Raw genomic sequence first — 144,179 nt, 5'->3', positions numbered from 1 at the left:
GAGAACTCCTAGAACCGCTCTAGGCCGACCGGACATGTCTGGTCACTCCGGACCAAATGCTCCTAGCATTCGATCAACTGTTCACTGAACATCGACTTCGTTGATTCACACTAGACATGTCTGGTGTGGCGACCGGACTTGTCCAGTCACTGAGTTCAGTCATTAATACCAAACATGTCCAGTCGCCATACCAGACATGTCTGATCACTCTGTGACCAGCGCGACTAACTCCTTTTCAACTCTATCTTCTTCACCCTTGCTCAAATGTGCCAACCACCAAGTGTATCTCCTTGTGCATATGTGTTAGCATATTTTTGCAAACATTTTTAAGGGTGTTAGCACTCCACTAGATCCTAAATTCATATGCAAATGAGTTAGAGCATCTAGTGGCACTTTGATAACCGCATTTTGATACGAGTTTCACCCCTCTTAATAGTATGGCTATCAAACCTAAATGTGATCACACTCGCTAAGTGTCTTGATCACCGAAACGAAAAATGCTCCTACCATGTATACCTTTGCCTTGAGCCTTTGATTTTTCTTTCTTCTTTTACAAGTCCAAGCACTTGATCATCACCATGGCAACACCATCATCATATCATGATCTTCATTTGCTTCACCACTTGGAGTAGTGCTACCTATCTCATAATCACTTTGATAAACTAGGTTAGCCCTTAGAGTTTCGTCAATTAACCAAAACCAAACTAGAGCTTTCACCCGTCCCTGTGACATGTCATTCTAGGGAACTCACATCACCCACAGTGATGGACGCGTGGTCACTATGTTGGATACTCTCTGTATGGCCGCTGATTAGCATGCTGGTTCGCCGCGCCACCCACCAGGGTGGAGTGGGACATGATGACCCGCTGACAATGCTAGGGCATGGCATTATCAGTGAACAGGCGCCCAGCGTGGCCCTATCATGGTCAGCGGATAGGCGCCTAGTGTGGGGCTGTCCCTGTCACCGCCTGCCATGTCAGCAGAGCCCGCACAGAGGAAAAAGAAGACCCGACGACCCTGAAGGACTTCCCTGGCCTCTCATTTTCCTCTTTTCTCCCATATGTAACTCATGCTCTCCCTTGGCCTAGAAAAGGGAAAGCAGGGCACCCCACTAAGGGGCATCGATTCACGACATCGCACATCACACCACATCACAACAAAACCACTAGCATTGAACCTCGAACACATAGCTGAGTAGTGACCGAAGCTCTCAGCACCCATTCGATCTTTCCATTAGAGACTTGGGACCTGTCCCTCTCTCGCTCGTTTGTAACCCCTACTATGAACTTTTTAGTGCTAAAAACACGAGCAACAACCATGAACTGGATGTATGGACATTCTGCCCAAACTAGTATAAACATTGTGTCTTTTTAGCACACCATTCGGGCTAGACATGCAATAATACAAGTTTACTCGTTGGTGTTTACTCGAAACACCGACACATTCATATAACTATAAATATAAATAGTCTAATTTCTTTTTAAATTATCTGGAATCCCCGTAGCAATGCGCGGGGTATTCTCCAAGTATTATCATATTTCATGCAAGATATTATTGATCTCATATTGAAAAAATGCTAAAAGACAGCAAGAAATATTCTAGGATATCCAAAATTATTTCATGGATCTTTATAAAGAAAATAAGAGACATCAAGGAATAGCCATTAATACCAGGCTCCATGTGTCCGCACCGTCGGGCTGCCAGGCCTCCATCTATGGCCTGCCGGCTTGGTGTAGCGAAGCGGCTGGCTACAGGGTAGTCCGGCATGTCACGCGCTAGCAAGGCCAAGCTGGCCGGGGTGGCAGCACCTACGGCTGTAACACCCTAAAATTTGCTTCTCTTGAAATAGAGCTAAAATGATTTAATTTTGTATTTTTATGCTTATGAAAACATGGGAAAATAATAAATTTTCATTAGATTAAAATTTTTCTTAAGGTAGAAACGTGTTTGTTGCATTCATGCCGGTCACACCTTGTGTTTCTATGTACAAAATGTGTGTTTTTTTAAATACGTTTAGGAGACAAATATCTATCTCTAGGAATTTTCCAGCTTCTTTCAGGAATTTAATTCCTACCTCCTTCACCTTAATCTTTATGTTCCAAGTTTCAAATAATGTTTTCATGAGATCCAAATACTTTATTTGGGTTCATCATGTTCCAAAGTGTCTCTGGGAGTTTTCCCCAAATTTTCGGAGGTCTCGGAGTATTTTTCATGGCTTAAATATCAATTCTGGACTTTTCTAGAATTATTCTATTCATGAAATAAATTAAGTCCCAAAAATAAATAATATATCTCATTTTCCAACCAACTCTCAAAGCCCATGTGCAATAATCCTAATAAATCTTAAAGGCCCATGCATTTATTTACTAATGAGCTTTAATGATTATTTAGGTCTATTAGTAAATGTGAAGGGTGCAACATCAATTAGTACCATATTGCTTGTTGATGTAGATGTGGGGAGTTTTTCTCCCTATAAATATGTACCAACCCCTTGGAAAAATCACACCAAAACTACTGTAAGGGGAGCCCCTAGTTTGAGAAATCCCTCGTGTAGTAAATTCGATTTTTCTCCTCGTCTCGTCGTCACCGTCGCGGTGCCCGATGTCATAGACCCGCCGTCGATCGCAAGGAGGCCCTAGGTGAGTTTGCCATCTTCTCCTCTTATTCCCTATGCTCTCGGCTCATCAAACCATGGCCTCTAGGGCCCAAACCAAGTGCTCCAGGGAGTTTCTCGCCATCGGCAATGGAGCTCCGCCACGCTGGTTTTCTTCTCCGACCGGTGACTCTCTCTCCCCCTCCTTTCTGATTTGGGCCATCTAGATTCAATCCAATGGTCCAAGATCGCCCGTACCCCTTTGCCGGGTTTATTTGCAAAAGAGCCCTTGCAGTTCGCGTAATATAACCCGCAGTTCATGGCACACTTCCAGAATACGTTTTCCTATTTCAAAAGCATAATTTCTTTCTAGTAGATTTAAAATACGTTTTCTTTTTCAGAAAGCGTAAAATCCCTCTGTTAGATTAAAAATACATTTTCTTCTTTTGAAAACGTAGTTTCTTCGGTTAGATTCAAAATACGCTTTCATCTATTTACAATTTTACCACTAATCTTGTTTTAGCCATAAAATCTTCGTTTTAACTCTAATTTGACCCGTTCAAGTTGCGTTAGATTTGTAATTGCATAATCTACATATTTATCCTAGTGTTAAATATATTTTCAACTTTTGAAATTCAAGGTTAGATTTAATCTTTTGTTTTATTAAAGGAAATCTTGTTTAATTCATAACTCCTTCATTATAGCTCTAATTAGAGTGCTTTTCGTGTCTGTGTGTTCGTAGCGGGACGTAGATTCGTTTTATAAACTTTTCATCTTGATTTTATGTTTGGTGTACTGTTCTAATTTAGATCTATTGTTTGTTTTGTGTATGATTGCATGGATGCTTGTGTGGTGCTTTATGATCATGTCCAGTCGGTGAGCTTTGCGTTGGTGATCCAGAAGAAGTCTTTTGGAGGTTACAATTTAGTAGAAGAAGGATCTGAGTTTTAAGGTAAGTATAGCATGGGATCATCCTTGTTATCCTATTCACCTTAATATCATTTTAATCATATGCATGTGTCTACCTTGGCAACCGTAGTAATTTTCCTAGCTATTTGATATCCTGGATTCCTTGATTCTATGGGTTATTGCATTGGGTAGTATGATGCTAGTGCTCAACTACAACCATGATCTTGTATCTTGACTAATGGAATATGCAGTAAACATTAAAAGATGCTTTTTAGCAACATGGAATCAAGGGGGCTAGAGCATTGGGCTATTTTTATGGTTGAAAGGTCCTAATGGCTAGAGGGGGTGAATAGCCTATAAAAATTTCTACAATAACACTTAGCAAAACTGTTAGACAATAAGACATCGACACAAATTTTGCGCTAGCTCTATACTTGGGGTTGCAAGCCACCTACCCAATTCTATTTTTTATGATCACTAGTATATCACAACAATGGCTATGTCACTACACTAATTTAGTATGCTCTCAAAGGCTAACTAAAAAGCCACACTAACCAAACTAATAAGCTCTCACGACTAGCTACACTAAAGAGCTTGAGAACTAGTTTGTAGTTATGTAAAGAGAGAGAGCAAGTTGGTTATACCGCTGAGTTGAGGAATGAACCAATCAATCATAAGAGTGAATATCAATGAGGACCAATCACCTCAGAATCAAATGATGACACAATGATTTTTTTTACCGAGGCTCACTTGCTTGGCGGCAAGCTAGTCCATGTTGTGGCAATTCACTCACTTGGAGGTTCACGCGCTAATTGGCATCACACGCCAAACCCTCAATAGGATGCTGCACATCAAATACAAGATGAGGATCACACAAGCCATGCGCAATTTACTAGAGTACCTTATGGCTCTTCGACGGGGAAATGTCAAGAACCCCTCACAATCACCATGATCGGAGCCGAAGACAATCACCAACCTCTGCTCGATGATCCTCGTTGCTCCAAGCCATCTAGGTGGCGGCAACCACCAAGAGTATCAAGCGAATCCCACAGTGAAACATGAACACCAAGTGCCTCTAGATGGATTCACTCCTAATCTCACAAAGATGATGAATCAATGATGGAGATGAGTGAGAGGGCTTTGGCTAAGCTCACAAGGTTGCTATGTCAATGCAAATGGCCAAGAGAGCGAGCTAGAGACGGCAATGGGGCTTAAATAGAGAGCCCCCACGAATAGAGTCATTGGCTCTCTGTTCACTGAAAAAATTGGGGTGACCAGACGCGTCGACCAGATCGACAGGATACAGGACCCTAGCGTCTAGTCATGCAATGCACGCAATGTGGCCCCTGCTTCTAATGTTGATCGTCCGATCTCAATGGTCATCAGTGCACTTAAGTTGTGACTGGATGCTCTACATTGTATGACCGGACATAGGACCCCAGCGTCTGGTCACTTCCAGTAAGGTTCTAGTCGCAACTAGATGTGTTAGTTTGATCATGACCGGACGCAGGAGGGGCAGCGTCTGGTTGAGTCCAGAGAGCTCCCAGAGCTGCTCAACTATGATCAGACGTAGCAACAATGTCCTATCCTTCTCCTCTTCTCTACGCCACCACATTAGCGGGACCGGACGCACCCACTCCATGTCTGGTCACAAAGTGACCCAACGTCTAGTCGAAGACCGACGCCTAGGTTTAGCCACTGGACGCGTCTGGTCCCATGAGGATAGTGTCCGATGCACTCTATGAAACCCTATGTTTTCTGTACAGTATGTCAGTGAAGTTTCGAACCCTTGCTCCCAAGTGCTAAACACAATGTGTATCACCTTTATGCATGTGTGTTAGCATATTTTCATAAACATTTTCAAGGGTGTTAGCACTCCACTAGATCCTAAATGCATATGCAATGAGATAAAGCATGTAGTGGCACTTTGATAGCTGTATTTCGATATGAGTTTCACCCCTCTTAATAGTATGGCTATCAAACCTAAATGTGATCACACTCGCTAAGTGTCTTGATCATCAAAATGAAATGGCTCCTACCACTTATACCTTTGCCTTGAGCCTTTTGTTTTTCTCTTTCTTCTTTTCAAGTCCAAGCAGTTAATCATCACCATGGCATCACCATCATCATGTCATGATCTTCATTTGCTTCACCACTTGGAATGTGCTACCCAACTCATGATCACTTTGATAAACTAGGTTAGCACTTTGGGTTTCATCAATTCACCAAAACCAAACTAGAGCTTTCAATGGTGCTCTAGATTCCTCTCCCTAAGGATTTATCTGTAAGTGATCATCTAGGACTTATAGTACAGCTATGAGGGCTACATGGCTCTGGCTTTAGCTTAGTATGAGGACCTTTTCTAGCTTGTTAGTGGTTACCTTTATTGGCGTAAGAATGACTTGTCAAATCAGGTATAGTGCAGCCTCTGTCCCCTTGTGTATAGGCTATGTGTCATTGTGCCATCGGGAAGGGGGCTCTACATCGATTTGCTGAGTGAATCTAATGGCCCTAACTTGTTAGAAAAACCTTTGAAAGGCTTCATAGTGAACCCTGCCGACCTTCCTTGGAAGTGGGTCAAGAGATTAGCTACCTCGGGCGAAAGGGTAAATCACAACTCAGAGTGAAAGTGTACAACCTCTGCAAAGTGTAAAACTGGTATATCAGCCATGCTCATGGTCACAAGCGGCTTGGAACATTTATGGAATAGATGATCATTAGTGGTTAATGATGATGAACACTGATGATACTGATGATAAAGATGCCCATTAATGAATATTGTTTGTGCTATTCATTATTCATGTTTACCTGATCATGTGTTTATGGGCTTATGATAACTTTGTTGCCACCCTATTGCTAAAATCATGACTCAATAAAAGCTAATCGCAGTTAAACCAGTGTTAGCCTTTTGAGGCTCATGAACCCCATGTTCTATTTGTTGAGTACGACATGTACTTATGCTTGCTTTATTTTTCACATATTTGGAAAAAAATCCCGCATGGGTACCAGTTTGCTAGAGTTTGGAGGAATTAGGCTTGTGATCAACCAGTCAGTTGTCCCTGTGGATTGGAGTCTTCACCTGAAGATTGAAGTTGTCTTTCCACTGTTTGCTATCTAAGGTTATATCCTTTATACTAAGTACGTTATATATTGAGCATTGTCTTTTGATATTACCCTTATTTGTAGCTATATGTGAGATTTGACTTCCTGGGCTCACATATGGTGCATATCTGGTTTTGTTCTTAAAACCGGGTGCTACAAAGTGGTATCAGAGCAATGCTGACTGTAGGATGCAAGCCTAGTAGAAACTGATCGTTCTAAGGTTTAGAAGTTGCTACAAAAACCCTTGCTCTATGAGCCTTGATATTTTCTTCTCTACTATATCTCTACCCTTGCTATTCATCTCTACCTTGATGCTTATTTTGAAGTCTTTGTTCTCATCTTCACTCCTAGATTTGATATGCTTTTAGAACTGTCCCTCACCACCTTCTTATGTAATCTAAAGACGAGTCTTAGGATTGTTACCTTAGTACAATGAGGACGATAGTATCGTAAGTTGAGTCAATGATTGAGTCGTGCACCTTTATGGCTTTATCGAATTGTCATTATGTTTATGCTTATTTTGGATCTTTGTAATGAATGCAATGATCTTATAGGGTTTGCCCATAATTTCATTTAGTTTATAGGCCTAAGGTATAAGGATCAGTGCAATAAATAGTTGAGTTTTGGTTTCTCCTATTTCCTCTATCTTGTCTTTCGGAGCAACATGTCTTTATCGGCTTATATATCTATTCTTGAATGACTAAAAATCATGAGAAAATTTTGTACAACGGTAGACTTCAACATCTTTCTCTGAACACAAGAATCACCCTAATAGCTATATTGGTTATGGAATTATGAAAATCACAAGACGATGCACGTATGCTGTCTGAAGCCTAGAGTAGATTCTGTTGTGCACTATTTTTGACTATATAACTGCAGAATTTGGAAAAGTGTTCTATAATGAAGTTGTGGAGGATTCGATAAGCTTTCCAACGGTATAAGCTACAACTTCATTGGATTAATAGAACAAGAGTTACTACTGTTTTACTGTGCTGCTGTTTTTCTGCCCGCGAGGAATTTTAGATTTCTTACCCTTGCCCATATACAAGAGTATCATTGGGATGTCGAAATGTCTTGATACTAATTAGCTCATCTAGAAGGAGATGCAAGCTATACTTTGGTGTCCCCTACTTTATCTTTTCTTAAGGGGGTATCCAAGTTGAAGAATTTATAAGATAAAGTATCATACGTTCTAGTTTGCGCAACGGAAGCATGGTGGGCCCATAACCCATAGGTCCTAGGATCGAAACCTTTAGAGGAACAAACACATTTGGAGCAGATCAATAAGTTAGATAATCATGCCTATGCAAACTATCCAACTAAGAAGGGTTTGAATGCTCAAGGTGCCATATGAAGTTCAGTTATGCTCTCTAACTCTCACTTGGAAGAATCAGTTCATCTGATCAGAAAGGTGGTACTTAAGGATGTGAGAGAGAAACTGAGAGTTTTCAATGATCAGATTTGATTAGAGGTTCAAGGGAGGTTTAACCAAGATCATCAAGATATTGATAATGGTACTAGAGAAGGTTTTAAGTTCGTTTGGATCAGGAAACCTCAGCTAAGTATTTGAAGTAGTGGAAAAAGGGTTCAAGTAAATCCTAAGTATTAGCTTTGCAGATCTGGACAAGAGCTTTATATATACTATGACACACCTTGTCAAGGTGTGGGATGTTTCCTTATACAAGAAGAAAAGTAGTCGCCTATTCATTAAGTCAACTAAGGAAGCATGAGTTGAACTACATAACCTGTTATCTGGAGTTATCTATTGTGGAGCATGGAAGTACTATCTACTTGGGCATGATAAGTGACATCTATGAGGATCATAAGAATATAAAGGACATCTTCACTAAGATGGTTTTGAGCTTGTGACATCATTGTTGGATTGAAGCAATCAAGGTTTTATGACTTGGAAAAGTGCTATCACTTCGAGAAGCAGAGTTGGTGCCAATGTCTTTAGCAAGAGAGAGTTATGCTAAGAAGACTCTAATGACACCATGGACTAAGAATAGTCATTTGAGAGTTGAGCAACTTGATCTGAGCATCTGAAGTCATTAATGTTTTAAAGTTGGCAATAGAATCTACTTTAGACCAAGAAAGAAAGGAAGCTCCGTTGGAAGGTGAATATTTTAAGAAAAAGAATTGATATTATGGACTAAAAAGGAAAGGTGGCCTAGTGATTGGAGTTACATGAGTATTGTTTGGAGTATCTGTCAGAATCTTGGAATCAATTTGGCAAGATACTTGGAGTAAGGTTAACAGGTATGCAAAGTAACGTGGGATCCTTATCAAGACGATGGAACTACATGAGGAAGTAGAGAAGAATCCAAAGGTGGAGAATTTGTATCTCTTTTATCAACATCTTTCGAATCTCAAGGACAAGATTCATCTTAAGGGGGGTAGAATTGTAACACCCTAAAATTTGCTTCTCTTGAAATAGAGCTAAAATGATTTAATTTTGTATTTTTATGCTCATAAAAACATGGGAAAATAATAAATTTTCATTAGATTAAAATTTATCTTAAGGTAGAAACGTGTTTGTTGCATTCATGCCAGTCGCACCTTGTGTTTCTATGTGCAAAATGTGTGTTTTTTTTAAATACGTTTAGGAGACGAATATCTATCTCTAGGAATTTTCCAGCTTCTTTCTAGAATTTAATTCCTACCTCCTTCACCTTAATCTTTATGTTTCCAGTTCCCAACAATGTTTTCATGAGATCCAAATACTTTATTTGGGTTCATCATGTTCCAAAGTGTCTCTGAGAATTTTCCCCAAATTTTCAAAGGTCTCGGAGTATTTTTGGTAGCTTAAATATCAATTCTAGACTTTTCTAGAATTATTTTATTTGTAAAATTAATTAATTAGGAAAATAAATAATATATCTCATTGTCCAACCAACTCTCAAAGCCCATGTTAAATAATCCTAATAAATCCTAAAGGCCCATGCATTTATTTACTAATGGGCTTTAATGATTATTTAGACCCATTAGTAAATATGGAGGGTGCAACATCAATTAGTACCATATTGCTAGTTGATGTAGATGTGGGGAGTTTTTCTCCCTATAAATATGTACCAACCCCTTGGGCAAAACACACCAAAACTATCGTAAGGGGAGCCCCTAGTTTGGGAAATCCCTTGTGTAGTAAATTAGATTTTTCTCCTCCTCTTGCCATCGCCGTCGCCGCTGAAAGGTCCTTGTGTAGTTTTGGTAATTGAGTGACAACCTAGGTTGACTAATTGTGTTCATATGAGATACACAGGTGATTAGTCCATAGGTACATGTGTGTGAGCAACATATGCCATGAAGGTGAAAATGGCTTGGAGATGTTGCAAACCTCACACATGTGATGATGAAGGAGCTCATTGCACATGAGATATGACATTGAGTCATGTGATCAAGGTGAAGAAGATCAAGACATGACTTGGCTTGATAGACCGGTTGCAAGCATGAAGGGCAAGTCAGAGGCTTTGGAGTGATGGACCACATGGCGGTGAAGCTTGAGCAAGACTTGGCACCGATGGACGAAGGCAATGGTGAAAAGCAAGTGAAGTCAAGATCGATGAACCAATATGATCACATGATGATATGAAGTGGATCATATCATTGTTGATCGTGTTGGTACATGTGTTGCATCGACATTGGAGAAGATGTAATGGAATGCATAAGGCAAAGGTATAACCTAGGGCATTTCATTTCATCGGTCATAGGTGTGTAGAGAAGTTGATGACCGGGTTTAGGATAGATGGCCATACTATCAAGAGGGGCAAACTTGTTTGCATATTGGTCATCTAGTGCCACTTGAGTGATCTAACTTTGCATCATCGCTAGGATCAAGTGGCGTGGCAAGTTGAGTGGCTAATCCTTTGGGAAATGTTTGTGAAAAGCTAACACACATACACATGGTGGTGTACACTTGGTGGTGTTAGCACATTTACAAAGGAGAAGAAGTTGGAGTTGATGTGGATCAACTAGGTGAAGAAACGAAGGCGAAAGGAGGTCACTGTGAGTGACCGGACGCTGGCCTAAACTGGACCGGCGTGTCCAGTCAGTGGCAGTGGTGAAGGCATAGGCGTTGGTCTTCGATCGGACGCTAGGTCACTTCATGATCGGACACGTGGTGGGTGCGTCCGGTCCCACTGACGTGGCGACATAGAAAAGAGTAGAAGGACCAGACGCTGATGCTGCATCCGATCATGACTGACCGGACACATCTAGTTGTAGTTGAGCGGCTCTAGGAGCTCTCTGAACTCAACCGGACACTGCCCCTCCTATGTTCAGTCGTGATCAGACTAACATGTCCAGTCGTGAATGGAACCTCTCTGGAAACGACCAGACTCGACAGAGGTGCATCCGGTCATCTCACTATGCTGTGTTCGGTCGCGACTTGACTATTGTCATAAGATAGCCAAACGTTGAGATCTAGTGATTGAGGTTGAACGGAGGCAACATGTTGCGTGCATCTGCTAACCAGACATTGGACCAGGTGCGTCCGGTCTATCTAACTGGAGCGTCCAGTCGATTTGACCGGAGCATCCGGTCACCCAGAGCTATGCCCAGTGAAGGGGTACAATGACTCTATTTTCGTGGGGGCTATAAATAGAAGGGGGTCTCGGCCATGGCTGGAGTTGAGCAAACTAGAGCCTTGGTGGCTTATGTGGTAATGCTTGGGAGCCCTCTAACTCACTCTAGCTTGATAGTGTTCATCCGATTGAGTGAGTGAGCGATTCTAGTGCGATTGCATCAAGTGGCACTAGGTGGTCGTCTTCCAAGCCGGTGGTGCTTGTTACTCTTGGAGGTTGCCACCTCCTAGATGGCTTGGTGGTGGTCTCCGTTGAAACCTGCAAGAAGCTTGTGCGGTGCTTCAGAGAAGATCTTTGTGAGGGGCATTGTGCTCACCCCGCGGGAGCCGCAAAGAGCAACTCTAGTATAGCGAGATGCAAAGGGAGACAAGTGGTCTAGCCGGGTCAAGTGCTAGAGCTTGTGGTAAGCACTCCATGTGGGAGAGTGTGACTTGCGGGTCACCACTAGCAAGAGGACCGATGACAACCTTGGAGCTTGTCTTAGCTAGGACTAGCGTGTTGGCAAGCACGTGAACCTCGGGGAAAAAATCAATGTGTCATCCTTGTATCCCTGTTGGTTTGCATCGTCATTACACAAGCTTGTAATTAGTTTCATATACATTGTGCTTGTGTAGTTGCTTTTGTAATTAGTTAGCTTGTGTATCTAGTCCTGCTGATGTGGCGGCATAGAAAAGAGTAGAAGGACCGGACGCTGATGCTGCATCCGATCATGACCGACTAGACACGTATGGTCATAGTTGAGCGGCTCTGGGAGCTCTCTGGACTCGATAGGATGCTACCCCTCCTGCGTCCAGTCGTGATGAAACTCGGCAGAGGTGTGTTTGGTCATCTCACTATGCTACGTCCGGTCGTGACTTGACTATTGGTGCGAGATAGCCGACCGTTGAGATCCAGTGCCTAAGGTTGAACGAAGGCAACACGTGGCGTGCATCTACTGACCGGATGCTGGACTAGGTTTGTCTGGTCACCCTGAGCTATGCCTAGTGAAGGGGGTACAATGGCTCTATTTTTGTGGGGGCTATAAATAGAAGGGGGTCTCGGCCATGGCTGGAGTTGAGCACACTAGAGCCTTGGTGGTTTATGTGGTAGTGCTTGGGAGCCCTCTAACTCACTCTAGCTTGATAGTGTTCATCCGATTGAGTGAGTGAGCGATTCTAGTGTGATTGCATCATGAGGTTGCATCGAGTGCCACTAGGTGGTCATCTTGCAAGTCAGTGGTGCTTGTTACTCTTGGAGGTTGCCACCTCCTAGATGGCTTGGTGGTGGTCTTTGTTGAAGCCCGCAAGAAGCTTGTGCGGTGCTCCAGAGAAGAGCTTTGTGAGGGTCATTGTGCTCACCCCGTGGGAGCCGCGAAGAGCAACTCTAGTAAAGCAAGATGTGAAGGGCGACAAGTGTCTGATCGGGTCAAGTGCTAGAGCTTGTGGTAAGCACTCCACATGGAAGAGTATGACTTGCGGGTCACCACTAGCAAGAGGACCGGTGGCAACCTTGGAGCTTGTCTCAACAGGGAGCGTGTTGGCAAGCATGTGAACCTCAGGAAAAAATCATCGTGTCATCCTTGTATTCCCATTGGTTTGCATCCTCTTAACACAAGCTTGTAATTAGTTTCATATACAATGTGCTTGTGTAGTTGCTTTTGTAATTAGTTAGCTTGTGTAGCTCACTAGTTACCTTCTTGCTTGTGTAGCATAGAAGTAGCTCCCTTGCATGGCTAATTTGGTTTATGTAACCTTGTTAGTCACATTGCTTAGTTTGTGTAGCTAAGTATTTATGCTCTATAATTTGGCATTGGTTGCCTTGTTATTGAGCATTACTATGTGGCAGAACCTCCTAAGGAATCGGGCCCACATGCACCTATCGTTGTCTTAACAGACCTTGGATAGCGTACACGAGTTCCCAACAACTCAACAGGTCTATCGGGTGTCCTCGGGAAACCCGAATCATCCACGATTCTCTTTTCAAACAGGATCCCAATCACAGTCATTGCAGATTACAACAGTTTATTCAAACATATACCAGAGTAAAAGATAGCGGAAGTCTTAAGATAGTATTATTACAAACCGGTTGTTTTCAAACTTACAATACCATAAGTGTTATACAACCATAGTAGCGGGATAATATTACATTAACTTTATTTATCATACAAACTAGTGCCTTGTCCAAAGGCCATTCATTACTCCTTATTATCATCGTTGACTTCAAACACTGACATGCAGCAGGGACCAAAACAAGCCTGTGCATGCGACTCACCTGCAACAAGGGTTAACAAACCCTAAGTACAAAGGTACTCAACAAGACTAACCCGACGTAACGGGATGTAAGACTTTAGAGATGCAGGGATTTGGGGCAAGGTAAGGATGTAGCAAGATTCAAAAGTTCTTTGCCAAAAGCTTACTATCCTTCATTCTATTTTCAAGTTTGCCACTAAGTTCTTTTAGTTCATTAGCTCAACTAAATATACATTTCCCATATTCCATTCCTTCTCATTCCATTCTTTTTCTCATATTTTAGTAATTCACCAGTACTACATTGCTTCTGTAATGAATCGAGTCTCCATATCCGCGGAGCACCGGCAATTCGAATTGATTCAAGTCCCAGCTGTGGATTCCTTATCACACGATATATGTAGAACTTAATCTTGCATATATCAACCTCGCTACCGGATCCTCCTATACTAAGCCATCTCCACGCCACCCGAGAGCACAGCACACCTCAAATCCAGCCACATTCCAGCCACGAGGGTACATGCTACTCCCGCCATCTCTCCACTCCCAGTGCGTGGGCATTCGTCTTAGTATCGGATTAGCCGAAGTAGGCTTACCGGAGTATGTGACTAGTACTACAAAGTGTCTCGTTCAGAAGATCCACAATGAGTGGCCTTTAAGTGACATAGTCGGCAACATTACCCAACATTCAAGATAAGTCACCCGACTAGTCTCTAATTCATTCTAAATCCTTTCTTTCTTTGGCCAGTATGCCATCTTTGATTGTATCAAAACTTTTACTTTGAAAGCCTATCATAAAGCATACTAAGCACACTTACGCCTTTATAAACGAAAACATCTTCAAGGATGGTAAACAATTATCAAGGTAGGTAATGCATCAAGTAGGTAGCATTTGAATTAAACAACTTAATGCAATAAATAACATAGGTGATAAACTTTTCAAAATAAACAAGGTAATGGCTTAATGCATAAACCGGGGCTTGCCTTCGTTGACGATCTCAGGTTCCGGATCAGTACCACGATTATCGAATCCTGTGACAACCAGGGATTCTTCCAGAACTTGCTCAACTAGGATCGTTTCGTTCTCGGGTTCTACACGAAATGATAACATATGCTTTAACATGATGATAATGTAAACATGATGCTTTCATAGTGCATGAAATATAACAACACCTTGAATACAACTTTCCTTCGCGGTACAGTTACAAGCCAAACTAACCAAACCATATTCGTAACGGATGTGACCACGTCAGCACCGACCACTTCGGCGAGCTCTCCGACCACTTCAGCGAACCCTCCGACCACTACGATGAATTCTCCGACCACTACGGTGAATTCTCCGACCACTACGGCGAACTCTTCGACCACTACGGTGAATTCTCCGACCACTACGGCGAACTCTTCGACCACTACGGTGAATTCTCCGACCACTACGGCAATTTCTCTGACCACACTGATCTTGAAACCCTACTGGTCACAAAACCTGATCAAAACAAGATCAAACACTAATCAAACACCTAGGGTTTGCTTTTATTTATTTTTGAATTAATTTAGAAATAAGCCCAAAAATAAACTTGTTCCAAATGACCTGAAAATTTTATGTAAGCTTCCTTATGACAAATTAGTGTACCAAAACAAATTTCAAAATTTTTGGAATTATACAGTGACCTACAAAAATCATGGAAATTGCATTTTTCAATTAATGGACTGAATATTTGAACATTCAAAATTTATCCAAATTTCAAATTTCAAATTTTTAAATCATACTAGAACATGTACAGAAGCTACACAAAAATTTTTAGAATTTTTGGATGTGTAAATAAATTCCTACAAAATTGCAAAATTGCTGCACTATTCAAAATCAGAAAATAACCAAAGCTCACTATTCTTCTTCCTCAGCTTCACTGACAGCCTGGGCCCGCTGTCAGCGACACAATGAAGCCGCACGGTGGCGCGGCCAGTTCCGGCCAGCAAAACGCGCCGGTGGTGACTCTCCGACGATACGGATTGCTCCTACATGATCTTCTACTTCCTACGAATCGAACTCAGCTAGTAGAAAGGAATAAGGTGCACCGGAGACACCTCCACACCGGGCATGGCGGGCGGAGCATGTCGGTGAACGGCGTAAACACGGTGATGGTACAGTAGGGACTAAAGCGAAGTGATAAACACGTTCAGGAGCTTACTGTGATCACGATGGTGGACTCGGTGCAGTCGGAGATGGTCTGGAGCAGCCTGGCCACGGTGAGGGCAGTCGCGGCGGAGCTCCGACCGGTCACGGGGAAGACGGGTTGCGCCGGGCGATTCTGGCCAACACCAGCGACGAGAGCTAGTCGAGGAGGAGCGCAAGAACAATGCGATCGTGTTGACGTAGCTGGGAACGACAGACGCGGCTTGACGAGACCAACGGCGAGCGGCGGAGCTATGCGGTGGCGGAGCAGAGCAGAGGGAAGCGACGGCGGCGACGGTGGCTATTTATAGCCCGGAAGGAGGCGTCCGGTGTCGCCAACGCACGGGCGGACTTGCCACGGTGACATCGGCGTGTCACTGCGCGTGAAAGCGGTGAAAACTGAACGGCGGTGAACTCCGTGTGGCGCCGGCGACAAGCAGTGAGGTGGAGATGAAATTTTGAAATAATTACAGAACTGCCACTGCATTCATATCTCAAATTACTCAGAAATTTTCTAAAGAAGTTGAAAATCTCCAAAAATGAAAGTTGCTCAACTTTTCAAGTACTACAACTTTGGTTTAAGAAACATTTTCAAATTCTGCCTCCATTTTGAATTTCACATTTGGGGTACATTTAAAGATTTGAATCATTCCAAAATTACTCCAAATTTTGTATGTAAACTTGAAAAACTTTGAATACCAAAGTTGATCCTTATAAAATAATCTCCAACTTTGCTTTTTACCTCAACCCCAAATTCCTCATGGATTTTGAATTAGTAAAAAGGGGCAAAAAGGACTAATATAATTTGAATATGAATTCAAATTTGATTTGTCTTCCTTTCACTTAGATTTTGATTTTTTGACCAGTAACATGGCCCATTAGGGTTATTTGAGTCAAATGACACATGGCCTCACATGAACACATGAAATTTGACCCTTGTGGTCATGATCTGTATTTAGGGTTTTTGAAACACATCACATGAAATAACAACATTATGAAATAAACCTTATTTAGTGAATGCATTCAAAACTTTATACTATATGAATGCTTTGCAATGCACATGATGACATGTAAAATTTTAGTATTAGGTCAAAACACTAGAGGTGTTACAACCCTTCCCCCTTAAAGAAATCTCGTCCCGAGATTTAAAACTTAAGGCTAAGTAATGGAAAAGGAAATGTGTCAAGCTAACACATCATAACTTTATTCAAAAAGGCTAGCGAGGGGGTTTTCCCTTCTGTTAATAACAAGACAAGTTACAATATAGACAAGGTATTGCAACTAGATAGAAGCGAAGAAGTCACGAAAGTTCTCTTCTAAGTAATCCTCGGACTCCCAAGTAGCTTCATCTTCTGTGTGTTGATTCCATTGTACTTTGTAGAACTTGATTGTACGTCTACGAGTGACTCGATCTTTCTGATCTAAGACTCTAATGGGGTACTCGGCATAAGTCAAATCAGGTTCTAGTTCTACATCACCAAAGTCAATCTCCTGGTCAGGTACTTGAAGACACTTCTTTAACTGAGATACATAAAAGATATCATGCACCGCTGACATGTGATCTGGTAGCTTGACGCGATAGGCGACTGGTCCACATCGTTGTTGGATCTGAAAAGGACCTACATAACGGGGTGCCAACTTTCCCCGAATCCCAAAACGATGAACTCCTTTCATTGGTGATACCTTGAGGTAGACATAATCTCCCACTTTGAATTCTAGCGGTCGTCTCCTCTTATCAGCATAGCTTTTCTGTCGGGATTGAGCTATCTTCATATTAGCTTGTATGAGTTTAACTTTCTCTTCCACTTCCTTGACCACATCCGGTCCAAAGAACCAACGTTCTCCAGCTTCTGACCAATTTACAGGTGTTTGGCACCTACGGCCATACAGTGCTTCAAACGGTGCCATTTTAATGCTCTCTTGATGGCTGTTGTTATATGAGAATTCTGCTAAGGGAAGGCATTCATCCCATTTAGCACCAAAGGAAAGAACACATGCTCTCAACATATCTTCAAGAATTTGATTTACTCTTTCAGTCTGTCTGTCTGTTTGCGGATGATAAGCAGAACTATGGATAAGTTTAGTTCCTAAAGACTCATGTAAACTTTTCCAAAACTTGGATATGAACAATGACCCTCTATCAGAGACAATGGTCTTGGGTGCCCCATGCAGACTGAAAATTCTATCAAGGTAAATTTTTGCATACTGCTCCGCTCGATATTTATCTCTGACTGGCAAGAAATGAGCTATCTTGGTTAGTCGATCAACAATAACCCATATTGAATTGTATCCTGCAGATGTCCTAGGCAAACCTACTATGAAGTCCATACAGATATCTTCCCACTTCCAAGATGGGACTGGCAAGGAATGTAATGGACCTGCAGTCTTCATATGAACCGCCTTGACTCTCTGACAAATATCGCACTTGGCTACATATTGAGCTATTTCTATTTTCATTTTGGTCCACCAATATCTCTTTCTCAGATCATGATACATTTTGTTGCTACCCGGATGAATGGAGTACCTTGTAGAATGAGCTTCATCAAGAATCTGCTTTCGCAGCTCCGGATTTTTGGGTACTACCAACCTATCCTTGAACCATACGACATTTGACTCATCAATCTTGAAACATGTTGGTTTTCCAGATTTGACTTTATCCTTAATATGGACTATGCCCTTACTTTTCTGTTGAGCAGCAATGATCTGATCTTTGATAGTGGACTCAACTACAATATTGGACAGGGAACCTTGTTCTATGATTTGTAAATTCAGATGTTCCATCACTTGACACAATGTTTGCTGCATAGGTTCTGCAATTAGGCAATGACAATGACTCTTGCGACTCAGGGCATCGGCAACTACATTAGCCTTACCCGGATGATAATGCACTTCTAAGTCATAATCTTTAATAAGTTCCAACCATCTTCTTTGCCTCATATTCAGCTCTGACTGGGTGAAGATGTATTTCAAACTCTTGTGGTCCGTATAGATATGACATATATTGCCCAATAAATAATGTCGCCAAATCTTGAGTGAATGGACAACAGCAGCTAATTCAAGATCATGGGTGGGATAATGTTCTTCATGTTTCTTAAGTTGTCTGGAAGCATATGCTATGACTCTGCCTTCTTGCATAAGAACACAGCCAATACCAATTCCAGATGCATCACAATAGATATCAAATGGTCTCTCGATATCAGGTTGTGCTAATACTGGTGCAGTTGTCAACAACTTCTTCAATGTCTGAAATGCCTCTTCACATTCGGTTGACCATACAAACTTTGTTTGATTTTTCAACAGTCCAGTAATTGGCTTCGCAATTCTGGAGAAGTCAGGGATAAACCGACGGTAATACCCTGCCAACCCTAGGAAGCTACGAACTTGATGAACAGTTGTAGGTGCTTTCCAATTAAGGACTTCTTCTACCTTGCTCGGATCAACAGCTATACCTTCAGCAAATAGCACATGACCCAGAAATTGTACTTCCTTCAACCAAAATGCACATTTGCTGAACTTGGCATATAGTTGGTGATCTCTTAATCTTTGTAGAACAATACGGAGATGTTCCACATGTTCCTCTTTGCTTTTAGAGTAGATAAGAATGTCATCAATAAACACCACGACAAACTTATCCAACTCAGGCATGAAAACTGAGTTCATCAGGTACATGAAATGAGCCGGGGCATTGGTCAGCCCAAAAGACATGACTAAATACTCATATAGTCCATATCGGGTAGTAAACGCTGTCTTTGGCACATCTTCATGTCTGATCTTAATCTGGTGGTAGCCTGATCTTAAGTCTATCTTTGAGAATACCTTAGCTCCTGCAAGTTGATCAAAAAGTAAATCGATTCGGGGTAAGGGATATTTGTTCTTGATGGTGACTTCATTTAATGGCCTATAGTCAACACATAATCTTAAGGTTTGGTCCTTCTTCTTCACGAAAATAGCAGGACATCCCCAAGGTGATGAACTGGGTTGAATGAAACCCTTGTCTAACAATTCTTGTAGTTGCATTTTTAATTCTGCTAATTCTTTCGGTGGCATCCTATATGCTCTTCTGGACACTGGTGTTGTCCCTGGTTTCAGATCAATTCTGAACTCTACATCTCGGTCTGGTGGCAGACCAGGCAAGTCATCAGGAAAGACATCCGTAAACTCACATACCACTGAAATTTCCTCGGCTCCTTCAACAATAGTTGCACAAACTGTCTCCACTGTACTCTTAGGAAAAGGAAGTTGGATAAGAAGTTGGGTTTTGCTGTTAGGTGCATTTACCCTTATTGTTCTATGTAGGACATCTATGATAGCCCCGTGTTGAGTTAGCCAATTCATACCAAGGATCACATCTATATCTTGATCCTTTAATATCAGCATATTGGTAGGGAACTCATAACCTCCCAAATCAATAGGTACATGCTGAACTACCTCCCTTGTACAGATTCGTCCCCCAGGCGACTGTATATGATAGGGTTCTTTTGTTTCCCCAATAGCTATCCCATGCTTCACAACAAATGTACGGTTGATGAATGTATGGGATGCACCAGAATCAAATAAGGTAATTGCAGGATGCTTAGCAATGGGAAACATACCCATCATAACTGGTTCTCCTTCTGGAATAGATTCCACTTGCGTATAGAATACCCTTCCAGTTTTCTTCTCAGCCGAACCCTTTTGATGGTTCTGAGCATTGCCCTTGTACTGATTTTGAGCTTGATTAACAGGGGCTTTGGTTGCATCAGGATTGTTCTTCCTAGGATACGGACATTCTCGGGAAAAATGCCCGGGTTTACCACAATTATAGCATGGGAAATTGTGATTCTGGGGAGTAGCATTGCGGTTTGCATTATTTGTATTGTTCTGCTGCTGCGGTGCTTGATGAGTGTAAGGTGTATTAGTTGCAGGGCGAATGAAGATTTGCTACCTGCTTTGGCCTTGTTGTGGGCGGAATGGCGTACGGCCATGATTCTGAGGATGGTATACTATCTTCTGACGCTTGCCACTTGATGAGCCGGAAGCAAATATTTTCTTCTTCTTTGCCTCCTTGTGTCGGCGGTAATTTTCTTCCGAAGCGATAGCAATGTTGATTGTCTCATGGTAAGTTGCATTACCACAGGCTGCCATCATTGTATGAAGTTTAGTGTTCAAGCCTCTAAGAAAATGATTCTTTTTCTTCCTGTCAGTATTGACATACTCAATAGCATACTGCGACAGGTGGTTGAAACGCCCAACATACTGCATCACTGGGTGCTCCCCTTGCTTAAGAGCCAAGAACTCTTCCAACTTCATGGTCATCACACCGTCTGGAATATAATGTGCCCTGAAGGCATCCTTGAACTCCCTCCAGTTGATTTGGTGACCAACAGGCTGTACTGCTACCAAATTTGCCCACCAAGCACCAGTAGCTCCTCGGAGTTGCTGTGCCGCAAACCTTGGTTTTTGAACCTCAGTACAGTGGATCAGCTCGAACTTTTGCTCTATTGTCCTAAGCCAATCATCAGCTTCTAAAGGTTCGTCTGCCTTAGAGAACACAGGCGGACGTGTGTCAGTAAAATCCACATAGGTTGACTCGTCATTTCCGTTATTACGACGGCCACGATTAGGGTATGGTGCCTGCTGGTTCTGCGCCAACTCCCTTAACAACCTGGCATTCTCTGCCGTTGCATTGACGAGTGTAGCTATGGCATCTGCCATAGTCGAGGGCATTGGTGGAGGATTTGGGCACTCATCATCGTCATGCGAGCTACTAGCACCAGTTCGGGTGATAGGACGAGGCATCTGTTAGAGAAACACATTTACTTACATTATTCTTTATTGAAAGCTTTTAAAAGGTTGCATACTACAAAGGGTTCTTATTTATATTACATGTCTTGTATCCCACAAGACAACCCTGGTTTTCTAGGAAAGCAGTAAAGGAACTACTTCTACTCTAAGCTCTCAGTCTTCGGCATCCGTGCCCGTATCGGACGAAACTTCATCTTCATCTGAGAAGTACACTAACTCCTCAGGATCCTCCTCCTCTTCTTCATTCTCGACTTCTCCTGGAGCTACAATCATTTCTTCATCGGTAACTTCACCATCCCCATGAGGAGGATGAAGTTGAGCATACAGCATATGGACATTTTCATGAAGGATGGCATTGTCCATCTCCAGGTCCTCTACGTAGAACTCCAACTCATTGACACGTTCATTAGCCGCATCTTCTCGTGTCCAGGCTTCATTCCGCAGCTCCATGGTCATGGTGATACCCCTTTGCATTTCTGCCAGCTCTTCTTGGTCTTTGGCATGAGCTCGACGAAGAGTGTTGAGCTCCTTGTTAAGGTTCTCGACGTTGGCGAGGTTGCTTGAAGATCCTTCCTCTCCTAGGTTCTTAGAACTTCCTTCACCAAGCTCGTGATTTCTTGGTGCCAATTGGTGACGAGGGACTCCATGAGGTCCGGTGGACTTGCGTGCGGTTTTCTTGGTCTTTGCCATAGCCTGAAGAATTTAGGGTAGGACTATAAGAATAGCTTGAGGATAATGGAGGTTAGCAAGAATGGGATTGACATTACTTACCCAACCACTATTAAGGGGAATTATTATGCAAGGTGCTCAAGCATGATGCATGAATCGATCTTACGAATCTACGTACAAAAGATTAGTATAATCATAAGTACTAGATTTTCATATTACATAGGACAGACCTAATCATATTATCCGCCACAAACTTTTCAAATAAGTCAGGATTGAGTCTAGATCAAAGGTAAGAAGAAAGAAATTGAACTTTCAAAATATCATGTTTACTTTCCTTGATACAAATCATTTTGAAGGTTTTTCCAAAGTAACCTACAATGATCTTAGATGGGAACTGCTCTGATACCAGCTGTGGCAGAACCTCCTAAGGAATCGGGCCCACATGCACCTATCGTTGTCTTAACAGACCTCGGATAGCGTACACGAGTTCCCAACAACTCAATAGGTCTGTCGGGTGTCCTCGGGAAACCTGAATCATCCACGATTCTCTTTTCAAACAGGATCCCAATCACAGTCATTGCAGATTACAACAGTTTATTCAAACATATACCAGAGTAAAAGATAGCGGAAGTCTTAAGATAGTATTATTACAAACCGGTTGTTTTCAAACTTACAATACCATAAGTGTTATACAACCATAGTAGCGAGATAATATTACATTAACTTTATTTATCATACAAACTAGTGCCTTGTCCAAAGGCCATTCATTACTCCTTATTATCATCGTTGACTTCAAACACTGACATGCAGCAGGGACCAAAACAAGCCTGCGCATGCGACTCACCTGCAACAAGGGTTAACAAACCCTGAGTACAAAGGTACTCAACAAGACTAACCCGACGTAACGGGGTGTAAGACTTTAGAGATGCAGGGATTTGGGGCAAGGTAAGGATGTAGCAAGATTCAAAAGTTCTTTGCCAAAAGCTTACTATCCTTCATTCTATTTTCAAGTTTGCCACTAAGTTCTTTTAGTTCATTAGCTCAACTAAATATACATTTCCCATATTCCATTCCTTCTCATTCCATTCTTTTTCTCATATTTTAGTAATTCACCAGTACTACATTGCTTCTGTAATGAATCGAGTCTCCATATCCGCGGAGCACCGGCAATTCGAATTGATTCAAGTCCCAGCTGGGGATTCCTTATCACACGATATATGTAGAACTTAATCTTGCATATATCAACCTCGCTACCGGATCCTCCTATACTAAGTCGTCTCCACGCCACCCGAGAGCACAACACACCTCAAATCCAGCCACATTCCAGCCACGAGGGTACATGCTACTCCCGCCATCTCTCCACTCCCAGTGCGTGGGCATTCGTCTTAGTATCGGATTAGCCGAAGTAGGCTTACCGGAGTATGTGACCAGTACTACAAAGTGTCTCGTTCAGAAGATCCACAATGAGTGGCCTTTAAGTGACATAGTCGGCAACATTACCCAACATTCAAGATAAGTCACCAGACTAGTCTCTAATTCATTCTAAATCCTTTCTTTCTTTGGCCAGTATGCCATCTTTGATTGTATCAAAACTTTTACTTTGAAAGCCTATCATAAAGCATACTAAGCACACTACGCCTTTATAAACGAAAACATCTTCAAGGATGGTAAACAATTATCAAGGTAGGTAATGCATCAAGTAGGTAGCATTTGAATTAAACAACTTAATGCAATAAATAACATAGGTGATAAACTTTTCAAAATAAACAAGGTAATGGCTTAATGCATAAACCGGGGCTTGCCTTCGTTGACGATCTCAGGTTCCGGATCAGTACCACGATTATCGAATCCTGTGACAACCGGGGATTCTTCCAGAACTTGCTCAACTAGGATCGTTTCGTTCTCGGGTTCTACACGAAATGATAACATATGCTTTAACATGATGATAATGTAAACATGATGCTTTCATAGTGCATGAAATATAACAACACCTTGAATACAACTTTCCTTCGCGGTACAGTTACAAGCCAAACTAACCAAACCATATTCGTAACGGATGTGACCACGTCAGCACCGACCACTTCGGCGAGCTCTCCGACCACTTCAGCGAACCCTCCGACCACTACGATGAATTCTCCGACCACTACGGTGAATTCTCCGACCACTACGGCGAACTCTTCGACCACTACGGTGAATTCTCCGACCACTACGGCGAACTCTTCGACCACTACGGTGAATTCTCCGACCACTACGGCAATTTCTCCGACCACACTGATCTTGAAACCCTACTGGTCACAAAACCTGATATAAAAAAGATCAAACACTAATCAAACACCTAGGGTTTGCTTTTATTTATTTTTGAATTAATTTAGAAATAAGCCCAAAAATAAACTTGTTCCAAATGACCTGAAAATTTTATGTAAGCTTCCTTATGACAAATTAGTGTACCAAAACAAATTTCAAAATTTTTGGAATTATACAGTGACCTACAAAAATCATGGAAATTGCATTTTTCAATTAATGGACTGAATATTTGAACATTCAAAATTTATCCAAATTTCAAATTTCAAATTTTTAAATCATACTAGAACATGTACAGAAGCTACACAAAAATTTTTAGAATTTTTGGATGTGTAAATAAATTCCTACAAAATTGCAAAATTGCTGCACTATTCAAAATCAGAAAATAACCAAAGCTCACTATTCTTCTTCCTCAGCTTCACTGACAGCCTGGGCCCGCTGTCAGCGACACAATGAAGCCGCACGGTGGCGCGGCCAGTTCCGGCCAGCAAAACGCGCCGGTGGTGACTCTCCGACGATACGGATTGCTCCTACATGATCTTCTACTTCCTACGAATCGAACTCAGCTAGTAGAAAGGAATAAGGTGCACCGGAGACACCTCCACACCGGGCATGGCGGGCGGAGCACGTCGGTGAACGGCGTAAACACGGTGATGGTACAGTAGGGACTAAAGCGAAGTGATAAACACGTTCAGGAGCTTACTGTGATCACGATGGTGGACTCGGTGCAGTCGGAGATGGTCTGGAGCAGCCTGGCCACGGTGAGGGCAGTCGCGGCGGAGCTCCGACCGGTCACGGGGAAGACGGGTTGCGCCGGGCGATTCCGGCCAACACCAGCGACGAGAGCTAGTCGAGGAGGAGCGCAAGAACAATGCGATCGTGTTGACGTAGCTGGGAACGACAGACGCGGCTTGACGAGACCAACGGCGAGCGGCGGAGCTATGCGGTGGTGGAGCAGAGCAGAGGGAAGAAATGGAAGCGACGGCGGCGACGGTGGCTATTTATAGCTCGGAAGGAGGCGTTCGGTGTCGCCAACGCACGGGCGGACTTGCCACGGTGACATCGGCGTGTCACTGCGCGTGAAAGCGGTGAAAATTGAACGGCGGTGAACTCCGCGTGGCGCCGGCGGCAAGCAGTGAGGTGGAGATGAAATTTTGAAATAATTACAGAACTGCCACTGCATTCATATCTCAAATTACTCAGAAATTTTCTAAAGAAGTTGAAAATCTCCAAAAATGAAAGTTGCTCAACTTTTCAAGTACTACAACTTTGGTTTAAGAAACATTTTCAAATTCTGCCTCCATTTTGAATTTCACATTTGGGGTACATTTAAAGATTTGAATCATTCCAAAATTACTCCAAATTTTGTATGTAAACTTGAAAAACTTTGAATACCAAAGTTGATCCTTATAAAATAATCTCCAACTTTGCTTTTTACCTCAACCCCAAATTCCTCATGGATTTTGAATTAGTAAAAAGGGGCAAAAAGGACCAATATAATTTGAATATGAATTCAAATTTGATTTGTCTTCCTTTCACTTAGATTTTGATTTTTTGACCAGTAACATGGCCCATTAGGGTTATTTGAGTCAAATGACACATGGCCTCACATGAACACATGAAATTTGACCCTTGTGGTCATGATCTATATTTAGGGTTTTTGAAACACATCACATGAAATAACAACATTATGAAATAAACCTTATTTAGTGAATGCATTCAAAACTTTATACTATATGAATGCTTTGCAATGCACATGATGACATGTAAAATTTTAGTATTAGGTCAAAACACCAGAGGTGTTACATACTAGTGAGCTTAGGTGGCTTTGTGCTTTTGCTTACTAGCATGTGTAGGAGCTCCCTCATTGCTTGAAGTACTAGTGGCATAGGTTTGTGTGACCTTGCTTCTAGAATTGTTTAGGTGAGCTCTAGCTAGCCCGGGCACCTTTGTTGCTTAATTAGGATCTTTGCAAGGTGCTAGAGAACATAGATAGAGGGGTGTAGCCTTGGCTAGAAAGATAGTTTTAATTCCGCACTTGTTTCGGTTAGCTAACGTGATTAATTTTAGAAAAGACTATTCACCCTCCCTCTAGTCCGCCATCTTGACCCTACAAGTGGTATTAGAGCTAGGTATCTCATTTGCGGTCTTCACTAACCTGAGAGGATGGCGTCTAGTGGGCTAGATGTTTGTGAGACACATTTTTGATGGCACAAACTTTGCACTTTGGAAAAATCACATGCTTGATCATTTTCATGCAAAGGGACCTAAGTTTTGGTGGATTGTCACTAGTGGTCTCACCCATGTCTTGGACCATAGAAATCTCACCAAAGCTCAAAGAGTTCTCTATGAACTTGATGCCCATGCTTGTTGTTATCTAATGGATGCTTTGAGCTTTGATTTAATGAAAAGGATAAACTATGTGGGAACCGCTCATGAGATATGGGAATCAATCAAGGACACCTTCGGTGATTCCTCCACGTGGGATGATGTCAAGTTTAAGAAGGAGGAGCCCAAGGAGGAGGCACATGAGTGTGTTGAGCGTGACCACAATTTGGTAATTGTGGAAGATTGCACCACCTCATGGTCAAGTGATGATGATGATCAATCTACTACAAGTTCACTTGACAAGAGTGATGATGATGCCACAAGTGATGCCAATGATGATGCTACTCTATACACACTTGATGGTGATAATGATGGATCATGCTTGGGCTATGGAAATGATGTTTCTTCGAGCTCTCCAACTACATCACATTGCTTCATGTCACAAGGTGACACTAAGGTATCTAATGCAAATGTGATTGATCTTGATTCATATGATTAGCTTCTACATAGATATGGTTGCATCATCAAAGCTTTAGAAAAAGAGATGGCTAAAACTGAGAAATTGAAAAATAAAAACTCTTTTCTAAAGAACACATGTGAACAACAAAAGCATCTACTTTATGTTACTACTTGTTCACATGAGGAGCTAAAATTAGCTCATGAGGAACTTAGTGTTGCTCATGATAACTTGGTACAAGACCATGCTTTTCTCACCGTCGACACAGAATTTTTGCCCCGTGCCGAGGACACACGCAGCAAGCCAGAAGGGTCCGCTCAATGGAGCAGATCTGCCTAGCTTCAGTGCAGGGGTGGTCGATCCTCCTAAGACATGCCAGTCAATTTGACCCTACAATTGACAAGGAGAGAAAGTTCATCAGTAATTAAGGGCGGAACTTACCAGTGTTGCCAGACAGTCCCGAATGTGCAGCTATGAGAGCCGATATGAAAGGAGATCGACTAAATAGTTGATTCTAGTATATTCATGAGAATAAATCAATTAGAGCTCATGGGGCTGTGTAAGAAGAATCAGTTATCGCTCAGGATAAATATCATTAATCGAACAGATATTAATCAATGGCAATAAGATGTCAATAATGATTGGTTTGTGCTGAGCCAATGATTATAATTAACCAAACCCCTTTCTATATAAAGAAACAATTCAACACCACTTAACCGTTTAATAAAGATAAATCTAATGAACATGTTAGATCTCATCTATCATCATGACTAGTGGGGCATGAGGCAGAATCATGTAGGCCGTAGAAACAACAATAGACTCGACAACCCTAATTCATTACTAATATCAGTGGGGCATGAGGCAGAATCATACAGGCCGTAATACAATAATAAGATCATGGGGCTAACATATCTTTTAACCTATATTTACTTCAATGGTCTTGTGATGCGAACTGTCCATGAAAGCGCTCGATATCAGCTAAAATAGCCGATTCAGGCATAACGCACAGTTAAAGTCATGCCTTACTAGGAATAGATCTACTAAATATCGATCCCCACTCCACGGTGCTAATAGTGGGGTGTGAGGCAGAATCACACAGGCCATGATAATAGGCCGTGGAACGGTTCTCTCTAGCCAATAGATCTACTCAAGACGCAACATGCCTTAACCGCACATTATGTACGATCAAGATTGATGTAAAACAACCGATAAGACATAACTCATCGTTTAAGGTGTAGATTGGATTAGTTTTAGGTTAGCAAACGATGGGTCAAGTAAGATATAAGGCCGATCTAAATCAATCTCAATCGGGCAGAATGATATTGTTGTAATTAGATAAATAATGAAAGCAATAAGCAATATTGGTAACTTAATGAATCTACCAAAGATTGCCATTCTAAGGTAGAGCCGATAACTTGACCTTGATCTAATTCAAATAGTGGGGTGTGAGGCAGAATCACACAGGCCATACTTGAATTAAACAAGAGTCGATAACTAGCTTATACCAGAGCCACAGTGGGGATCGGCCGAATCGATGCAGCCATACAAACAGAGGTATAAACCATGATGGTACTTATAGACAAGCAGTGGAGGTCAACCAAATCAATGCAGCCATACTTGCTGAAGAACTTGCTGAGATCTACTCCAGTCCTACTCCTAAGGGGTGGCCAAAGCCAAAAAAAGTAATTGACTTGTATTTGGATTGATTGATTCCTTTTTACAATAGCCAGGGTTTGGTATTTATACCTGGGCCCTGTGCATGACTCTTGTCTAAGCACGACTTATTACAATTTTTTACCCTAGAGAAAACATTTCTAATTTAAGATAACTTGGACTCTAATCTTTCCCTTTTTGTAGAGTCTAGCATGCTTTGTCCTGGTGCTAAACGTAGCCTCTGTTGTTATCTGCTGGCACTATCTGTGGAAAGCCAATTCCATTTTCTGCATCTGAATCAGCTAGTCCCGATCTGCATGTAATTGATTCCTTGGTGACATGATCTTGGGAGCTTTCGGGTCCCTGTAACATCTTCTTCTAAATTTTGGTGTAAACACATGCCCCCCAATTTTGGGATAAAAATAATTTTATTCCAAAATTATCATGTCTATATTCCTGATTGGTCCATAGTCACGGGTAGAGAACCTTGATCTGGGGTCCGCTGTTTGTCATTGCCTGCATCCACCCATGAGCCTATGCGTCAAAACTTTTTACAAGAGCGTCACGGGTTCATGTGCACTTGGATTCATCTTTCTAGGCCGGCTATAAATGCCTATCCGACCCTAGCGAGAGCAACTCAACAATTCAGCCATGCTTTTCTTCCATATGCTCCCTCGAGTGCTCCCAATTCCGCTGGACCCTCCATGGTCTATTTTATGAAGATTTCAAGCGGCTAGAAGAATTCTTATGCATAGGGCGATTGTATCGCTTATTCTAACACCTCATTGGGCAAGAAGACCAGCCATTGTGGTTAGAAGAATTCTTGTGATATCACCTGAGTCTTCTCTCCATGCTCACAAGACTGTTCTAGTATTTACAAGGGCTAGAAGGTGTGATCATCTTCCCCTTGTTGCTCCTTCAAACGCCCATCGGGACAGCCTTAGGCTTCTTTCCCAAAGTTCCTCAATTTATCGGAAAATCTGTTGAGCATATGTTAGGCGGGCGAACTTTCTTCTTTTCTAGTATAATTTATTGATGGGCTGATATGACTTGGTTCACAATGGGTGTCGACCTTGTGGAAATCTGGACTCCCTTCAATCCAAAAAAGTTCGGGTGGGTTAATCTCTAGTCAATGTATCCACCCCATGATATTTTATAATCTAGGGGAGTAATAAATTCGAGTCCGTTATCTCTTCATTATCCGTCCCCTGAATTTCCAGAGTGTTGATCCATTTCTATTTTCCAATTTCAATTTCACACATCCATCGAAACCTATCTTCTTGCTTTCTTGGGCTATATATACGGGCTATGGCCACGAATCAAAAAACAACCCTCTTTGTCTCAACCCCTCTTCATCTTTAGTACATCCTCTACCTTTTCGTAGGTTCAAGGTCATGGAGAACAACAAGAGGTCTGCTAAAGAAGCCCTCAATGGATCCACATCATCATGCCAATGCCCTCGTCATCAAGAGGACGCATCTTGGGGTGCTGCCATCGCCTCGGATCGAAGGGCCAATTCCGCCCAGCCCATGGGGTCATCTTTGGCACCAATCCACCACCAGCTTCCTCATCACCCGAGGCAACAAATTAGTAATGACGATCTGCTGGCCTCCATCGATCGGACTAACCAGCATCTAGCCAACTGCCTCTCCCTGGCGGAATCGGCTTTGGCCATGATTGAAGACCGATCTCCCCCTGAGGTTGGCCAGGTGAGGGAAAGGTTGGCTAGGGTTGAAGCTAGAATCATGGGTGAGATATCTACCATTATTTCTCTATTTCTTCTTGATTTTACCCTCAAGATTTCTGATCACTCTTTCCTTGAATATTTTAGATCTAACTGCTCAGTTGGAGAGTCTTCGATCAGCCGCGGATCATGCAGCAGGATTTGTTAATGCTAGGGGCGCCGTTCTGGTGGTTCGCTTGCATGCCATCACGAATCATGTCAGGGAGGTCGCCCTTCATGGCGTTCATCATGGCGTCGCCATGGCTTTGGTTGCTACACAAGCCCATTTGGGCCATAATGTCCAGCTTCTTCCTCATGGTTTTCCAGACACAGTGCACCCTGGGGAACATGAGCGCTTGGTTGAAGATTTTATGAATGCTACTGACTCTGTAGCTTTCAATACTCTGGCCGACGATATAGTAGGCAAAGTATTTTCTGGCCCGTAGCTTATAATAGGTGATGTTTAGCAAATAACTTCCTCGCCTTGAGTGGTTTCCCATTGTTTCGTGCTTCATACCCATCACTTTGTTTATGTTTGCTTTGCTTCTATACGAGATGCACATCGTATCGGCTTTTACTCCTTTGGGTTCATCTTTTCCACTAGAGGCAATATCTTTTCAATATCAGCTATTAAAGCTATCGACCAAATAGATCTTTATCAAGTATTGATCCAAACGCTAGGATAATATTTCTTTAAATATTTCCCATTGATTGTTCGGCCAAATTCTTCCTCTCCTTTTAATGTTTCCAAAATATAAGCATAACCAGGCGCACAACGTTTGATCCGATAGGGTCCTTCCCAGTTAGGTGACCATTTGCCGAATTTACTGTCCTTTGATCCGATCGGCAATTTCACTTTCCAGACCAAGTCACCTTTGAAGAATTGCTTAATCTTGACCTTTTTATTATAATATTTTGCAACCCTCAGTTTATTGGCTTCGATATTCTCAAGAACACGCAGTCGAAGGCAACTCAAGTCTTCTAAATTGTCTATCATAAGATTCTTGTAAACTTCAGCTGACAAATCATTCTGTAGTATAACATGCCTCGATCCAGTCTAAACTTCCCAAGGAAGAACGACATTATGGTCATACACAAGTTCGTAAGGTGACGTTTTAATTGATCCATGACAGGCCATCCTATATGCCCATAGTGCTTCATTTAGCGTCGAATGCCACTTCCTTGGCCGTTCCTCGATCTTTTTCTTGATTAGCTTAATCAAAATATGGTTGGACGCCTCTGCTTGACCATTAGCCTAGTCATAGTAAGGGGAGGAATTCAATAGCTTGATCCCCATACTGGCAGCAAAATCCCTGAACTCTTCTGATGTGAACATTATCCCTTGATCAGTAGTTATAGGTTGGGGAATCCCAAAACGATACATAATGTGTTCCCTAACAAAATCAATCATGTTCTTTGAGGTTACCGTTTTCAAAGGAATTGCCTCAACCCATTTAGTGAAGTAGTCTATTGCTACCAATATGAACTTAGGTCCTTTGCTTGAAGGCAGAAAAATCTAGCCAATTAAATCAATTCCCCAACCCCGAAACGGCCATGGTTTGATTATTGGATTCATGGCCGATGCGGGCGATCTCTGAACATTACCAAAACGTTGACAGTCCTGACACCCCTTGTAATATTCAAAACAATCTTCCAGTATAGTTGGCTAGAAATATCCAGTTCTATGAATAATCCATTTCATCTTATAAGCCGATTGATGAGCTCCACATATCCCTTCATGCACCTCACCCATCAACACCTTAGCTTCTTCTTGGTTCAAGCACTTGAGCAATACCCCATCGACCGTTTTGTAATATAACTGATCATCTAACAAAACATACTTAGCCAATTTATACCTTAGCTTCCTAGTAACTTTCCGAGATGGATCTCTAAGGTAAGCGGCTATTTCAACTCTCCAATCATCACTTGAGGTTTCACTACTCAAGACTTCTTGAAACACTCGATATCCTAATGCACTTTGAGCTAGACAGTTAGCTTCTTGGTTTTGTGCTCTTAGAATATGTTGGAAAGAGATATGAAGAAATCCCTTGAGTAACTTTTGGCACTCATCGTAGTATCCTTTCAAAGTTTCTTCTTTGCACTCATATAGGTTGATCAATTGATTAATAATTAACTGTGAATCTCCAAATACTTCAATTGCTTCGGCCTTTACTTCATGAAGAATTTGCAGTCCCTTGAGAATAGCTTCATATTCCGCTTGATTGTTTGTAATCATTGGCTCAGTTGGAAGAGCGAACTCAAAACTTGCCCCTCGAGGCAAAATAATAACAATACCAATGCCACCACCCTGCTTGCATGATGACCCATCAAAGAACAGCGTCCATGGCATTAGCTCTACATAAGTAATGCTTGGCTTGTGATGTTGGGTGATAAAATCGGTCATACTTGTCCTTTGACTGCTTTAGCCAATTTGTACTTCAAGTCGAATTCTGATAATGCAAGAATCCACTTTCCCACTCTTCCCTTCAGTATTGGCATTGATAACATGTGCTTAACCACATCAGCCTTGGAAACAACTATACACTCGGCCGATAATAAGTAGTGTCGTAATTTAGTGCAAGAGAAATAGACATAAGCATAATTTTTCGGTGGGAGAATATCTCGTTTCTAGATCCAGTAGTCTTCTAATTAGATAGAAAACAACTCTCTCTTTTCCTTCAAATTCTTGCATCAGGGGCAATCCAATTGTCTTGTCATCAGTCGATATGTACAACTTAAATGGCTTACCTTGCTGAGGAGGGACCAGCATAGGTGGACACTTCATATATTCTTTTATTTCTTTGAACGCTTTTTGTTGTATATTACCCCACTTGAATTCTTGATCATTCTTCAACTTCAACAAGGGAGAAAATGGCAAGATCCTCTTTGACAAATTCAAAATGAATCTTCTAATGAAATTAATCTTACCAAGCAGAGATTGCAACTCTATTTTGGTAGTCAGGGGAACTGCTTCATCAATGACTTTTGCGCTTTTCTGACCAACTTCGATTCCCCTCTCGTGGACCATGAATCCTAAAAATTGTTCGACTGATACTCCAAAAGCACACTTATTAGGATTCATCTTCAAACCATGATTCCTCATGCATTCTAGAGTCTCACGCAAATTAGCCAGGTGTTCTTTGTATCCTTTGGATTTTATCATCACATCATCGATGTAGATTTCAACAATCCTGCCGATCAACTTATGGAAAATGTAATTCATCGCCCTTTGATAAGTCGCACCGGCATTCTTTAGTCCAAAGGTCATTACAACCCACTCGAATAGACCGATTGCGCCGGGGCACCTAAAAGCGGTCTTTGCTATGTCTTCTTCAGCCATGAAAATTTGGTTGTATCCTGCATTATCATCCAAGAAGCTAATAACCTTATGCCCGGTTGCTGCATCTACTAACATATCAGCTATCCGCATCGGATAACTGTCCATAGGTGTGGCTTTATTTAGACCCCTGAAATCAATGCAAACTCTCAATTTTCCATTCTTCTTGTATACAGGGACAACATTCGATATCCACTCTGCATATCGGCATGGTTGGATAAATTTTGCTTCCAGTAACCTTTTCAGTCTCCTTTTTGATATCATCAAGCACGTTCAGGTTGAATCTCCTCGGAGCTTGTTTAAATGGCCGATATCCAGGTTTGATTGGTAGCCAATGTTCAACAATTGACCGATCTAAACCAGGCATCTCATAGTATTCCCAAGCAAAGCAATCTTTAAATTCCTTTAATAAGTCAATTAATTCCCGCTTATACTTCGAATCCAACTTAGCACTCACGTACATCGGCCTAGGTCTATCTCCAGGACCAATATCTACTTCTTCTAATTCATGACCGACGTGAAGCCATGTCCTAGTTTCCCATCTGTACCATCTATTGGATTATCCATTAATACAATTTTTCAAAGCTGACTCCTTGGATAGGCTGTTGGTTTTCACCATCGACTCTAAACTTCGATAGCAACAGAAAAACCATTTGGATATTAGCCGATGGTTGCTTTCTATAGGCTATTTGCTTGATACGCCACACTTGAGTTTTACCAGATGCCTGAGCCTGTTCCATCTCTTTATTCCTTAGGTGTTGCACCCTTCTCTTCTGGTTTCTTGTTAAACCTCCTGGGCACCACTAGCTTTCCTGCCACACATATCTTCTTTCAGTGCCTTCTTCTTCATGATCAGCCCAGTCCTGATCAACGACTCTTTTTTCAAGCCAATCATGAACACTTTTATTTTTTAAGCGCCGATCCATGTTATTATGATGATATGCATCTTGAGCATGGATAGACCGGTAGTTGGTTTGAGACTGCCTATACTCCCGATATTGATTGCTGCATCCTAGACAGTCATGTCTGGTAGGCAACTTCAAACTTTCATTCCAGCAATGTCTGAAGAAAGGACAATTCCAATGTAATTTAGCTTGTTCCCTTTCATACCTTTCTTGGTTCAATTGATGCTGGTACACTTGATCTTTTAACCAACTCTGATAATCTTTTTCCTTCTACCGCTGCCATTTATTCAATAGAATCTGAGATGTGACCTGTGGCTTTGTTGTCTCTGCTCTTAACATCTTCCTCTACTCATATCGGCTCTTTTGCTCGGCACGACGTCTCCTAATTTCTCTATACTCGTCAGTCGATATTTGCATCTTGGGATCGACTGTTCTAGCTTCTTTTGATTTGGTTGATGTTAGAACCTTAGTTTTTCCTTTGAATAGCCCAACATCAACCATGTTTTGATCTCCTGGGAAAGGATTATCATCAACTTTCATTTTCCAAGGCATATCAAATTTGAGCCTCCCCTGCTGAATAGCTCTCTATATATGCTACCTGAAGATTCTGCATTCATTAGTGGAATGAAAAGTAGCATTATGGAACTTGCAGAACTTTTTATTCTTCAACTGATCAGGGGCAACATGACATGACCATCGGGTAACTTGATCTGCCCTCTCTCCAATAAGAAATCAAAGAGTTTATCTGATTTGGTGACATCAAAGTCATAACTCTCCTCGACTCCTCTTCCCCAAGGATTTAGCACCATCACTATCTTTTTGCCCCAATTCCATTCAGCTACAGCAACCTCTTCTTCTTCATCTTCATAGCCATCATCGACTGAGTATGGATCATAAGCTTCGGCTACTGAGGTACTCTTCTAGAACCGGGTATCTCTGCGCATACTCTGAAATTGGCTATTAAGCACTGCTACTTGTTGAGCCAGTTGTCCCAAGTTATCAAATTCTTGTCCTAGCAGGTTTTCTTTCCACATCGGCAGCATTCCTTGAACAGCCAAAGCAGCTAGTTGATCATCAGCCAAGTTTAAGGAGAAGCACAAGTTCCTAGTCTCTCAAAACCTCTGAAGAAATTTAGTGCCCAATTCATTAGTCTTCTATCTTATGATTGTCAGATCGGTAATCTTCTTTTCTCTAGTCTCAGTATAAAAATATGTATGAAACTTCTTCTCTAGGTTAGCCCAATTGGCAATGGAATTGACTAGCAATGATGAAAACCAAGTGAAGGCTGGCCTTGATAAGGACAGAGAGAAGAAATGAACTCGATGGGCATCTTCAACTGACGCTTCTCCCAATTGTGTAAGATACTGACTGACATGTTCTATCGTGCTTGTATTGTCTTGGCCAGTGAATTTAGCAAATTCTGGGAGCCTATAATTTGTTGGAAGAGAAACCAAATCATACTCTTCTGGATATGGGCGTTTGTACAAAAAGGTCAACCCTTTTGGCTTTAGACCAAACTAATTCTTCATCATCTCAGTCACCCTCAGCAATAACTCATCAGCTTGTAGATTTAGATTCCTCTATACCTGCTGACCCATCTATGAATTGAAATCCCACATGCCTTGATATCCTAGATTTGGCATCATGTGGAGGGTGTTATAATCTATGCCATAGTGATACCCTTGTGAAATCTCAATCTGCTGAGTCCTTTGCTGGCTTGCTGCTTGAAGTCTCTGATTATAGATATAAGGATCTATATCTCTATGGATCCTTTGAACTGACGGTGCTATTTTTTGAGCCGACGACGGTATGTGGCCTGATGTGCCAAAATTGATCACCTCGTTATGACTTTGCCCCACCAGTTGTTGCACATACTATATTGGTGGTCTAAGATGGTATTGTGTTCGATTTGCAGTAGTTCCTTGAGTTTGTTCAGATGAACCCTGAACTGTCTGGACATCACCACTACCAGCCGGTACTGCTTCTTGATGGCTGGTACCAACTTGATTGGTCCCCTAGGTCAACAGATCTAGAATGTTGTAATAAGCCAGTCCGCCTTGACTAACTAGAAATCCATGAATCACCTCTTTCAAGGCGTTATGGAATACGTCCACAAAAGCTTCGTTATGGCTTGACATGGCATCACGAATAGATTTGCCCACAATCTCTTTAAAGAAATGCATGTCTTCAGCTTCATTTGTGTCTATCTGCCCGTGTAACAGAACTCTTGGTAGTGGAAATTTCTAAACAATTGTGTTGTCACATGTTTTGGTGTAGGACAACAAACATTTGTTCTGAAACTCTTCTATAGCTTTGCTGATGATACCCTTATCCCCATCAAGTAGATCTCCATAATGTTGCATAAGGATGTCGTCATTGTTGTGAACCGCCATGACGATTGTGGTGTCTCACCGGGCATGCCAGAAACATGTGTCGACATAGAATTTTTGACCCGTGCTGAGGACACACGTAGCAAGCCAGAAGGGTCCACTCGATGGAGCAGATTTGCATAGCTTCAGCGCATGGGTGGTCGATCCTATGCGATCCTCCAGAGACATGCTAGTTAATTTGACCCTACAATTGACAAGGAGAGAAAGTTCATCAGTAATTATGGGTGGAACTTACCGGCGTTGCCAGACAGTCCTGAATGTGCGGCTATGAGAGCCGATATAAAAGGAGATCGACTAAATAGTCGATTCCAGTATATTCATGAGAATAAATCAATTAGTGCTCATGGGGTTGTGTAAGAAGAATCAGTTATCACTCAGGATAAATATCATTAATCGAACAGATACTAATCAATGGCAATAAGATGTCAATATTGATCGGTTTGTGCTAAGCCAATGATTATAATTAATCGAACCCCTTTTATATAAAAAAACAATTCAACACCACTTAACCGTTTAATAAAGATAAATCTAATGAACATGTTAGATCTCATCTATCATCATGACCAGTGGGGCATAAGGCAGAATCATGCAGGCCGTAGAAATAACAATAGACTAGACGACCCTAACTCATTACTAATATTAGTTGGGCATGAGACAGAATCATGTAGACCGTAATACAATAATAAGATCATGGGGCTAACATATCTTGCAACCTATCTTTATTTCAATGGTCTCGTGATGTGAACTGTTCGTGAAAGCGCTCGATATCAGCTAAAACAGCCGATTCAGGCATAATACACAGTTAAAGTCATGCCTTACCAGGAATAGATCTACTAAATATCGATCCCCACTCCACGGTGCTAATAGTGGGGTGTGAGGCAGAATCACACAGGCCGTGATAATAGGCCGTGGAATGGTTCTCTCTAGCCAATAGATCTACTCAAGACGCAACATGCCTTAACCGCACGTTATGCACGATCAAGATTGATGTAAAACAACCGATAAGACATAACTCATCGTTTAAGGTATAGATTGGATCAGTTTTAGGTTAGCAAATGATGGGTCAAATAAGATATAAGGCCGATCTAAATCAATCTCAATCGAGCAGAATGATATTGTTGTAATTAGATAAATAATGAAAGCAATAAGCAATATCGGTAACTTAATGAATCTACCAAAGATTGCCATTCTAAGGTAGAGCCGATAACTTGACCTTGATCTAATTCAAGCAGTGGGGTGTGAGGCAGAATCACACAGACCATACTTGAATTAAACAAGAGTCGATAACTAGCTTATACCAGAGCCGCAGTGGGGATCGACCGGATCGATGCAGCCATACGAACAGAGGTATAAACCATGATGGTACTTATAGACAAGCAGTGGAGGTCGACCAGATCGATGCAGCCGTACTTGTTGAAGAACTCATCGAGATCTACTCTACTCCTACTCCTAAGGGGTGTCTGAAGTTAAAAAAAGTAATTGACTTATATTTGGATTGATTGATTCCTTTTTACAATAGCCGGGGTTTGGTATTTATACCTGGGCCCTGTGCATGACTCCTGTCTAAGCACGACTTATTACAATTTTTGACCCTAGAGAAAACATTCCTAATTTAAGATAACTTGGACTCGAATCTTTCTCTTTTTGTAGAGTCTGGCATGCTTTGTCCTAGCGCCGAACGTAGCCTCTATTGTTATCTGCTGGCGCTATCTATGGAAAGCCGATTCCTTTTTCTGCATCTAAATCAGCTGGTCCCGATCTACATGTAATTGATTCCTTGGTGACATGATCTTGGGAGCTTTCAGGTCCCTGTAACATCTTCTTTCAAATTTTGGTGTAAACACTCACTAAGGAGACTTCCAATGGAAAAACTAAAACTAGTGAGAGCTCATCCCTTGGGTCAATTGATCATTCACATATTGTTGCTAACCCTTGTGATATAGGCAAGAAGCATGTATCCACGTCTTGTGATGATTTATTAGAAATGCCATGTTCTTCATAAATAGATGCTTGTTCTACTTCTATGTCTTGTGAGACTAACCTTTTGAAGGAGAACAATGAGCTCAAAAATGAAGTTTAGAATTTGAGCAACAAGTTAGAGAGGTTCTACAACTCAAAAGTCACCTTTGAGCACATGATTAAGACTCAAAGAAGCTATGGTGACATGAGTGGCATTGGCTTCAACAAAAAAAACAAGGGGAATGAGATGGGGCAAGAGAAGATATGGGACAAGAGAAGCTCTCTCATTTAATGTGCTTCAAGTGCCATGAAGTGGGACATCTTGCAAATAATTGCCCCAATGAAGAAAAGCTCAAGTTGAAGAAAGAAGACGAGAGGCTAAGTCCAAAAGCGCTACAACATACAAGTGTCATATTCAAATTGTGGATGATTTATTGGATACATATATATTTGATGGCTTGCAAGAATTTGAGTTGAAGCTTGCAAATTGATTGATCATGAGCTAACCAAGGTATATCTCTTGTTGATCATTTTATTTGGGTGCATATGAGTTGATTGAATTAGATAAATATGCAATGTTGCTTGCTATAAGTGGATTGAATGGATTTATGTCTTATGAAAGCATTCAAACAAGTTGGTTTCTAGTTTGATTCATATATGATGAAGTATAGCTCAATAGTTGAAATCTGTCCTATATTGCAAAATCTGAGCTAGCTGTGATCTTAGCCATGTTTAAGTGATAAAAAATTATTGGATTGGCATAAAAATTGGTTTACATGCTCTAGACTTATGGTATAAGATGTTGTATAAATTTCATGAGAATTGGATAAGAGAAGCTTCGGTTTTGGAGTGGATCTTGTCAGCTATAGTGCAGCAGTTTTCAGCATATAACAGTGGTGGAAGAATTGAAATCTGGTAGCAATATAAAAGTCAAATGAAGCTCAAGTTTCGACAGCTGCTAGATAACTTAGCTAAGCACATCTCCACCAAATTTTGTGGTATTTGGATTTGTTTTTTGGGAGATATGCATTTTTCTTTAAAGAGTACAGAATCTGACAGAAAAGTGACAATTATTGGATTGATCAAGAGTCACTTTGATTGAAAGATCCTCAAGTTGGAAACATGTTTATAAGTAATTGAGGCACCTAAAGTTTGGTTTTAAGATGATCTAGAAGCATGACAAGCAAAGAGTACAATGACATTTGATTATGGAGTGTACTTTACACACATTTAGTACTCAAATTGGAAGATCAAGATCGAACTTAAGATGAAGATGAAGTTTAAGTTCTAATGACTATTGAAAATTATTTGATAGAAAGAAAAGGACTTAAACAAGTAAAAAGAAAAGGACTTAAAGAAGGAATCAAGGTTACTCATCAAGTTAAGTCCATCACTTGGATCAATCAATTAAGTTATTTCAAGTGAGTGTTGAGAATGATTCTTTGGAGAGAGGTCACTTCTCCCTAGTATAGGGGCTTGCCGCCTATGTGTAGGTAAACCAAGTGTGGTACTTGGAAGGCTAACATGGAAGTGGTGATCCGAGGGACATTTGAGATGCTTAGTTGAAGCAATCAAAAGAGTTGATCAAGAAAAGCAAGCAACACCCAAAAGAGAGCTAATCATGTTATTTCAAGTGGTATTCTCACTTTGATGCTCTCATGCAAGCATTGATCAAAAGATGAAGCAAGTTAACCACAACAAAATAGTGCACTTGATGATAAGTGATATTCATTTCATATGGGTGAAGAATGGAATTCAAAATGGTATCTATTGGTCTTCACCAAGCTTATAATTGGACTTCACATTGCTATTGGAGTAATGAATTGGAATCTATGTGACTATCCTCTACTCCAAGATAGCAAATGTATCATTGTAATGTGCATGATCATTTCATCACTTACTAGTATGCGGTTAGTGCATATAGTTCACACTTCATAGGATCATGCATAACAAATGAATGTTTTTAAATTTATAGCCTACAACTATTGCTTGAATGATTAATTGATCTAGTGGTTATGATGAGGACATCACTCCTTCGGATGTATCCGCTGATCCTCCAACCGTCATGCAAGGTCCAATGACCCGGGCTTGAATGTGTCAACTCAATTTAGAGGTTAGCTCGTTCTTAAGCGATCCTTTTCATACTTTTGAGAATAGACTACTACCTAATGATGTTATCTTGCTTAGGAACATTGGAGAGGGTCATGAGGGACTTAGAGGAAGAGGTGGAGGCATTGATGATCAGCAAGGACGTTCAACAGAAACCAGAGGTCCGGTCCAACATGATTTTGAGTCTGCCTCGGCCTCTAGGACCAGTCTACCTTAAACTGGTCAACCAGGACGCATCCTGACTCCGTTTTCGACGATCCACATATGGTTGGAAAGCTAATTTGATAAGGAAGCCAATACAAGTGGTATCATGTCAAAATACCTTCAGAATAATAAGGAATTGTTGAAACAAGTCAGCATCCAGAATCTGCCAGGGTGTTGCGACACCGTCTTTTGGTCCGTTGGACCGTGTATCGTGTTTGGGCCGATTAGGGGGCGCGTCCAGGGCAGTCGATGACCCTAAGACCTTTATAATCATATGCTGCCGCTGTCATTAGGTTTTGGGTTTTTCTTAGATTAATCTATCAAGAACAGTTTCGCCGTTCATCGGTTTGTGAGACACAACTACGTGAGATTAATCATTCATTTGCAATTTGATTGCTTTCTTTCTTGTTCTTGCTTGTGTTCTTCGTTGCATAGGTAGGGATTAGTCTTCTTGGCAAGGTCAACTGGATCTATGTCTCGGTTGATAACTAGAGGAGTAGTGGTGCTAAGATTGCAGGGTTCGATCTTTCGATCTGAAGCCAGATCGGTGTGTCATTCTCCGCCACAACGATTGTTACCTCTACCTGATGGAAGATCGGGATCCTCGTTCCCATTAAGTGGCAATCAGAGCTAAGGTATACCATCAAGTTCACATTTATCCCCTAGTCTTCAGTGTTTCACATTCATCCCATAGTCCAATGCCATATTTTTTCCTGTCTTAGAACCTTTCGCACCATAGCCTTTGCATATTTTAGTTTCAGTCTGTCGTGTTGAGTTTGTGTCCTGATCAAGGTCTTGTTGCTGGTTAGGACATGTTAGAGTCCAGTTCGTGTGTTTTTCCCCATCGTTTCCATCAAATCCTTGCTGCCATGACCAATTTTGCGCGCATTGTTCCCGTTTTGTCCTCTAATTCGGAGTCTGTTCTTAAAACTGGTCTAGTTTTCGCATACGAACTCGGATTTCAATGTTCCATATATCAAAATTGATTAGAAAAAAATTTGGATCCATCCATCCACCGCCTTGTTGGGGTCTAAAATTTTTAATTTGGTCAAAAACTGGTCACAAGATCCTCTTTTCGTGGTCATAAGCTTTTTGTCGATTTTGAGCACGTCTTCTGAAATTTCCACAGTCCACGCCTTTCACTTGTTTAAGCTCATATTTTTTGTGCTTACTTCTTTTGTGCTCCTAAGTGAAGGAAAAATATCAAAAAAATAAAAAGAAAAATTCAAAAATTTCCCAAAAAAACAACGATACTCCAAAAAATAGAAAAAAGAGAGGGGCAAAAGAGGAACAATATCTAGAGGAGCACATAGAGAAGGCCAAAGTGAGCTGTGTTAGCGTGTGTTGTCTGGTTCTTTGTTTGTGTTGCTGTTGCCATCCATCATACTTGTTTTTCACACACATGTCACCTTGCTATCCACCATACTTGTTTGTCACACACCTGGTACTTGGAACATTTTAGACCAGCAACGAGAACAAGTACTTTAGACTATAATTCAGCATTACTTTCTGTTACTGACTTGTGTGCCAAATATACATATTATTCTTTGTGTGCCTTCCAAGCTCCATAAACTCTTCAGATCAATACAGAAAAGGGCCTTGCAATCTCGGTACCACTACCTCACAGGTATCACTAACCAGCCGTTGGTTGTGCCGCCCACTGTTTGTGTTGGTAAGAACTTTGTAAGAGCTTGGTAAGATACTTCCACTTGTTGTGAAAAGTGACACCACTGCAACCACGTAGTCATTTGGTAGGGATAACTTTCACCATTTGTTCCTATTTTTGTGTTTACAATGGCAGGAGGTGATCAGACTGGAGATAACAGTCCCAAGGATTTCAACAAGTGTGTCAGCCAAGAGCAACTGTAAGCTGTTGTAGATAATGCCCAAAAAAGGATGAATGAGGCCATTAGGAAGGCCGTCACTGATGCACTCATTGAACTCAACATTGGCAATAGCATGGAAAGATTGGACAAACGAATTTCCATGCTAACTGTCAAGGTTACTGAGTTGGAAACCTTAGTGGCAGTCAACAATGATGTCTCTAGCAACAACACCAATGGTCTCTTGCTAGAAGACACGGTGCATGATGCCACTAGAAACATAGATCGAGCATCCTTCCGACAAGCAAGATTATGATGATGTCTTCGCCGCAACACGACAGGTATGAGTGGTGTCCACCACCATCAAGGTAATAATCACCATGTGCCTGATGATCCTTATGCTAAGATTAAGTTCACAATACCATCTTTTTTGGGTCATTATGATGCTGAGGGATATCTTGATTGGGAGATGCCGGTAGAACAAAAGTTTAGTGCCCACCTTGTGCCTGAGCATTATAGAGTTTGACAAGCTACTAGTGAGTTTAAGGACTTTGCCATTATTTGTTGGAATGGGCTAGCTGCAAAGGATGCTTTACCTGGTATTTGGGAAGAACTCAAGATAGCTATGTGTGATCATTTTGTTCCTCCTTATCATAGAGACTTACGTAAGAAATTGATGCGTTTAGAACAAGGAGAGAAATCTGTATAGGATTACTATGGTGAGCTCCAAAAGGGATTGATGCGTTGTAGTATTGTGGAGGGGAACGAAGATTCCATTTGTCGTTTCTATTTGGGTTTGAGGCATGAGATTCAGGACATTGTTGATTATAAAGAATTTAACACTATCAACCAGCTATTTCAGTTTGCTATGCTTGCAGAAAAGGAATTGCAGGGGCGTGAATAGCAGAGCAAGAGCAAGGTCAGCACCACATACACACCACGCTTGGCACCATCTTTGGGGCTGACCAAGCCAACCACTTTTCAGGCACCTCCTATAGCGAGCAAGTGACTAGCAGCCTCTACAGTTACCGCTACACCTAACCAACCTCCTGCATAACCTTCAGATTTAGGTAAAAATTCTTTGCAGGTGCCTTCCAATAGTGCCTCATCCGTTGCATCAATAGGATGTAATTCGGGCATTCAGTGCCACCGCTGCCATGGCATTGGCCATGTGCAGAAGAACTACCCAAGTCAGTGGGCATACATTGCTATAGAAGATGGTTATATCAGCACCTCTAACATTGAGGATGGAGAAGACCAAGATCCAGATCAGGAGGATGGCGAAGTCCTTGGTGACAAGGCCATGGCATCCTATAGGAGCATCATTATACGGCGGGTGCTCAGCTCACAAGTACAACAACCTGAGAAGCTACAACGCTATAACTTGTTCCAGATTTTCTTTATCAGCAACAACCTTCGAGCACGTGTCATTATTGATGGAGGTAGCTGCAATAATTTGGTGAGTTCTGATTTGGTCAAGAAGCTTGGCTTGACCACATGCCCACACCCACGTCCATACCATATTCAGCGGCTAAATGATTCTGGAAAAGCAAAGGTAACACAAACTTGCAGAGTTTCATTTTCTATTGGTTCTTATGCTGATTCTGTTGATTGTGATGTGGTACCTATGCAATCCTATTCACTCTTATTGGGTCATCCTTGGGAACATGATAATGATGCTACACACCATGGTAGAAGTAATAAATACACCTTTGTGCATAAAGGAAAGAAAATGACTTTGGTGCCTTTGACCCCTGCTCAAATTGTACAAGCTGATAGAGAACACACTGCTAGTTTGAATGATGTTCTATCTGAAAATTAGCAAGTTGCTAATTCTATTCTCCCACCTAAAAACGATAAGTCTACATCTATTTCTAAGGTTGAGGGGATTAAATTGAAGGGTGGTGTTATGCTTGCAACAAAATGTGACTTTGCTGAAATTTCTGATGATGATATTTGCTATGCTTTGGTATGAAAACAAGCTATGTTTTCACTTGATGATATTGTTAGCTCGGTGCCTCCTGCTATCACTAACCTTTTGTAGGAGTATGATGACATTTTTCCAGCTGAGATACCCCCAGGGCTGCCACCTATGAGAGGGATAGAGCATCAACTCGATTTGATTCTAGGAGCAACCTTGCCCAACCGTGCTGCATATTGAACCAATCCCGAGGAGACTAAGGAAATTCAGCAGCAAGTCCAAGACCTTTTGTACCATGGGTATGTATGTGAAAGCCTTAGTCCTTGTGCCATTCCTATACTTTTAGTTCCTAAGAAAGATAGAACTTGGTGTATGTGTGTTGATTGTAGAGCCATCAATAATATTACTATTCGGTATCATCATCCTATTCCTAGGCTAGACGACATGCTTGATGAGTTGTGTGGTTCTATAATTTTCACCAAGATTGACTTGCAAAGTGGCTACCACCAAATTAGAATGAAACTTGGAGATGAATGGAAAACTACGTCGGGTTGTATGAGTGGTTAGTAATGCCTTTTGGTTTGACCAATGCACCTAGCACTTTCATGCGCTTAATGAATGAGGTTTTGAGAGCTTTTATTGGTCGTTTTGTGGTAGTTTACTTTGATGATATATTGATTTACAACAAGTCTTTTGATGAACATATGGATCTCTTACATGCTGTTTTTAATGCTTTACGTGATGCATGTTTATTTGGTAACCTTGAGAAGTGCATGTTTTGCATGGATCGAGTTTCTTTTCTTGGCTATGTTGTAAATCTATAGGGAATTGAGGTGGACGAGATGAATATTGAAGCCATAAAGAGCTAGCCGGTTCCCCAAACCATCACACAGGTTGTAACACCCTAGGTGTTTGGCTCCCACAAAATTGCATTTCATTTCATAAACATGTGCATCATCTATATCATCATGCCATTGTACTGAAACATGTATATGCAACATTCTCAATTATGATTGTTTCATACTTGATTGTTTGTGAATGGTAGTGGTGCAACATGTGAATGCAACATGAGTTTCTCATACCTTGAAACATGGCAACTTGGTAGTGTAATATGACAAGTTTAAAATTTGCAACAAGGTCATGAAACATGTGAAACATGGAATTGCAACATTAGGGTAAATTGAGTGTTTTGTTGTTTCATCACATGTGATCATTGGAAGTTGGTGTAGCACTTGTGTAGAGTGGTTAATTATGGCCTTATACACCTTAACTACACTTAGGGAAATTGATGGGACATTGTTCATGTGGACCAAAATGACTAAATTGCCCTCTAGGTGGAGGTTTGACTTAGAATGACCCATAGAGTGACTCTATTTGACTAATTAAAAAGTCCAACCTAGAGATCTTGCATGGATGTGCACCCTTTACCAAAGTTGTAGCCAATTTATCAAGGAACAAAAGTCTCAATATGACCATCTCATGAAAATGGCTAGAACATACTCAAACAGGGCCCACAAGTCATGTTTCCCTGCTGATTTCATACTTAGAAAAATTGCTAAGTCATAAATACAGTTTCAGTTGGATCGAGCCAACTTTGGCTGGATGTAACTTCTGATTCATGGTGAATTAGACTATGATCCTTGAATAGAAGTTGAAGATGGAACGTAGGGCTACAATTTTCATGTACACGGTTTTCATGATGGATCAACGGTTTAGTCATTTTAACGCGTTGAAGTTGCACTGTCAGGCCTGATGGGATTACTGAATGGCGAGCTATAGTGCTCGACAGGTTCAGAGTCCGACGGCCGCGTGTGCACCGCACGTCACTGATCACCTGATCATGCTGCCACGTGCCACGGACGCCCTGGCATGGCCAGCCACGACATGAGCACCCCATGCGCCTACCGACCGGTTCACAGCCCATTTGCTCCATTCCTTCGCCTCCACCGCGCACAGCAACGGAGCCGCAGTAGCTCCGCCATTACCGACCGAGCTTCGCCGTCGCCTAGCTCGCGCGCCTCTGCAAAAACACATCGGCCAGCTCGTCCATAGCTTCGCTGTGTTCTCCTCTACCTCCTCCACCTCTTAGCCATGTCGATTGGGGCTTGGTAAGGGCGCATTCGCTGTTTCCACCACCGCCGCCACGACGGGACCTCGTCGGAGTTGGTGCTCCATGAGGCCAACTACCACCGAGGCCTTCCCATCCCCTCCTCTTTGCTTGGTTAGCATGGTAGCGACCTCTAGAAGCTCGTACCGAGCTTAGCCGTGCCCTACGGGGTCAGACCTCGCCGGAGCTGGCCAACCCGTGGCCGTGCGCCGCCATGGCCGTCGCTATTTCCTCTAGCCGCTGGAATAGCTACAATTGATGGTATCCCTAGGTGCGCATGGGTGAGGCGAACACGTTGGCACCGATGGCCTCGCCAGAGCTGCCACCGGCGACGAGCTACGCCGTCGTCCTTCTTTCCTCCCCTGTCTGTCTCTCTGACCGACGGGCCCCGCTCGTCAGCAGCCGCACGCAGGCGGGAGCTGGCGTGGGCCGCGTGGTTTCTGGGCCACGCTCAGCGCGCGCTGAGCGCTGACGTGCGCGTGCGTCGTGGGCCACCGAGCTTTTCCGGGCCGGCCCAGTAGCTGGTTAGGTTTCCATTTTTGTTTTGTTTTATTCTTTTTCACAGATTTGAGTACATATTCAAAAATGTGTATCTCTTAGTTGGTAGATCCAAATGATGTAGTTCCAATTTTGTTGAGTTCCTGGTAATGTCTAGTTTATATTAAAAATATAATTTATGCCATGTTCTATTATGAAAAATGGAGTTGCTAATTATCTCTTTTAATCATGTGGGAAATAGGGGTAATTATATCTTTTTCTTTGTAGCTCCAAATGGCATGAAATTTTTATGGTGTACTGGTAATATCATAATAGATTGTAGTTAAATATTCATACATTTTGGACACTGTAGGGAAAGAGTTAGGTAATTCCCTTATTTGCATGGATGGATCTTGTGTGAATTTTCATAATTTTTCTATAGATCCAGTAAAGGTAAAATTTGGTGAGTGCTATTCTTATGCTAGAAGGATACTAGGAAAAATGTGAAATCTATTGCTTGACACCTCTCAATAGGGTTTCCTAATTATGCTAAAAATAGCCCTACCATCTGTTATTTTTGATATAGCAAGTTCTGCTTGACCAATTGCTTTGAAATTTTTATGGTACTCTATGTGAAGCATGAGATAGCTACTGTAATTTTTGTAGATTTTTGTGTACCGTTTTACTATATGTTGCTTTAATCACCTAATTAATTAAATAAATTAGAAAAGGACATTAAATAATCAATTTAGAAGTTGGCACTATACTTTCTAATGTTCCTCTGGTATGCACAACAAGTTGGTAAACTTGGTTTGGTCCAATTGTGCTTTGCATCATCACTAAATATTTAATTTAGTAAAGCTGTCATTTCTGGATAGATTCTATGTTTACTTGAATTTGAATTGGTTAACGTAAGAATCATGCTTTGATGTTTATAAATGAATTGTAGAGAATTTCATAAGCTTTCCAGAATGTCCTCTTGCAAGTAATTTGAAATTGTAGAACTCTTGTTGTGATTAAATTAAGGAACTGCTCGTTTGCATATGAAACTTTAACTGTTGATTTAAGTATGCCTTTACTATTCCTAAGCTTGTGGTAATGTTCCTAGGTGTTAGGCCTTTAACTGAAGATGAGCATCTTTATCTTAGGTTATGCAAGTTAGGTAAGTTGATCTTTTTCTCCAAGTTAAGTGAGATACATGTTTTAAAGTGATTTGAATAGATTTGTTCTTAATCGGTAAACTGAGTGTCCAGTGATGTTTTCGTTAAACACTTACTGTGATCCATTCATCATGAGCATCATGTCATTCCTTATGCATCCATGATATTTATCTTGTGCATCGACATGCAATAGGTGTACCAGAAGGAGTGACCCTGCTGGAATTCAAGGAACCGAGCGGGGAGTAGCAGCAGCCAACACCGGAGGTTCAGGAGGTGCAACCCTCGGGAGAGTGCCAGACGAGGTCGCCGTTGAGTGCCCAGATCACCATCCGTGCAACTTTGTGAAAGGCAAGCCCCGGAGCATATTAAGCCTCCTAATTTTCGAAATGTAATTAAAGTATTACTGTTACATATATATTGTTGCATTAAGTTAGGTGTTGGATGCAAACACTTGCTGCATTGGTTATCCAATCCTTGTCCAGATATTGATACCCTAAATTCTATGTAGCTCAGGCTTATGTAGTGCTTAGCCCTGCTTAAACGCGGTAGAAGTCAGGTGATTTCCTATCACCTGCGAGATATAGGAATATACATATGGCACGGTTGGCTCTATTTGCTATCGTGGAAAAGAACCTATCTTAATTTGAAATGAAGACCGGGTGGAGGCTTGCCAGTTTGTAGTGACTCCGTCTGTGTCGCTTAAGGACTGAATCTTGGAGCCTTTCCTGTTCATGTTGAACGCATGCCTCTCTTAGTTGGCTGTGTCTGAAGACCGACCACGAAGCCGAGTAGCTCACCTCAGGCCAGGAGTCAATAAGTATAAAGTACACCTTGGAAGGGAGCCGTGGGCGTGAGTCCAAGGGCAGGTGATTTAAAAGTCCTGATCGTCCTGGCAGAAGGGTAATCCCTGAGAGTGCTGGCGCTGATCGAACCCGCAAATTTGGTTCTTGAGTTGTCCCAAAGGTGACCCACGGCTACCCTTGCAAAGATGCCAGGGTGAGAGTTAGGAATTCCCCCTCAGCTGAGTTGTAATTCGATTCGAGTCGCCGTCTCTCCCGGTTAGTGAGAACTTGATGGGCTTATCTCCAAAGTAGATACACTAAATAACATAATGGTTCAGAAATGATGATATGATGATAACAGCCTTATTATACCTGCTATGGTTAATATTGATTGCTCCTAATAAGTGAGTGCTATAGTATAGGTGCTAATCTAGTGGACAGGTAAATGATGATAAACTTGATGCTAAGTTTAAATTGGTCACTTATTCATAAGCTCTTTTATGCAACTATGTCAAGCTAGCCCACCTCATAAGCCTTGCATGACCCTTGGTGTCTTTTATTTCTGGTTTTGATGGGTAAGTCTAGCTGAGTACCTTCTCGTACTCAGGGTTTATCTCCCACCTGTTGCAGATGACCAAGTTCTACTTTGGTTGCTGCAAGTATTGCCTTATCCCGGCTGGGAATGAAGACTAGACCGTTGGGCGCGGTCTCTCCTAGTTCTCAGTACCTAAAGATGCTTTTGTGGGACATGACTAAGATCTAGCAATGTATTTGAAACTATGAAGTTATGTACTAAACTATGTTGCTTCCGCAAATTTGAACTTGGTTTGTAATATTTTATTTGAACTCTGATGGATGTAATCCGCATGCCACTTGTGAAATGTTGTAACGAATGATGTGTTGTGTTGAATCACTACGGTCTTGGTTTGTATGTCTGGAGTTGTTTGAAATCCTTCGCGATTTCTGGACTACCAGGATTATGGGAGCTTAAGTACTGGAATTTAACCACTTCAGTGATTGTTTTGGTACTTACGTTCTTATAATTTGGTCGGTTCTATTACAGCTGGCATCAGAGCAAGATTCAACACTAAACATGTCATTTGTGTATTTAAAACAAAAGTATTTGTGAAAATTCTAAATTAAATACTAAGTATTGCCAGTGGTCATACCCCTTATGCCCAAATAAGGACTCTTAGGTGGCTTATTAAAGTACTAACTTGGGGGTTCCTACTTGTTTCTGTTTCGTTGTCCATACGGTGTGCTATTGTATGGATGCCATCTGCTTGGGTGGTAATGTATGGATCAAAATACCTCTACGCTCTGGTAAGTGGGAGTTGTGAGAGCATGACCGTCCAACCGTCGGTCTAGGGGAGAGTAGTTGTGGTTGCTCGCATACTTACATGTTCGATCATGTATCTATGAGAGTACTTAAGTGTGGGTATCTCTGTCGGGTAGCTGTGATACTAGAGTATATACATCGAGAGATGTATGTATGAAAGTATTTAGTTTACTGCTTACTTTACATGCCTTTTTGGGAAATTATTGGGCTGAAATGAAATTTGCTGCAGGTACACTAACAACGTATCGTTGTAGATCGACTAGCTACCGTATATGAGAGAACGTATGTATGCCACCGTATATTTCGCTAGCCTCTAAATTTTTCTAGGTTTGTGAGGATGTACGGATCGTGCATGCATCATGTTCAAGCATACATGGCATTTCTTGCATTACTCCCTCCTTTAAAAAATTCGATGGTCTCGACTAATTAAATTTCGTATCCCTTAAATGATTCTCCCCGTACGTTGCAACTTTTTGCTACAGATGGCACGCACGAAATGCACCGCTCGCAAGTCCGCTGGAGACAGGGCGCCTCGTCACTAGTTAGCTCCTCATGAGCCCTGTCCTAAGCCTACTATGGAGGAAAGGCTGAGGGCAGAGCTAGCCTAGGTGACTGCTGAGAGGAGTGCAACTCAACACCGTTTGGAGCAAGTAACATAGGAACAGGATCAAGAAACCCTGGAGGTTCAGAGGTTGATAGTTGCTCACCGCAACTATGAGCGCATGTTGATTCACGTGCTGAACCAGCGGAATGAAGCCTGGAATGAAGAGAATGCGTTGAGAGCGCGATAGGTTGAGCTGGAGCAGCAGTTGGCAGCTGCAGAAGAGTACAATGACCATATCCATGAGGAGGTTCACCTGTTACACAATCAGCTTCACCCTCTCCTGCCACCTGATGATGAGAATGACAATGAGGATGAGATGGGCTTTGGTGTCATCATGGCTGAAGATGATGATGACATTGAGATTAATGGACCTAAGGACGTTCCACCTGGAGAGGAGGAAGATGAGGAGTTAGAACCTGCTAGTGATGAAGATGGAGGAGAGATCTTCGACACTGACTTCGAGGATGATGCGTAGTTTAGCTTACTACTTAGCTAATGCACTAGAGCTAGTCTTTTGTTGATCCTCATGCATGAACGAGTAGCTTTGTAATCAGTTAATCGTTGGGATGTAATATCGAACCCTATGATATCTTTGATGTCAGTTTGGAACCTCTATGGCTTGGATGTAACCTATTAAACGTGTTATGCTCCACGTATGTGAGCCTTTGATAATTTCTGTCTGTGCGGTCTATAGATCTCATTGTTGGTTAAGTTCATCGCATTAATGTGTCAATTGATGTGCTTGATGAGTTGTGTGATTGTGATGAATGATTGTGCCTCTGTTGATTGTATAAATTCATTCTCTCCAATGGACTCAGTTGGGCATAATTATACAATTCATCTACAAAATTTTCCACATCATCAATGCTCATTGGCTATACATTTTGCAGATGGCTTATAATCTTCGCCGTGGTCATAGCCTTGGAGATGAGGAACAACCACCTCCTCCACCACCCACACCAGCTGAGCTAATGCAGACAGTCGTCAAAAGTCAGCGCATGCTAGCTGAGGCTATGCGCCAACTAGCTAACCGCGATGATCGACATGTCCGCCAGGGACTCGAGCCGAACCAGTATAGCAGCTTTAAAGACTTGATGGACACAAAGCCTCCTATCTTTAGAGAGGCAAAAGAACCATTACAAGCTGATGAATGGTTGAGTATGATAGAGCAAAGGTTTGGATTGCTCTGATTGATAGAAGGTTTGAAGGCCTCGTATGCAGGACACCAGCTCTAAGGCCCTGCAGGCATCTGGTGGATCCATCATAGGACCACCTTCCCTACAAACGTCGAGGTAGTCTGGGACCAGTTCTAGGCAGCTTTCAGGGGACATTTTATCCCTCTTGGTCTCATAGCCATTAAGCATACCAAGTTCATGAAGCTAACCCAAGGCAATAAGAGTCTTAATGAGTACCTCTAGGCATTTAACAACCTGGCGAGGTATGCTCCTGAGTTCGTTGATACTGATGCCAAAAAGATAGCTAGTTTCAAGAGGGGACTTTCCCCTAAACTGATGAAGTCTATGGGCAACTGTAAGTGTGTCACCTTCAATGAGTTTATCAGTGACACCCTGACTCAAGAGAATAATGATAAGGTATATGCTGCTTCCAAGACCCGTAAAAGAAACTTTGAGGCAGGTGCTTCTCAGTCTAAGGCACCAGTGGTATCCAAAACCCAATATCGTCCACCCAATGCTAATGTCTGGTATTGCCCACCTCAGAAGAAGAATCAAGCTAAAACTAGTTTCCGCAAGGGGTACACAGTTTCCTTGCCAAAGAATACCTTTGGGCAGGGTAGCTCCAATGTCCCACCAGCTAATAGGCCGTGTTGGAACTGTAACAAGCCTGGTCACTGGGCTAGTACTTGTCCCTATCCTCTCAAGCAGAATGCTTAGGGAAACGTCCGTCAGGGGCATGTTCACTACACTACTATGGAGGAAATTCCTACTGGTGAAGTGGTCACCGCTGGTAAGTTTCTTGTTAATGATCACCCTGTAGTTGTGCTCTTTGATTCTGGTGCTTTGCATTCCTTTGTGAGTTCTACTTTTGCATCTAAGCATAAGATGAATGTGATTACAATTGTCAAGGGTGGTTATTGTATTAGTGCTGCTGGAAATAATATCATGACTAACCAAGTAGTTAAAGATGTAAAGGTTTGGATTGGGGATCGAGAGTTCCTTGCAGATCTTGTAGTTCTGCCGGGGGTAGGAATTGATGTAATCCTTGGGATGAAGTGGATGAGCGGGAATGGAGTGTTGATCGATACATCAACCCATGTGGTAATGTTGAGAGATCCTATGGATGAGAAGAGTTTTCTAGTGCAGTTGCCTCGTGATATCGCTATCCATAATACAACCAATGCTACCCTAGCCAAAGCCATTGAGGATATACCGGTTGTCTGTGAGTTTCCAGATGTCTTCCCTGATGACTTGCCTAGATTACCTCTGGACCGTGAAGTAGAATTCAAGATAGAACTCATTCCGGGTACGGCTCCTATTTCTCGAAGGCCCTATAGAATGCCACCCAATGAGTTGGCTGAGCTGAAGATTCAGTTAAATGAGCTATTAAAGAAAGGTTTGATTCAGTCCTAGTTCTTCTCCTTGGGGTTGTCTGGCTATCTTTGTGAAGAAGAAGGTTGAGTCTCTGCACATGTGCGTGGATTATCGCCCCCTTAATGCTGTTACCATCAAGAACAAATACCCTCTTCCTCGCATCAATATTCTGTTTGATTAGCTCTCCAAAGCTAAGGTATTCTCCAAGATTGATTTGAGGTCTGGCTACCATCAGATCAAAATTCGTCCTAAAGATATACCTAAGACAACTTTCTCTACTCGTTATGGCTTGTTTGAATATCTTGTCATGTCCTTTGGGTTGACAAATGCTCCAGCACACTTTATGTACCTGATGAATTTGGTATTCATGCCAGAATTGGACAAGTTCATTGTTGTGTTCATTGATGATATCCTTGTATATTCTCAGAATGAAGAAGAGCATGCTGAACATCTGAGAATTGTTTTAACTCGATTATGTGACAACCAGCTTTATGCTAAGTTTAGCAAGTGTGAATTCTAGTTGAATAAGGTACCTTTTCTAGGTCATATGTTATCTGGAGATGGAATTTTGGTTGACCCTACTAAGGTGCAAGAAGTCCTAGAGTGGAAGGCACCTACTACGGTCACAGAAGTTCAAAGTTTTCTGGGTTTGGCTGGCTATTATTGTCGATTCATCCTGGATTTCTCTAAAATCGCCAAGCCCATGACTCGACTACTTCAAAAGGATGAGAAATTTGTGTGGACCCCGAAGTGTGAAGAGGCTTTCCACACTTTGCGGACCTTACTAACTTCTGCTCCTGTATTGGCACAACCTGACATCAAGAAGCCTTTTGATGTCTATTGTGATGATGTGGCACCAGTTTGGGGTGTGTTCTTATGCAAGAGGGCTAAGTCATTGCTTATGCTTCGCGCCAGCTTTGAAAACATGAAGTCAATTATCCTACCCATGACTTAGAGCTAGCCGCGGTTGTTCATGCCCTGAAGATTTGGAGACATTACTTGCTAGGTAATGCTGTGCAACATCTATATTGACCATAAAAGTCTCAAGTACATCTTTACTCAACCCAAGTTGAACATGCGTCAACAACGATGGTTAGAATTAATCAAAGACTACAACCTTAAGTGCACTTACCATCCTGGCAAGGACAAATGTGGTTGCTGATGCCTTAAGCAGAAAGGCCCATTGCAATTCCTTAGTTAGTGAAGACTTTCATCTAGCACACCTCCTTCATCCTGTAGTACTCCACAATATCACTGTGGATTGCTCTCTTAGAAGTCGAATTATCGAACTCCAGAAGACTGATGTGGGTGTGTTTCATATCAAGCGAAAGATGAAAGAGCAGGAGACCAAGCACTTTAGGGTCGATGACAAAGGAATTCTCTGGTTTAATGATAGGCTTGTAGTACCCAAACACAAAGAACTTAGAAATCAAATTATGGCTGAAGCCCATTCTTCTAGATTGTCCATCCATCCTGGTAGTAGTAAAATGTATCAAGATCTCAAGCTGTATTATTGGTGGACCAAGATGAAGAAAGAAATCATAGCCTACGTGGTAAGGTGTGATAACTGTTGCAGAGTCAAGGCTATTCACATGAGGCCCAGGTTATTGTAGCCACTCTCTATTCCTGGCTGGAAGTGGGAAGAAATTGTTATGGATTTCATTGTTGGGTTACCCACTACCAAAAAGGGTTGTGATTCCATCTGGGTTATCGTAGATCGTCTAACCAAATCCGCTCACTTTATTCTGGTCAAGTCTACCTATCACCCTCACAACTATGCTGATATTTATTTTCAACAAGTGGTACGTCTCCATGGTGTACCCAAATCCATTGTTTCAGATAGAGGACCGCAATTCATGGCTCGCTTTTGGGAATGCTTACATCAGAATCTTGGCACTCATCTAATCCGTAGTTCTGCCTATCATCCGCAAACATCGGGACAGACTGAGTGTGTTAATCAAATTCTTGAAGACATGCTTAGAGCTTGTCTTATCTCTTGCAAAGGCTCTTGGGAGGAATGGTTGCTTGTCGCTGAATTCTCTTATAACAACAGTTATCAAGAGAGTATCAAGATGGCTCCTTTTGAAGCTCTATATGGCCGCAAGTGTAGGACTCCTTTAAACTGGGTGGAACCCAGAGAAAGAAGATTCTATGGTATTGATTTTGTAAAAGAAGCCAAAGAGCAAGTCCGAACTATCCAGAAGAATATGACTGCCGCACAGGCTAGACAAAAGAGCTATGCTGACAAGAGAAGAAAACCTATTGAGTTTGAAGTAGGTGACCATGTTTATCTGAAGGTATCCCCTATGAAAGGAGTAAAACGTTTTGGAATTAAAAGGAAGCTTGAGCCTCGATATGTTGGACCTTGCCAAATTATCGAGAAAAGTGGAAGAGTAGCCTATAAACTCGATCTACCATGTGAAATGGGAGCTATATTTCTGGTATTCCATGTGTCCTCAGCTGAAGAAGTGTCTTCAGTATTCCCAAGGAAAGAGTAGGCAATGAGGAGAATCGAACTTGAAATCTGATCTTTCTTATGAGGAGAAGCCCATGCAGGTTCTAGATACTCAAGAAAGAGTGACTCGTAGGCGAGTAGTTAAGTTATATAAGGTAGTTTGGAGTAATCATAGTGATCGGGATGCAACATGGGAGCGGGAAGATTATCTAAAGGAAAATTATCCGGCTTTCTATATTAAATGGTACACTTTCCAAATCTCGGGACAAGATTTTTCTATGGGGGGAGGGCTGTAACACCCTAGGTGTTTGGCTCCCACAAAATTGCATTTCATTTCATAAACATGTGCATCATCTATCTCATCATGCCATTGTACTGAAACATGTATATGCAACATTCTCAATTATGATTGTTTCATACTTGATTGTTTGTGAATGGTAGTGGTGCAACATGTGAATGCAACATGAGTTTCTCATACCTTGAAAGCATGGCAACTTGGTAGTGTAATATGACAAGTTTAAAATTTGCAACAAGGTCATTAAACATGTGGAACATGGAATTGCAACATTAGGGTAAATTGAGTGTTTTGTTGTTTCATCACATGTGATCATTGGAAGTTGGTGTAGCACTTGTGTAGAGTGGTTAATTATGGCCTTGTACACCTTAACTACACTTAGGAAATTGATGGGACATTGTTCATGTGGACCAAAATGACTAAATTGCCCTCTAGGTGGAGGTTTGACTTAGAATGACCCATAGAGTGACTCTATTTGACTGATTAAAAAATCCAACCTAGAGATCTTGCATGGATGTGCACCCTTTACCAAAGTTGTAGCCAATTTATCAAGGAACAAAAGTCTCAATACGACCATCTCATGCAAATTGCTAGAACATACTCAAACAGGGCCCACAAGTCATGTTTCCCTACTGATTTCATACTTAGAAAAATTGCTAAGTCATAAATATAGTTTCAGTTGGATCGAGCCAACTTTGGCTTGATGTAACTTCTGATTCGTGGTGAATTAGACTATGATCCTTGAATAGAAGTTGAAGATGGAAGGTAGGGCAACAATTTTCATGTACATGGTTTTCACGATGGATCAACGGTTTAGTCGTTTTAACGCGTTGAAGTTGCACTGTCAGGCCTGATGGGATCACTAAATGGCGAGCTACAGTTCTCGATAGGTTCAGAGTCCGATGGCCGCGTGTGCAGCACGCGTCGCCGGTCGCCTGATCATGCTGCCACATGCCACGGATGCCCTGGCATGGCTAGCCACGACATGAGCACCCCATGCACCTGCTGACCGATTCACAGCCCATTTGCTCCATTCCTTCACCTCCACCGCGCGCAGCAATGGAGCCGCAGCAGCTCCGCCGTCACTGACCGAGCTTCGCCGTCGCCTAGCTCGCGCGCCTTCGCAAAAACGCGTTGGCCAGCTCGTCCATAGCTTCACCGTGTTCTCCTCTACCTCCTCCACCTCTCAGCCATGTCAATTGGGGCTTGGTAAGGGCGCATTCGCCGTTTCCACCACTGCCGCCATGATGGGACCTCGTCGGAGTTGGCGCTCCACGCAGCCAACTACCACCGAGGACTTCCCATCCCCTCCTCTTTGCTTGGTTAGCATGGTAGCAACCTCTGGAAGCTCGTACCGAGCTTAGCCGTGCCCTACGGGGTCAGACCTCGCCGGAGCCGGCCAACCCGTGGCCGTGCACCGCCATGGCCGTCGCCGCTTCCTCTAGCCGCTGGAATAGCTACAATTGATGGTATCCCTAGGTGCATGTAGGTGAGGCGAACACGTTGGCACCGATGGCCTCGCCGGAGCTGCCACCGGCGACGAGCCACGCCGTCGTCCTTCTTTCCTCCCCTGTCTGTCTCTCTGACCGACGGGCCCCGCTCGTCAGCAGCCACGCGCTGGCGGGAGCCGGCGTGGGTCACGTCGTTTCTGGGCCGCGCTCAACACTGAGCGCTGAGCGCTGACACGCACGCGTGTCGCGGGCCGCCGAGCTTTTCCGGGCCGGCCCAGTAGCTGGTTAGGTTTCCATTTTTGTTTTGTTTTATTCTTTGTCACAGATTTGAGTACATATTCAAAAATGTGTATCTCTTAGTTGGTACATCCAAATGATGTGGTTCCAATTTTGTTGAGTTCCTGGTAATGTCTAGTTTATATTAAAAATATAATTTATGCCATGTTCTATTATGAAAAATGGAGTTGCTAATTATCTCTTTTAATCATGTGGGAAATAGGGGTAATTATATCTTTTTCTTTGTAGCTCCAAATGGCATGAAATTTTTATGGTGTACTGCTCATATCATGAATAGCTTGTAGTTAAATTTTCATACATTTTGGACACTATAGGAAAGAGTTAGGTAATTCTCTTGTTTGCATGGATGGATCTTGTGTGAATTTTCATAATTTTTCTATAGATCCAGTAAAGGTAAAATTTGGTGAGTGCTATTCTTATGCTAGAATGATACTAGGAAAAATGGGAAATCTATTGCTTGACACCTCTTCAATAGGGTTTCCTAATTATGCTAGAAATAGCCCTGCCATCTATTATTTTTGATACAGCAAGTTTTGCTTGACCAATTGCTTTGAAATTTTTATGGTAGTCTATGTGAAGCATGAGATAGCTACTGTAATTTTTGTAGATTTTTCTGTATAGTTTTACTATATGTTGCTTTAATCACCTAATTAACTAAATAAATTAGAAAAGGACATTAAATAATCTATTTAGAAGTTGGCACTATACTTTCTGATGTTCCTCTAGTATGCACAACAAGTTGGTAAACTTGGTTTGGTCCAATTATGCTTTTGCATCATCACTAAATATTTAATTTAGTAAACCTATCATTTCTGGACAGATTCTATGTTTACTTGAATTCGAATTGGTTAACGTAAGAATCATGCTTTGATGTTTATAAATGAATTGTAGAGAATTTCATAAGCTTTCCAGAATGTCCTCTTGCAAGTAATTTAAAATTGTAGAACTCTTGTTGTGATTAAATTAAGGAACTGCTCGTTTGCATATGAAACTTTAACTGTTGATTTAAGTATGCCTTTACTATTCCTAAGCTTGTGGTAATGTTCCTAGGTGTTAGGCCTTTAACTGAAGATGAGCATCTTTATCTTAGGTTATGCAAGTTAGGTAAGTTGATCTTGTTCTTCAAGTTAAGTGAGATACATGTTTTAAAGTGATTTGAATAGAGCTGTTCTTAATCGGTAAACGAGTGTCCAGTGATGTTTTTGTTAAACACTTACTGTGATCTATTCATCATGAGCATCATGTCATTCCTTATGCATTCATGATATTTATCTTGTGCATCGGCATGCAATAGGTGTATCGGAAGGAGTGACCCTACTGGAATTCGAGGAACCGAGCGGGGAGCAGCAGCAGCCAACACCGGAGGTTCAGGAGGTGCAGCCCCGGGAGAAGTGCCAGACGAGGTCGCCGTTGAGTGCCTGGATCACCATTTGTGCAACTTTGTGAAAGGCAAGCCCCGGAGCATATTAAGCCTCCTAATTTCCAAAATGCAATTAAAGTATTACTGTTACATATATATTGTTGCATTAAGTTAGGTGTTGGATGCAAACACTTGCTGCATTGGTTATCCAATCCTTGTCCAGATATTGATACCCTAAATCCTATGTAACTCAGGCTTGTGTAGTGCTTAGCCCTGCTTAAACGCGGTAGAAGTCAGGTGATTTCCTGTCACCTGCGAGATATAGGAATATACATATGGCACGGTTGGCTATATTTGCTATCGTGGAAAAGAACCTGTCTTAATTTGAAATGAAGACCGGACGGAGGCTTGCCGGTTTGTAGTGACTCCGTCTGTGTCACTTAAGGACTGAATCTTGGAGCCTTTCCTATTCATGTTGAACGCATGCCTCTCTCTTAGATGGCCATGTCTGAATACCGACCACGAAGCCAAGTAGCTCACCTCAGACCGGGAGTCGATAAGTATAAAGTACGCCTCGGAAGGGAGCCATAGGCATGAGTCCAAGGGTAGGTGATTTAAAAGTCCAGATCGTTCTGGCAGAAGGGTAATCCCTAAGAGTGCTGGCGCTGATCGAACCCGCGAATTTAGTTCCTGAGTTGTCCCAAAGGTGACCTACGGCTACCCTTACAAAGTATGCCAGGGTGAGAGTTAGGAATACCCCCTTAGCTGAGTTGTAATTCGATTCGAGTCACCGTCTCTCCCGGTTAGTGAGAACTTGACGCGCTTATCTCCAAAGTAGATACACTAAATAACATAATGGTTCAGAAATGATGATATGATGATAACAGCCTTATTATACCTGCTATGGTTAATATTGATTGCTCCTAATAAGTGAGTGCTATAGTACATGTGCTAATCTAGTGGATAGGTAAATGATGATAAACTTGATGCTAAGTTTAAATTGGTCACTTATATTCATAAGCTCTTTTATGCAACTGTGTCAAGCTAGCCCACCTCATAAGCCTTGCATGACCCTTGGTGTCTTTTATTTCTAGTTTTGATAGGGTAAGTCTAGCTGAGTACCTTCTCATACTCAGGGTTTATCTTCCACCTATTGCAGATGACCAGTTCTACTTTGGTTGCTGCAAGTATTGCCTTCTCCTGGCTGGGAATGAAGACTAGACCGTTGGGCGCGATCTATCCTAGTTCTCATACCTGAAGATGCTTTTGTGGGACATGACTAAGATCTGGCAATGTATTTGAAACTATGAAGTTATGTACTAAACTATGTTGCTTCCGCAAATTTGAACTTGGTTTGTAATATTTTATTTGAACTCTGATGGATGTAATCCGCATGCCACTTGTGAAATGTTGTAACGAATGATGTGTTGTGTTGAATCACTATGGTCTTGGTTTGTATGTCTAGAGTTGTTTGAAATCCTTCGTGATTTCTGAACTATCAGGATTATGGGAGCTTAAGTACAGGAATTTAACCACTTCGGTGATTATTTTGGTACTTACGTTCTTATAATTTGGTCGGTTCTGTTACATAGGTGAGGAGTTTTCTTGGTCTTATAGGATTCTACCGCCGCTTCGTCAAAGATTTCAGCACCATTACTGCCCCGTTGCATGAGTTGACGAAGAAAGGGGTGGTGTTTCATTGGGGAAAGGCACATGAGGAGTCCTTTGACACTTTGAAGGCCAAGCTCACACATGCACCATTATTGCAACTTCCAAATTTTGGTAAGACTTTTGAGCTAGAATGTGATGCTTGTGGAGTTGGCATTGGGGGTGTTTTGATGCAAGATGGTAAACCCATTGCTTACTTTAGTGAAAAATTGCATGGTCATGTTCTAAATTCATCCACGTATGATAAGGAATTGTATCCACGTGTGATGCAAGAGGAGTTATGGTGCTAAGATTGTAGGGTTTGATCTTTCGATCTGAAGCCAGATCGGTGTGTCATTCTCCGCCACAACGATAGTTACCTCTACCTGACGGAAGATCGAGATCCCCATTCCCATTAGGTTAGCATATGAATTTGTTCATGAGCTAGTAAACCCAAGTACTTAATTTAATTTGGATTGCCAACAAGTGACAAGTACAACATTGGCAAGATAACCCTTGCAAGAGGTGTGAAGAAGCTTATCTTTGGTACAAACCAGACTTGGAAGCTTAGGCAAATCAATTTAGTTCAAGTCAACTTAGAAGCTCATGATAAATATAAAGAGTACAAGCATGAGACAACAATGCAAATGGATATCTAGTTTGTTTGTTTCAAGTGGTACCTAGACTTAAGTACTTTATCAAGAATTCACAAGTGATGTCTAGATCAACTCACAAGGTACTCATGAAGATAGCAAGTGTTCAAGAAATGGTCAAAATTAACAAATCCAACAAGTGGTTCCATACTTGAAAATTCTTTCAATTGGTATCACATCTACACGTGGTATCAATCATACAAGATGATGGTTCCACAAGTGATCCTCAACTTTAAGTGATCATCAAATAAAAAATGCATCCCTCACCTATAAGAGCTCAAGTTTATCAAATGAATGACCCATGATATCACATAGGGGGAGGTGTCCCACAAATTGGTATCAAGGTAAAAAATCCTATGTGTGGTATCTCAAGAAGCTATACAAGTGGTATCTACAAGTGGTGTCATTCCAACAATCAAGTGATGTCCACAAAAAATGCAAGAGTCAAGCTTCAACCATCTACCCCAAATACAAACCTTTGCATCAATGAGAGGCACACCTTTTATGGGAATTGATGACAAAGGGGGAGAGATTGTTTAAAGATATTAAAGCTTTGGGAGAGATTGAGACAAAGAAGTAGAGGTTTGACATGGACATGCACAAAGAGGGAGCAACATTGAAGAAAAGAGATGGATCAAAATTCTTTGACAAGAGAAGCACAATAGTAGGGGGAGCAAACTCATGAACTTTGATTGGTTGCATTTGATATGTGCATATTCATGTGCTTGCTTGCATTGCATAAACTTTTAAATTCAATATGCATGCTTGTGTGGTGTATGCTAGTTGAAGAATTTGATTGATGAAATAAAAACTAACATGCATAGGATGATAGCTAGACACTAGCTATGCTTTTCAAGTAATGCTAGTACCTTGCTTTAAATGTTGATCTCACGAGGTATCTAGTGATTTTATTTCCATGTGATATCTAGCTACTCATGGTGCTAAGGATGGTGTTAAAAGTGCAACTCCGATTGGTATCACGCTTCAAAGGTTTACTCTATACACCTTAGCATCATTTGGTAGTAATTACTCTCCCACAATTTCAATCTATACATATGTGCGAGCTTCAAACCAAACACTCTAGCACATATGTAGGGGGAGCTAAGACTACCATTTTGGGTTTGTGGTACTTGTCCAAAATCATTTACACATGATAAAATTGCTTGGGCAAGCAACATGAATCCAAAAGAGCTTAATTTCCATATCTTTGTAGAGTTGTCATCAATTACCAAAAAAGGGGGAGATTGAAAGGTCCTTGTGTAGTTTTGGTAATTGAGTGACAACCTAGGTGGACTAATTGTGTTCATGTGAGATACACAGGTGATTAGTCCATGGGTACATGTGTGTGAGCAACATATGCCATGAAGGTGAAAATGGATTGGAGATGTTGGAAAGCTCACACATGTGATGATGAAGGAGCTCATTGCACATGAAACATGACATTGATTTATGTGATTGAGGTGTATAAGATCAGGACATGATTTGGCTTGATGGACCGGTTGCAAGCATGAAGGGTAAGTCAGAGGCTTTGGAGCGATGGACCGCGTGGCGGTGAAGCTTGAGCAAGACTTGGCGCTGATGGATGAAGGCAATGGTGAAAAGCAAGTAAAGTCAAGATCGATGAACCAATATGATCACGTGTTGATATGAAGTGGATCATATCATTGTTGATCGTGTTGGTGCATGTGTTGCATCAACATTGGAGGAGATGGAATGGAATGCGCAAGGCAAAGGTATAACCTATGACATTTCATTTCACTGGTCATAGGTGTGTAGAGAAGTTGATGACCGAGTTTATGATAGATGGCTGTACTATCAAGAGGGGCAAACTTGTTTGCATGTCGGTTATCTAGTGCCACTTGAGTGATATCGGGTTCATAAACCCGGGGTCCCTAATGGGCCTGCTTCCCAGCAAAAGCTTGGCCCAACAGATGGCATTACAAATGACGTGCAACTCCTGGGCCGGCCCAGATACCTAACAACAAGCTAGAAGAGCGATCCAGTCTCCGACCGGAAGGCCTGGCCAAGGATGGGACGACGCTCGCTTCCGACTTTGACCCGCTTCTCCGACCGGGAATACACCAAACCACTACTTATAGCTTTTCTCTGATTGGCACGGTCAGAGCCGACTGGGAACGACCGATCGGGGATGCCCGCTCGGTGAGGACCTAAGAAATTAGGCGGAGTAGATAAGGTAAGGCGCTCAAGTCAACCGCAATACCGAGGACCGTACCCTGCACACCTATAGGACAGTACTATCAGGCCATGCCAGAAGGGTACTTTGCAACCTTTTAGACATGTCAAAACACGAACAGTGTTATGGGCGCTGACATCTGTCCTACAATATGGTAGGCATCAACATTTGCCATACCAGAAGAACACGGTGGAACCTACCACATGCATCTAGGCGTCAATAGTATTATGGGCGCCGACAAACTGTCTTGTATCTGACGGCGTAGGCAACAAGACTAGGAAACACACACTCTCTCTTTCTCTCTCTCCTAACTTGTAAGGCCATCCCCTTCACCTATAAAAGGGGATGCACTCTCTCCTAGGAAGGAGCAGGATCATTTCGACTCTCTCTCTGCTAGCTTTATACATTCTGAGCACTTGAACAGCTCCACGGCTCTAGAACTCTAAAGCTACATAGAGCATACATTCCAATACTTAGCGCGTGTAGGGGCACCTATCACTCTTGGCTCTTCAGTCTAGAGTCTGACCAGACCTCTAACACCCCCTATCTTATTCCCACTTGTTTGTAACCCCACAGCAAACATCGAGCACCTAGGCTCAGGAATAAAGTCACCGAACGACCAAAACTGGACTTAGGTCATATTGTCTGAACCAGTATAAACCCTATGTCATTAAGTGCTAGGCCACATCTGATCACAACGTATGACAAAACTACAAAAAATTACTTGCTGGTCACTTTTTGCACCGATAGTTGGCACCATCCGTGGGGAGGATGCCGTACGTTCATGCTTTTGGTCATCGGATGGCCCACCTTTCTGCCATCTTCATCATGACGGGCTCAAGCGATACAATTCACTTCAGCTTGCTGGAGTTTCCCACGCTCCCACCTGTTGGGATGTGGGTTCCTCCCATCTTCAAGCCATCCTAGACCTTCCTCTTTGGAAGCCTAGACTTCTTTGCTGACCAGCTCGGCGTGCTTCGCCTCCATGAGGAGGCACTTGTCCCTATGCCTGTCGGAGGAGGAGCGCCCTCTGTCAGCTCTAGGCCACTTGGCGACCTCAATGATGAGACACCTACGTTTCGCTTCAAGCCCACACTAGGCTCAAACCCCATTGTGAGTAACATACATTTTGTTCTTTACATGCTATTTAATATCTTCCGCCGACTCTCTGGAGGGACCCCATTGTCCCCACCGTAACCGCCATGCGACTAGTTCCCCTACGGCCTTGTGTCCCCCATGGATGCGTACGCATGGGGGCTCCAAAAGATGCTGACGCTGCCCCCTCTCACATCTGAATTCATGGGGATGGCAGGCTATGCTCCCGCCTCTTTCCACGACCTCATGGATGATGAGGTTGAAAGCGATGGCTCCAGCATCGGTGGCGCCGTGGCACCTAGCCACCCTCTTTCCTAGGAGTGTGCTATGGTAGACGCTCTGAGACAGCCACCGGTGGTAGCGAAGTGCCTATAGACTCACACCCCTCTGGACCCTCATGCAGAGGCCCTTACTCATGCGCTGGAGCATGACAAAGAGTTACAACAAAGGCGGCAGAGCCAGCTGCCACCTGCACCGGCACGCTTGGTGCAGCACGCTATGCCACACACGCAGAACCCGATGAGCGGCGCTCGGGGTTGTGCCCGCTAGGTCTAGCGCAACATTATGGATGGAGGGAACAATCCCCCATAGTTTGCTCAGGCTGGCCAGAACATCGCCACTGTGGTGATGCTTCTACATGGCCTTCTTGAGCCTAACGACCCTAGGAGCAGGCGATCCACCAAAACTCCGAGCGCTGGTGGAAACTACCACCATCCAATAGGCAGAGAGCTCCATGTTGTGACATCGACTCATGGCCTCTCTCCTCACTAGGGGAATGGGGTGCACCAGTTGAATCACTCCATCCGCTCACCACTATAGTCGCCAGGCATGGAATAGGAGGATGTAGCTGCACCATGGCCTGACCCGACTCCCGCTCCACACCAACCACTTGTGTGTGATGGCTTAGGCTGAACTGGGACGCTCATAGCATCATCAATAATCAGCGTCAAGCCCAGCGTGATGATGATGTCCATCATGGGGCGGTGAGAGTAGGCAGCACAGGCCCTAGCCGGACCATCAAGGGGAGCGGGGGAATGCACCCCAGGCATGGTCGCCGACCAGATGACCGGAGTCCCAGCTCGGATGGCCTAAGACCACAGGCCTTTGGCCGTTGCATCTAGAAAGCACCGTTCCCATAGCACATCCGACCACCTACCAACATCACTAAATACACCAGGGAAATGAATCCTGGTATATGGCTCAAAGACTTTTGGCTCACCTACCGAGCCAGAGGGGTGGATGATGACCACTTCATCATTCAATACCTCTCCATCTACATGGGGGAGCATGTTCGAGCATGGCTTAAATTCCTCCTGCCAGACAACATCCGTGACTAGGTGGATCTCAAGAGGATCTTCATCGGGAATTTCCAGGGGATGTATGTCCGTCCTGGGAATTCCTAGGACCTCAAGAGCTACCAGCATGAGCCCAATGAGTCCCTATGGGATTACATCCGTAGGTTCTCAAAATGATGCAACTCCCTTCCTAATGTCATTGATGCTGATGTCATCAGCGTGTTCCTCTCTAGGACAACCTGTGAGTCCCTGATCCACAAGCTCAACTATCTGAAGCCCCATACCCCCCATGAACTGCTTGATGTCATCACAAACCACACCTCCGGCGAGGAGGTGGTTGGAGCGGTCTTTAGTGGAGGCCAGGACAAGAGCAAGGCCAAGCGTGAGGACCAAGACGAGGGACCCTCCACGCAAAGGGGCAAAAAGAACAAGAAGGATTGGCGTCGACTGGCCAACTCTGCTTTGGTTGCCATGGCCGATCGTGCAGGCAAGTAGCCCTAGCAGGGCCAGCCCGACCACTTCGACAAGCTTATGGAGAGCCCATGCACCAACCATACCTACCCCGTTAATCACTTCTACAAGGACTGCGAACTCCTCAAGCGCTTTCTGGTTATGATGATCAGGCCGGTACTAGCCATCAAGAAGCAACACCAGCTAGTTATGATGATATCTAGGCAGTTTAGAGCTCATCTAAGCAAGTTTAAGGTGCTACTGCTAATTAGATACAGTATAATCCTAGATCATCAGTGTAGCATGTGCAATAGCCGATGGGGCAAGGTTAGAACTAGATGGTTAATTTTGGCACATTAGGCCAAATACCATCATCGGCTCAAAAAATAGCGCCACTAGTTCAAAAGATTCATAGAGATATAGATCCTAACATTTATAACTAGAGACTTCAAGCACCAAACCAGCAAAGGACCCAATAGATAGAGATTCCACAAGGGTATCATTATGGCACAGATTACAATACCCGTCACATGATGCCAAATCTAGGGTATCAAGGTACCTAAAATTTTAATCCACAGATGGGTCAACAATTGCAGAGAAATCTAAATTCAGATGTTGATGAGTTGTTGCTTAGATTGACCGAGATGATGAAGAATTAGTTCAGTTTGAAGCAAAAAGGGTAGACCTTCTCGTATAAACACCTATATCCAGAATGGTATGATTTGGTCACTCTTCCTACAAATTACAGGCTCCTAGAATTTGCCAAGTTCACTGGCCAAGATAGCACAAGCATAATAAAACATGTTAGTCGGTGTCTCACATAGTTGGGTGAAACATCCATTGAAGAGGCCTATCGAGTTTGTTTCTTCTTCTTGTCTCTGTCAAGGCTAGCCTTTACTTGGTTTTCATCGCTACCAGTTAACTCCATTGCTAATTGGGCTGACCTAAAGAAGAAGTTTCATACATATTTTTACACTGGGACAGGAGAAAAGAAAATTACCGATTTGACAACTATAAGGCAGAGAACTAATAAATCGGGCATCGAGTTTCTTCAGAGGTTCCAAGAGACTAGAAATATGTGCTTCTCATTGAATTTTACCGATGATTAGCTAGCTGCATTGGCCGTTCAAGGAATGTTGCCAACATAGAGAGAGAAGCTGCTGGGACAAGAGTTTGACAATTTAGGTCAGTTGGCTCAACAAGTGGCAGCGCTCAATAGACAATTTCAGAATATGCGCAGAGATACCCAATTCCAGAAGAGCACCGTAATTGCTAAAACCTATAATCCATATTCAGTTGATGATGGCTATGAAGACGATGAAGAAGAAGAGGTTGTCACGACTGAATGGAATTGGGGGTAAGAAGACAGTAATGGTGCCAAATCCTTGGGGAAGAGGAGTTGAAGAGAGCTATGATTTTGATGTCACAAAATTGGACAAGCTCTTCGATTTCTTACTTGAGAAGGAACTGATCAAGTTGCCCGACAATCATGTTATGTTGCCCCCTGATCAGTTGAAGAATAAGAAGTTCTGCAAATTTCACAATGCCACTTCTCATTCTACTAATGAGTGCAGAGTTTTCTGGCAACATATATAGAGGGCTATTCAACAAGGAAGGCTCAAATTTGATACACCTCGAAAGATGAAAGTTGATGATAATCCTTTCCCAAGAGATCAGAACATGGTTGATGCTAGGTTGCTCAAAGGAAAGGCCAAGGTCCTGACATCAACCAAATCAAGAGAAACTAGAATAGTCGATCCCGAGATGCAAATATTGGCTGATGAATATAGAGAGACTGAAGGCATCGTGACCAACAAAAGAGCCAATATGAGCAGGGAGAGACGTCGAGGGACAGGGCGATAAGGCCATGTGTTACATCTCAAATTTTGTTGAATAAATGGCAACGATAGAAGGAAAAGGATTATCAACGTTAGTTAGAACAACAAGAATACCAGCGTCAACAAAAAAAAGAAAGGTATGAGAGAAAGCAAGCTAAATCGCATTGAAATTGTCCTTTCTTTAGACATTGTTGGAATGAAGGTTTGAAATTGCCTACTAGAAATAATTGCCTAGAGAGCAGCGAGCAATATTAGGAGTTTAGGCAATCTCAAGCCAACCGCCAGTCTATCCATGCTCGAGATGAGTGTCATCATAATAATATAGATCGACGCTTGAAAAATAAAAGTGTTCATAATCGGCTGGGAAATCGAGTTGTTGACAAAAACTGGGCCGATTATGAAGAAGAAAGTAATGAGGAAGAATATGTTTAGCCGGAAGGCCAATGGTGTCCAGGAGGTTTGACAAGAAGCCGGAAAAAGGAGGGTGCAACGCCTAAGGAATAGAGAGCTAGAATAGGCTTAGACATCTGGTAGACCTCAAGTGTGGCATGCTAAACAAACAGCCGATAGGAGTCAACCATCGGCTAATATTCAAATGACTTTTCTATTGCCATCAGAATTCAGGGCTCCAGCAGACCAAGAAATCTATTCGGATTTTGATGAATCGCAATATGAAGAGATAGTTGCCAAGTTAACAGTGATATAGCAGGTTATATTCGATAAGCCAGTCAAACATCGACACTTAAAGACTTTATATGTAAAGGGTTTTGTTGATGGGAAGCCGATGAGCAAGATGTTGGTGGATGGAGGTGCTTCTATCAATCTTATACCTTATACCACTTTTTGCAAGCTTGGCAAGGGACTAGGAGATTTGATTGAGACTGATATGATGCTTAAGGATTTTGGGGGTAATGCATCTAAGACTAGGGGGCAATGAACGTCGAACTGATAATCAGAAGTAAAACTTTACTAACCACATTCTTCGTCATTGATGGAAAATGTTCATATAGTCTACTCCTTGGTCATGATTGGATTCATGCAAATTGTTGTGTACCATCAACCATGCATCAATATTTGATTTAATGTCATGGAGATGATGTTGAACTGGTTCACGCTGATGAATCTGTGAGTATCGCAACGGTCGATCCAGTGTATTGGGAGCTAGAAGATTTCGAGTGTTTTTCTAGCAAGCTATGGGAAGGAGGCTTCATTAAGATTACTAATGAAAGCCAACAGCGGATCAAATCAATCAACTCTGAGAGCTTGTTTTAATGGATAATCCAACGGATGGCACAAGTGGTAAGTTAGGGCATGACTCCGCGTCGGCCGGTGGATTAAAAGAGATAGACCTTGGTCTTGGAGATAGGCCTAGGCTGACGTATGTGAGTGTTAAGTTGGATCTTGAGTACAAGCTAGAGTTGATAGACTTATTAAAGGAAATTTAAAAGACTGATCTGCTTAATGAGATGCTTGGCCTAGATCGGTCGATTGTTTAAGCTTTGGTTTGAAAAGTTATGGTGCAACCTATCAATAAGAGATCGATGGAAGATGTTTGAAGGAATATTATCCTAATGTTTGGATCAACACTTGACAGCCGATTTCTTCAGTCATCAGATCTAATAGCCGGTACTAGAAGGGTATCGCCTCTAGTTCAAAATCAACCCTGAAAGGGAGAAAAGCCAATACGAGATGTATCGCCTATAGAGCAAAAATAGACACAGGAAAAATCATGACACTGCAGAAAGTACACAGATACAATCATAGAAAGATGGAAGATTTCATTCATTGATTAGTTTGCCCTAAATACAAACTAATCGAAGACATTGTTTATCACAACCTGAGTGGATGTGATGTCCACGATGGCCTCCGCTGCATCGACAAACTCCTCGATTAAGACCTCGTGCTCCTCAGGGCCGTCACCCATCGAGAAACCGGTCTCCATGGTACGGAACTCATACCCGGTCTTGACCTATGCCATGGCCAGCGCCATCGATGCGCCATGATAGATGCCATGAAAGGTGATCTCCTGGATGTGGGTCAGAGCATCATGGAGGCGGGCATTGATGAGGGGGCCTCGGGCATTGATGACCGCCATAGCCATGTTCGCTGCTAGTTGGAGGGACTCCAACTGCACCATTAGGGCTGGCGACCACAAAAACGAAGGAAACTATCAAGATAAGGATAATAAAAATCAAAGTAAATATGTTCTTGGAGTCCATCTTACCCGCCACCATGGCATCGGATTCGGCTAGCCGCGCCCAAGCAGCGCTAGCCTCTTCCTAGGTGGCGTGAAGAGCGGCTTGAGAGACCCTGAGATGGATCTCAAGCTAGCCATTTTCCTGAGTTGCCTCAGAATAACGGTCCTGGGCTACCTTCCACTCTCGGAGGAAACGCCGGGCGTCATTGCCATTATAGGAATCGGAGGAGTCCGACGATGAGTTCAGCACAGAGGCAGCATCAGATACTAGATTAGAGGGCTCATCAGCCCTACGAAGAGGATGAAGGCTATCATTCAAGATGAACCTATAGACAAGTTAGGAAAAGTTCATCGCCATGAGTAGAAGATATCGATCTCACCTCATGCATCGAAGGCGTTGGCTCACCGGCATGTCCTCCTCCAAAATCTCCTCCGCCGCACATTTGCCTCAGTTGTCCTCGCCGGCCATGAAGTTTGGTTGGATCTACAAGAAGGGGAAGAAAGCCACTACAGAGTTTGCGAGGGCAGAGAAGTGCAAAGGAATAGGAGCAGTTGCGAGTGGTTTGAGGCCAGAGCCCTCGGCTGGTATTTGAAGCCACAAAACGAAGTGGAGGACGTCTTAGGACATGCAAAAGGCAACCTCAATTAATAGGAGGTGAAGCGCCACTTCACTAATGTTGAAGAGAATGCAGCGTTGGTGACTGAGGATAGAAGATTGAGGGGTTCTCTTAATAAAAGCCATGTTTTTAGACTTAATTGGATTAAGGTTAGAAGTCTGGAATCGACTATTTTTAAATCAGCTCTTTAGCCAAAACAAGAAATACAACAAGTCAATAGAAAATATGGTTATTATTGATTCTACACAAGATACATGTTAACATATAATTTACAAGTCTAGAACATCCCGGATTGCTTTCAATGCTTCTAGCCAAATAGTGTCGACTTCTGTGATTTGTTGCTTATCTTCTACGACTGATCCAGGAATATCCTCAAGACTGTTGCAGATGGCCCTGCCTTCTCTAACCTTAGCCAACAGTTCTTGTTTCTTCTGCTTAATGGCATCGGGTATTTGAGCCAGATTAGACTTGTGGTGATCAATGGCAGTCCTCACATTCTCTAGTTCCTTCTCAAGTTCTACACGCCTAGCTTCTAGTTGGGTCAGCTCTAGATCGATCCTAGGAGAGGAGTTCTTCAAATCATCGATCAGCTGTGTCAGCTCTTTGGCCTCTTGCCTATTGGAGTTCTTCTTGGCCAATAAAGTTTCACGGTTAGAGAGGTTCCTCTGAGCCTTTTTCACCTTTGGGGCTTGATCTTCAATGGAAGACAAAGATGACAAGACTTTTGTAAGAACTAGGGCTGAATTATCCTTAAAGGCCAAGGAGACTCTTTGCATTGAATCCGCATCTTGGACCAAATCGACTATATTCTTCTCAAGTATTGGCAGTACATCCCTTAGCCGATTTCTGGTCTCTTCTGATATAGCTTCTTTAGAAGAGATGGCTGACAAGCTGATTTTATCTTCATCAAAGTACTCTTCAAGGTTGAAAGAGTAGCTCAGAGCTAGAAGATTAAGTGCCTGTATATATAGGAAAATCTTGGTTAGGAGGACTGAATCAGTCTATAATAAAATAAATGATGAAGTGGATACAGTACCTTTTCTATGGTGGTCTCTATCTGGGGAGAAGGAGCAGCTGATTATGCACCAATGATATCTACTTGAATTGGCTCTAAACTTTCAGCATTGGTATATGCAAACATCAAGGAAGATCTTTAGCTCAGATTTGGTGTCGAAAGATAAACCAAGCATATAACTTTCTTACCATCAATTGTCTATTGGACTGAGGATTCAACAGTCTAGATGACAGTGCCAATAGGATCACTGTCAATAGGTGGACTATCATACTCCTGCTCTTGCATGAATGTTTCCTTAGGGAGTGTCTGACATGGTAGATGATCAGGAAAGGGTGAAAACTGAATAAAAATCAAGAATTTTAAGAAAAATGCCTTGGCAGCATTAGGGGGTGAAATGGAAGGACTTACATCTTCTATTGCCTTGGAAGCATCGGTTGTTTCAACCAAAATTGGCTCCTTTTGAGGATCGATCGATGAAGGATCAGTTGATGCTGACTTGAATGCCTAAGATAATAGTTTCGCACCCAGAGCAGGTTGAGATATAATGGTTGATAACTATGAAGAAAGGAACGGGATTAGAAGTTGAATATCCCTTTGAGATAAGGGTAATTGTTTTACCTAGGCAGCTGATGGTCTCATTCTGCGAAGTCTTTTTTCCTAGTAATAGTTTTCTGGGTTGTCCCTTGGGTTGTCTTACATTTTGAGGATTGATACGTTACGATTGTAGGGGCAGCTTGAGTTTTCATTAGTTTCTTCAGTGTGGGCGTAGTTGATCATGTCCTTGAGACTGGACAAGGTGGTTGATAATCTATAGAATGCCCCTTCTTGTCCAAGCTTGGGGGTTCAAATTCAGCATCCTAAAAAGGTCTATTAGAACAGTTGGCAAGGGGAATTCATCAAATATTTTTTCTAGAAAAGGAATTGTAAGTTACCTCACTATCAGAAGCAAACTCTCCATCTAGAGCTATGCATCTAGGATGGACCGGCCCGTAGAAGAGATGGGAGTGTCATTCTTGCCACCAAGAGTCAAAAAGGTTGGAGGAGAAGTTAACTCTTGTCTAGTCATGTAAACAAAAGGAAGGAGGATCTAATCCTAGTTGGAAGACACTAGAGGATTCCAGTACTTCACTAATACCCTCTCTTGGCTTCAATATATCCTTGAAGAATAGTTGAGGAGGTAGTTGACCAAGACCAAACTGACAAGCTACAAAAGAAGGGTTATAAAACTCAGGTTGGAAGGTTGCCTAGAAGGACAGAACCTGTAGACATTTTGCCTCGACCATGACAAAATTCGGCTAGAACAACACAAGGTTTGATGAAGGAGTTGAAGACTGCAGCTACCATTTTGTCTGACCAGCCTGATTCAAATCAAAATTTGAATGGGAAGACCAGCTCCTATTCTCATCCTCATCATAGGGTAGCCAAGTCAGGGTATCTGCATCAAACCCTCTATAAAACCTCTTGAAGAGATGGCCAACATTGACAACAATTGTTGTGGCCGATGCGGCTTCACCATAGTTCATCCACTGATGGGTTCTTCCTTCTTTGCCTCTGTATTCCTCATCAAAGCTTGAGGAAGGGAAGCTCAAATTCTATAGATTTGGCCTTACAATCTTATGCATATACAAGTTTAACCACATTTGTATCAGCCACCAAGGGCTGCTGATGGTGTGCACTGCTTCATTCTTCAGCAGCTGAGCGGCCACCTGATGCATCAAATGGTAAGCTAACCCCAATAGATATTTGCCAAGAGGAATTTCAGCACCTACTGCCAGATGCTCTATCATGAGTTTATGATTATAAGTCAGACCGCAAGATGACCCACAGAACATGAATCTTTCTAACCACATGTTTAGAAAGGCTACATATTCTCTTTCGCTAACAGTTGACCCTTCTCCAACATGGTTTAGAATGTAGCTTGCCCATCCCGCGTAGTCTGATATTTTGGCTAATTTCTTAGATCCAGCACTTAAAAAGTCATAAGGTTGCATTGATCCTATTATTCTAAGGCCAGTCAACATATAAACATCGGCCAAAGTGATGGTCATTGGGCCATGATAAAAAACAAAAGCATTTAGGGTGTTAGACTAGAAATAAGATGCAGAAATCAGGAGTGGATCATTCTGCTCCATCTCAGACAACGAGAGTGTCAAACATTGATTCAAGTCATAAACCTCCCAATCTCTAGCCTTTTATCGGATACCCTACGAAACCAGTCTCTCCATCCCATAAGCATTTTAGGCCAGTTTCTAAAGGAAGTTTTAGTGTTCTAGGAGGACAAATCCACTATAGATTGTTTAGAGGGGATTTGGTTGGTTTCTTGACGGATAAAATCAGATGGATCAGGGTCATCCATAGGCCCAAGAAAATAGACATTGGGAGCAACAGCCGATGGAATCAAGATGTTGTTCCTCATTTCCTAGAAATCAGATTAAATAAATTTGAGAAGAAAGGAAATGCAGGGTAGCGGCTGGTGCTTGGAAAGCAGGAACTTGGAAGCATACCTCAGGGATGTGGTCGTCGGTCACCATTGCAGTCAAAATAGATTTGAACCTGAGGAAGATTGCTTGAATAAAATCTTGATAGGGCAAAGGACTTGCTAGGGTTGAGGCTTTGGTGATGGCAGCGTCGGCTATTGAGATTTGCTCGAGAAAGAAGGGGAAAGCAAAAGGGCCAAGTAAGTTGGAAAAGATACTGTTGAGATATTATATAAGACTCAGACCAGGAAGTTAGGAGTCACGCATCTCAGAATAAAATGGTTGCCACATGGTAAACAAGTAAATAGGAATTTTGGAAGAAAATCATTTTTATCCCAAAATTGGGGCATGTGTTTACACCAAAATTTGGGAAGAAGTACGCGAGAACTCAAAGCTTCCAAGGTTGTGTCAATCAAGGAATCGATTACATAAGGATCGATGTCAGCTGATCTAGATGCGACCCTGGAATCAGCTCTCTTCAAATGACATCAACAGACAATGAGCTACGGTTGGCATCAGGGAATACATGTTGGACTCTACAAAAAGGGAAAGATTAGGGTCCAAGTTATCTTAAGTTAGTAATGTTTTCTTTTATATCAAAGATTGTAATGAGTCGTACTGAAGTAGGATTCATGCTTAGGCTCCGGGTATAAATATGGACTCCGGCTATTGTAAAAGACATCAATCCAATCAATACAAGTTAGTTTTTTCAGCTTTATGTCAACCCTTAGGAGTAGGAGTAGTGTAGATCTCGGTGAGTTCTTCAACAAGCAAGGCTGCATCGGTCTGGCCAACCTCCGGCTTGTCTGTAAGTACCGTCATGGCTTATACTTCTGTTTGTACGGCAGCATCGGTTAAGTTTGAGCTCCACTATGAACTCTAGTATAAGATAGTTATTGACTCTTATCTAGTTCAAGTACGTCTACATCGGTTAAGTTTGACCTCCACTGCTCGAATTAGATTAAGGTCAAGTTATTGGCTCTACATAAGGGTGGCATCCTTTGGGTAGATTCATTAAGTTATCGATCTTGCTGATGTTCTTATTGATCATTAGTTTTCAACAATATCAATCTGCCCGATCGAGATCGATCTATATCGGCCTCACATCCTTTTAGTCCGTCGTTTGCTTTGTTACAATACGATATTTCTTACAATGAGCGATGGGTTACGTTTTATCGGCTGTTCTACCTCGATCTTGATCATGCATTTTACGCGGTTAAGGCACGTATGATCTCGAAAAGGTTTGCTAGCTAGTTAAACCTAGTCTACGGTTTGCTATTATGGCTGTAACGATTCGGTCGATCCCCACTGATAGCACTTTAGATTGGAGCATGCAAGTTGGTAGATTTTTCTTGATCAGGCGTGACCTTAACTATTTGCTATGCCTGCATCGGCAAAATAGCCGATCGCCTACGCTTTAGCACCTACAGTGTGTCTCCATGATTATGTTGAATGTGAATAGATCTATTTACTTTAAATGTTTGATTTGTTGTCTTTATCACGGCTACAATCAATCTGGTCGAACCCCACTTTTAGAGATAGCAGGTTAAGTCTGATGAGTACATAGGTTTGTCCACATTAAATAGTGGATTGTTCACACGCTGTAGTCCCTTTTCACCTGAATTGGCTATTTTAGCCGATTCGCCTGAGCGTCCACACATATAGCATATCTTTTAGAAAGCCTGTCGATGTATAGATGGTTTTATGGATTCTTCGATTTTAGTTTGTTATTGTCATCATAGCTATCATCGATCCGATCGAACCTCACTGTTGATGGTAACAGATTAGATTCAGAGTGTTTGTAGGTCCGTTCGTATTAGATAGTCGATTTGTTCACATGCTATATCCTTTCTCATTAGATTCATCGGCTCAATGCTTTATACTGATAATATCTACCTAGCTGATGATCTCACTTACATCTACGTGTACCAACATAAAATCAATCGCTACCCATGAGCTTTATAGTCCGTAACAGCCGATTTCTATGCGTATCGGTTATTTAGTCGATTTTCTCGTCTAGCTACTCCTGAAGCGGCACACTTAGAACTGTCTGGGCAAAAACCGGAATGTTCCACCTTAAATTACTGATAAACTTTCTCTCTTTGTCAATTATAGGTCAAATTGACTGGAACGCCTCAGGAGGAATTCATAGGATTGGCTAGCCCTATGTTGAAGCCAAGCGGATCTCCAGCCTTGCTCCATCAAGCAGATCCTTCTAGCTTGCTGTGTGCCCGGTGCATTGACACATTTTTGCACCGACACTATGCTTGGGTAAAAACAAGGAATGGATGGAACAAGCTTCCCCTTACGAAATGATTCCATCACAAAATGAAATGAAAGTATTCATGAATACAAAGAACTGTTCACACGAGGGCTCCCCCATGAACTTATCTTTTACACATATTGACTGCTTCTACTCTAAATTCCATTATGGCCACCCGACGGCATTGGCTGATGGCTCGGTCGATGAGGATAAGGGCCACTCGCTTTCCGACAGATCGACATTCGGCTTGGTCAGAGGCGGGATGATGCTCACTTCTAACCTGGTCTCCACTACATCCATAGGCTAGATGACATCTTCTTGACGCATGCCTTCAGCCATGCTTGCACGACGAGCCTCCATCACCCTCTGCGTGGAGACTTGCTCGGCAACCATCTGTGCATATGGCACCAAGCTCTTCCCAAGCACATGGATGGCATCTGCACTCTAGCCATCGGCGTACCCTCTATAGATGGTGGCGAAGTCTAGGTCTGCGTGGTGCATCACCACTGAGGTTAGCACCCACGATGTCCCATAGAACATCCCATCAGAGATGAGTGGCCAAACTTCATTCGGGACCTCTGCCAGCTAGACAGCGGGTGTGCTAGTGCTCGGCACCAACCCGAACACCTCAGAGACAACCACCTGGGTGATGTTGTGGATCTGGTCGAGCTCCCCCTCGAGAGCACATCGCTCTTCAAGGGACTTGGCAGCACCTCCATGCTCCGATCGATCACCGCCTTGGCTGTCTCCAGCTCCCGCTCTAGAGAACCAATTTTTTTGCCCAGTTCTAGGAAAAGGATGACAAGTTTAGAAGCAAAGGAAAGGAAAAACCGAGACATCAACCAAAGGTGGAATAGGTACATACCAAGGTGGGTGTTTTCGAGGATGGAGAGTCCTTCCTCCTGCCGGGTCACCTTCTCAAGCAGTCGAGCGTTCGACTCCTCTACCCCAAGCACCTGCCCTCGGAGCGCGAGCACTTCCTAATCTGTTATCGACTAGGCCTTCCACTCCATCTCTATAGCCTCCAAGGACTTCTGGAGCGCCGCCTCAGTCTCTGCCAGGTGGACCTTCGCTGTGTCAAGTCCCCGCTCAGTAGCAGTCGCCCATTCCACTGCGAGTAGTTTTGCCGCCCACCGCTCCCGTCGCCTCGGCCACCTGGTCTTGGGACTCATGGTGGGTGGATTCCAGCTGGCACTCAAGCTCATTGACCTACCGTGACATTGTGGCTTCCCGCTCCATCCGATCATGTTCCTCCCAAAGGAAACGGGACTTACAGATCGACATCGCCTCTAACTCCTATAAAGCTAGAAGCAAGCACGCTGAGACAACCAGTGGAAGACCAAAGAGTCGAGGACAAATGCTAAAACACAGAAAGCTTACCTAGGCGATGCATGGTAGGTCGACTGAGACCGCCTGATGGATGAGCTCAACCCGCTCGAAGGCCTCCTTGAGCTTCGCCTTGGTTTGGGTGAGATCAGACTCCATCGATAGTTCTCTCTCCTCCAGCAAGTGCTAGAGCACCACCTCCTCCTCATCCCAAAGGACAAACCAAACCTTCCTCAGGTCATCGGGGCTAGGCCACACTAGCTCACGGGTCACCCCCAACACGCTGGAAGATCCAGCCGTTGCAATATTGTGCGACGACTGGACCATCACTAACTCCTACGATGGTGGGATGGCTAGCGGCTCCACCCTAGTGCCTGCCTTGTCGGAGCAAGGGATCTCCACTATCTTGACTCCACGACCCACCAGCGGATGTTCTACCTCTAGCCTAGCCACGTCTCCTCCTGATTCCTCCAGCTCCGACCAGGAGGGCGAGCCATGTGTTCCTTTGCTAGGTGAGGCAAGGAGTCTGGTCTCCTTCCTCTCTTTCTAACATGGCTGTTGGGGGAGGGATCACAAGGGTCACTAATGAGGACATCACTCCTTTGGATGTACTCACTGATCCTCCAACCGTCATGCAAAGTCCAATGACTCAGGCTTGAATGCGTCAACTCAATTTATAGGTGAGCTCATTCTTAAGCGATCATTTTCATACTTTTGAGAATAGACTACTACCTAATGATGTTATCTTGCTTAGGAGCATTGGAGAGGGTCATGAGGGAATTGGAGGAAGAGGTGGAGGCGTTGATGACTAGCAAGGACGTTCAACAGAAACCGGAGGCCTGGTCCAACATGATTTTGAGTCGGTCTCGGCCTCTAGGACCAGTCTACCTTAAACTAGTCACCCAGGATGCATCCAGACTTCGTTTTTGACAATTCACATATGGTTTGAAAGATAATTTGATAAGGAACCCAATCCATGTGGTCTCATGTCAAAAGCCCTTTAGAATCAATGGGAATCATCGAAACAAGTTAGCATCCAGAATCTACCAGGTGCTACGACACCGTCTTTTGGTTCGATGGACCGTGTATCATGTTTGGGCCCATTAGGGGGTGCGTCTAGGGGTCTTGCACAACCCTAGTGGCTTCATAAACATCTACCACCCCTCTATTAGGGTTGGGGTTTTGCTTAGATTAATCTGTCAAGAACAGTTTCACTGTTCATTGGTTTGTGAGACCCCAAGTTCGTGAGATTAATCATTCATCTGCAATTTGGTTGCTTTCTTTCTTGTGTTCTTCATTGCATAGGCAGAGATTAGCCTTCTTGGCGAGGTCAACTAGATCCGTGTCTCGGTTGATAACTAGAGGAGTTGTGGTGCTAAGATTGCAGGGTTCAATCTTTTGATCTGAAGCCGGATCGGTGTGTCATTCTCCGCCACAACGATAGTTACCACTACCTAACAGAAGATCGGGATCCCCATTCCCATTAAGTGGTATCAGAGCTAAGGTATACCATCAGGTTCATATTTATCCCCTAGTTTGGAGTGTTTCGCATTCGTCCTATAGTCTAGTGCCATACTTTTTTTCCTATCCTAGAACCTTCTGCGCCATAGCCTTTGCATATTTCAGTTTCAGAGTACGTCATGTTAAGTTTGTGTCCTGGTCGAGGTCTTGTTGCTGGTTAGGTCGTGTTAGAGTCTAGTTCATGTGTTTTTCCCCATCGTTTCCATCAAATCTTTGCTCCCGTGACTAATTTTGCGCACATTGTTCCCGTTTTGTCCTCTAATTCAGAGCCAATTCTTAAAACTGGTGTAGTTTTCGCATATGAACTCAGATTTCGATGTTCCATATATCAAAATTGATTAGAAAAAAAAAATTGGATCCATCCATCCCTCGCGTTGTCAGGGTTGGAAAATTTTAATTTGGTCAAAATCTGGTCACAAGATCCTCTTTTCGTGGTCACAAGCTTTTTGTCGATATTGAGCACGTCTTCTAAAATTTCCACAGGCCACGCCTTTCACTTGTTTAAGCTCATATTTTTTGTGGTTACTTATTTTGTGCTCTTAAGTGAAGGAAAAATATCAAAAAATAAAAAGAAAAAGTTGAAATTTCCCCAAAAAACAACGATAGCCCAAAAAATAGAAAAAAAGAGAGGGGCAAAAGAGGAACAATATCTAGAGGAGCACATAGAGAAGGCCAAAGTGAGCTGTGTTAGCATGTGCTGTCTGGTTTCTTATTTGTGTTGCTATTGCCATCCACCATACTTGTTTTTCACACACCTATCACCTTGCTATCCACCATACTTGTTTGTCACACACCTAGTACTTGGAACATTTTAGACCAGCAACGAGAACAAGTACTTTGGACTATAATTTAGCATTACTTTCTATTACTGATTTGTGTGCCAAATATACATATTATTCTTTGTGTGCCTTTCAAGCTACACAAACTCTTCAAATCAATATAGAAAAAGGGCCTTGCAATCTTGATACCACTACCTCGCAGGTATCACGATTTGGCCACCGGTTGTGCCTCCCACTGCTTGTGTTGGTAAGAACTTTGTAAGAGCTTGGTAAGATGCTTCCACTTGCTGTAAAATGTGACACCACTGCAACCACGTAGTCATTTGGTAGGGATAACATTCACCGTTTATTCCTGTTTTTGTGTTTACAATGGCAGGAGGTGATCAGACTGGAGATAATAGCCCTAAGGATTTCAATGAGTGTGTTGGCCAAGAGCAACTACAAGCTACTATAGATAATGCCCAAAAAGGATGAATGAGGCCATCAAGAAGGCCGTCACGGATGCACTCATTGAACTCAACATTAGCAACAGCATGGAGAGGTTGGACAAACGAATTTCCACGCTAACTGACAAGGTTACTGAGTTGGAAACCTTGGTGGTGGTCAACAACGATATCTCTGGCAGCAACACCGATGGTCTCTTGCTAGAAGACAGGGTGCATGATGCCACCGGGAACATAGATCGAGCAACCATCCGACAAGCAAGATTACAACGACGTCTTTGTCGCAACACGATGGGTATGGGTGGTGTCCACCACCATCAAGGTAATAATCATCGAGTGCCCAATGATCCTTATGCTAAGATTAAGTTCACAATACCATCTTTTTTGAGTCATTATGATGCTAAGGGATATCTTGATTGGGAGATGATGGTAGAACAAAAGTTTAGTGCCCACCTTATGCCTGAGCATCATAGAGTTCGATAAGCTACTAGTGAGTTTAAGGACTTTGCCATTATTTGGTGGAATGGGCTAGTTGCACAGGATGCTTTACCTAGTACATGGGAAGAACTTAAGATAGCTATGCGTGATCGTTTTGTTCCTCCTTCTTATCATAGAGACTTGCGTAAGAAATTGATGCATTTACAACAAGGAGAGAAATCTATACAGGATTACTATGGTGAGCTCCAAAAGGGATTGATGCGTTGTAGTGTTGTGAAGGGGAACAAAGATTCCATTTGTCATTTTTATTCAGGTTTCAGGCAAGAGATTCAAGACATTGTTGATTATAAATAATTTAACACTGTCAACCAGTTGTTTTAGTTTACTATGCTTGTAGAAAAGGAATTGCAGGGGCGTGAACAACATAGCAAGATCAAGGTCAGCACCAGATACACGCCACGCTTGGCACCATCTTCGGGGCTGACCAAGCCAACCACTTTTTGGGCACCTCCACCAGTGAGTAAGCGACCAACAGCCTCTGGAGTTACTGCTACACCTAAGGCACCTCCTACATGACCTTCAAATTTAGGTAAAAATTCTTTGCAGGTGCCTACCAAGAGTGCTTCATCCGTTGCATCGATGGGACGCACTTTGGGCATTTAGTGCCACCACTACCATGGCATTGGCCATGTGCAGAAGGACTGCCCAAGTCAGTGGGCAGACATTGCTATAGAAGATGGTTACATTAGCACCTCTGACATTGAGGATGGAGAAGACCAAGATACATATAAGGGGGACGACGAAGTCCTTGGTGATGAGGCCATGGCATCCTATAGGAGCATCATTGTACAGCGGGTGCTCAGCTCACAAGTACAGCAACCTGAGATGCTACAACACCATAACTTGTTCTAGATTTTCTTCATCATCAGCAACCATCGAGCATGTATCATTATTGATGGAGGTAGCTGTAATAATTTGGTGAGTTCTGATTTGGTCAAGAAGCTTGGCTTGACCACATGCCCACACCCACGTCCATACCATATTCAGTGGCTAAATGATTCTAAAAAAGCAAAGGTAACACAAACTTGCAGAGTTTCATTTTCCATTGGTTCTTATGCTGATTCTGTTGATTGTGATGTGGTACCTATGCAAGCATGCTCACTCTTATTGGGTCATCCTTGGGAACATGATAATGATGCTACACACCATGGTAGAAGTAATAAATACACCTTTGTGCATAAGGGAAAGAAAATTACTTTGGTACCTTTGACCCCTGCTCAAATTGTACATGCTAATAGAGAACGCGCTGCTAGTTTGAATGATGTTCAATCTAAAAATCAGCAAGTTGCTAATTCTATTCTCCCACCTAAAAAGGATAAGTCTACATCTATTTCTAAGGTTGAGGGGATTAAATTGAAGGGTGGTGTTATGCTTGCAACAAAATGTGACTTTGCTGAAATTTCTGATGATGATATTTGCTATGCTTTGGTATGCAAATGAGCTATGTTTTCGCTTGATGATATTGTTAGCGCAGCGCCTCCTACTGTCACTAACCTTTTGCATGAGTATGAGGATATTTTTCTAGCTGAGATACCCTAGGGGCTGCCACCTATAAGAGGGATAGAGCACCAAATCGATTTGATTCCAGGAGCAACCTTACCCAACCACGCTGCCTATTGAACCAATCCCAAGGAGACTAAGGAAATTTAGCGGCAAGTCCAAGACCTTTTGGACCGCGGGTATGTACATGAAAGCCTTAGTCCTTGTGTCATTCCTGTTCTTTTGGTTCCTAAAAAAGATGGAACTTGGCGTATGTGTGTTGATTGTAGAGCCATCAATAATATTACTATTTGGTATTGTCATCCTATTCCTAGGCTAGACGACATGCTTGATGAGTTGTGTGGTTCTATAATTTTCACCAAGATTGACTTGCGAAGTGGCTACCACCAAATTAGAATGAAACTTGGAGATGAATGGAAAACCACGTTTAAAACCAAATTCGGGTTGTATGAGTGGTTAGTAATGCCTTTTGGTTGGAACAATGCACCTAGCACTTTTATGCGCTTAATGAATGAGGTTTTGAGAGCTTTTATTGGTCATTTTGTGGCAGTTTACGTTGATGATATATTGATTTACAGCAAGTCTTTTGATGAACATATGGATCACTTACGTGTTGTTTTTAATGCTTTACATGATGCACGTTTATTTGGTAACCTTGAGAAGTGCATCTTTTGCATGGATCAAGTTTCTTTTCTTGGCTATGTTGTAACTCCACAGGGAATTGAGGTGGACGAGATGAAAATTGAAGTCATAAAGAGCTGGCCGGTTCCCCAAACTGTCACACAGGTGAGGAGTTTTCTTGGTCTTGCAGGATTCTACCACCGCTTCGTTAAAGATTTCAGCACCATTGCTGCCCCGTTGCATGAGTTGACAAAGAAAGGGGTGGTGTTTCATTGGGGAAAGTCATATGAGGAGTCCTTTGACACTTTAAAGGACAAGCTCACACACGCACCATTGCTGCAACTTCCAAATTTTGGTAAGACTTTTGAGCTAGAATGTGATGCTAGTGGAGTTGGCATTGGGGGTGTTTTGATGCAAGATGGTAAACCCATTGCTTACTTTAGTGAAAATTTGCATGGTCCTATTCTGAATTATTCCACGTATGATAAAGAATTGTATGCACTTGTCCGTTCTTTAGATACGTGCGCCATTATTTGTGGCCTAAAGAATTTGTTATTCATTCTGATCATGAATCACTTAAGTTTGGGGCTAGTCCCACCTTTAATATTGCAGATTTGAAGTCTTATTTGGGAGAAGAAGATGAGCTTGAGTCAAGGACAACTCAGTTTCAAGAGCGGGAGGATGATGAGGACATCACTCCTTTGGATGTACCCGTTGATCCTCCAACCGTCTTTCAAGGTCCAATGACCCGGGCTCGAATGCGTCAACTCAATTTAGAGGTGAGCTCGTTCTTAAGCGATCCTTTTCATACTTTTGAGAATAGACTACTACCTAATGATGTTATCTTGCTTAGGAACATTGGAGAGGGTCATGAGGGACTTAGAGGAAGAGGTGGAGGCATTGATGACTAGCAAGGACATTCAACAGAAACCGGAGGCCTGGTCCAACATGATTTCGAGTCTGCCTCGGCCTCCAAGACTAGTCTACCTTAAACTGGTCACCCAGGACGCATCTAGACTCCATTTTTGACGATCCACATATGATTGGAAAGCTAATTTGATAAGGAAGCCAATACAGGTGGTCTCACATCAAAAGCCCATCAAAATCAACAGGAATCATCGAAACAAGTCAGCATCTAGAATCTACAAGGGTGCTATGACACCGTCTTTTGGTTCTATGGACCGTGTATCGTGTTTGGGCCCATTAGGGGGCACGTCCAGGGGTCTTGCATGACCCTAGAATCTTCATAAACAGCTGCCCGACACGATTCTAGGTGGCTTCACCTCTGACAAGGCTCGCCCGATGAAGATCCACCAGAAGAGGTCCACATGCGGCTTCATCCTGAGGAAGGCCTCACAGACGGTGATGAAACCAGCAATGTGCAACACCCTAGTCGGATTGAGGTGCTACAGCTCGAGGCCCCACTTGTTGAGGAACCCACGCAAGAACTAGTGCGTGGGATATCCTAGCCCATGCTCATGGAAGGCGACGAAGGAGACAACCTCATCAGCCTGAGGTTGTAGAATGACTTCCCCTGGCTTAGGAGCCCTCCAATGTGCCACCTCCTTTGGTAGGAGTAGCCCCTTCTCGGTGAAGGCGGCCAGCACTACCTCGTCTACGTTGGATGGCCTCTAGTTTGACATCATGCTCTAGATTCACGGTCAAATCTGTGAGTTCTCCTCTCCCTTGCTCTACCCTCTCTCTCCTAGAAACCACCATGGTGCACGAATGGGCTTGGTGAGAAGGAAGAAGGAGAAGAGGTGGTAGATGGAGAAAGGCGAAGGAATGGGATGAAAACTCTCTCCCTTCCCCTATTTAATGTGGATAGGCATGCGGTGGGATATGTCCTGACTGATGGGACACACCCTGCCCAACGAAACATCACCTGGTTAAAATAGGATGTGCCCTAGGTTGGGCCCACCACTACAATAACCCAGGCGTAGGATACAAGGCACAACTGCATGCAAACGACCCTCCACCTTCCCAGGCAGGGTTTGGAAAGGCCCACCGATGGGATCCCCATCAAGGAAAGATCAATGGGCTACCTGATTCGATCGGACGACTCAGGCAATGATCGAGAGACAGGTAAGGAGCAGTGGGATGCCCCATGAGGGCTATGCCATCTCTGTCATGAACGACAGACACGGATCCCATTTGGGCATATCCGATAAGAGCTCCTCAAACCCATCACTTGAGTCATCAAGGTAACTTTACCAAACCTTATTACTTTATTTTCTAATGCATGATCATTCATTCATCCTTTCTCATACATGCATTCACACATTCATTCATTTATTCCATACATCCAAAGCATTGCATATGCAATTAATGCATCACAATGCTTCGTGTTGTGTCACGAAGCGGTAGTTGCCCTATTCAACATGAACAATGACTGATCGACCCACGAAGGGCTCAAGGCCACCTCACGTCAAACAGAGCTAGGGGAGAAAACACAGATGAGCCCTAGTGGCCCTCGTCCGATATGCTCAGAATTAGACAGGGTCATCTTCACCTTCTTGTTTGATCCTAACCTTGAGCCATGCCCACAGAATCTCCATCAAGGGGAGGCCAGCGGGCCACCTGAGTTGGTCTCTAGAATGACCCGAGCATTTACCATGAGGCGGGTTAAGGAGCAGTGCAATGCCACATGAGGGCTATGCTGACCCCGTTATGAATGACGAACATGGATTCTGCTTGAACATGCCTGTTAGTGAGCTCACCGAACATGTCACTCGAGCCATCGAGGCAAGCGACATTAGCTTAGCCCCTCTGGTTGTGGAAACCATGGACGGGGCAATGCACGGAACTAGACCAACCCCTACCAAACCCAATGCGGCTCAGCGGCTCAGGTTGCCCGACGCCGACTCGGGAATCCAACCGACTACGTAGGTCATGGGCAGGGCAAACACGGGTGAACACCCCAACTGACAGAAACACAGGAGTCTATGGCCCTAGGAAAGAGTACCAAGATACTCAGCCTCCAATCGACTCACTAGTCGAACGTAGGCTCAGGGGCAACACCCACCGGGTGCGCTCGCGCGCACCCGCTGGCAAGTCAAAATATCCCCCAGACAATTCTACCCAAATCACTCAGGGCTCGAGGGTACACCCACCAGGTGCACTCATGTGCACCCGCTGGCAAAACAAAAAATCCCCCAGATAATTCTACCTAAATCTCCTAGGGGCTCGGGGGTTCCTGTCGGGTTCATAAACCTAGGGTCCCTAATGGGCCCGCTTCCCAGCAAAAGCTCAGCCTAGCAGATGGCATTACAAATGACGTGCAACTCCTGGGCTAGCCTAGATACCTAACAATAGGCTAGAAGAGCAATCCAGTCTCTGATCAGAAGGCCTGACCAAGGAGGGGGCGACGCTCTCTTCTGACTCTGACCCGCTTTTTAGACCAGAAGGCTTGGCCAAGGAGGGGGCGATGCTCACTTCTGACTCTGACCCACTTCTCCGACTGAGAATACACCGAACCTCTACTTACGGCTCTTCACTGACCAACGCGGTCAGAGCCTACTGGGAACGACCTACCGGGGATGCTCGCTCGGTGAGGATCCAAGAAATCAAGCGAAGTAGATAAGGTAAGGTGCTCAAATCAACCACGATACCGAGGACCGTACCCTACACACTAATAGGATAGTACTGTCAGGCCATGCTAGAAGGGTACTTTGCAACCTTTCAGACATGTCAGAACATGAATAGTGTTGTGGGTGCTAACATTTGTCCTATAGTATGGTAGGCGCCGACATTTGCCATACTAGAGGAACACGATGGAACCTACCACATGCATCTGGGCATCAATAGTATTGTGGGCGCCGACAAACTGTCTTGTACACGACGATGTGGGCAACAAGACAAGGAAACACACACACTCTCTTTCTCTCTCTCCTAACTTGTAAGGCTGTCCCCTTCACCTATAAAAGGGGATGCGCTCTCTCCTAGGAAGGAGGATCATTCTGACTCTCTCTCTCTACTAGCTTTAGACATTCTGAGCACTCGAATAGCTCCATAGCTCTAGAACTCTAAAGCTACACAGAGCATATGTTCCAATTCTTAGCACACATAGGAGCTCCTATCACTCTTGGCTCTTTAGTCTAGAGTCTGACAGTACCTCTAACACCCCCATCTTATTCCCACTCGTTTGTAACCCCACAACAAACTTCGAGCACCTAGACTCAGGAATAATGTCACCGACCGACCAAAACTGGACGTAGGGCACCTTGCCTGAACTAGTATAAAACCTGTGTCATTGAGTGCTAGGCCACATCCAATCACAACATACGATAAAACTACAAATATTTCCTTGTTGGTCACTTTTCGCACCGACAAGTCATCTAACTTTGTATTGTCGCTAGGATCAAGTGGCGTGGCAAGTTGAGTAGCTAATCCTTTGGAAAATGTTTATGAAAAGCTAACACACATACACATGGTGGTGTACACTTGGTGGTGTTACCACATTTACAAAGGAGAAGAAGTTGGAGTTGATGTGGATCAACTCGATGAAGAAACAGAGGTGAAAGGAGGTCATTGTGAGTGACCGAACGCTAGCCTAAATTGGACCAGCATGTCCGGTCAGGGGTAGCAGTGAAGGCACAGGTGTTGGTCTTTGATCAGATGCTGGGTCACTTCATGATCGGACGTGTGGTGGGTGCATCTGGTCCTGCTGATGTGGTGGCATAGAAAAGAGTAGAAGGACCGGATGATGATGCTGCATCCGATCGTGACTGACCGGACATGTCTGATCGCAGTTGAGTGGCTCTAGGAGCTCTCTGGACTAGACCAGACGCTGCCTCTCCTGTGTCTAGTCATGATCAAACTAACATGTCCCGTCGTGAATGGAACCTCTATGGAAACGACCCGACTCGACAGAGGTGCGTCCAGTCATCTCACTATGCTACGTCCGGTCATGACTTGACTATTAGCGTGAGATAGCCGACCGTTGAGATCTAGTGACTGAGGTTGAATGGAGGCGACACGTGGTGTGCATCTACTGACCGAATGCTAGATCGGGTTCGTCCGGTCACCCCAAGCTATGCCCAGTGAAGGGGTACAACGGCTCTATTTTCGTGGGGGCTATAAATGGAAGGGGTCTCGGCCATGGCTGGAGTTGAGCACACTAGAGCCTTGGTGGCTTATGTGGTAGTGGTTGGGAGCCCTCTAACTCACTCTAGCTTGATAGTGTTCATCCGATTGAGTGAGTGAGCGATTCTAGTGTGATTGCATCATGAGGTTGCATCGAGTGGCACTAGGTGGTCATCTTGCAAGCCGATGGTGCTTGTTACTCTTGGAGGTTGCCACCTCCTAGATGGCTTGGTGGTGGTCTCCATCAAGGCCCGCAAGAAGCTTGTGCGGTGCTTTGGAGAAGAGCTTTGTGAGGGGCATTGTGCTCACCCCACGGGAGCCGCGAAGAGCAAAACTAGTAAAGCAAGACACAAAGGGCGACAAGTGTCCGGTTGGGTCAAGTGCTAGAGCTTGTGGTAAGCACTCCATGTGGGAGAGTATGACTTGCAGGTCACCACTAGCAAGAGGACCGCCGGCAACCTTAGAGCTTGTCTCAACGGGGACTAGCGTGTTGGCAAGCACATGAACCTCGGGAAAAAATCATCGTGTCATCCTTGTATTCCTGTTGGTTTGCATCCTCGTTACACAAGCTTGTAATTAGTTTCATATACATTGTGCTTGTGTAGTTGCTTTTGTAATTAGTTAGCTTGTGTAGCTCACAAGTTACCTTCTTGCTTGTGTAGCATAGAAGTAGCTCCCTTGCATGGCTAATTTGGTTTGTGTAACCTTGTTAGTCACATTGCTTAGTTTGTGTAGCTAAGTATTTGCACTCTATAATTTGGCATTGGTTGCCTTGTTATTGAGCATTGCTAGTGAGCTTAGGTGGCTTTGTGCTTTTGCTTACTAGCATGTGTAGGATGTCCCTTGTTGCTTGAAGTACTAGTGACATAGGTTTGTGTGACCTTGCTTCTAGAATTGGTTAGGTGAGCTCTAGCTAGCCCGGCACCTTTGTTGCTTAATTAGGATCTTTGCAAGGTGCTAGAGAACATAGATAGAGGGGTGTAGTCTTTGCCAGATCGGTAGTTTTAATTCCGTACTTGTTTTGGTTAGCCAACGTGATTAATTTTAGAAAGAACTATTCATGCCCCTCTAGTCTGCCATCTCGACCCTTCAAGTGGTACCAGAGCTTGGTCTATCATTTGTGGTCTTCACCGACCCGAGAGGATGGCATCTAGTGGGCTAGATGTTTGTGAGACACCCATTTTTATGGCACAAAATTTGCACTTTAGAAAAATCACATGCTTGATCATTTTTGTGGAAAGGGACCTAAGTTTTGGTGGATTGTCACTAGTGGTCTCACCCATGTCTTGGACCATAGAAATCTCACCAAAGCTCAAAGAGTTATCTATGAACTTGATGCACATGCTTATTGTTAACTAATGGATGCTTTGAGCTTTGATTTATTAAAAAGGATAAACTATGTGGGAACCGCTCGTGAGATATGGGAATCAATCAAGGACACCTTTGGTGATTCCTCCACGTGGGATGATGGCAAGTTCAAGAAGGAGCCTAAGGAGGAGGCACATGACTGTGTTGAGCGTGACCACAATTTGGTAATTGTGGAAGATTGCTCCACCTCATGGTCAAGTGATGATGATGATCGATCTACGACAAGTTCACTTGACAAGATTGATGATGATGCCACAAGTGATGCCAATGATGATGCTACTCCATGCACACTTGATGGTGATAATGATGGATCATGCTCGGGCTATGAAAATGATGTTTCTTCAAGCTCTCCCTCTACATCACATTGCTTCATATCACAAGGTGACACTAAGGTATCTAATGCAAATGTGATTGATCTTGATTCATATGAGGAGCTTCTAGATAGATATAGCTGCATGATCAAAGCTTTAGAAAAAGAGATGGCTAAAACCAAGAAATTAAAAAATGAAAACTCTTTTCTAAAGAATACATGTGAACAACAAAAGCATCTACTTTATGTTACTACTTGTTCACATGAGGAGCTAAAATTGGCTCATGAGGAACTTAGTGTTGCTCATGATAACTTGGTATAAGACCATGCTTTTCTCACTAAGGAGATTTTCAATGGAAAAACTAAAACTAGTGAGAGCTCATTACATGGGTCAATTGATCAATCGCATATTGTTGCTAACCCTTGTGATGTAGGCAAGAAGCATGTATCCACCTCATGTGATGATTTATTAGAAATTCCATGTTCTTCACAAATAGATGCTTGTTCTACTTCTATGTCTTGTGAGACTAACCTTTTGAAGGAGAACAATGAGCTCAAAAATGAAGTGAAGAATTTAAGCAACAAGTTAGAGAGGTGCTACAACTCAAAAGTCACCTTTGAGCACATGATTAAGACTCAAAGAAACTATGGTGACATGAGTGGCATTGGCTTTAACAAGAATAAAACAAGGGAAGAGATGGGGCAAGAGAAGATATGAAAGAGAGATGAAGAAGCAAGAACAAGAGAAGCTCTCTCATTTCATGTGCTTCAAGTGCCATGAAGTGGGACATCTTGCAAATAGTTGCCCCAATGAAGAAAAGCTCAAGTTGAAGAAAGAAGAAGAGAGGCTAAGGCATGTGAAGTGCCTCAAGTGCCGCACTTGGGGCCATCTTACCTCTATGTGCCCAACCAAGCAATTGGTGAAGCAACAAGTGAAGCCTCAACCAAAGCCACAAGTTGAGCAAGAAAAGACACCCCAAGAGCAAATCAAGATCAACCATGATGGTAGTGATTTGATGACAAAGAAGAAGAAAACAAGAAGGGGGTGGAAAGGCAAGGCATCCAATGCAAACTCAAGATGCCAAGATGATAAGCAAGAATGAAGATGAGAAGAAAGATTATGCTCACATCAAGTGCTTCAAGTGTGGAAATATGGGACACTTTGCCTATAAGTGTCCTACCAAGCTTGAGACGAAGGCTCAAGCAATCCATGAGAGGCAAGGCAATGGGGAGCACCATATGAGTAAGGAAAAGAAGGCTCAATCAAAGAGAAAGTGCTACTCATGCCAGGAAAGGGGACACATGGCACATTCATGTCCCCTAGGTAACATTTCTAATTCTATTTCAATTATTGATGATAATATGCTTAGAAAGGATAGCAATGGTACCTCATTGGCTGCAATTGCAAAACATCCTGCTACTCATACTAAGGCTATGCCTAAGTATATTGCTCCTAACTTGAGAGGACCCAAACTTGTTTTGGTACCATCAAAAAATGGATGATTGATTGTAGGTACCATCAGCATTGAAGACTTGATTCAATTGATTTCATATTAATTATCATATGTTGAGTCAAGTTATGAAGCCTAGTGCACATCCAAACCCAATGCCATGATAATTGAGTAAAGTCCAAAAGTGCTATAACATACAAGTGTCATATTCAAGTTGTGTATGATTTATTGGTTACATATATATTTGATGGCTTGCAAGAATTTGAGTTGAAGCTTGCAAATTGATTGATCATGAGCTAACCAATGTATATCTCTTGTTGATCATTTCATTTGGGTGCATATGAGTTGATTGAATTGGATAAATATGCAATGTTGCTTGCTATAAGTGGATTAAATGGATTTATGTCCTGTGAAAGTATTCAAACAAGTTGGTTTCAAGTTTGATTCATATATGATGAAGTATAGCTCAATAGTTGAAATCTGTCCTATATTGCAAAATCTGAGCTAGCTGTTATCTTAGCCATGTTTAAGTGGTCAAAACTTATTTGATTGACATAAAAATTAATGTACATGCTCTAGACTTATGGTATAAGATGCTGTACAAATTTCATGAGAATTGGATAAGAAATGCTTCGGTTTTGAAGTGGATCTTATCAGCTATAGTACAACAGTTTTTAGCATGTAACAGTGGTGGAAGAATTGAAATCTGGTAGCAATATAAAAGTTAAATGAAGCTCAAATTTTTACAGCTGCTACATAACTTAGTGAATCACATCTACACCAAATTTTGTGGTATTTGGATTTGTTCTTTGGGAGATATGCATTTTTTTTGAAGAGTACAGAATCTGCCAGAAAAGTGACAATTATTGGATTGATCAAGAGTCACTTTGATTGAAAGTCCTCAAGTTGGAAACATATTTATAAGTAATTGAGGAACCTAAAGTTTTGTTTTAAGATGATCTTGAAGCATGACAAGTAAAGAGTACAAGGGCATTTGATTATGGAGTGTACTTTACACACATTTAGTACTCAAATTGGAAGATCAAGATTGAACTTAAGATGGAGATGAAGTTTAAGTTCTAGTGACTATTGGAAATTATTTGGTAGAAAGAAAAGGACTTAAACAAGTAAAAAGAAAAGGACTTAAATAAGGAATCAAGGTTATTCATCAAGTTAAGTCCATCACTTGGATCAATCAATTAAGTTATTTCAAGTGAGTGTCGAGAATGATTCTTTGGAGAGAGGTCACTACTCCCTAGTGTAGGGGCTTGCCGCCTATGTGTAGGTAAACCAAGTGTGGTACTTGGAAGGCTAACATAGAAGTGGTGATCTGAGAGACATTTGAGATGCTTAGTTGAAGCAATCAAAAGGGTTGATCAAGAACAGCAAGCAACACCCAAAAGAGAGCTAATCATGTTATTTCAAGTGGTATTCTCACTTTGATGCTCTGATGCAAGCATTGATCAAAAGATGAAGCAAGTTAACCACAACAAAATAGTGCACTTGATCATAAGTGATATTCATTTCATATGGGTGAAGAATGGAATTCAAAATGGTATCTATTGGTCTTCACCAAGCTTGTAATTGGACTTCACATTGCTATTGAAGTAATGAATTGGAATCTATGTGACTATCCTCTACTCCAAGATAGCAAATGTATCATTGTAATGTGCATGATCATTTCATCCCTTACTAGTATGCGGTTAGTGCATATAGTTCATACTTCATAGGATCATGCATAACAAATGAAAGTTATAAAATTCATAGCCTATCACTATTGCTTGAATGATTAATTGATCTAGTGGTTATCATATGAATTTGTTCATGAGCTAGTAAACCCAAGTACTTGATTTAATTTGGATTGCCAACAAGTGACAAGTACAACATTGGCAAGATAACCCTTGCAAGAGGTGTGAAGAAGCTTGTCATTGGTACAAACTGGACTTGGAAGCTTAGGCAAATCAATTTAGTTTAAGTCAACTTAGAAGCTCAAGATAAATATCAAGAGTAAAAGCACAAGACAACAATGCAAATGGATATCTTGTTTGTTTGTTTCAAGTGGTATCTAGACTTAAGTATTTTATCAAGAATTCACAAGTGATGTCTAGACCAACTCACAAGTGATATCCTATAAGTGGTACTCATGAAGATAGCAAGTGTTCAAGAAATGGTCAAAATTGACAAATCCGACAAGTGGTTCCATACTAGAAAATTCTTTCAATTGGTATCACATCTACATGTGGTATCAATCATGCAAGACGATGGTTCCACAAGTGATCCTCAACTTTAAATGATCATCAAATGAAAAATGCATCCCTCACCTACAAGAGCTCAAGTTTATCAAATGAATGACCCATGATATCACATAAGGGGAGGTGTCCCACAAATTGGTATCAAGGTCAAAAATCCTATATGTGGTATCTCAAGAAGCTATACAAGTGGTATCTATAAGTGGTGTCATTCCAACAATCAAGTGATGTCCATAAAAAATGGAAGAGTCAAGCTTCAACCATCTACCCCAAATACAAACCTTTGCATCAATGAGAGGCACACCTTTTATGGAAATTGATGACAAAGGGGGAGAGATTGTACAAAGATATGAAAGCATTGGAGAGAGATTGAGACAAACAAGTAGAGGTTCGACATGGACATGGACAAAGAGGGAGCAACATTGAAGAAAAGAGATGGATCAAAATTCTTGGACAAGAGAAGCACACAAGTAGGGGGAGCAAGCTCATGAACTTTGATTGGTTGCATTTGATATGTGCATATTCATGTGCTTGCTTGTATTGCATAAACTTTTAAATTCAATATGCATGATTGTGGGGTGTATGCTAGTTGAAGAATTTGATTGATGACTTGGTATGCTTTTCAAGTAATGCTAGTACCTTGCTTTTAATGTTGATCTCATGAGGTATCTAGTGATTTTATTTCCAAGTGATATCTAGCTACTCATGGTTCTAAGGATGGTGTTAAAAGTGCAACTCCGATTGGTATCACGCTTCAAAGGTTTACTCTATACACCTTAGCATCATTTGGTAGTAATTACTCTCCCACAATTTCAATCTATACATATGTGCGAGCTTCAAACCAAACACTCTAGCACATATGTACGGGGTGCTAAGACTACCATTTTAGGTTTGTGGTACTTGTCCAAAATCATTTACATATGGTAAAATTGCTTGGGCAAGCAACATAAATCCGAAAGAGCTTAATTTCCATATCTTTGTAGAGTTGTCATCAATTACCAAAAAGGGGGAGATTAAAAGGTCCTTGTGTAGTCTTGGTAATTGAGTGACAACCAAGGTGGACTAATTGTGTTCATGTGGGATACACAGGTGATTAGTCCATGGGTACATGTGTGTGAGCAACATATGCCATGAAGGTGAAAATGGCTCAGAGATGTTGCAAAGCTCACACATGTGATGATGAAGGAGCTCATTGCACATGAGACATGACATTGAGTCATGTGATCAAGGTGGAGAAGATGAAGACATGACTTGGCTTGATGGACCGGTTGCAAGCGTGAAGGGCAAGTCAGAGGCTTTGGAGCAATGGACCACGTGGCGGTGAAGCTTGAGCAAGACTTGGTGCTGATGGACGAAGGCAACGGTGAAAAGGAAGTGAAATCAAGATCGATGAACCAATATGATCACGTGATGATATGAAGTGGATCATATCATTGTTGATCGTGTTGGTGCATGTGTTGCATCGACATTAGAGGAGATGAAATGGAATGTGCATGGCAAAGGTATAACCTAGGGCATTTCATTTCACCAGTCATAGGTGTGTAGAGAAGTTGATGATCGGGTTTAGGATAGATGGTCATACTATCAAGAGGGGCAAACTTGTTTGCATATTGGTCATCTAGTGCCACTTGAGTGATCTAATATTGCATCGTCGCTAGGATCGAGTGGCGTGGCAAGTTGAGTGGCTAATCCTTTGGAAAATATTTGTGAAAAGCTAACAAACATACATATGGTGGTGTACACTTGGTGGTGTTAGCACATTTACAAAGGAGAAGAAGTTGGAGTTGATGTGGATCAACTCAGTGAAGAAACAGAGGCGAAAGGAGGTCACTGTGAGTGACCGGATGCTAGCCTAAACTGGATGGGCGCGTTCGGTCAATGGCAGCAGTGAAGGTGAAGGTGTCAGTCTTCGACCAGACGCTGGATCACTTCATGATCGGACGCATGGTGGGTGTGTTTGGTCCCGCTAACGTGGCGGCATATAAAAGAGTAGAAGGACCAAATGTTGATGCTGTGTCCGATCGTGACCAACAGGATGCGTCTGGTCGCAATTGAGCCGCTCTGGGAGCTCTCTCTACTCGACCAGACGCTGCCCCTCCTGCATCTGGTTGTGATCAAACTGACACATCTTGTCATGAATGGAACCTCTCTGGAAATGACCGAACTAGGCAAAGGTGCGTCCGGTCATCTCACTATGATGCATCTGGTCGCAACTTGACTATTCACATGAGATAGCTGACCATTGAGATCCAGTGACTATGGTTTAATGGAGGTGACACGTGGCATGCATCTGCTGATCGGATGCTAGACCGGGTGTGTCCGGTCGATCTGACCAGAGCGTCCGGTCACCTCGATCTGTGCCCAGTGAATGGGTACAACGGCTCTATTTTTGTGGGGGCTATAAATAGAAGGGGTGTTGGCCATGGCTAGAGTTGAGCACACTAGAGCCTTGGTGGCTTATGTGGTAGTGCTTGGGAGCCCTCTAACTCACTCTAGCTTGATAGTGTTCATCCGATTGAGTGAGTGAGCGATTCTAGTGTGATTGCATCGTGAGGTTGCATCAAGTGGCACTAGGTGGTGGTCTTGCAAGCTAGTGGTGCTTGTTACCCTTGGAGGTTGCCACCTCCTAGATGACTTGGTGGTGGTCTCTATCGAAGCCCGCAAGAAGCTTGTGCGGTGCTTCGGAGAAGAGCTTTTGTGAGGGGCATTGTGCTCACCCCATGGGAGCCACGAAGAGCAACTCTAGTAAAGCGAGACATGAAGGGCGACAAGTGGTCTAGCCGGGTCAAGTGCTAGAGCTTGTGGTAAGCACTCCACATGGGAGAGTGTGACTTGCGGGTCACCACTAGCAAGAGGACCGGCGGCAACCTTGGAGCTTGTCTCAACGGGGACTAGCATGTTGGCAAGCACGTGAACCTCGGGAAAAAATCACCATGTCATCCTTATATTCCCATTGGTTTGCATCCTCGTTACACAAGCTTGTAATTACTTTTATATACATTGTGCTTGTGTAGATGCTTTTGTAATTAGCTAGCTTGTGTAGCTCACTAGTTACCTTCTTGCTTGTGTAGCATAGAAGTAGCTCCCTTGCGTGGCTAATTTGGTTTGTGTAACCTTGTTAGTCACATTGCTTAGTTTGTGTAGCTAAGTATTTGCGCTCTATAATTTGGCATTGGTTGCCTTGTTACTGAGCATTGCTAGTGAGCTTAGGTGGCTTTGTGCTTTTGCTTACTAGCATGTTTAGGAGCTCCCTCGTTGCTTGAAGTACTAGTGGCATAGGTTTGTGTGACCTTGCTTCTAGAATTGGTTAGTGAGCTCTAGCTAGCCCGGCACCTTTGTTGCTTAGTTAGGATCTTTTTAAGATGCTAGAGAACATAGATAGAGGGGTGTAGTCTTAGCTAGACCGATAGTTTTAATTCTGCACTTGTTTCGGTTAGCCGACGTGATTAATTTTAAAAAGGACTATTCACCCCCCCCCCCTCTAGTCTACCATCTTGACCCTATAGCCGCCGCACTGCCCGACATCGTAGACCCACCGTCGATCACAAGAAGGCCCTTGGTGAGTTTGCCATCTTCTCCTCTTATTCCTTGTGCTCTCGGCTCTTTAAACTGTGGCCTCTAGGGCCTAAACCAAGCGCTCCGGGGAGCTTCTCACCGCTGGTAATGGAGCTCCGCCACGCCGGTTTTCTTCTCTGGCCGGTGACTCTCTCCCCCTCCTTTGTAATTTGGGCCATCCAGATTCAATCCAACAGTCCAAGATCGCTCGTACCCCTTCATCGGGTTTATTTGCAAAAGAGCCCCTGCAGTTTCATGTAATACGACCCGCAGTCCATGGCGCACTTCTAGAATGTGTTTTCCTATTTTGAAAGCATAGCTTATTTCTAGTAGATTTAGAATACGTTTTCTATTTCAAAAAGCATAAAATCCCTCTATTAGATTCAAAATACCTTTTTTTCTTTTGAAAACATAGTTTCTTTGGTTAGATTCAAAATACGCTTTCATCTATTTACAGTTTTGCCACTAATATTGTTTTAGCCATAAAATCTTCGTTTTAACTCCGATTTGACCTATTCAAGTTGCGTTAGATTCATAATTGCATAATCTACGTATTTATCCTACTGTTAAATATATTTTCAACTTTTGAAATTTGAGGTTAGATTTAATCTATTATTTTATTAAAGGAAATCTTGTTTAATTCATAACTCCTTTGTTATAGCTCCAATTAAAGTGCTTTTCGCGTCTGTGTGTTTGTAGCGGGATGTAGATTCGTTTTACAAACTTTTCATCTTGATTTTATGTTTGGTGTACTATTCTAATTTAGATCTATTGTTTGCTTCGTGTATGATTGCATGGATGCTTGTGTGGTGCTTTATGATCATGTCTAGTCAATGAGTTGATCATGTCCAGTCAGTGAGCTTTGCATTGGTGATATAAAAGAAGTTGGTGATCTAGAAGAAGTCCTTTGGAGGTTACAATTCAGTAGAAGAAGGATCTGAGTTTTAAGGCAAGTATAGCATGGGATCATCCTTGTTTTCCTATTCACCTTAATATCATTTTAATCATACGCATGTGTCTACCTTGGCAACCATAGTAATTTTCCTAGCTATTTGATATCCTAGATTCCTTGATTCCTATGGGTTATTGCATTGGGTAGTATGATGCTAGTGCTCAACTACAACCATGATCTTGTAACTTGACTAATGGAATATGCAATAAACATTAAAAGATGCTTTTTAGCAATATGGAATCAAGGGGGCTAGAGCTTTGGGCTATTTTTATGGCGCTCTAAATTTCTCTCCCTAAGGACTTATCTATAAGTGATCATCCAGGACTTATAGTACAGCTATGAGGGCTACATGGCTCTAGCTTTAGCTCGGTATGAGGACCTTTTCTAGCTTGTTAGTGGTTACCTTTATTGGCATAAGAATGGCTTGCCGAATCAGGTATAGTGCGGTCTTTGTCCCCTTGTGTATAGGTTGCACATCATTGTGCCATCGGGAAGGGGGGATCTATATCTGTTTGCCGAGTGAATCTAATGGCCCTAACTTGTTAGACGAACCTTTGAAAGGCTTCATAGTGAACCCTGCCGACGTTCCTTGGAAGTGGGTCAAGAGATTAGCTACCTCGAGCGAAAGGGTAAATCACAACTCATAGTGAAAGTGTACAACCTCTGTAGAGTGTAAAACTAATATATCAGCCATGCTCATGGTCATGAGTAGCCTTGGAACATTTACGGAATAGATGATCATTAATGGTTAATGATGATGGACACTAATGATACTGATGACAAAGATGCTCACTAATGAATATTGTTTATGCTATTCATTATTCATGGTTACCTGATCATGTGTTTATGGGCTTATGATAACTTTGTTGCCACCCTATTGCTAAAATCATTACTCAATAAAAGCTAATCATAGTTAAACCAGTGTCAGCCTTTTGAGCCTCATGAACCTCATGTTATATTTGTTGAGTATGACATGTACTTACGCTTGCTTTATTTTTCACATATTTGGAAAAAATCCCGGATGGGTACCAGATTGCTAGAGTTTAGAGGAATTAGGCTTGTGATCAACCAGTCAGTTGTCCCTGTGGATTGGAGTCTTCACCCAAAGATCAGAGTTGTCTATCCACTGTTTGCTATCTAAGGTTATATCCTTTATACTAAGTACATTATATATTGAGCATTGTCTTTTGATATTACCCTTATTTGTAGCTATATGTGAGATTTGACTTTCTAGGCTCACATATGGTGCGTATCTTGTTTTGTTCTTAAAACCGGGTGCTACAACGGCCTATGGGTTCAGCCACCTACACTCATGGCACTGAAAGATCTAGATTGGTTTTGGTGAAATGATAAAACCCTAGGTGTAGTGATCATGAGATAGGGTAGCACATTCCAAGTGATGGAGCAAATGGAGAAGATCATGATGATGGTGATGGCCATGGTGATGATCAAGTGCTCGGGCTAGGAAAAGAAGAAATAGAAAAACAAAAAGTTCAAGGCAAAGGTGATATCCATAGGAGCTTTTGTGTTTTGGTGATCAAGACACCAAGTGGGTGTGATCACGTTTAGGATAGATAGCTGTACTATTAAGAGGGTTGAAACTCGTATCAAAATACGGTTATCAAAGTGTCACTAGATGTTCTAACTCATTGCATATGCATTTAGATTCTAGTGAGTGCTAACACCCTTTAAAATGTTTGTAAAAATATGCTAACACACGTGCACAAGGTGTTATACTTGGTGGTTAGCACATTGGAGCAAGGGTAAAGTGTCACGCTTGAGATGAAGTTGATCTAGGGGCATCAGACCCTGATCATCAGAGCATCGGACCGGCCTCTGGCTGGGTCCGATGGCTAACCCTAACACGCACAGAGAGGAGGTAGCGTCGGACTAGGGCTCGCGGGGGTGTCGGATCGATCGAGCACATTGTTCATTCAGTGCCGCGCATGCGAGTGAGCAAAGGTTTGATGTGTGGCGACGTCAGACCGCTCCCTAGGTTTGACGATGGGCGTCAGACTAGGGTCCGACCAATTTGCTGCTCTCTAGACCTTACTGGACCGCGTCGGACTGACCTCGTGGAGGGTCCAACGACGGGTCCAACGACGCAATCAGTGCGTGGCAGTGAGTCGTTGGGCGGCAATGGTCGTTCTGATTTGAATAGGACACATAGCGTCATGGTAGTGGTAGTGCAGGCATTGGACAGGACCCTGGCTAGGTCTGATGGTCTCGAGGTGGCTGGGTCCAATGGTACATTTATGTGAGTAACAGTTGGATGGCTTTATGAGATTGGGATGCATTGCTTGAGTGATTGCATCTAGAGGCACTTGGTGATTGTGTTTCGCTGAGGATTTCACTTGTTTCTCTTGGTGGTTGCCGCCATCTAGACGGCTTCATGCAGCGAGGATCATTGAGCGGAGGAAGGTGCTTGTCTTCGGCTTTGATCGTGGTGATTGTGAGGGGTTCTTGACCTTTCCCCGGCGGAGAGCCAAAAGGTACTCTAGTGGATTGCTTGTGGCTTATGGATCCTTATCTTGTGTTTGTTGTACGGCACCTGACTGTAGGTTAGGCGTGTGATGCCTATTAGCGCGTGAACCTCCAAGTGAGTGAATCACCACAACGGGGACTAGCTGGTGGTGGTGACCGGCCAAGTCTGACGTGCCGGGTTGGTATGGAATCTGGGCGAAAGCCTTATCCGGCTTTGCTCCAATCTGGCGATGATGGCGCACCTAGGATCATGCTCGATACAGCTGCATCTCTGGGTGAAAGCCCCCTTGCTTCTTGCTCCACTCTTGGGTGAGACTGGCCCTGGTTGTCAGTTGTTGCCATTTTTTCGATGAGTGTCCTCCTCTGGCGTCTCTGCTCCGTCGGCGCTCTCCTTAATGGTGCCATAAAATCTAATGTCGGGTGGTGTTTCCACCGCTGCTGCCATTCGCCTCCAAGGTGTCCTCCCCGTGGACGGCGTTGAATGGTGGTACGTGGGACCGAAAGTGCTGTAGATGTCACCCAAGCTTCCGTGTCCGTCACCACTCTTAGTCCCCATTCCACTGGTTGGTCCTTAGATGGAGGGCAGCAGCGGAGCGACGTAGCAATGAGGAGCGGTGTAGGGCACAATGGCCACTACAAAACCGGCGAGTATGCTGTTCAGAGGTGGCGCAAATCGACGATCAGTTGGCGTCTTTTGGCTAGCATCTAGGATTACCCTTGTTGTTGTTGTTGTTGTTTCTGTTAAGTGTTGTTGTATCCCTCTCTCTCTATTTCATGTACTTCTTTGACCTTCAAGGGTCAACCCCTGTATTAGGTGCTTTGCACTCTTCCACCCACCGGTTTGCCACTGTGGAAATGAAAATTAGGTGGAGATCGGGTTTGATCCCCCGTAGTTGACCTAAAAAAACAAGTTGGTCATCAAGCCTCACCACCCATATCTGATATTAAAGAATTGCACGGTTAAATCCTTCACCACAGGTGTCGCACTGTCATTGGGCACGTCACATACCAATAAAGAATTGCATAGTTAAATCCTTGCCCATGCCACCACAGATACGACGTGCCTACCACTAAAGAATTGCACAGTTAAATCCTTGCCCATGCCACCATAGATACAAAGTCCATTGCACCCGCTCCTTTCTGCAAACTCAAAAAGAAAATATTTTTTCATGAGGACAACTATAATGATTCTAAGCAACGTAGTGACTTTATAAACTCACTAGATGACGAAAGCTTGCATAATCTAGAAAATGTAATGGAAACTATTGAAATGGATGTAGGAAATAACAAAAGAAGGAGAGGGCATTATGGTGTGCCATCAGTAGAAAGTGAAGGACAAAGAAAAAGATCTACAAAACTAGCAGGAAAATGGCCTCCTGAAAAGATGAATTCCAACCTACATATATCCCAGAACAATATAAATATATGGGTACTAAAACATGGGGTTTTGAAAAGGTTGTATAATTCCAAAATTCTAAGAGTGATGGGGCTATATTAAACTTAGCAGCTCATGACCATATAGATTGGCCAAATATAATTAACATATGTAATGGCTTAATAGTCCAAAAATATATACAGAACCAATACAATCTAGGCACTAAGGTAGAAGATATGATAACATATTTAGAAACATTTCCAGGAGAATCAGTAAAATTTTTGTTGGAAACAATGGGTAGAATAAGCTTTAAGATGGAACAAATATTAGTATGTTTCACGCAAGATATCATTGATCTCATATTGGAAAAAATGCAGAAAGTCAGCAAGAAATATTCCACCAGGATATCCAAAATTATTTGATGAATCTTTATAAAGGAAATAAGAGACATCAAGGAATAGCCATCAATACTCATATTCTTCCACTCCACCTAGATGGCTGGTCATCAAGCCTCACCACCCATATCTGATACTAAAAGCTGATATAAACTTAAAATATTTCAGAATAATACAAAGGAACAATACCCAAAATATCTCCCTACAGACCATCATTGATCATGGATACCATACTATTTATGGAACATCGGAAGAAATCCAACACTGATCTTGGAAAAGCTATCAAAGAAGCATGTAAAAGGCTCTCATATATACAAGGAAGATATAAAATTATATTTTATTCAAATCTGCCAAGATTTACACAGCCAATAAGGTCCGCAACCCATATTTGTATTACCAAGGTCATCTTTGGGTTTCTGAGCACATGGCCCTCAGATTTATCTTAAGAACATGAAGAATGGTTCTCCAAAAAAATAAATCATGATAACCGGAGAATATTTAATGAAGCTAATGAAATAGAAGGAAATATCAAATTTGACCCCAAATATTATATGATGTATTAGAATAAAGTAATAAAAATCCTCCTATGAAAAGATAACTGTAATTATGGTATCGTGTCAAGGAGAACTGGAAGATTAATACAACCAAATTTTGGCAAAACTCGCAACAAAGAAGAGAATATTGAGAATTATTGTCATGTTATGAGACATGGCAGCTAGATTTCTTAGGTAGTGAATCGCTGAATAATTATGAAGACTAAGGCAGTACAATTCGCTACTAAATATCTTATACTAAAATGGATATTGACAAATCCTAGAAGAGCCAATGAATATTATTGATATATATAGGGAAAATATTTCCTATTGTTTCATAGTTGGACATAGAATAACTTATTCTATGGTCACTTTAAGTTACGAAAATGACTATACTAATTTACAATATTACTATAACTCCTTTTAAGTTATTTAGTATAACATTATGTTAAATATTATTATGGTAAATATCACCTTCAGTTATAGTAACACATGTATCGCAAATATGTATTCACTATCATATATTAGTACAAAGACTATTGTAAATCGAGGTGGCATAAAATAAGTTATTCTACGACCGGCCACAGATTAGCTACCTTGATTTGCGAGAATATTTGTACTAATTTATGATAAAAATAATACATATTTATGATACATGTGTTACTATAACTCATAATGATATTTACCAAAATATTATAGTAAATCACTTAGAAAGAAGGAGTTACAGTAATCTCATAAATTAGTATAGTAGTTATGGTAACTCAAAGTGACTATAGAATAAGTTATTCAATAGTAAGCTATAGAACAATACTTTTATATATCAATTTTCGGGCATGGCGGACCTGCCCTACACTGTGGAATTGATACCGAATGCTATCAATTGTGCGGACGGGGAAGACCCCCCTAAGCCACATCAAAAAATTATTCGAAATAAATAAATAAATCTATACATATTATGCACCGACCGTGTGTTCATATGAGAGGTGCTCTGAAAAAAATATATACTGTCAGCAACTATGCGGCGCTTGCTGATGCGGTGCAAAGTGCACTACATTAAACCTAATCGCTATGTGAGAGGCTTAACGCGTGTAATACAAAATATCCATGCAATCATGACACCTGCAGATTCTAGTGCCTTGATTACGATCCACAAGGAAAGACAAATAAAGTACACAAGGACCTCAATTACAAGCCATGAGGAAAGGCGTTCCTCAAACATACACAAGATACAAGGAAAGCGCAATATTAAGTATATGCGGTGCACGCAGCATGCAGGACATGATGTTTAGAGCGCATGCGAGCCCTGCCAAGTGGTGGTGTTGCTAAGCATGACAGCTGTTGCCTAGGTGTACAACAATAAACCCCTCGATACTAGTATAAAAGGCGACATCAACGAAGGAGTAGTAACAGAGGAGGAAGCATGAGTCCAGGAGCACAGCACGAGTGTGAGTGAGAGTGTTGTAGTCCTAGTTTCCCGCTCCAACTTGTATCTCTGTAGTCCCGAGCAGGAGCACTGCCTCCCCTGTAGTGAGGTACGTCTGCTCTTATAGTTCATGTGTTCGGGGTCTCTCGAAACGAAAATTTGTAAGCATGTTTATTTTAATGGAGTAGTTCATCTTTGAAAATCTCTGTTGTTTTTTTTGTGTGGTCTCACGAGAGAGAAACCTCTTTACGTGTGTTTTTGTTCTTGTTTTAGCCAGAGACAGGCGTGTGTGAGAACCCTATTACTGTATAGAAGTGTTTCATTGGGGTGAAACTGTCAGAGGGAAACGATAGTAGGTTGTAAAAAGTGTGCTATGACTAGAGAATATCACGGAAAAGCAAACCCCTTCCTTAAATATAAACTCCCGATAAACATGGTGAGTAATAGGGGCAGGGCAAGAATTTGGACATAGCGGGGCTGTTCACAACAGTAGCGATCATGCATTAGAAAATACATATATGGCTAGAGACCTAGAGTTTACATAGTAGCGGAGCCAGAGTAATTTTTAGGAGCCCAGACAATTCTACAGATAAAAAATCTCTGCAATTCCCTAACCAGCCAGCGCGGCTGCCAGGGTCGCTGAGCGGCGGTGGTTTGTGTTACAATATAAAAGAAACCTTAAAACTAAAAAAAAGAACACTGGATATTTCGAAGAAAAATAAACAAAACTAATCAGCCGGTCTCTAGCATTCACCGGATCAATGGTCAATCTAATTCTTAGGCTAGAAAAAAGAAATCACGGTATTAACATGAACAAAGATAACATGAAGACTAATTCCAAAATAATATAAATGCTATTGGAGATCGATTCAGAAGGAGAGCAAACAAGAAAGCAGTAATTACATTTAACAAGTTAATTAGAGAATGCTCTAGTAGATAAAGGACTTTCGATTCACATATTTAGTCTCGGTTGTGTTTGGGTTCAAGACTATTATGAGCATTAATTAGTCCTGGGTCTAAATTTCACAGGCACCGATGGCCCTTTTATCGCAGTTCGTAACACCAACGGGGACTAAATCCTTTAGTCCCGGTTGGTGTTCTCCAACCTTTAGTCCCGGTTGGTGGTGTAAGGGTGATCTTTTCGTCATTGTTGGTGTCACCAACCGGGATTAAAGATCTCTCACCCGGGACTAAAGGTACCCCATGGATGAATTCAAAAGTTGAGCGTTCAGGATGTTGTCACATGTAGTGTGCATTTGAGTTGGTAAGCAAGCTACTTGCAATGCAAGAGGTCTTGTGTTCGAATCTCATGCACTGCAAGCAGAAGTCTCTAGGATTTAAACTTCTTTTTAGTTGCGAGGATGGGCTTTAGTTCCGGTTGCATGATTCGGGACTAAAGATCCTGGCCTTTTGTCCCGGATCCGTAGTCCCTGTTGAAAAACCGAGACTAAAGCTCGTTCTCAACCGGGATTGAATCCCGCCTTTAGTCCTGGATCCGTAGTCCCTGTTGGAAAACCGAGACTAAAGTCTGTTCTCAACAGTGATTGAATCCCACCTGTGTACTAGTGATGTACTGTGAGGATGAAATAGATATATGATAGACGTGAGGATGAACTAGATATTTGATAGACAACAGTAAAAAAACAAAAGAGATAACAAAAAAAAGAAAGACTGATTTTTACCTATATAAGATGTTATTAGTAAAAAAATTAAGTATAAATAGCATCATTAGCTAGCTAATTGGAGCCTTAATAACTAATTAAGGAGATGTATCGTGGGGTGCTGCCCCCCTTCCCTCCGCCACTAGTGAGTACTGAGTACGGCCAACACAACTGTGTCTTTATGAACTGATCGTTGGAACGGATGACACGATTGGCGAAGAAATTTTTGGGTTGCAAAACATTGAGGTGACTATAACAAGTCGTATGTGCTGTTACGATGCACATGTATGTTTGCTAGTTATGGACAAAATTAGATATAATAGTTCTAGATGCACAGATCTATTTGAGTTATATCATATATAGATGGCGATGGATCTGTTGTCATGAGTGTCGGACAGGGGAGTCATGAGAGCCCAACCCTAGCCCCTAGCCCCTAGCGGGATCTCCCGCGCCGCCGCCACCACCGGCGTCGGCCGCCTCACCAGCGCCGCCGCCCGGCTCCCCCTCCCCTGCCACCCCCTCTCCTCCCCCTCCTGCAACCTATCCCACCTCCCCCTAGCGCACCCCCTCCAACCAGCCAGGCGCAGGCTCGGCTGGGACCCGGCCCCTAGCCTCCTCCCCACCGCCACCACCGACGCCGCCGGTCGACGCCGACGTCGGCGCCGCCTCTACCTCGCCACCCCTCTCCCCCCACCCTAGATCCGCCTCATCCTACCATCCTCCCACTCCCCGGACGCCCGCGGGTGCAGATGCGCCGCCACCGCCGCTGCCCGTGTCGATCCCCTGGGCACCAGCTGCGGTGGCCACCCTTCCACTGGCGGCTTCCTCCCCTGCGTCAGATCCCGACGATGATGACGCTGGTGTGGGCCAAGCAGGATCTATCGCCGGTTCTTGGGGGATGGAGGCGCTCTGCTCCCCTAGCCCTCCCGATCACCCATCTCCCCTAGGCTACCAGTCGCCGCCCTGGCACCGGCGGCCACCCAGCCACCCTCGGGCTCTTCCATTGGTAAGGGCCAACCTCCCTCTCTGTGGGGGGTACAACTCCAGATACCCATGGCAGACCACATGGGCTATGCCCCCAGGGGCAGTCCAGCCCACAAGACGAAGCCTTGCAGGGCACGACTCTGCTCGGTGCCTCCCGCAAGACACCGGGAAGATATCCTGAAGATACTACGAGATCTGTTAGGATACATATGATCCCAAGATTCCTGTAATATGTTATTACTTTCTGGTTATCTCTCAGATCTAACTGACTTGTAACCCTACCCCCTGGACTATATAAGGCGGGCAGGGACCCCCTCCAAACTCACGCAATATCATACGATAGCTAATACAAACCAGCAAACCACAGGAGTAGGGTATTATGTCATACTGATGGCCTGAACCTGTCTAATTTGTGTGTCTCTGTTGTCTTCTTGTTCTTGATCACACGCTTCTCTACCGATCAATCTACCTTCGTGGGAAACCCCTCAGAGGACTGCCGACGATATTCTGTCGACAGTTGACGCGCTAGGTAGGGGCTTGCGTGTTGTTTCCTTGTTGAACAAGATGGCTTTTTTCCGTAGGCTCTTCTTCCCTCCCTCAACCCGACCAGATCTTCACGGTCGGATCGATATCATGGATCATCAACGCTAATGGAGTTGGAGAGCTCCTCGAGCCAGTGCACATCGATTCTACGCTGATCACCCTCACGCCTGTGACTGTAGATCTGATCTCGGAACCACCTCCGGGGTCGCCTTCATCGACAACTCACCGCATACTTCCTCGCTACCAGAGGAGGCAGATCAACAATGATGATCTGATCGCATCTATCGATTGGGTTGGTCTGAAGCTCGTCGATTGCCTCTCCATCACCGAATCAGCTCTAGACACTCTAGTTTAGCGCCAACCACCCTCCGATCCAGATCTATCGGAGGCTGCTCAGAAAACTCCAGGGGCTACAGCCCTACCCTTTGGGTTCACCAACGCCGCCGCCGCTTACCAAGATGCCCTAAGGGGCAGATTCGCCGACCAGGTTGGAGATATCCATCCTCCCACCGACCAAATCACTGATTAGCCTCTGTCATCCGTCAACATGCTCCACGTCGGCCGACGCTCCGGAGCGCCCCTCCAGACCATCCCAGAGGAGAATCTAGACTCCGAGTCCCAAGGCTCTACGGAGACCATCGCCAAAACGACCACCGAGCTACTTCTTCCCACTCCGTTCCGTGGCGATGCAATCTTCAACGTCAGCGTCGATAGCCCCCCTCAAAACAGTGAAACCAAGGAGGAACACGTCGCGCGTGAGAACCGGTATGTCAACCGTGCACAATGTCGAGCAAACGAGATGACCCTTGCGATGATTGAGCAACAGCTTGACTAGCAAGGAAGGCCACTCTAGCGCAACCTCGACGACGAGTTTCTCTGCATTGACGGCCACGACATCTACAAGACTCCAAGTGCGAACCTAGCCATGGCCGCCAATGAGCTCGCCTGGCTCCCGCAGACACCGAAGCTCACCAAGGTCGCTGCAATGCTTAAAGCGGTGCATTGCCAGGTCAATGAGATCCGCCAAGATCAGAGACCTTCTTACTCCACAACCTCAATTCACCGATCAGTCGCCACAAGATCCGATCGCCGCACAAGTCGCTTCACCGACCAGCGCCGCGACGATAGGCAACCCCTCCAGGGCGGAGCTAGGGGCAACCGCGTTGAACATCACCACCAACCCGACCAGGAGGTCGACTAGGACATCCGAGTGCACCTCAACAACACTACTAAATTTTGACCCTGTTGCACCGGTCAATTTTTGATGTTATAGGTCTAAAATAGATGCAATAGTTCGGTTTCGCATCAATTTCTTGTTTGATGCCAGCCGATGCAAGTGGTCTTGATGCAATAGCCTTTCGCATCGGTTACTTGTGGTTGATGCGAGAAGCAGCTATTGCATCGTCCATCCGTTGTCTCTTGCATCAAAATTGAGAGATGCAATAGCTTATTGCATCCAAATCATGTTGATGCAATACATCTATTGCAACGGCTATCGTTCGATGCAATAAACTATATTGCATCCATATTAGGTTCGATGCTATATAATCTATTGCATCACCATTTTGATTCGATGCAATAGGTTCTATTGCATCATCATTTTGGTTCGTTGCAATAGGAACTATTGCATCGATGTTATGTTCGATGCAATTCGAACTATTGCATCGACATGAGGTTAGATGCAATACAAACTATCACATTGACATGAGCTTGGATGCAATACAAACTATTGCATCGACATGAGATTTGAAGGGCAACCAATTATTGCATCAAATTCATTGCATAGAAATTCATAAAATTACAAAATTCAATGGTACAAAAAGGCAATCGTATTAATAGCTTGGATCATAAGCATTCAATAGTTTGTACAATGTAAGGAAGTCAAATGCCTTCCTATTTCCAAATAGGTAATTGCAAAGTTGAACTGCATTACAAACCACTAACTTATGCTACAAATAGGCAATCATAAACAAAAATGCATGTCTCTTAGCACAGATCAACATGACATCTTTCTCGTTGCACAATATTTGATTCATTTCAGCTTGCCAAGACTCCCTCAAGGTTGATCTTCCTGAAAAAGTCAAAATGACATGCATTAGTAATATATATAGTTGATCACACAGTTGGAATCAAACATAGACAACACATGATAGACAACAATATTTTTGGGTTTAACAAATAGAATGGATACCGAAGCCGAACTATAAACACATAAGGCATGAACTCCTGATTGCTCATGTTAAGTGAACAAACATATATGTATAAGTGAACAAAGTTCATGTTAATAATCTGGACAACAACTTAAAATGACACCTGATTGCTCATACCTTTCTTCCTTTCTTTCTACATTGTAGCTTTTTATTTGCAGCAGTATTCCTCAGTGTTTGTGATGTAATAAATGTCACTGTCTCATTACTATCTTTATTATTTGGGAAAAGTGATCTGTTGGCGCTGCGAGTGAGGCGACTAGGTTGGATACTCTTCTGTTTGCTCAATAATACACTGTCTGGTACAGTCTGTAAAAACCAGAAGATTTGAAGGAGCAATCACCACTTAGCAATTCTAAGAATTTGTTCAACTGCAGGTGATAATTTTGAAGTATATTACCTGTTGCACATGTTCTGATCCTTGGATGGGAGTCAGAACAATAGCAGGTTCATTATGTGTGGGCAGGGCAGATTCTGTACCAGCCTTCATATTTTAAAAAAAGATTCACACATTATGTCAGATTAAATGTAGGTATCCATTACATCGCAGTTTGCATTTATCAAAAAATAATACATGTGCTAAATCTGCACCTTCATTTCCACTAACCATATTTTCTGCAGGCTGAGGGGCTGTTGTGGTTGGTGCAACATTCTTGTATTGGAGTTATAAGGAGAAACATTAGCAATCAAGCTTTACTAAAATCAATGATGTTGGTAACAATTAAGAAGTAGTATTATTACCAAAGGCGGTGCTTGATTGTGTTGTTTGATTAGTGAAAAAAACTCTTGCCTTAGTTCTTCTCTAATCTTGCTACTTGTACTCTCCAGTTGATGTTGCAGCTGCTGAATTTTTTCGTTGTCGCTCTCCCTCTCAGCGGCTTGAACGGTAAGCTTTTCTTTTAACTTCTCTACCTCAGCTTGCATCTCACTATTCTTCTGTTGGGCTGCTGCTGCTAATGCATATGCACGAGCTTGCTCTTCAATTCGTTCATTCATAAGTTGGCTTCGGGTCGGATACTTTGCCAAGTATCCATGTGCAGGACCTTTCCTACTCCTGCATCCAGTGGTTTCCTTGTAGGTTTCATGAAGAATGTGCCTTTCTTGTTCTTTTGAAATCATAGAAGCTTCCAACTCAATTCTCTCTGCAATTTTAGAGAAGGCACTTTCCTAAATTTAAGAACACAATTAGTGTTTTCAACTTTAGCAAGTAGCAAAAGCAGTTCCAGTTCAAGTATAATAAGAATTAGGTAAAATAGATACTTTGGAAATCAAACTGTATCAGTTAGATTCATGTACTGATTACTTCCTCAAAAAATCCAAGTCCATGTTAATCATGCAAATATGATTCCTAGCAAAGCATGTTGAGAGGTAAAAAGCAATGGACAGTTGAACTCTAGCATTTCAGAGATATGTATGACATTGGAGATAAATGAATAAAACATGTTATGAGAACATACATCACTGGACACTCGTTTACCAAGTAGCCCAGCTCTATTAAAATCACTTTAAAGAACATAATTAACTACATAAAGCATCTAACATAAGCAACTTGCTTTCCAGCAAGTTCCCAGAAATCTGGGCATGCAACAGATGTACAGAAAATAAATCATATCTGGAGATATACAAGTCCAAATGACTTGTAAGAGGACATTCTGGAAATCTTATAAAATTCTCAAGATTTCATCTTCATACATCAAAGCATGATTCAGAACTTAAGTACTTCGAAATAGCAGAATTACAGAAACTACTCTGCTGTAACAGAGAGCACCCAAAAATTGGGAGGTAACTTCAAACAGCTGTAACTTTCAAACCACTAGGCCAAATGACCTCAAATTTGAACAGCAGCTAGATATGACAATTATCTTCGACTTTGGTATTCACAAGTTTCCCAGGAAACCAACTTATCAAGGTGAACTTCTCTAAGTCCCTAGATCTGTCCAGATGGGACCAACATCTCACTTAAAGAATTAACGATGTTCCAAACTTACATTTGGACCATACCAACCATATCATGGCAACATACATAACTCATGGACACCAGAAAATATGATGGCCATCATAAAATAAAATTATTTGATGCTTTTCTAAATTTAAATAGATACAAGGATGCATAAAAGACCATATACAAGACTTGCATAGAAAATTTTACAAAAATTACAGTAGCTACCATATGCTATCAGGAGACCACAGAAAAAGTTTGGAAGCATTTGGCTCATCCAAACTTGCTATACCAAAAAGAACAGGTAGCACAGCTGAAAATAGCATAAATAAGAAAGTAAAGATAGGATTGCCAAACCCAACACAAGGACAAGGAGATGATGACCTTTTATCACCCAATCAGGGCATGTACAACAATCAATATAATAATTATGTTATATTTAATTGCAACATCACTAAGTACTAATGAACAAAGTAGCACTTACATATATTTCCTTAGAAGCATCAGAAGACCATCGGCCCTCCTTGGTGCGTGTACTCCTCCAAAATGTCAAACCATCTGGCTCTTCACCAGTCTCCAGGTTTCTCTAAGATGTGAAAATTGAACATTGTTACTGTTTAGGTAAAAAATAAAAGAAGAAGATTAGGTTCCATATCATTACCTGCTCATAACTAACTTGTGAAAAAGGTTTTGATCCTGTAAGATGTATTGTCTGTCGATGCTACGAATTGCTAGAGTTTGTGGTGCTTATTCGCTAATATAAACACAGATATGTTAGTTGCACTACAAAAATACAAACAATAAACACATATATGTCAAAGGCTTGGAACCTGGAATTTGTCACTTCCAAAATACAACACCAAGTAGTGCCACTCCACAATGTCCAAATCATCTAGCTTATGTCTCATTCTTTCATGATAACTGTTGTATGCCTTGTATGTGGCACTCAATTGAGCTCGCCATCCTTTGTAATGATACTTTGCAATCTTCCATATCCTAGCCTTCTCATCATCATTGTTCTCAATGTTCCACCTAACCTGTAGAAAAGGGATACCAACAAATTGTGAACAAATAAGATATTACAAAGAATTAATTTATCATATGCGGGAGCAAGACTATAACATACCATTATATCTCGTGCTATTTTATCTTTAACAATCTGCTTGACATCTCCCCACTTTTTTACTCCAATAAGTGGAGTCCTTTTTCTTGTAAACTGAACTATTTCATCAACAAACCCGCGATAGTTATCTCCTATAGGACCGCCTTTCGTGGATGAGAAATCTATACTAAGTTTCTTAGTGCCAAGTTTAAATCTCTTAGCTTCGACCGATAAACCTTTCAAGGTTCCACGCCCAATCTTTCTCTTATCGCCAACCCCTACTGTAAAATTGATGTTATAAAATGGAACGTATGTTAACATTATAAACCAGCATTTTTATGTTATAGTAATGTATGAACACTCTGAACCATTGCATACCTTTCTGAGAGGCCTTTGGCCTACGAGCATGAGCTGGAAACTGCATTGGTGTTGCGCTATTGTCGCCACTTCCGTCTTCTTCAATGGTTTCATCATCTAAATATGCGTCTGCACATACAAAAAAGTGAAAGTACATGGTTACAATGGAGTTGGAAATATATATATATATATATATATATATATATATATATATTAATGCTTCCACTAATGCCAAGATAAAACAAAATCAGATTACATATATCTTGAAGAAGCCCTTCCCTCCTCAACCATTCTTTATATGTTGCAACAGTATTTAGCCGGGTGTCATCCTTAAATTCTGCGAGATGCATATATAGATGTTATATATATAGTGTTAGTTTTAGATCAGTAACTAAAAATCATTGAGATGTATTTTTCTAGTACATTAGTACGTGGGTTGTTTTCATCCTGTGGCAGCTTATTGAGCCACACCTTGTACGCATCAATGTCTTCATCCTGAATTCCTTTTCCACTAACTTCCTCATGTGTACTACGTTGCTTAATCGGTGTGATTGAATATTCTCCTTCCTGATCTACCTGAGTTGTTGAAACTGCTATCCTAATTGTCTTCTCTTCTGTACAAACTTCTATCATTGTCAATGCATCTTCTTCGTAATCTATACGCTGCAGCAAAGCTCTATCGTTGCCACATCTCTTCATATAGTACATGAAGTCCCTCACAGAATAACCCAACTTAACTTTGTACTTTAATAAGTTGGCAAAGGTAATTCTAGCACGGTCAATGTCTAATATGGCACGTTGCTGGTCCTTGGGTCCCCCCGAGAAATCAATAAATACTTTCCATCTATCTCCCGTTTTCTCGTGTGTTTTTCTACAAAATATTTTAACTTCATTCAACAAATTTATCTTATGATTGTAAAATCAATTAATGACTGCAATATGGCAAATTCCTAACAATTTTGGGAACAAACCATATAAAATTATTCACTGCAATATGGTCAATTTATGTATGGTCAGTACCTCAATTTTCAAATTTACCCAATATCTAAATTGTTCTTTCAATAGAAACAGTAGTGTTATAACATCATGTGTGCACTTATCCTATCTCTTCCCAGGAAACACAAGCATACCCCAGTTGTATCACATCCAACCAATTATAATTGAAAGCTTAAAACTACAAAGATTTTTAAATCATCAACTCAGCCACCACAATTTCTTGAAAATAATGACGAATAATTGAATTTTTTTAAACAGAGTTCAATTAATTAATTAATTGACCAACCAATTAATTGACGGAAATTCTCCAACCAGCACATAAACTGCATATCGATAGGTACTTGGGTTGGTCATCTTTTTGCTTCTCGGGTCCATCTTGTCGACGATGAGGTGTGTCTATGACACCTTCAGGGCTGGACCGCGTGGAGAACCTCCTGCTGGACGGAGGAGATGGCGAGCTCATGGAGGGAGGAGACGGCAACCTCTTGGACGGAGTAGATGGCGACCTCCTGGTAGGCGGCGGCGACGGCGACCTCCTGGTACACGGCCTCCGCGGAGGCGGCGGCGGCGGCAACCTACCGGTAGTAGACGACGACAGCGCGCGTGCGGTCTTCTCCATTGCTCGGCACCGTGATGAGCCTTCCCTCCGATGGTGAAGGGCCAAGCTCGGCAGAAAACACTGCAGCCAGGACGAGGCGGACTGGGCAAGCGAGCCGGCGGTGGCCTGGGAGCCTCCGATCGATTTGCGTGCGGAGAAAATGGATCTGTTGGAGGAAATAATGGAGGGAATTCAGTTTTGATTTTCCTACTCGACGATTGGATATGGACGTGAAATACGTGATAGGCAACTGCCAGCAACCTAGCGTTTCTGAATTTTGACTTTCCGTGGCAGATGGATTTGTAGTAGGGAAAATTTGGTGGGAAATATTTTCAGTCATAGTTTTAGGAGGGAAGCTAATATGGTTCCTGTGTTTAGTAGCTTGTGACACGATGGGCCAAATTCTGCAATCCCTCTTTTTTCCTTTGCAGCTCTTTTTTTCAATCGATGTCACGCTCTAGATTGGCAAATTATAAGATAAATCCAAGAATATACGTATCAAGATTAGTAGCTTGTGACATGTACATATCATTTTTTATAATATCATACGTATCAAATTAGCTTGGTTGCAAAATAAATCCAAGAGTGTCTACGTATTTCTAGAATAATTTTAAGGAAAGTCCGAATCGATTTCCATTATGTGTTTATTATCTGGTTCCAGATCAATACTACAGAAAATGGATGCATATCCAATATCATCCGTATCTGTGAAGAATATAGTACTAGATTAAAGTACCAATTCAAACTATTTTAAAGTAATGACTAATAGTATTGATTGTAATATTCATGATAACATATAAAGAAAATTTAATTATTTTTTATATAATGATGACATCACTTAATTAGAGCTATTATATTAATTTCAATTCATATGACTAGTAATGTATAATATAGTTTTTTTAAACATTTGCACTCAACTTTTAAAAGTTGCGTCTAAGAGTAAGTAAATAGCCAGTGTTTTGCCTTAATAATAATCATGCACACACAATTAATATACTATTAATTTGTTATTATATTATATAATTCATATGCATAAAATATACTTTTATATACTTATATAATATAATTTGTTATTATATTATATAATTAAGTTTTGATGTCATTCTATAGGATTGTAAGTTCTATCGAAATTACCATGTTTTGTTCTGCTCGTTGTGTGCAGTTCAGCCTGATTGACTGACACTGACATAGTTGTAGCACTAGGTTGGGTCTTGTTTATATCTATGTGCTGTTCTAAATTGACACTGACATATCTCTTACATGGTTTGCTAATCAAAATGTTTTTGTTTGATGTAGTAATATAATGGGAATAGAGTACTTCTATCTCTACCTAGCAATCCAATGGAAGTGCTCTTATGTTTTAGAGTACTGGTTTCAAATCTTCTTTAAAATAGATGGCATTTTTTTAGAATCCTTGCTCAAAACTGACTTATCCCATATTCATATTGATTTTCAAGTAGCACCTTCTCGACAGCAAGCCAATTGAAGTTCTCATATGTTTGTTTATTTAGACACACTAGAGATGAAATCTTTATGTGCAAACTTAGTTGTTATTAGAGCTTAGATTTAAATGACTGTCCTCAAACCAAATGGTTATGAGCTAGGTCAATTTGTACTTTGATGTTCAATGTGACTGTTGTGGACATGCTAATACATGAATGAATCAATGATTGTTTATACGATTGGTGTATCTTATGAGTTGTGATGCATGTAAATGCAGTGATGATTTGGCATAAATTTGTGATGTTCCTTTTTGTCATTGTGGTTTGGATTTGGGCTGGTTATAGGAGATAGACAATAATCCATGACGAACAAAAAATCCATAGTAATGTTAATACTTATTTAATATCATAAATATAGGATGTAATAAGTGAAATATATATTAATTTAATTTTTTATTTTGTACGGTATGATAAATAAGATATAGATTTTTTCTAGATCTAATTGATGCATGTATGATCTATAAAGATGTACTAAATCTTTTTTGTTTGCAACCTTTGAACGTAATGTATTTAACTAGCGTGTTAGTTTTTTTTGGATATATACCATGTCAAAAGTAACGTCCTGTCTCCTGAGGGCCGTGGCACCGACAGGGTGCGCGAGTAAAAGGCACCAGAACTCGAATAAGAATAGGCGCGAGAACATGAACCCTCGAATAAAAAAAAGGCGCGGGAACAAAATTTCCTGGTATATATAGTCCTCTCCCTTCCTGCCGCGCCGCCGTCTCTACATTTCCTTCGTCCAGTGGGATCCCAGCCGCCGCCGCCGCTGCAAGAAGAAGAGATTCGGTGACTCCCAAGTCCCAAGTCTCGCCAGAAGATGGTAACTATCCCTCCAGTCCCTTCCCCTTACCTCCTCCTTGCTGGATACGGCACTAGCCCGTCAATTCGATCCACGTTCCCAACCGCATCATGAATTGGGACGCGGTCCGCGTGGGCTTCGTCGGCGCGGGCAACCTGGATCGTCATCATCTCCATGAAACCTGGACGGTAACAATTCAGGATTACCGGTTGTATATTATGAATGAAGAATTGAGCTGAATTTTTAGGAGCGATGCACTGCACTGGCCTACGTTCTGATGCGACAAATGCAGATACTGTTAGTTAAACCACAGCTCGCCGGAGACGTTCTCCGCCGGGAGAACTCTGACAGATACTGCAAGCTAACGCATCCAATTATGCACATCAATTTCTTCCTACCTCCAAATCTGCATGAATGTTCAAGTTTTCTGTGAACCTGCTAGTTGCTGCTCACACACACACACAAACGCACGTTTTAACATAAGCATGCTATTGATCCGCTAAGAACATCCAAACGTCATTCAAGAAAATTGTGAGTACTTAAACGAAAAAAATCATCATTAGCTTCGTCATCTGTCGCAATGGCTGGTGCGACAACTCCATCGTTAATATATGCGTCTACATCATCTTTACCCTCATCACTAAAATCTTCATCATTTGGTTCTGGTACAGACTGAGCAATTGCTTTCTGAATAACAGAAGTATCAATTGCTTCCCCTTCCATGTCTGTTCGTCGCCAATTCATCAAGTCCCCTGATCGCTTCTAACAGTCATGTCCTCCACCCCAACAAGCAATGAGTCAACATCAATTTCTGCTTCCTCTTCAACACTAGCTGATTCCCGCATGGAGAAAAGGTTTCTTGGTTTGATTCGAACAACGCTACACCAATTTGATTTCTTTGTGTGTTTGACATAAAACACCTGCTCTGCTTATGTCGCCAGAATATAGGGATCATCTGAATATCTGAGACGGGTAGTATCAATATCTATAATTTCATATTGATCTTTGTTGTACCCTTTACCTTTGTTCTTTGTTGGAGCGGGGACATCGAACCAATCACACTAAAACATCATCACTTCCTTTCCACCAGTGAATTGTAGAGAGATAATTTTCTTAATAACTCCATACCAGTCCATATTACCCGTACTTTCATCACCCTTGACAAGGACACCATTGTTTTGTGTGCTCAAGCTCATCTCTGCCGACACCGTCCGAAATAGGAAGCCATTGATGAAACATCTATTGAATACACGAGCACGATCATCTGGTCCTTGAGAAAGGTTGTACATCTCCTCACTAGCTTTTCCTTGGTCATATTCTTGTTTGGTCTGTACTTCCATTTAACAAAAATTAATAAGATGCTTTCATTACGTGCATCATAATATGAACAAAAAAAATTCTGGTGACTCACTTTGTCCTCAAACCAACCAACAAATTGCTGCTTGTGTCTTCTCTCAATATTATGGGGATTATATTCCTTTAGTGAAGCCTTATGTGCACTGTAGTGGGCAGACCAAACAAAATGCAAAGAATTAGTAATATATCATGTGAACAAAAAAATAGCATGCTGAAATGTTAAATTTAACTCACTCAGGCAAAGTAGCACACTCCTCGGTATTTGTGAGTATGTAGTGCCTTATTCTTAGCATCTCGGATTCGTCCAAGACCTCGAAACTATAGCCTTTCCTACTGTAGTCAAGGTCACCAAAAACGCTCAAACCAGATGGTGGTTCAGGCGCTGCGGCGCTTACATGACGCTCTGGGCGAGTTGGCATGTCTTTGAAGAACAAAGAACAAAATGTCATGCACTCTTCTGTGATATATCCCTCCGCTATTGAGCCTTCAGGATGTGCTTTGTTCCTCACATAACCTTTTACTGTACGCAGATATCTCTCCACGGGATACATCTATCTATAGCATACAGGTCCACCAAGTGAAGCCTCTTCAGCTAGATGAACTGGCAAATGTACCATGATGTCAAAAAAAGTAGGTGGGAATATCATCTCAAGCCGACATAGAGTCTCCCTAATCGAAGCACTCATGTTAGCAAGCTCCTTTTCATCCAGCTCCTTTGAACAAAGCGAACTGAAGAACCTACTCAAGTCAATCAATGGGACAACAACTTCTTGAGGCAGAATGTTGCGTAGTACTAATGGTAAAAGTTTCTGGAATATAATATGATAATCATGAGTTTTCAGACCAGACAGCTGACACCGATTTTCATCCACACATCTTCGAATATTGGACGCGTACCCATCAGGCAACTTAACTTCATGTAAAAATTTGCATAAAAGTTTCTTGTCATCTTTCTCTAATTTGTACAAAGCAGGTGGTAAGGTGAACTTACCATTCTCATGCTCTGGATGCTAATCCATCTTTATCCCGAGATGCTGCATGTCAAGCCGAGCTTCCTCATTATCCTTACTTTTACCTTCTATGTCTAGCAAAGTGCCCAATATGCTCTCACATATATTTTTCTCGATATGCATCACATCCAAGTTGTGCCTAATAAGCAATTTTTTCCAGTACGGAAGCTGGAAGAAAATACTCTTCTTCCTCCAGTTGTGCCATCTCTTTTCTTCGTCACGTTGCTTCCTTTTTCTTGATTCAGGGCCGAATGTGACTTGGTCAAAATTATCATAGTGTTGCAACACCTATTCTCCAGTCAGTGGTTGTGGAGCCTCCCTATATTCTGTCTTGTTGTTGAAACTGACCTTGTTTTTGCGCCACTTGTGGTCCATAGGCAAAAAGTGACGATGCCCCATGTAGCAGTGCTTCTTCCCATGCTTCAACCATAAGTATTCTGTTTCCATATGGCAGTATGGACATGCAAACTTGCCTTTCGTACTCCATCCAGAAAGCATCGCATATGCTGGAAAGTCATTGACTGTCCACAGTAGAATTGCATGCAAATCAAAATCCTTCCTCTCCTTTGCATCCCAGGCTTTGACACCCTCTTCCCAGAGAACTTTGAGCTCATCAATTAGAGGCTGAAAGTACACATCAATGCTAACACTAGGCGATCTCGCTCCTGGGATCATCATCGATAACATCCAATACGACTGTTTCAAACACAACCATGGCGGAAGATTGTAAGGAATTAAAATCACAGGCCAACAACTGTATGACACATTCAACATACCAAATGGATTGAATCCATCAGATGCCAGACCAAGCCTGACATTACGAGGATCCTCTGCAAACCATTCATAGGTTGCATCCACATGTTTCCATGCTTTGGAGTCCGCAGGATGTCGCATTTTTCCATCAACCACCAATTCTTCCTTATGCCAACGCATATATGATGCTCTAGTCTCTGACATATATATCATTTGGAGCCGTGGAATCAGTGGGAAGTACCGTAGGATTTTACGTGGAACACGCTTTTTTGAGCCACAACTACTGCCAACAACCTGTACCTCTTTAGACTGCTTCCACCTTGTCTCACCACATTTTGGGCAATTATCCAGGCCCTCATATTCTTTCCCTCTAAATAACACACAATCATTATATCATGCATCTATCTTTTCATAATTTAGACCAAGATCTCTAACAACCTTTTTGATCTTCTCCATACTATATGGGAGGCAGTGTCCTTTAGGAAGAATAAGTAAGAATAGCCCAAGTACGTACTCCATGCAAGCATTACTATAACCAAACATGCACTTCATCTGAAACATTTTGACAATGAAAGACACCTGGGTAGCTTCTGTGCAGCCTGGAAACAACTCCTTCTTGGCCTCTTGTAGCAATTTAAAGAACTTCTTTGCCATCTCATTTGGCTGTTCCTCATCGATTTCTCCACGTATAGTACCCCTGATCAAAGAATGTAACAATTCTGTGGTACCAGCCCTATCATCAACATCATCATCATCATCAATAGCTGAACCTTCACATATACTTTCCTGCTCTCGGATGAAGCTTTCATCAAAACCTTTCCGAAGGAAATGATTCTGAACATCCAACCGTTTTCTAAATGACATGGAACGACATGTTGAACATGGACATGGTGTCGTTCCTCCTTTAGAGCTGCCTCCAAAGGTGCTATTAAGATAATCTGTTAATCCTTGTTGCCACTCTGCAGATGCCTTATCCAGCCGCATCCAACTTCTACCTTGGTGTGACATTGATTTGAACACCTGACAAACACACACAAAGATAAATAAGAACATGCTACATATTGGAAACAAAGCAGTGGCGAATCTAGGATTTTAGGTCAGGGTATGCATCATAAAAAAAATTCATACACAATTCGGTAAATCCATTTACCAATTCGGTAATAAGGTAAAATTCATACCCTGATGTGACATACTGTTTCGAACGCCTGAAAATCACACACAAAAACAAATAAGACTAACGTAAAATTTCTAATTGATTTGGTAATTGAACTGAAATTGCTAAGAACATGCTACGGTACACATAAAACTAAATTGAAGTAGTGTATTCGCATCTTGCATCCATATTTCTAATTTTAGTTTTTATTTTTCAATCAAATTGAAATACAGTATTCAATATAAATTGAGTAGAGAAACTGAGAAATAAAAAAATATACTGGTATTCAGTGGCGGATAACCAGATAAATTGATCTTCTAATTTTCTCAGTTTTTTTTTCCTAAGCCCTAGACAAATATTTCTTATCTAATAATATATCTACGGGAGTTACGTATAATCAATCACCAAAATTCAATTACCTAATAATAATTAAACAGAAGATGCACGCACATACCAGAGTCACACGAAACGCGGGTCGCCGTGGCGTTCCGCGTCCCCAGAACGAGCCTACCGGAACGCGGTGGACGTGTCCCAAAGCGCACCAGATCGTCGAAGTGGATCCTGGGCGGCGGCGCGAGCGCGATGCAGGAACATAGCCCTGGCGGCGGACGTAGTGTTCCCTTGCTCTACGTACAACTAAGCTCGTTGGATACAGATGGGGCCTTAACCTACAACTGAGCTGGTTGGATATGACGGACTCAACTTGTTTGACCTGACGCGTCAGGCTTTGGCTAACGCAAAGTCCGACTCTAACCCAAACAAAGCACGTTCAGGCCAATCTAACTAGTACTCTCCAGCAACATATACGTGAACATGTGATTAAATAATACTATAAAATATACTAATAACTACTCAGATAGCTTAGGCACTTGTGGGCCAACAGTGACAATATACCGCATCAAAACAATCCTGAATCGATGCAATAAAAATCACATATTGCATCAGAGATTAGCGCTGTATCTCAATCCGTTGCAATAGTACTTCCTAATTACACCAATATTCGAAACCGGTGCAATACCATCTACATATTGCATAAAAAATCAATAGTAACGCAACCAAATTTATCCGATGCAATAATTTGTACCTATTGCATCTCTTCTTCGAAATCGATGCGATAGATCATACCTATTGCATCGACATGAATTACTATCGCATCAAATGCCTTCTCGATGCAATAAAGACCACCTATTGCATCAGATTTGCTAAATTGATGCAATAGCACCCACCTATTGCATCAAATTTGTGTTTGATGCAGGGCGAAGCGATGCGATAGGGTCAAAAATTAGTAGTGCAATCTCCGAGATGCACAATGATGTATCGACGAACGTCGCTTCGGTCGCCATGAAGAAGAAGTACGCCACCGCCAGGAGTACGAGCAAGAGTACGGTAACCCAGACTCAGCTCTTGAGCCGCTCGCCGATGGCAATGCTACAGACGATGGCACCGACAACCCCAAGGGGGCCCCAGCATTCACCGAACACTTCAGTGGCCCCGTGGTTTCAAAATCACTAGGGTCAAGCCTTATGAAGGAAGGATGAACCCGACACAGTGGCTATAGGCTTACGCCACTACTGTCTGCACCGCCAGAGGAGACACCAGTGTCATGGTGAACTATCTTCCTGTCATGCTCACGCCGGCCGCCAGAGCTGATTTACAAGCCTTGCCCCGAACTCCATTGGATCCTAGGAAGAGCTGAAAAAGTCTTCACCGATAATTACATGGCTATGTGTACTCGGCCGAGCACCAAGCACGATCTGAACCGCATCAACCAGAAGCCGTCCGAGCTCCTCTGTAGCTACATCCGACACTTTTTTCGATATGAGGAACTCTATTCCCGGTTGCATGACTCGGGACTAAAGATCCCGGCCTTTCGTCCTGGATCCGTAGTTTCTTTTGAAAAACCAAGACTAAAGCCTGTTCTCAACCGGGATTGAATCCCGCCTTTAGTCCCGAATCCGTAGTCCCTGTTGAAAAACCGAGACTAAAGTCCGTTCTCAACTATGATTGAATCCCACCTATGTACTAGTGATGTACTATGAGGATGAACTAGATATATGATAGACGTGACGATGAACTAGATATATGATAGACAACAGTAAAAAAACAAAAGAGATAACAAAAAAAGAAAGACTAATTTTTAACTATATAAAATGTTATTAGTGAAAAAATTAAGTATAAATAGCATCATTAGCTAGCTAATTGGAGCCTTAATAACTAATTAAGGAGATGTATCGTGGTGTGCTGCCCCCCTTCCCTCTGCCACTAGTGAGTATTGAGTACGGCCAACACAACTGTGTCTTTACGAACTGACCGTTGGAACGGATGACATGATTGGCGAAGAAATTTTTGGGTTGCAACACATTGAGGTGACTATAACAAGTCGTATGTGCTGTTACAATGCACATGTAAGTTTGCTAGTTATGGACAAAATTATATATAATAGTTCTAGATGCATAGATCTGTTTGAGTTATATCATATTTAGATGGCGATGGATCTGCTGTCATGAGTGTCGGATAGAGGAGTCATGAGAGCCCAACGCTCGCCCCTGGCGGGCCATCCCGCGCCGCTTCCGCCACCGGCGTTGGCCGCCTCACCGGCGCCACCGCCCAGCTGCCCCTCCCCCGTCACCCCTCCCGCAACCTATCCCACCTCCCCCTAGCGAACCCCCTCCAACCAGCCAGGCGTGGGCTCGGCTGGGACCCAACCCCTGGCCTCCTCCCCACCGCCACCACCGGCGGCACCGGTCGACGCCGACGCCGGTGTCGCCTCTACCTCACCACCCCTCTCCCCCACCCCAGATCCACCTCATCCTCCCATCCTCCCACTCCGCGGATGCCCGCGGGCACAGGTGCGCCACCGTCGCCACCGCCCACGTCGATCTCCTGGGCACCAGCTGCGGCGGCCACCCTTCCACCGATGGCTTCCTCCCCTACGTCGAATCCTGGTGACGATGACCTGGCCGTGGCCGCCAATGAGCTCGCCTGGCTCCCACAGACACCAGAGGTTGCCAAGGTCGCCGCAATGCTTAAAGCGGCGCATTGCCAGGTCAATGAGATTCGCCAGGATCAGAGACCTTCTTACTCCACAACCACAATTGCCGATCAGTCGCCACAAGATCCGATCGCCGCCCAAGTCGCTTCACTGACCAGCGCGGCGACGACAGGCAACCCCTCTAGGGCGGAGCTAGGGGCAACCGCATTGAACATCACCGCCAACCCGACCAAGAGGTCGACTAGGACGTTCGAGTGCACCTCAATAATCTCCTAGATGCACGACGACGTATCGACGAACGCCGCTTCGGTCGCCATGAAGAAGAAGTACGCCACCGCCAAGAGTACGAGCAAGAGTACGGTAACCCGGACTCAGCTCTCGAGCTGCTCGCCGATGGCAACACTGCAGACGATGACGCCGACAACCCCAAGGGCCCCCAGCATTCACAAGGGTGCTCCGAACACTTCAGTGGCCCCATGGTTTCAAAATCACTGGGGTCGAGCCCTACGAAGGAAGGATGAACCCGACACAGTGGCTACAGGCTTACGCCACTGTTGTCCGTGCCATCAGAAAAGACACCAGTGTCATGGCGAACTATCTTCCCATCATGCTCACACTGGCCGCCATGAGCTTGCTTACAAGCCTTGCCCCGAACTCTATCGGATCCTAGGAAGAGCTGAAAAAAGTCTTCACCGACAATTACATGGCTACGTGTACTCAGCTAGGCACCAAGCACGATCTGAACCGCATTAACCAGAAGCCATCCAAGCTCCTCCGTAACTACATCCGACGCTTTTCTGAGATGAGGAACTCTATTCCCAACATCACGGAAGCTGAGGTCATCATCGCCTTCATCTGAGGACTCCACCACCTCGAGCTTTGCTCCAAGTTCAACCGCAAGCCACCCACAGGGATTGGCGAGATGATCGCTGTAACACCCTAGGTGTTAAGCTTGCATAACTTGACTTGCATTGCATGAGCATGAGCATCGAGCATTCGTATATAAGCTTTTACAATTAAAACATATGATTGAAACATATGAAACATGTTTGTTATTTTACGATTCTTTGTGTATATGCATATGATCATGAGTGAATACATGTATATGGTTGATGTGAGTGACTAAAACATCATAGCCATACTTAGGATGACTAGTGGAACAATGTTCATGAAGGTCACTTTATATGATCAAGTCCATAAGTGATGCTATGTATGTTGACCTGGAAAGCTTTATGGGTAACTCATGTATGAAATGATTGTGTGAACTTGGGAATAGCTTAAACCTGTTTAGAATGTCATAATGCACAACTTTGGTATTCATGGCTAGGGCTAATTTGGTCACTAAGTCATAGTTCAAGTATGAGTCATCATTTGAATGTAATAGGTTTGACCAAGTTTGAACTATATGATAGAGACTTTGCATGGATGTGTGCACTAAAGCAAAGTTGTAGTGTTTGATGAGAGGAACAACTTTTATTTTTGGATCATAGGCTAGTTTAGCTCCTAACATACTTAAAAATTGCTCAAAAGAATTAGCATTCCTTAATTTCAGCACTTAGGAAAATTTTTCTAAGTCTTGCGTGCTTGCAGTTTGACGGTCACTACTTTGTGTTGATTTTACTCTCTATCCATTGCAAATTAGATCTTGATTTCTAAAGGAGTTTTGTAGCTGGTACTTAGGGCTACGAGTTCTGTTTAGGTGGTTTGCACAAACAAGCTACGGATTAGGAGTTTTATCACTGTCAGATCGCGTCGTCAGGCTCGGTTCGGGGCTCGGATGGCCAACTCGTTCGGTCTTCAGTGGCCGACCGGCAACAGAGCATGGCCGCCGCATGGTGGAAGTGAAGCCGTGCGTCACCGCTGGTCTGAGCAGCCAGGCCACGTTGAGCCACAGCGCGTCTTCATCATCCCCAGCACTTGCTCGCTCCATCCCCGCGCTCTCATTTTGCTCTCTGCCTCTTCCTTCGCCCACCCGCAGCAGCCACAGCAGCGGACAGCGCCTCCGTCACCATTGCCGGCCACTTCGCTCGCCTTGCACCGCGTCACGTCGCTTCTCCACCACCACAGCACTACCGTTGCAACTCCGCCGAGCACCGCGCCGCATCCACCGAGCACTGCGCCACCTCCGTCGAGCACCGTGCCACCTCCGCTGAGCACTGTAGCCACCTCCGACAGCCTTTCGCCATAGCGGTTGGTGCACACCGCGCCCGCATTTGCTTACTAACCGCGCCCGGTAAGTCGCCGTGGCCACACCGCCTTCGAGCACCTTTCGCCGAAGCGGTTGGTGCTCTTGAACCGCCGTCGTGTGTAGCAGCTCGTAGACTCATTAGATTGAGTCGTCGCGGTCACTGCCGGTGTAGCACCGTCATCCTGCTCTGTCGTGCCATCATTGACACCGCCGCCGTGCTTAGCTCCGGCAATAGGTCCAGCTTGTCAGCTCAATAGGTGCGGGAGGTCATGGGGATCACGGTTGGGTCGGTGCCGTCGCTGGAGAGGGTCGCCGTCAGCGAACTCCGATTGTCCCGTGCTGTGCTCTGTTTTGCCGCTGCTGACGTGTGGGGTCAATTGAACCGAGGGCTCCCGCTGTCAGTGACTCGATTGAGAAATCTAGTTCATTTGTTTTCAGATTTGATGCAAACTTTGAAAAATGATAAGTAAAGTTGTAGAGATCCAAATCTTGTGAACCAAATTTTGTTGTATTCCTTAAGAAGTGTAGTTTTTATAAAAATATTAAATGTGCATTTTCTGGTATTTTTCATGACAATTTAAATATAGTTAAATGAGTGCTTTTTGTATGTTTACCATTTTGTAAATTAGATATCTTGAGCTAGAAAAATGATAAAAATGTGATTCCAATTTTTTTGGGTTTTGTATTGACATGCTCTAGCTAGGAAAAATATATAACATGTTGCTTGACACTTTTCTATAGGATTTTCCATTTTCACTAAAATAACCCTTGCTAGCTTGTCATTTTTGCATAGGATGTTATATATGTGCAAATGGTATGAAATTTTCACAGTAGCATATTGTGAGCATTAGGAGTCTAATGTAATTTTCTGAGAATTTATTGTGCACATTTGGTGTATGTTTATTATTTACCCTAATTATTTAATTGAATTAATAAAGGCATTTCAATAATTAGATTATGATTAACCATGATGTTTTCTATGGTTCTTATGATGCATAGTAACTGTTGATGTCAATGGTAAGGCTTAGAAGCCATTAATTGAATGCAAATAACTAATTATCACTTTATAATTCAAATACAAAACTGCATGTATAGTTTTGATTGTGTGGATGATTTCATATGGTAATGGTCTTTGCTGTAAACCTTGTTAATAACAAAGTTTTAGATAACTTACTAATCTACCTTGTGTTAAATTTTCACAGTCATAGGGCATAGGGTTTTTGAGTTCTAGCTACTACAAGTTTGCTGTCCGAAATGGTTACTTTCTGGACAGATCTGATTGAATGATTTGTTTGTCCTATATAACTCTTGAATCACAATAAGAGTATTAAAAGAAAGTTGCAGACAATTTTATAAGCTTTCGGATAAGTAGAACTTCAGTTATCAGTAAAACCAGTAGCTATTGTTTTGTGATATAGTAAACGAATTGTTGAAGTGTTTGATTAAGTAATCAAGAAGATATATGCACATACTCAGTAAAATGTGATGCACTTGTTATCACTTTAACACCATGCTGTTAAGAATACTTACACGAATGCATTCATCATGTGTCATCATACTATACTTGTTAGCATATATGCATTCGTAATATCTTATACCATATTCATGCATCTAGGATCGATAGAGGAGATAATGTTGCTGGAGTTCAACAAAGGAGAGGAAGGGGACCAGCAGGGGATTCCTCAATCCACAGCTCCCGAAGGCGAGGAGCAGACCCTAGAAGAGCTTCCAGAGTGCCCTAATCACCGCCCCACTTCTTTTCTGAAAGGCAAGCCCCAGAGAATTCTAAGTCTCTCAGTGTTTTACAAAATAATACTCAAGTCCTTTATGATTGATGCATTAGGTTATAAGAGTTTATTGGAACCACTTTATGCATATGATTTCCTTGTCCAAAAATACTACCTTAACCCTATGTAGGTCCAGGATCAAATATATGCTTAGCCATGCTTAGACCGGTAGAAGTCAGGTGATTCCCTGTCACCTGCGAGATATAGGTGGATACCGAAGCACGGTTAGCTATATTTGCTATCGTGGAAAAGAACCATGGAGTAATGTAAATCAAGGCCGGACGGAGTCTATGGTTGGTTGACTCATGTGATTCCGTCTGTGTCGATTAAGGACCGTACCGTTGTTGGCACTTCTGACAAGATTAAACGCATGCCCATCACTTAGCTGGCCAGATAACTTGTTCCGACTATGAAGCCGAGTAGCTCAACTCAGGCCGAGCCCCGCTATGTAAGAGTGCGCACTCTGAATGGTAGTGAGGATGTGTGGGGAAGCCAGACATGAGCCCAAGGGTAGGATAGCCCTGAACGTCCTGGCAGTTGGTTGTCCCTGTTTGTGCGGCGCTGGGCGAACCCGCGACATGTGGACTTGAGTTGTACCAAAGGTGACCTAAGGTGATCGTTGATCTAGTCCGCCTGGGTTTGTGTTAGGAATAAATTCCCAGCTGGTTGAAATCGATTCGAATCGCCGTCTCTCCCGGATAGTGAGAAACTTGGCTAGCCCCAACATCGTAGTAATTGTATTATGGAATATGATGGTTTGGATAAATATGAAATTACTATACCTGCTATGGTTACTATTGCATGCTCTTAAAATGATATACTACATGTTTGGCATAGGATAGCTGCTAATTTAGAGATGGATAGTTATAAATAACTTGATAACAGAATTATAATTGTATAACTAAGTTAATTGCTTTTTATGCAAATGTTGTCAAGCTACCTCCACTTATATAGCCTTACATAATCCTTGGAGTCAATTTATTTCTAGTTTATGACGGGTAAGTCTAGCTGAGTACCTTCTCGTACTTAGGGTTTTATTCCCATTGTTGTAGATGGCATAGTTTATCATGGGTATTGCAAGAGTTGCTTCTATCCCGCTGTGGATGAGGAGTAAGCCTTGGGCAGGCTTCTTTATTAATCCCCATACATGCTTTTGTGGACTGTGATCGTATATTGGCACTGTATTAAACTATGTTGGCAAAGGCTACTTTCAAACTTAATTTGCTTCTGCTAGTATCTATCAAACTTGGTTTGTAATAATTTTGTTTTATACTCTGATGATGGAAATGTATCTGTGAAATTTATGTAATATGTGACATGTATGTTGAATCATGTACGATCTTGGTTGTTTGTGGATCATTTATCGAGACCCGTCGTGGTACTTGACAAACTACCGGGTTTATATGGGCTCAAGTATGATAGTGCGACCACTTATGGGCTGCCATTGTACTTGTGCTCTTATAAATATGTTGGTTCTGTGACAGCTGGCATCAGAGCAAGGTTCAACGTAAATTGTCACATGTGTATTTAAAACAAAAGTTTTTGTTTTACAAAACCCTTTTCTAGCAACTAATAGCTATATAAATAGGTATTTGAAATCTAAAGTGTGCCAGTGATCACTTTCCTTATGCCCAAATTAAGGACTATTAGGTGGCTATTTAAGTACTAACTTGGGGGTTTTTAATTTCGTCGTCCATATGGCGTGCTATTGTTTGGATGCCATTCACTTGAATGGTAATGAATGGATCAAATGCCTCTACGCTAAGGTAAGAAGGTAAGTTGATGAGTGGCATGACCGCAAGATGTGAGCGTGCGGTCGGGGAGAGTTAGCTTTGGTACAGCTGTGTATGCATGCTTGCATGTGTATATGGTGCGTATTTAATTGTGGGTATAAAATGTCATCGGGTAGCTCTGATACAGAAGTATATGTAGGGGTATACATATATGGAAGTATTTAGATTTACATTCTGCATATATAATTGTGGGGTTTGGGCTGAAATGAAATTCTTATGCAGGTACACTAACAACGAAACGTGTAGCTCGACTAGTTACACTATATATGAGAGAATGCATGTATGCCACCGTATATGTCATTAGAAATAAATTTTTCCTAGGTTTGTGAGGACGTACAGAACGTGCATGCATCATGATAATAATTAATCAATACTTGCATTGTTCCTCCCCTTATAAATTTCTTACTCAGTTATGTAACTCTTATCCATTATGGCCTTGTCTCACGAAAGTTGTACATACAGATGGCAGCACCAGTTGGATGTGAGAATTTTCTAATGGTGTTCAGAACTCCTGCTTTGCTTTGGAGAGTTTTACACTTTGCGGGGTATCAGGAGCCACCTCTCTATCATTGGAATGAAGAGTACCTGGAGGGACAGCCATGGTATGAGGTGCAGCTAACCATACCAGCCCACACACAAGCACCTTTCTGGTAGGAGTGGAAGGCGGATTCCAAAGGGAAACTCCTTGGGAGGCTGCCCAAGTGGTGGCCTTTGAGGTTTTGAGTCAGATCTTTCAGCAGCATGGGATGCACTTACCGGCAGTGCCGCTAGTATGTTTCCTCGGGTGGATCCATCCACAGCAATATGGGAACAACGCAACCAAAGTGCATTGATCCGAGATCAGGATGAGCGGGCAAATAGCTCTAGTCCCGCTATGAGTGCCATGTTTGCGGTGATGAAGATGTTTTGTACACGCCAGGACACCAGGGATTTTTGGCAGGAATCATACACCACTTGCATGGACAAGCTCATGAGAGCTGAAGCCGCACAACACAAGCTCAAGAAGCATGTGCGTAGGCATAAGAAAGTAGCAAGTGAAGCCCAATGGGAATCTGACCAAGCCTATGCAGCTTTGGGAAATCTCCATACCCAAATGGAGCAAGTGGATCAACAGAGAGTAGCAGCCCATGAAGCAAGAGCTGATGATCAAGCATTGTTTGCAGGATTGTGGGAGCAGTTGGAGGCCGCCCAGGCCGAGGCGTCCATAGCTACATGCTAGTGAGACGCAGCCAACAACCATGTCGCTACAGCAAGAATAGAACGAGATAGGCACCGTGCCATAAGTAACGTGCAAGACCGTGCTAAAAGGGGCTTACATCAGTAGCTTGCACAAGCTTAGCTTCGAGTGATGGACCTTCAGCATGAGGTGCACTATCTGAACAACCAGCTGAACCCCATCCTTGATGGGGAAGAAGATGGTCTAAATATGGAAGAAGATGACGATGAGGATGAGGAAGAAGTGGAGCCTGAGGAGGGAGATGATCCTATCTCTAACCTCAACAGTGATCATAATGAGGATTAGATCGCTTAGTACTTAGTAGAAAAACTAGATGTATCATCGCTATCTATGTAATGGACCTGTAGTTTGAGTTTGGTGTTGGTTATTGGACTATCATGTAATATTGGTATTTGCACGTTATCTCATGTTTGGTTAAATGCTAATGCAATTCTAGTTCATTTATCAGTGATCATGATTTGAATGTTAAGGCACTATGAGTCCGATAAGTGATCAAATTGGTGGTGTCCTGTTGCGAGAATGAATTATTATGCCTCTGTTCTTATTGTATGAATTTAAGATTCTCTCTAGTAATTTCAGTTTGGCATGATTATAAAATCCATCTGCAATCTCCTGACATCATCCAACAATCACTTATTGTTGCAACTTCATAGATGACTCACACCCGTGTAGGAGCTAGCAGCAGCCATGATGGCAACGATGGTGACTTACCGCCACCGCCACCGCCGTCTGCTCAGGAGTTCTTTGCCCAATTCTTGGGAAGCCAAAGGACAATGGAGGAAGCTCTGTGCCTCATTGCGTAGAACATAGCTCATGCCCACCCACACCAATAGTGGCCTGAGCCAAACCAGCACAATACCTTCAAGGAATTTCTGGATACAAAGCCTCCTATTTTCAAGGTGGCTGAGGAACCGCTACAGGCGGACGAGTGGCTCAACACTATTGAGCAGAAGTTTCGTCTGCTAAGGGTCACCGAGCACTAGAAGGCTAAGTATGCGTCCCATCAGTTACAGGGACTAACAGGGATTTGGTGGACACATTTCTTGTCCTCTCTACCTGCTAATGCGCATGTAACATGGGAGCAGTTCAAGTTGGCCTTTCAGGGACATCACATTCCCCCATGGCTGATGCGTATGAAGGCAGCTGAATTTATGAGGCTCACACAAGGGACTAAGACCCTCACTGAATACATGCATGCTTTCAACAACCTGTCTAGGTATGCCCTAGGTTTTGTTGATACCGAAGAGAAGAAGATAGAGAGCTTCAAGCAGGGTCTGAGCATGAAACTAATAAAGACTATGGCCAATTCCAAGTGCACCACCTACAACGAGTTTATTAGTGATGCTTTGACCCAGGAAAACCATAACAATATGTATATGGCAGCTAAGGGCCGCAAGAGGGCAATTAAGGCAGGTGCCTCCGGATCTTCATAGTCCAGAGCTCCTATAACAGCTAGACCACAGTTCCGCCCACCTGCACCTAAGTTCAGGCCTCCACCACCAAAAGCTTAGAATAGCAGGCCTCAGAAGGTATTCTGTAAGGCATTCACTATTGCCTTACCTAAAGGGAATGGCGGTCAAGGAAACTCCACAGGACCTAGGAGTAATCAACCTTGCTACAACTGCAATCAAGTGGGTCATTGGGCCAAAGAATGCCCCCACCCTAAGAAGAATGGCAATCAGAATCAGAACAATCAGAGGCAGGTGAACTCAAGGGCACGTCCTGGATACGTGCACTATACCGCTGTTGAGGAAGTGCCCGCTGGAGAAGTTGTCACGGCTGGTATGTTTTTTGTCAATAAGCATCCCACTATTGTTTTATTTGATACGGGAGCTTCTCATTCATTTATGAGTCAAGCATTTGCATCTAGACATGATCAGAAAATAATTGAAGTAAGCAAGGGTGGTTATAACATAAGTTCTACCGGGGCTACTATTTCTACAAATAAGATAGTCAGAAATGTGCTCATCTCTATACTAGAGAGGGAGTATACAACAGATTTGATAGTATTGCCCGAGTTATCCATAAGTGTAATCTTAGGCATGAATTGGATGAAAGATCACGATGTTCTCATTGACACTAGCAATCGGACTGTTATGTTGAGAGAACCCAAGGGAGGAAATGCTTTTCTAGTACCACTCTCCCAAAATTTTGAACTCCAACACTTAGCTTGTGCTATCCAAACCACTACCCTTTGCGATATCCCAGTGGTTTGTGAGTTTCTTTATGTATTCCCAGATGAGTTACTTGGTTTACCACCTGATAGGGATGTGGAATTTAAGATTGAGTTAGTGCCAGGTACAGCACCTATCTCGAGAAGGCCTTATAGGATGCCACCAAATGAGTTAGCAGAACTTAAAATTCAGCTACAAGATCTGTTGGACAAAGGTCTCATTCAACCTAGTTTATCTCCATGGGGATGTCCAGCGTTGTTTGTAAAGAAGAAGGACAAGTCCTTGAGAATGTGTGTGGATTACAGGCCACTTAATGCTATGACCATCAACAATAAGTACCCATTGCCTCGCATCGACATCTTGTTCGATCAGTTGGCGAAGGCAAAGGTATTCTCCAAGATTGACTTGAGATCAGGCTATCATCAGATAAAGATCAGGCCAGAGGATATACGTAAAACTGCTTTCTCCACTAGGTACGACTTGTATAAGTATTTGGTTATGTCTTTCGGACTAACGAATGCTCCTGCCTACTTCATGTACCTGATGAATTTGGTATTCATGCCCGAGCTCGACAAGTTTGTGGTCATGTTTATCGATGATATATTGATTTATTCAGAGAATGAGGCAGATCATGCAGAACATCTGAGGATTGTTCTATCTAGATTGAGGGAGCATAAGTTGTATGCAAAGTTTAGCAAGTATGAATTTTGGTTGAGTAAAGTACCTTTCTTAGGTTAGATCTTATCAAGAGATGGAATATCTGTAGACCCATCGAAAGTACAAGAGGTCATGGATTGGAAGGCCCCGACTTCGATTCATGAAGTTCAGAGTTTTCTAGGGTTAGCAGGCTACTATTGTTGTTTCATTCTAGATTTCTCCAAGATAGCTAAGCCCATGACTAGGCTACTTTAGAAAGATGAGAACTTCAAGTGGACGCCAGAATGTGAAGCAGCATTTCACACCCTCAGGACTCTGTTAACTACAGCTCCTGTTTTAGCACAACCCGACATTAAGAAGCCTTTCGATGTATTTTGTGATGCATCGGGTATAGGTTTGGGGTGTGTGCTCATGCAAGAAGGAAGAGTTATTGCATATGCTTCTCGGCAGTTGAGAAAACATAAAGTTAACTACCCTACACATGATTTAGAACTTGCAGCAGTTATTCATGCATTAAAGATATGGAGACATTATTTGCTGGGCAATGTATGCCACATATATACTGACCACAAAAGCCTCAAGTATATCTTTACCCAGCCTGAGCTGAACATGAGACAACAAAGATGGCTAGAGCTGATTAAGGACTACAATTTGGAAGTGCACTACCATCCAGGGAAAGCCAATGCTGTAGCCGATGCACTTAGTCGGAAATCTCATTGCAACATGGTGGAAGCATTGTTGGAAGATGGATTTAATTTGTTAGATCCTGTTGTACTGTACAATATCACTATCAGTTGTTCACTTGAGAGCAAAATCAAAGAACTACAGAAGACAGATGTAGGTATATTTCACATCAAGAGAAAGATGCAAGAGCAAGAAACTAAGCATTTCAGATTAGATGAAAGGGGTGTGCTATGGTTTGAGGACCGACTTGTGGTACCGAAAGACTGTGAGCTTAGAAATCAAATTTTAGATGAAGCTCATTCGTCCAAATTATCTATCCATCCGGGTGGCAGTAAAATGTATCAAGATTTGAAAACCCATTTTTGGTGGACTAAGATGAAGAAGGAGATCGCAGCCTATGTCGCTAGGTGCGATAACTGTAGTAGAGTAAAAGCTGTTCATATGAAATTTGATGGGTTACTTTAGCCATTGCCTATCCCAAGTTGAAAATGGGAAGAAATCAGTATGGACTTTATCACAGGCCTTCCAATGACATAGCAAGGTCACGATTCAATATGGATCATTATAGATCGTCTTACCAAGTCAGCACATTTTATACCTGTGAACATAAGGTATCACGTGGGGAAGTATGCTGAGCTGTATGTTTCCTAGATCATGAGACTACATGGAGTACCCAGGACCATAATCTCAGATCGAGGACCACAGTTTATAGCCCATTTCTAGGAGCACTTGCACCAGGCTTTGGGAACTAAGCTAATTAGAAGTTCGGCATACCATCCATAAACATTAGGATAGACTGAGCAGGTGAACCAGATCTTAGAAGATTTGCTGAGAGCTTGTGTCATATCTTCCAAGGGTTCATGGGAGAAATGGTTACCTTTAGCTGAGTTCTCCTATAATAACAGTTATCAAGCAAGCATCAAGATGGCTCCTTTTGAAGCCTTGTACGAGAGAAAATGTAGAACTCCGTTGAATTGGATTGAGCCCGGTGAAAGGAGATACTTTGGTATTGACTTTGTCACTGAAGCTGAAGAGCAAGTGCGTATTATTCAACAGCATATGAAAGCAGCTCAATCCAGACAAAAGAGTTATGCGGATAAAAGAAGAAGACCACTGACTTTTGAAGTGGGAGACTACGTATATTTGAAAGTATCACCCATGAAAAAAGTGCAGAGGTTTGGAGTGAAAAGGAAGCTTGCGCCTAGATATGTAGGGCCGTACAAGATTATTGAACGGAAAGGGAATGTCGCTTATAAGTTACAACTTCCACTAGAGATGAGTGCAATATTTGATGTCTTCCATGTTTCTCCGTTGAAGAGATGTCTTCGTGTACCTGAGGAAGCTATTACACCCACCAACATAAAGCTTCAATCGGATTTGACCTATGAAGAAAAGCCAATCCGAGTGTTAGAAGAGATGGAAAGAGTAACACGGAGTAAGATCATTAAGTTTTATAAGGTGGTGTGGAATAATCATAGTGAACAAGATGCTATGTGGGAAAGAGAGGATTACTTGCCTGTGGTTTATCCCGCCTTTTTCCAAGAATGGTACGTCTTGCAAATCTCGGGATGAGATTTTTATAAGGGGGAGGGGCTGTAACACCCTAGGTGTTAAGCTTGCATAACTTGACTTGCATTGCATGAGCATGAGCATCGAGCATTCATATATAAGCTTTTACAATTGAAACATATGATTGAAACATATGAAACATGTTTGTTATTTTTGATTCTTTGTGTATATGCATATGATCATGAGTGAATACATGTATATGGTTGATGTGAGTCACTAAAACATCATAGCCATACTTAGGATGACTAGTGGAACAATGTTCATGAAGGTCACTTTATATGATCAAGTCCTTAAGTGATGCTATGTATGTTGACCTGGAAAGCTTTATGTGTAACTCATGTATGAAATGATTGTGTGAACTTGGGAATAGCTTAAACCTATTTAGAATGTCATAATGCACAACTTTGGCATTCATGGCTAGGGCTAATTTGGTCACTAAGTCATAGGTCAACTATGAGTCATCATTTGAATGTAATAGGTTTGACCAAGTTTGAACTATATGATACAGACTTTGCATGGATGTGTGTACTAAAGCAAAGTTGTAGTGTTTGATGAGAGGAACAACTTTTATTTTTGGGTCATAGGCTAGTTTAGCTCCTAACATACTTAAAAATTGCTCACAAGAATCAGCATTTCTTGATTTCAGCACTTAGGAAAATTTTTCTAAGTCTTGCAAGCTTGCAGTTTGACGATCACTACTTTGTGTTGATTTTACTCTCTATCCATTGCAAATTAGATCTTGATTTCTAAAAAAGTTTTGTAGCTGGTACTTAGGGCTACGAGTTCTGTTTAGGTGGTTTGCACTAACAAGCTATGGATTAGGAGTTTTATCGCTGTCACATCGCGTCGTCAGGCTCAGTTCGGGGCTCTGATGGCCAACTCGTTTGGTCTTCAGTGGCCGACCGGCAATAGAGCATGGCCACCACATGGTGGAAGTGAAGCCGTGTGTCACCGCTGGTCTGAGCACCCAGGCCACATTAAGCCACAGCGCGCCTTCATCATCCCCGGCACTAGCCCGCTCCATCCCCGCGCTCTCATTTCGCTCTCTGCCTCTACCTTCGCCCACCCGCAGCAGCCATAGTAGCGGACAGCGCCGCTGTCACCATTGCTAGCCACCCCGCTCGCCTTGCACCACGTCACGTCGCTTCTCCACCACCGCAGTAGTGCCGTTGCAACTCCACCGAGCACCGCGCCGCCTCCGCCGAGCACCGCGCCACCTCCGCCGAGCACCGCAGCCACTCCACCGTGATCCCAGAGTCTCACCGCGCCCACATTTGCTTACTAACCATGCCCGGTAAGTCGTCGTGGCCGCACCGCCTCTGACCGCCTTTCGCCGTAGCGGTTGGTGCTCTAGAACCGCCGTCATGTGTAGCAGCTCGTAGACTCATTAGATCGAGTCATCGCGGTCACCGCCGGTGTAGCGCCGTCGTCCTGCTCTGTCGTGCCATCATTGACGCCACCGCCGTGCTTAGTTCCGGCAATAGGTCTAGCTTGTCAGCTCAATAGGTGCGGGAGGTCATGGGGATCACGGTTGGGTCGGTGCCGTCGTCGGAGAGGGTCGCCGTCGACGAACTCCGGTTGCCCCACGCCGCGCTCTATTTTGCCATCGCTGACGTGTGGGGTCGACTGAACCAAGGGCTCCAGCTGTCAGTGACTCAATTGAGAAAGCTAGTTCATTTGTTTTCAGATTTGATGCAAACTTTGAAAAATGATAAGTAAAGTTGTAGAGATCCAAATCTTGTGAACCAAATTTTGTTGTATTCCTTAGGAAGTGTAGTTTTTATAAAAATATGAAATGTGCATTTTCTAGTATTTTTCATGGTGATTTAAATATAGTTAAATGAGTGCTTTTTGTATGTTTACCATTTTGTAAATTAGATATCTTGAGCTAGAAAATGATAAAAATGTGATTCCAATTTTTTTGGGTTTTGTATTGACATGCTCTAGCTAGTAAAAATATATAACCTGTTGCTTGACACTTTTCTATAGGATTTTCTATTTTCACTAAAATAACCCTTGCTAGCTTGTCATTTTTGCATAGGATGTTATACATGTGCAAATGGAATGAAATTTTCACAGTAGCATATTGTGAGCATTAGGAGTCTAATGTAATTTTCTGAGAATTTATTGTGCACATTTGGTGTATGTTTATTATTTACCCTAATTATTTAATTGAATTAATAAAGGCATTTAAATAATTAGATTATGATTAACCATGATGTTTTCTATGGTTCTTATGATGCATAGTAACTATTGATGTCGATGGTAAGGCTTAGAAGCCATTGATTGTATGCAAATAACTAATTATCACTTTATAATTCAAATACAAGACTGCATGTATAGTTTTGATTGTGTGGATGATTTCATATGGATAATGGTCTTTGCTGTAAAACTTGTTAATAACAAAGTTGTAGATAACTTACTAATCTACCTTGTGTTAAATTTTCAAAGTCATAGGGCTTAGGGTTTTGAGTGCTAGCTCTTACAAGTTTGCTGTCCGAAATGGTTACTTTCTGGACAGATCTGATTAAATGATTTGTTTGCCCTATATAACTCTTGAATCACAGTAAGAGTATTAAAAGAGAGTTGTAGACAATTTTATAAGCTTTCCAGAAAGTCTAAGATCATAGCATTTGGATAAGTAGAACTTCAGTTATGAGTAAAACCAATAGCTGTTGTTTTGTGGTATAGTGAATGAATTGTTGAAGTGTTTGATTAAGTAATCAAGAAGAGATATGCACATACTCAGTAAAATGTGATGCACTTGTTATCACTTTAACACCATGCTGTTAAGAATACTTACACGAATGCATTCATCATGTGTCATCATACTATACTTGTCGGCATATATGCATTCGCAATATCTTATACCATATTCATGCATCTAGGATCGACAGAGGAGATAACGTTGTTGGAGTTCAACGAAGGAGAGGAAGGGGACTAGCAGGAGATTCCTCAAGCCACAGCTCCTAAAGGCAAGGAGCAGACCCCAAAAGAGCTTCCGGAGTGCCCTGACCACCGCCCCACTTCTTTTCTGAAAGGCAAGACTCAGAGCATTCTAAGTCTCCCAGTGTTTTACAAAATAATGCTCGAGTCCTTTATGATTGATGCATTAGGTTATAAGAGTTGATTGGAACCACTTTATGCATATGATTTCCTTGTCCAGAAATACTACCTTAACCCTATGTAGGTCCAGGATCGAATATATGCTTAGCCATGCTTAGACTGGTAGAAGTCGGGTGATTCCCTATCACCTGTGAGATATAGGTGGATACCGAAGCACGGTTGGTTATATTTGCTATCGTGGAAAAGAACCATGGAGTAATTTAAATCAAGGCTAGACAGAGTCTATGGTTGGTTGACTCATGTGATTCCATCTGTGCTGATTAAGGACCGTACCGTTGTTGGCACTTCTGACAAGATTGAACGCATGCCTATCACTTAGCTGGCCGGATAACTTGTTTTGACCACGAAGCCGAGTAGCTCAACTCAGGCTGGACCCCGCTCAGTAAGAGTGCGCACTCTGAATGGTAGTGAGGATGTGTGGGGAAGCCAGACATGAGCCCAAGGGCAAGATAGTCCTGAATGTCCTGGCAGTTGGTTGTCCCTGATTGTGCGACGCTAGGCGAACCCGCGAGATATGGACTTGAGTTGTACCAAAGGTGACCTAAGGTGACCGTTGATCTAGTCCGCCTGGGTTTGTGTTAGGAATAAATTCCCAGCTGGTTGAAATCGATTCAAATCACCGTCTCTCCCGGATAGTGAGAAACTTGGCTAGCCCCAACATCGTAGTAATTATATTATGGAATATGATGGTTTGGATAAACATGAAATTACTATACCTGCTATGGTTACTATTGCATGCTCTTAAAATGATATACCACATGTTTGGCTAGGATAGTTGCTAATTTAGAGATGGATAGTTATAAATAACTTGATAACAGAATTATAATTGTATAAGTTAATCACTTTTTATGCAAATGTTGTCAAGCTACCTCCACTTATACAGCCTTGCATAATCCTTGGAGTCAATTTATTTCTGGTTTATGATGAGTAAGGCTAGCTGAGTACCTTCTCGTACTCAGGATTTTATTCCCATTGTTGCAGATGGCACAATTTATCATGGGTATTGCAAGAGTTGCTTCTATCCCGCTGTGGATGAGGAGTAAGCCTTAGGTAGGCTTCTTTATTAATCCCTCTACATGCTTTTGTGGACTGTGGTCGTATATTGGCACTGTATTAAACTATGTTGGCAAAGGCTACTTTCAAACTAAATTTGCTTCCGCTAGTATCTATCAAACTTAGTTTGTAATAACTTTGTTTCATACTCTGATGATGGAAATGTATCTGTGAACTTTATGTAATATGTGACATGTATGTTGAATCATGTACGATCTTGGTTGTTTGTGGATCGTTTATCAAGACCCATCGTGGTACTCGACAGACTATCGGGTTTATATGGGCTCAAGTATGACAGTGCGACCGCTTGCAGGCTGCCATTGTACTTGTGCTCTTATAAATTGCTTGGTTCTGTGACAATCACAACCGCCAACCAGTACGCTGAAGCTGAGGTGTGCTTCAAAGACGATGTGGGTACTCATCGCCCAACACGCCGCTACAACAACCGCCCCGATGACCGACGCCACAACGACCGCCGCTACGACGACCGCAATCACTATCATGACAGCCGTCGTGATCGGCCTGAAGGACCCAAGTCTAGCCAAAATCACCACCACTGACCAGACAACATCGTCACCGCCGTCAATGAACCTTGGGCCAAGCGCAACTACGATGAGCAATACAAGAAGATCCTCGACGGCCCGTGCCCTCTCCATAAGAACGCCAAGCATAAGATGAAGAATTGCCTCGGCTTGGCTAAGGAGTTCTAGGACAAAAAGCTGGACAACAACACCAACGATGGAGCAGGAGGCCGCCGACCACCTGGGGGCAATAACAATGCCTTCCAGAACCACGACAAGGTGGTCGCCACCTTCTTCGAGGGCCTTGCCTCCCCCGAAAGCAGAAGAGAATGGAAGCTCGCCGCACGGTAGGTGCTCGCTATCACTTTGGAAGATGCCGCCGCCAACCCCAGTTATCGCCCATGGTCTGAGGTCCCCATCACCTTCAGCAGGGCTAACTAGTGGATGGACATTCCCTACACATGGCATTTCCCCCTCGGCCTTGATGCAACCATCTAGAAGGTGCTTTTCAAAAAAGTGCTTGTCGACGGTGGGAGCGCTCTGAATCTCCTCTTCACTGGAGCCCTAAAGGAGCTAGGCCTCGGGTTAGCAGATCTCACACCCTTCGACTCCTCCTTTTGGGGTGTGGTACCTGGCAGGGCCTCCAAACCGCTTGGAGAGATTACCCTACCAGTACAGTTTAGCACGACAAGCAACTACCGCATCGAGCACATCAACTTCTACGTCGTTGACTTCAACACCGCCTACCATGCCATACTTGGTCGGCCAACTCTGGCCAAGTTCATGGTTATGCCGCACTACGCGTATCTAGTGTTGAAGATGCCCTCGCCTGTAGGAGTCCTGGCCCTGTGGGCCAACCTCTCCATCGCCTATGCCTACAAGATAGAGAGTCTTGCCCTCGTCGAAGCCACAGACCTCTCCATCCAGATGGCTAGCGTGGTCACCGAAGCCAAGACGGTGCCCACCTACGACATGGAGATCCCAGAGCTAGAGCCTCCTCGCACCTCCGCCAAATCCAAGGAAATGAAGGAGGCCGACCTTGGCCTCGACGACCCCTCCAAGACCATGAAGATTGGGGCTCACCTTGACCCCAAATAGGAAAGCGCACTCATCTCCTTCCTATGTGCCAACACCGACATGTTTGCTTGGAAACCTGCAGACATGCCGGGGGTACCACGAGAGAAGATAGAGCACTCCTTCAATGTCACGCCGACCACCAAACCGATCAAGCAGAAACTCCGCCGATTTGCACCAGACAAGAAGGAGGCTATTAGTGTAGAAATAAAACAGCTTTTAGCTGCCAGATTCATAAAAGAAGTGTATCATCCTATGTGATTAGCAAACCCTATTCTCGTTCGAAAAAAGAATAAAGAATGGAGAATGTGCATTGATTGCACTAATCTTAACAAACACTTCCCTAAAGACCCCTTCAGTCTACCTCGGATAGACGAGGTTGTAGACTCCACCATCGACTATGAACTGTTCTCTTTCCTTGACTATTACTCTGGCTATCACCAGATCTCTCTCAAGGAAGAAGACCAGATCAAGATGTCGTTCATCATGCCCTTCGATGCATACTGCTACACCACCATGTCCTTTGGACCTAAGAACGCCGGGGCGACTTATCAAAGGGCTATCCAAATATGCCTCGATCAGCAGATCGACCGCAACATCAAAGCTTACATCGACGATGTGGTCGTCAAGTCCAATACCACCGATGATCTTATCGCTGACCTCGAGGAAATGTTCGCCAACCTTAAAAGGTACCAATGGAAGCTAAACCCTTCAAAGTGCATCTTTGGAGTTCCATC

General features: G+C 42.7%; 1 long non-coding RNA gene and 1 pseudogene across 1 annotated transcript; both read right to left on the bottom strand.

Moving 5' to 3' along the window:
* Window positions 1–72,273: 72,273 nt before the first annotated feature.
* Window positions 72,274–116,170, bottom strand: LOC136515592 (uncharacterized; annotated as a pseudogene).
* Window positions 116,171–118,823: 2,653 nt separating this feature from the next.
* Window positions 118,824–120,636, bottom strand: LOC136519106 (uncharacterized). Its single transcript, XR_010774692.1, has 3 exons — window positions 119,906–120,636; window positions 119,727–119,814; window positions 118,824–119,643 (listed from the first exon to the last, which is right to left on the bottom strand). It is a non-coding gene; the product is annotated as an uncharacterized lncRNA (long non-coding RNA).
* Window positions 120,637–144,179: the final 23,543 nt, after the last annotated feature.

This window comes from Miscanthus floridulus, chromosome 17, assembly GCF_019320115.1.
Source record: "Miscanthus floridulus cultivar M001 chromosome 17, ASM1932011v1, whole genome shotgun sequence".
Lineage (NCBI taxonomy): Eukaryota > Viridiplantae > Streptophyta > Magnoliopsida > Poales > Poaceae > Miscanthus > Miscanthus floridulus.
This window is presented reverse-complemented; position numbering and strand designations above follow the sequence as displayed.